The following is a 144179-nucleotide window of genomic DNA, read 5'->3' as shown; positions in this document are numbered from 1 at the left end:
CACGTATATGGTCCACTGAGTTTTGAAAGATTATTTAACATTAGCATTTTATAGAATATAAACTTGATTCAAGAGCCGAGGAAGAGATAGTGTCTTCAGCAAAGGGCACTAGGACACTTAGTATCTGTATATAAAAAATTAACCTCAAACCTTTTTTTCAATACATGAAAATAACTTGAAGGGATCTATGAACCTATATAAGAAAGCCTAAAAGTATAAAACTTTAAGAAGAAATTGTAAGGGAAAATATTTATGAATTCAGGGTAGGCAAGAACTACCTAGGATACAAAAAACATGATGTATAAAAGAAAAAAAATTGATAAATGAGATTCCATCAAAATTTAGAACTTTAAATGACATCATTGAAATGAAAAGTAGTCCTTAAACAGACCATATTTACAATGCATATAACCTATGAGCAGAATATATAAAGAATTCTTAGAGCTCATTAATACATGACCCAATTAAAATGTAGACATAAGATGATAAATAGCCAGTATAGCACAAGGAATGGTGTGCAAGTCTAGAATCAGAAAAATACTAATCAGTACAATAATAAGACTGAATTATACACTCATTAGGGAGATGAAGTTAAAAGTTTTAAAAGCCTTGTCATGACTTTTTCTTTTTATTGGATTCTCCCCCTTTGGGTTTAATTTGCCACACCCAGTGGATTCATTCTGCTGGGTTTCCTGGGGTTGTGATCATCATTGTCTTTTCCTAGGGTATTGTCTAAAATTTTGGGGAGTGCTGGTTTGGTATTCATGAAATTTCTGAGGTACTCTTTATCATGAAAGCATCTTATTTCTCTAGCAATTTTAAAAGATAGCTTTGCAGGGTACATCAATCTGGGTTGGAGGCTGTTTTCCTATAGGGCTTGAAATACATCACTCCAAGTTCTTCTTGCCTTGAGGGTTTGCACTGAGAAGTCTGCTGTGATTCTGATGGGCTTTCCTTTGTATGTGATTTGTTTCTTTTCTCTAACTGCTTGTAGAACTTTGTACTTCTGTTGATTTTCTGGAATCCTAACTGTTATATGCCTATGTGTAGATTATTTTTGATGAAGGCTATTTGGAGTTCTATATACCTCACTTATCTGTATGTCAAGTTCTTTTCCCCTACTTGAGAAGTTTTCTGCCATCACTTCTGTGAACAGTTTATTTATGTCATCTGCACACTCATAAAAGCCCTACAAAAAATTGGAATAGATGGTCTCTACCTCAAATTGATAGAAGCCATCTATGAAAAACCAACAGCCAATGTCATACTAAATGGTCAAAAACTGAAATCCTTCACACTCAAATCAGGAACAAGACAAGGATGTCCACTATCACCACTCTTGTTCAATATAGTTCTGGAAACATTAGCCACGGCAATTAGACAAGAGAAAGAAATAAAAGGAATAAAGATAGGAAATGAAGAAATCAAATTGTCATTATTTGCAGATGACATGATACTGTATATAGAAGGCCCCAAGAACTCCACCAAAAGTCTTCTAGACTTAATAACCAAATTCAGTCAAGTAGCTGGTTACAAGGTCAACACACAAAAATCAATAGCTTTCCTCTACACAAATGACAGACTCGCTGAGAGAGAAATAGGGCAAATAATTCCTTTCACAATAGCATCCAAAAAACTGAAATACTTAGGAATCATCCTAACGAAAGAAATCAATGAGCTCTTCTCTGAAAACTATGGCACTCTGAAAAGAGAGATTGAAGATGATATCAGAAAATGGAGAGACATCCCCTGCTCCTGGGTAGGAAGGATTAATATAGTGAAAATGGCCATACTTCCAAAACTGCTATATAGATTTAATGCAATTCCAATTGAGATCCCAGCAGCATACTTCATGGACCTTGAGAAAACAATCCAAAAATTCATTTGGAACAAGAAGAGACCCAGAATAGCAAAAGCAATTCTACGTAACAGAGACATGACAGGGGGTATCACAATCGCTGACCTGCAAGTATACTACAAAGCTACTGTGATGAAAACAGCATGGTACTGGCAAAGAAACAGACCTGAGGACGAGTGGAACAGATTAGAAGATGCAGAAACAACGCCAGACACACTCAGCCATCTCATCTTCTATAAAGGAGCCAAACACCCTCACTGGAGGAAAGATTGCCTCTTTAAGAAATGGTGATGTAAAAATTGGGTTTCAACTTGCCAGAGATTAAAACTAGACCTATACCTCTCACCATGCACTAAACTAAAATCAAAATGCATTAAAGATCTAAATATTAAAATAGAAACTCTGAACCAGTTGGAACAGAGGTTAGGTAGAACCCTTGAAGACATTGATGTAGGAAATGATTTTATGAACAAAACCTCAGTTGCCCATGAACTAGCACAAACAATCAACAAGTGGGATCTCTTCTTATTGAAAGGCTTCTGCACAGCAAGAGAAACCACCAGCAGTGTGAAGAGACAACCCACAATGGGGGAAAAAATCTTCACCTGCTCTTCCTCAGACAAAGTTCTACTATCTCGAATCTATAAAGAACTTAAAAAGATCAGACTTCCCAAATTTAGAGACCCAATTCGAAAATGGGCATCTGAAATGAACAGACATTTCTCAGACAAAGAAGTAGAAATAGCAAATAAATACATGAAAAAATATTCAACATCACTGGTCATTCGAGAGATGCAAATGAAAACAACATTAAGATTCCACTTTACTCCAGAAAGAATGGCTGCTATCATGAAATCAAGCAATAACAAATGCTGGCATGACTGTGGGGAGAAAGAGGAACCCTGCTCCACTGCTGGTGGGAGTGTAGACTGGTGCAACCACTGTGGAAATCAGTATGGAGATACCTCAAAGAACTAGGACTGGAAGTCCCATTTGACACCACTATTCCACTGCTAGGGATCTTCCCCAAAGATTTAAAAGAATCATACCACAGTGATATATGTGCGCCCATGTTCATAGCAGCACAGTTTGTAATAGCTAAAATTTGGAAGCAGCCCAAATGCCCATCAACTGGAGACTGGATAAAGAAAATGTGGTTTTTTAATAAAATGGAGTACTACTCAGCCATCAAAAATGAGAAATTAGAGACATTTATAGCTAAGTGGATGCACATTGAGGCAATACTCTTAAGTGAAATAAATAGGTCACATATGTATAAATATCAAATAGTTTCTCTGGTGTGAGAAACTGAAAGTGTAAAGAAGGACTAAATGTATAATAGGTAATGTGAAATAGGAAATAAAGGGGCAAAGGGGAAGGAAGTGGGAGGGCTAGGGGAAAGGATAGAAGGGAATAGGATTAATATGAGAAAATGGAAAAATAGAAACAAAATCTTTGTAAATAGAGAGGAATGGAGGGGTTGAAGGGAGGGCTGGGCAAGGGTGAAAAATAAGAACAAAGAGAGATTATGTAAAGGTGCAGATTTCCAAAGGTGAATGTCATTATATTGTATACCTAAAATGTACCAATGATTATAATGAATAATTGATAATGTAAAATAGGAAGAAAAGGTCCAAAGGGGTAGGGGTAGTGGGAGGGCAGGGGAAAGGAAAGAAGGGAAAGGAAAAATGATGAGAAATGGAAAAAATGGAAATAAAGTTCTTGTAAATAGGGAAGGGTGGAGGGCATGAAGGGAGGGCTAGGAATGTGTAAAAAATAAGAATCAAGATGCATCATGTAAAGGTACAATTTCCCAATGAGAAATGTAGTTGTGTTGTATACCTAAAATGTACCGTTAAAAGAATTTAAGAAAAAAAAAGAAGGAAATTGAACCAATAATTAAAATACTACCAATTAAGAAAAGACCAGGACTCAATGTATTCTCTGCCAAATTCTACAAGAACTTATGAGAAAAGTCTCATTTACTGAAATTCAGACAGAAGCAGTACTTCCAAATCAGTCTCTGAAACTAACATCATCTTGATTCCCAAGCCAGAAAAAAATCCAACCAAAAAAAGTGAACTCTAGACCAATTTCTCTAATGAACACATATATAAAAATTCTTAACAAAATACTGGCAAAGAGAATGCAACAAATAATGAAAAGGATAATGCTGCATGATTAAGAAAACTTTATCCCATGGATGCAAGGCAATTCAGCATGTGCAAAGCAATAAATGTAATTCATCATATAAAAATAGTAAAGGATAAAAATTGTATAATCATCTCAATAGATGCAGAGAAAATCTTTAACAAAATCTAAAATCCATGATAAAGAAAAGCCCTGAAGAAAATAGGTATAGAAGTCCTTATATCAACATGATAAAATCTTTTTATGGCAATTCTAAATCGGAAAAGCTGAAAGTCTTCCCTCTAAAATCAAGTACAATACAAGGAGGTCCATTACCACTACTTCTTTTCAACATAGTCCTTGAAACATTAGTCAGAATAATCAGGTAAAAGAATTAATAGGGATATGTGTAGGAAAGGACAATGTCAAAATATCATTTTTTGCCGATGACATGATCTATTACATACAAGACCCAAAAAATCTTCACCAAGAGACTGCTAGAATGATAAGCAAATTCACCAGTGTAGCAGGATACAAAATAAATGTACAATAATCAATAACATGCTTATATACTAGTAATGAACTGACTGACAAACTTGGAAAACAAATATGCTCAATATCATTAAAATTTTAAATGTTTAGTTATTAGCCAAACTAAGGAAGTGAAAGATCTTACAGTGAAAAATTACTTGGACTGAAAAAAGAATTAAAGATGGACATCAGAAAATGGAAAAATATTCCCTGTTCCTGATTAGGCAGAATCAACATAATAAAAATGGGTATACTTCCAAAACTTATAAACAGACTTAATGTGCTCCCATTCAAAATATCAGTATCATTTCTCACAGAGGTACCCAAAGCAATCCTAAAACTTATGTGGAATCATAACAAAGAATAGCAAAAGCAATCCTGCACAACAAAAGCAAAGCAAATGGCATTACAATCTCAGATTTGAAATTATATTATGAAGCTACCATTTACCCTACAAATAATGGCTATCATCAAAAAATCTAATAAATACCAGTGAGAATGTGGAGAAAAAGGAACTGTACTACATTGGTGATGGAAATGTAAACTAGTACAACCACTACAGAAATAAATGTGGAGATTCCTCAAAAAACTAAAAATAGTGTCTCAGTCACTGTTCTCATTGCTGAGACAAAATATGGAACACCCAAAGTTAGAGGAGGAAAGGGTTATTTAGCTTACAGTTTGTAAAAGTTTCAGCTCCTAGTCAGCAGGCTCTGAGGCAGGGTGGCATGGTAGAGGCGCATTGTAGAGGAGAAATAGTTCATGGCAGGTATAAGGCAGCAAGCTACGCACAACAAGCTACATACTAGCCCTCTTTTCATCCTTCATAATCTGATCCAGGCTACCCACCCTTAGGGTGGATAGCACTCACACCCAGTGTGGGGCACCCTTAATCCTATCCAGAACTATGCCAAAACAATCAGTGGACTGATTCAGTAATCACATACCCTTAATCCCAGCATCACACACTCTAGATCCAGCTACATTTTAAAAAGCTCCATTTATGGCTGCATGAGGCTTTAGCAGGGGACATTTAGATACAAGCCATAACAAATAGAAATTCCATTTGACATAGCTATCCTCCTTCTAGGAATCTTCCCAAAAGAGGTAATATAATATTACAGGGATACATGCATACCTATGTTTATAGCAGCACAATGTATAATTGCTAGATCGAGGAAACTCCATACATGTTCATCAACAGATGAATGAATAACAAAAATGTGCTATTTATACACAATGGAGTACTATGGTGCCATAAAGAAAGATAAACTTGAGACATTCCTATGTAAATGGATGCAACTTGAAAAAAAGATATTGTTAAGTGTAATAAGTCAGACACACAAGCTCAAATATTTCATGTTTTCTCTTATATGACAAATATATATATGTGTACAAAAAAGAGCAAAATAAAAGTGAGATAAATAGAAAGTAGAGAGAAGTTAAAATACTTCCCCAAGTTCCAAATTCCAATGTTTTAAAAATATTTCACGATAAATGTTAATTGACTTTATTTATACTACTAGGTTATAGTAATTCATCAAAAAGAAAGATTTGTGTTACCTTTGTTGTCTGGAAAGTAAGACCTATCTAGAACCAGTGCTAGTTGGTTTTTACCACAGTGATGGCCAATGCCATGCAGAACATTGTACTTCACTATTATCTTGCCCAGTGGCTACTATGGAAGGCAGGTAATGCAAGGATAGACTGACTGAGGCTGGCATTTTTTTTCTGGTTAGGGCTTATTTTCAGGGAAAATGATATTATCTTTCTTTCTTGTAAGAATCTTTTTGGTTTATGTCTTATACTCCGAGTAATTACTTTGAAAATAACAATGTATAATATAGTACATATTGTTATTCTCTCACTATTTGGTTATGAAATTTTGTTTCATTTTTTCATAAAATTAAAAAAAACCAATCTGAACTTTAATAGGAAAGCATTTGGGGTTGGATCACCTCAGTCTTGAAATAAAGGATTCATTAAAGCACTGTGTAACATTTTGCATCAATTTCATCCACAGTTTTACAGCATCAATTTCCAATTGGATCTTTGGGAAGATAATAATACGAAGAATGAAATGAGATAATGTATGTCAATCACGTAGCTCAATGCCTGGGATAAGTATTGGTGTTTTGTTGAATTTGAAAAATAACAATATCTTTTATTAAACCAGTTTTAAAACATTAAATAAAAATAAGTCATCTCTCCATTGACTAGGGTTGCAGAAATGAATGCTTGATTAAAGCGTCCCTGAGTCACTTAAGGAAAGCTGAGGGACTCTTTTTCTTTCCCGGGGTCACCATAGACAGTTTGGAATAATTTGGAGGTTTGACTCTGGTCATCTGGAGGCCCTCTAATATACAGGCCTGGAACTGTCTGTGTCTCCAAAATCTCAAGCCTGTTGAATCACAAGGTCCCTCTGGGGCTCCTCTTGGGGAGGTGTTAAGCCCCTGGCTGGAGATGCGTTTCAGTTGCTTGATAGGCAATGTACTTTTCATCCCAAAATGCCCATGCTTCTTGCAGAGCTACCTTTTTTCTAAGGCAGAGAAGGTTTTGTTTTAAAAGAACATCACATCCCTGTATGAGAGGTCAAAATTATGTGTCAGTGCTCTGAACACTTCCAGGTATCAAGGTGCACTGAAAATGTGCCCAGGTCTGGCTTGATCTGTCAGAGATGCCCCAGAGAAAAGGGACCTGCACCTGCCTGGAGGCTCCATCCGCTCATGCTCACATCACCTGGAGGTGAAGCAAATTGTGATGTCCCTCCTGCTCAGGCACTGGGGGCTCATGATACCGGGAACAACAGGAATCTCGGAAGTTGTTTTTGGGAGGGGGAAGGATAAGGACAGATTTCTCTTTGGAAGGGGAGGGGTCATCTGGGGTAAGGGGGGAAGGGTTCCCAACAAGGGTGAGTCTATGCTGCATGACCTACACAGGTCTGGATTGTTTCTCAGAGCAAGTAAAGCCTGTGCACAGCATAATTTGGACCACTTACCCTGCCTTATGCAAAGTAAGTCTGGTTGAAGGGTTGAATTACACTGGATATTCCCCTCTAGTGGCCAGTTCATTTCATTCCCCAAAGGATAACCAGGCCATGTACAGGCAAAGAAGGAGATCGGGAGCTTTTGCTTCAATGTCTGAAGGTTTAAACATTCTCAATTCTTAAGGATGGAGCCCAACTGCCAAATAACCAGAAGCTCTCAGTGTTCCCTATCTGTAAGAGAGGCTGTGAGGAAAGTGTATCACATTTGCATCCTCTGCTGCTCTCTTCTTCACCTCCTGCTTGAATCAGGAGGGGAGAGGCCCTAACTCTGTGGGTCTATCAGTGATAGTTGTGCTGTACGCTGATGCTGATGAATTCTCCCAGAAAGATGTGCTCTGGGCCTGGTCCTCATGGTGGATAGATGGGTTTCCATTAAATACATTTTTAGGTCCTCCCAGAAGTTACAGAATTCCACAATTTCTTGGAATACCAAGAAAAGGAATAGAGAAAGGGTGTGAGCTGAGGTCATTCTGGCACAACTTTCTGTAGAGAAGGACCTGATGTAGTTTATTAGAATAAATGAAGATAAGTTCCTACTAAACTGGAGGGGATAAAAAAGACGATGCCAAGGAGAAGCCTAAATCCAGGTATTTACATGTAGATTGGCAGGTGAATTTGGTGAGCACACTAAATGAGACAGTTTGCCATTTGTTGGTGCCATTTTAAAAATTTTGTAGTCAAGGTTCTGGTGGTGGGAAATTCTGGTGGCATGTTGTGCAATAATGAAACTGAATGCCACTGTTACTAGGTCTCTAAAGTCAGGAGGGCAAACTTCATTAAGCCTTTGTCTCTTATGCTCCAATTTCCCAGGGCTTATTTCAGTTTATTCATGTCCTTTGTCCTAAGTACTTATTGTCCCATGATCTCCTGGGCTCAGGCCCATTCCCAACTGCAGCGTTAGTACCTGCCATATGTGTAATTGATTAAAACCACACTCAAAGCTTGAGTATATCTTCCCTTATCACCCCTGCTTCAAGCAGAAACTTACTTTTTATCTCTTCTAAAGACTGAAGTTTCAAATAGTCATTTGTTTTTTAAAAAAAGCTCTACTGCAAAAATTGCTCAACATCTACTGCTCTTTTATGTATATGTATATGCACATATATATGTATATATCCATTAATCAAAATCACTGTTACAAGGTGTAAATTGGTATTATTTGTGGGCCAAAAGAAAATGTTCAAGAAAGTAATTTCCATAATTTTTTAGATATTAAGAGATTATGTAATTGTGCAATTTTTTTTTTGTACCAGGATCGAACTCAGGTCCTTGCATTTGCGCAGCAGGCAGCAAAACCACTGAGCTAAATCCCTGGCCCCTAATTGTGTAATTTTTAATTACCAATTATGCAATGACTCTTTCTAACCAAAAATATATTGCCAGAGTTAACGTTTTATTCTCTGTGCCTAGGCTTAGCTGACCTCCACAGAACCACTAGTTTACTTCAATACTTAGAAATCATGAGATATTTTTTACAAAGATGAAAAATGAACTGAGGTAAACAGATAATAAAATGTTAGCAACAATGAAAACAAGAATAGCAACAGTAATAGAATCACCATTTGTGATTTCTTGATGGTTCCCTTTTGGGAGTTGCTTGGATGATTAATTTTATGTGTCAACATGACTGAGACACTGGTATTCAAATATTTGGTCACACATTATTCTTGATGAATCCATAAGTATGTTTAAATGAGATTAACATTTGAATAGGTATACTAGGTTGATTGTCCTCCTTTGCGTGGGTGGGCCTCATGTAGTTAGTTGAAGGCTGGAATAGAACAAAAAGTCTCATTCTAAAAAGAGTAAGGGAGACCCCCTTCTTTCTGGCAGCTTGACCTGAGACAGCCATCTTTTTGTGCCTTTGGAGTAGCATTGAACCATTACCTTTTTGAATCTTTAGTTTACCAGCATTAGGACTGAAATTTATATCATCAACTGTCCTGGTATTCAGGCTTTTGGACTTGGATTGGAAATGAAGTATTTGTTTCTCTGTGTCTCCAGCTAGCTTGCTTACTGCAGATCTTAGGACTTTGTAGCCTTCATATTTACATGAGTAAATTCCTTATTATCTACCCATCTATCTATCCATCCATTTATTTGTCTCTCTGTCTTTCTATTATCAATCTCTTATTGGTTGTACACCTCTGCAGAACCCTTAAATAGTTATTTTTGACTATTAAACTTTAGCTAAACTTCAAAGAAGTAGGTCAAAAAAATTTTGGCTTACATGAAAAAGAATAGCAAGACTCAGGATTCCAAAATTAAACATTAAAACCCTTCACCACTCAACACGTTTTTCTTTTCTTTTGGTGCTAAGGATTAATCTCAGGGCCTTGTACATAAGAAGCATGTGTTCTATCAGTGAGTTACACTCCCTAGCTTACCCCCATTTTGTAGCAAATTATTTTGGATGATGAATGAAAACTAATTTGCTAAGTTTTAATAAATTCCACAGGTCAAGGGCAAGAATAAGTTTTAAAACAATCAGAAATTCAGCAGAATCTTTATTTATTTTAGGAAAATGTTGAGTAAATAATATTTACTTGTAGAAACAGGCTATGAAATTGTTATCCTATGTTTATTCTCTACTTCTAAATTAAATTTTGATCATTCACTTTAGAGAAACAAGAATTTTCCTACAATGTGATAAATCATCTCATTCATTACTTACAGAGAGAGGGTAATTACACACACACACACACACACACACACACAGAGAGAGAGAGAGAGAAAGAGAGAGTAAACACCTTTTATATGCCCTACATTATACTACATAGAAAATATACTTGTGAATATGAAAGACAAATTATGATTTCATGGAGCCTATAGTGTGGAGAGAGTGAAAGGCAATAAACAACACTAATCTTTACTATCTATGTTTCCACTGTCTTTAAGGATTCTAAAGACTTTCCATTAATACTTGTCCTCACATTTCATTAAAAATGCATTGAGCCAAGAAATATCCATATTATGAAGAAAACAAAATATTCTCTAGTCACTTTATATCTAATGGTAGTGATAGTCTATGACAAAAATAAACATTTGCCTTTAGCAGCTTTAACTTTTTGTTTTATACTGTTTATCCAAAACCTTCTCTGGCAGGTTTTTATATACCCTTGGATTATGCATGAAGACTTTTGTTTTTTGTGTATGATGCTGTCTTCTCTGAGGTAACTTCCACATACCAGCACTGAAAACTGAGCCAAAAGCACGCAGATTATTCATGGATTATGGTGAATAACCTATAGGAAGGAGAACAGACCTGAAGAAATGTACTCTCTGAATCATGGCATAAATCTTTATGAAACAGTGCTGTTACCTGCATTGCATGGGATAAAAATATGTATGAGAATGGATACTACCTTCCAATGTCCCTATTATTTTGTGAGAGTAATTACAAAGAAGCTATATAAGCATATTGTAAATAATCAAATCAGACATATTCTAGAGGATATTTCTAATCTAATGCTTTAGATGCCAAAGCAAATCGATAGCAACTATATATATATATATATATATATTTATATATATGATAAGTTCTCTATTAGCACAAATGATGTATTTTTTACCAAACATTTAGCACTTTTTATGTACTAGGCTCTATGCTGTAAGTTGAGGATATGGAACTCACTCTTTATCAAGCATATTTAAAGAACTTACATGCAAGGCAAAACTTTGGAAGTATTATAAAACAATAAAAAGAACTATACAACTAATAAAAATATGTTATAGCATTCTGTTATTCAGTATGGTAGCCACTACTTAGGTATGGGTACTAAACAGTTGAAATGTGGTTGCCAGGGTGTGCCTATAGCTTGCCCCTAAAGGTTCATTGTGGTAGAAGCTTAGTCCCAGTGTGGTAGTAATGAGCCAGGAGAATCTTCCAGAAGTGGGGCTTGTGGCAGGTAATTAGTTCACCAGGGTATTTCTTTTGGAAGGGATTAACACAGGTCTCCTATAATTAGGATTTTTTTTGTAAAAGTGAATGAGCCTACCCTCTTTATACAAATGAATGAGCCTGGCCTCTCCCTGGTGTCTAATTTCCTCTCTTGCCAACTGATCTCTGCAGCATGAACTCCTGTAATTGTGATGCCATGAGGCCTCCACAGAGCCAAAAGCAGACCATGATGTACTTTTCTCCCTCTCTCCTTTCTACCTTCCTTCCTTTTTACTTTGTCTCTTTCTTTGCTTCTTAATCTGCAGTAATATGGATTGAACTCAGGGCCTTCACACTGAACTGCATCTTCAGTGCCCCCCACCCCATTCTGATTCAAGTCCTAACTAAGTCACTAAGTTGCCAAGGCTGGGCTCAAATTTGTCAGGCTCCTGCCTTAGCCTCCCAGAATGCTGAGATTACAGGACTGCACCACTAAGCCCATTGTCTGGTTCATGACATGCTCTTAAAACTTCAGAATTTTAAGTTAAATAAATCACTGTTCTTTATGAAATACTCCATCTGAGTTAATTCTGTTTCAACACAGAATAGACTAAGATAGTGGCCTCTCTGAACAGAGGTGTGCTTCTAACTGCAAGAAATAAATACCAAAATTTGTAAAACTATCATATAAAAAGGAATAAAAATATATCACTACTAATTTTCAATACTGATGACATGTTGAAATGATAATATCTTGGATTAAACAGTTAAATGAAATGTATATTAACATAGTCATTTACCACTTTATTTTTATAATTCAATGTCCCTATTAGCAAAACTAAAATCACATATATGGCTTGTATCATGTTTCTTTGTGACAATAGTATTGGTCTAGTAGTGGAAGAGACTGCTATGTAAACATATAGTTATAATAAAATGTGCAGTGTTTTGAAACAAGTGTATATAAAAATACTCCTTGTAATAAAGACAAAAAATACCTTATTCCAGGTAAATTCATCTTTATTTTATTTTAATGTCCACATGCACTGTCATTTATGAAAGATAAAAGAAGAACAAAATCTTTGAAAGCTATTAATGCTTTGCAGGGAGTTCCATGAAAGTAGAAGGAATAGATCCAGTTAAGATCTTTGCTTTGTAATTACTCTAAGTTAAGCAGATCCTACATTTCTGAATGTTTTGAGTGTCCAGTACTTCTCCTTATGATTATGTTTTAATGTTTTCTTGAACAATAAAAATAGCATAGCTAATATTCATTGTGCATTTACTAAAATTATTGCCATACATTGTACAAAAATATTATGTTGTAGTTATTTTCTTTCTGTTTTTATTTAACATATCACTGAAAACATTGTTATACAGCTACAATTTTCAGCTTGGTTCAAAGTCTCCTTCATCCCCATGTTCCCCTTTAATTATGATACTGACTCTCAGCCAAGTATCTTGTGCCCATTTCCTGTCATTTCTGCTCTCATTATTGTATCTGTCTCATTGCCCTACTAAGAATAATTTTACTGATTTTGCACTGATTTTACTTCTCAGTAAAATCATCAATGATTTTCAAGTGGCTGAACTCAAATCAATTCTTCTTCTCTTATTTCACTTAACCTCTATTCTTGATTTAGTATCATAAATCCTCCCCTTTTCTGGAGCTATCTATTTTCGTAGTGTTGTTTCATGACAATTTATTTTCCCAGTCTCTCTCCTACATTTCTGACTGCTTCAACCCTGACTCTTTTGTAGATTTCTTTAACTTATTCCCTTCTGTGAAACCTGAAGTTTCAAATCTCTTTGATTCTCTATGTTCTTCATGAATCTCATTTGTGCCAGTGGCTTCCATTGCCAACAACATGCCAAAGGCTTCCAAATTGCTATTTCCAGCACTAAAAAACAGGTTTGTAGATCCAACTATCAACTTAGTCATTCCACTTTGATATATGAAATGTGCTTTAATCTCCACAATTGGAAACTAAACTCATAATCTTCCATCTTCTCTTTAACCTTGTTCTCCTCTGGCACCTCTTAGCAATCGCTAGTTGGGTAAACTAACGCGCAAAAATTCATTTTCCATATCTCTGTCTGAACACCTAATTTCTATAAAATTCAACTTCCAAAACACACCTTAAATTCATGCATATCTATCTTTACCTATAATCATCAAAACAGATGCTTTGAAATATTGGTTAAGTAACAGAAAAAAATCAATGAATATATTAATAATAAAAGAGGTTTAAAAATAAAGATTGAGTTTGCAAAAGATTAGTTAGTATTTTCATTCATCTGAGTTGTTTCAGTGAGATAAAGTAAAGAGGAATACTGGAAAGAAAGTTTGTATCAGGTCATGGTTAACTTGCAGCACTATGTTTTTGCATTTAAATTTTAGTTTGTAGATATTAGGAGGGCTTGTATTTTTTTCCTCTCTGTTTTTGTACTTTACTTTAGAAACATTATCCTAGAAGCAATATGTAACATGGATAGAATGAACATTTGTTATTATGCTAGACTTTAAACAATATTGAAGCATTACATGGACAGAATGGAGAAAAATTATTACATTAGACTTTTAATGATATTGAAGCATTCAGGTAAGAAGTAGTGATGAAAAGAACTAAAGATTAATGAAATCAAAAATAGATACAAGAGAATCTATGCTATTTCCCCATAGGATTTGTTTATATAGGGGGATATTAGATGGAGAAGGAATTAAAGATAATTCTAAGATTTAGAATTGGGTGATGTATATAATAACAATAATAACAAACAGCATTAATATCATGTGTTTTGATGCTTAATAGTCATCACAACCTGAGTGTTGAACATAAATGAAGTAGTTAACATATGCAGAAACAACTTTTTCTTCACCAAATTATTCTTTGCTTACAACTCCTGTTTTGGTAATTTCCATCACCAGATAACCATGATATTCTTTGACTTTTTTTTCCTACCTGGACCAAAATGTTGAGATCAACCTTGATGTTATAATTAGTAGGTAATGACTATTCAGGAAGTGAGACCTAGCTGAAGGTGGTATGTCATGGAAATGTACCCTTGGGGGTGACATATGGTCGCCAGGCACTACCTTTCTGGCTTTCTCTCTCTCCTTGCTAGTTGCCTTGAGGTGAGTAGCTTTCTTCTACCATGCCTTTTTTCCATGTTGGTAATTTTACCTTGCCATGGGCCTAAAAGCCGTGGCTCCCGGTTACCATGTTTTGAAACTTCTGAAACCAAGAACCAAAATATATTTTTCCTACATTTCTTGTAAGTTGTTTTTCTCAGATATGGTCACAGCAATAGAAAGCTAACACACTGCTTTTCCTGCCTGAACCTCTAGCAGGTTTCTTTTCTTCACTTTTTGGAAACATCTCACAGGGACGATTGCAAGAACCTCTAATTTGGATCTTGTTTCCCTTATTTTTTTTTCCAGTAAACTTACGTGTGGGAAATAATGTAGGGTAGCAGAAAGGGCTGGCCTTCAAAAGTAGAATGAAATATGTTCAAATCTTGGTCCAGTTACCTTTAATAAATTATATACTCTATTTAAGCAAAGTTTCATTAATTATAAATGGCAGTTTGGTAGTTAGGAGAATGGAAAACACAAATATATAGCGTATTTGTCTTAATTGTTGCCGAAAGTTACCAGTTAGTATCATTATCATTATTGTTATTACTCTCATTATGAGTCCGTAGTTATGCTCATTAGCATGAACTAGCTGTGACACTGGCCAAACAAAATATTATATATGGGTTTTACTTTCCTTATTTCTGAGTAAGGAAATTAATGTTTATCTTGAAAGGTTTTGGAAAGGATGAAAGTAGAGAGGGATGTACGGCAAAAACCAAAATGCTTGAGATACCATGAACTCTCAGTTAATGTTACTTTATTATTCTCCACTTTCACTGTTAATTGCTGTAATCTCTGAAAATGCTGTATGTACTATACACCAAGTAAATATTTCAAATAATCTGAAAGCTTCAGATTAGAAAGTGAAAATACTTCTCCCATGCTCATAAATCCCAATTTTAAATCTTAGAGTCTATGAATATATATTCTAGATATATGCATTTGCATCCACTTTAAGCAAAAAAGATAATACTAAACTACTTCACCTTTGACTTTTCACTTGCTATAATTTGATGATCTTTCATATCAGTACAAAAAATTTAGTTTGCTTTAACCAACATAGATGTAATTAAAACTTTAAGGACAATGTTAGAATATCGTAGGGATTTCCTATATCATTTAAATTCCTCCTGTTCATTTATTAAGGAACAAACAGTTTGTTTCCATTTTTAGCTACTTTAAACAAATTTGAAATGACTATCTTTCCAAACTTACATAAGCACATAGACAGCATAGGTTCCTAAAGTGGAATTATCTGAATCAAATAGTGTGAATTTAAAACATGCCTGGGGTTTGAAAAATAGGTTCAAGAAGTTCATATATTTTGATTACTTTTTCAATATGGTGTGTTTGCAGAAATTGTTATATTTGTCAGGCTGATAGGTGAAAAGCATCTTTTTGTTTTAATCTTCACTTCTTCAGTTTTTAAATTGTGTGTTTTCCTTGTTTATTCGTATTTAGGTTTCTGTGAGTTGTATGATAATATTCTTTGTAATGTAAAAAACTTACTTGTTTTACTTACACACTTTGTATTTTGTACAAACTTCATATATTATAGATATTAGTTTTTCTTGTAAATGACATTTAAATAAATGAATAAATGAGTAAGTTTTTTTAAACTTTGTTTATGGTATTTTGGCCGCAAAATCTGTGTTTACTTATAAAGGTTTGCTGGTCAAATAAATCAAATCATTACTGAGATGAACTAATACTAAACAAAAATCTCATGATGTCTCCAAGCTAATGATTATTTTTTCTTTAAACTAAAGGATAATAATATTAAATCTTATGGGAAAATATTCAAGGTTCCTCAAAGGCTGAACCTAACACACTAAGAGTAAATATAAAACTAATTGAAGTTTCCTTGGTGATATTTTCTATAAAAATATTCATCATCAACTGACATCAAGCTGAAAACAATTATTTACCAAGAATCCTATCTTCCTTTGACATCATTCAGTCTTGATAAAGACAATATGTGAAATCTCTTTTATTGTGACTAAACACTAAAATTCCTCTGGTGGTTCTGTACGATTTATGTGTGGCTAAAAGCATAAGTCATGAAGGACAATAAAGTATATACCACTTATAAGAATGACTTATGGGCTGCCATACTGCATGTGAGATTTATAGAGCATAACACTATTTTGTCACCTTGTTCCTAAACACATAAAAGAATTTCAGATAATACATATAGGCTAAAATTAGAGATAAGAACAGATAGGTTAAAATTAGTTGAGGTCCCCATTTTACATGTAATCACCATGGATATAAACATTCAAAACAAAGTCTTTCTCAATTGTGGGGACTTTTTTATTAAAGCATACAATTAGATCATCAAAGAAAAAGGAACATAAACCCACTAGTGCCTTGATTTGTGGGAAAAATCCAAACATTACAAATACATACTTAAAACATATAATCAAGTGTTATTGTATGGCTTGCTTTAGTGATGGGGATGATTATTAAAAATTAAACACCTTTATAAAATAAGATACAATCTTGGAGGGATTAAGAGCATATAGTTTGCATCATTTTGACCCTTAGCCTGTACAAACCTACATACTAGATGAAAATAAATCTTAAAACTGAATTTAATTTTATGAGAAAAAAATGCTCAGATATGACAAGTTTTAGGATATTCCTGTAGGACAAATAGATAATAAAATATAAAATATAAAAGCTGTTCTATGAAAGAATAATTTTTCATAACAAAAATTATTAGAGAATAACAATGGTAAATATACTGTGCATCACAATGTAAAAGAATATATTTTCATTTGCTAATATCTCAGCTCAACTCCTAATAATACTATAGCTTTTTTTTGCACTTATAACATTTTAAGTATTTGAAAAATATCTTATATTCTGTATAATTTTGAACATCTTCTTCCCATTTCACTGTATTATTATTCTAGCATCAATCAAACTTTCACAAAGATGCAGCAAAAAATATACGAAAGTTACAAGCCTGTGGAATCAAGCTTCAATGAGGAGGATGAGGTTTTCTGTCATCAGAAACATTTTGTAATGAAACTAAACATATTTGAGGGAAAGAAAAATAAGAAGTAGGATGGAGGCTATTTCCCATATACTGGCTGATATCTCTCACTGGAAAAAAACACATTAAATATGACATCTGTATTAAAATAATGTAAGAGTTGTCAAATTGCCAAAATCAGAAACTACATACTCAAAATGAAAATGGCAGGTACTTTTCAAAACATACTAAGTTGAAACTTCTTTTGATACAGTCTTGTTAAGATAATTCTAAATTTAAATCTATTTCTATAATTTATTTTTTTCAGTTGGACCCCAAGCTACTTCATTTGAAGAATTGTATGTCACATTATAAAATAAAACTGTAGAGGCAACCATACCTGTAGATACTAGACACTTTATAGTCTGCCTTTCTAAATTAAAAAAAAATACAAACATCTCATCCCAGGGAGAACTGAGTCTCTTATTTGAGGAGCTTTCATAGGGTAAGAGGAAGTGCATATCTATTTTTAAGTAATTCTAAATATAACCTCAGTAGTTCAAATATCAGGAAATATAGAAATTAATAAGTGAAGTAATGATGAATTTTCAGAGAAGACAATCAGGAAGGTGACAAATGTAACAGTTATAAATGCTAAGGTCAAAGAAACAATGTTCTAAAGCACAAAAATCCTGACAGGACAATTTTGCTAAATAGGCTTCACTTTTTGGAACAAAGGGAAAGGGGAAGATCAAGGCAGGAATACAAAAGTTAAATAAAAGGAGGAACTGATTTTTAAAAGATCTCAAATTTAACATACTGTGAGAAAAAAATCATCTGGCTATCTCCTGTGAGACTGACTCCTTACGGGTCAGTGAAATATTGCAAATCACTGGATAAAAGATGTGTTTAATTCTCCTCTATCACCTTGTTCATTCTGGCCATAAAAAAAGGTGTGATACTGGCCTAAATTTTCTAAGATTTGGAGTATCTTTTTAATATTCTTCTTGCTATAAAAAAATTAAAAGATGAAAAGATTAGAATTAATTATCAACAGTTAATATGAAATGTTTTATGGAAATTCAAGCCTTTAATGATTTTGATATTTACTGGTGAGTTACTTATCAATCACCTGTATGAATGCAGCTCAAAATAGAAGTGTATATGCTTTAAATTTTTTTCCTAAATGATAACATCCAATACCGAAATTTAATGTAGCATTTGTATACCATTGATATTTCAAATCTGTCTTTAGCTCTCTCATTGCTCCTGAGCCCTGGATTTACATATATAATTTTCTTTACTTGATAACTCTGCTTGGATATTAACTTTAGGTTGTCCATCATCTACCTAGTCACTCTAGTTAAATAACTCAGAAATCATTCTTGATTCTTCTGCTTTTCTAAATTCCATTCCTTCTAGTTCCTTATCAAATTATGTGGACTGTTCTTCTACAATATATCTCAAATCTATCTACTTATCTTCAATCTATCTACTTATCTATAACCCCATATCACCAACCTAATCTTAGTCATGCTTATATTTTCCCTATATCATCCAAATAGTCTCCTAATCAATTCCCCTGCTCCCACTGCTGTCTACACCTTATTTTCTACTCCACAGCCAAAATAATTTTTTTAAGTAAAAGAGAACCTTTTTACTCATATTATTAAAATTTTTTCAATTCTTGACTATTATCCCAGGAATACACTGCAAAGTCTAAACTATATCTGGCAATATCTTTATGCTCTACCCATGTCCTTCTTACCTCTATTCCTTGAATACATAAATCTTATTTTCAATTCAAGGCCTTTGCTTCATTACATGTAGTTTTGTGCAGGGGTACATCATTTTGTGTTTAAGATCTTGAGTAAATTACCTATAATCAAAAAGTCCTTTCTTGGCCATTGAATTAAATAGTTCTAATTCACTCTCCATCACCTGCCCATTCTCCACAGCATGTATTATTAACTGATATTGGAAAAATATTCTTCATTACTTCATTTGTTTAATGCCTGCCCCCAAATAAAAATGCAATCTGCATGAGAGAAGGGATTTTGTTTGCCTCATTCACTGCTGTATCCAGAACTAGAATAATACTTTGCACAATGTCTATATCTAATGATCGAGTGATATATAATAGCATACACTTCCCTTTAACATACAATTTAGTATTATGTCTTCTCCAATTACTACATATATACTATCCACTTTTTTCCTTATGACATTTGCCACTTTGTAGTAATTTATGATTGACTGAAATCAGCATATATTCTTATTACTTTCTTTCTTTTTCTTTTTATTCAGAACTGGGGACCTAACTCAGGGCATCACACATGTTAGGCAAGTGTTTAATCCCCAGTCAGTTTCAGTTGTTTATTATATATCTCCCTCAAATAAAATGTAAAGACAAAAAAGGAAAAGACTAATACTTTTTTCATCATTGAATATTCAATCCCTTACTGTACTGTGTTGAATGTTTGGCACATCTTATGAGCTCAGTAAGTGGCTAGAGTTTAAGTAAATTTTTAAGGAAAAATTGCAGGAGGAAAATGTAGGTATTTTGGTTTACATTCTGAAATATGTAGTTCTGTGCAATTAAAGCTTTGGTTATGAAGCAGGTATGTGTGTGGCATAATAATAACAGTTCATATGTTTAGAGAATGTAATCAAAGAAGGCCCTCTTATATGTGTTTTGCATATATTAATTCAATGTCATAAAAACTTTATGAAAAAGGTATGACTCTCAACTACATTTTAAATATGTGTAAACTGAGGCAAAAAGAGATAGAATAAAATGTCTATAACTTCTTTTCTACTGTTATTATTATTATTATTACTATTATTATTATTAAGTTCTTTCTTCCAACAGGTAGGCCAGACTTTGAAGCTAGACTATTTTAAGAGTTCACCCTCTTAAGTTATATGCTACCATGCTTTTACCATAGGACTTGAGACAAGTAAGTTTGCATAAAATTTTATTGAGAAATGCATGCATTCTCTCTTATGGTTTGCCTAGGTGTGGTTTACCTGCAGATACTTGAGAGAGGGAGAAAGTTGGTATTCACCATCTGTAGGTCATTTTTTGTCTTAATTACTTTCTTCATTGCTAGGACAAAATACCCAACACCCACAAATTGAGAAAAGAGAGGTTTATTTTGGTTCACAGTTTGTAGAGGTTCCAGTGCATTGTCAACTGACTCCAAGGCAGGGCAGAAAGGCAGAGAAGAAAGACTTCATGGCATGGCAGCAGGAAGCAGAAGGTGATCAAGGAGGAGGGAGGGATATAGACCCTGCCATGCCACGCCCCTGCTGACCCACCTCATCCAACCATGCTTTACTTCCCAGATTACATTTAGCTCTAAGACCCTCAATGGAGTAATCCACTGATGAGTATCACATTCCATGATCCAGTCACCTCTCAAAAGCTCCACATATGGGAACATGAGGCTTTGCAGGGACATCTAGATACAAACAATAACACCTTTAGTCCCACAAGCTCCATGGAAAATGTTCTTATTAAACTAATTCTAGACCTCAGGATACACTATATTTAGACTACTAATAAAAATAAATTAGTATGCCCTCGTATCAGTTTGAGTTCACTATATATGGATTTGCAGGGTAGGCTTACAATGGCTGCCTGCAGAGTCAGGTATGGAAAAATGAAAAAGGGCTGTCTGCATGCTGGAGAGCTACAGGATCCAGACAAAAGTTGAAGACCTAAAGCTCACTGGCTCACTGTATAGTACTATGTGAGTCCATATCAGGAAGCTGAAGGCTCTGTGCTAGAAGCCTGAAGACTCCTCACTAGAAGCCAGGAGACAGACTTCCAAAGGCAATGGTGTAGATTGGAGCTCCCCCAAAGAAGCAGAAACGAGGCTTCCTTCTTGGTTGGTGCCACCCACACCCAGAGTGACTCTTCTGCCTTCAGTAACTCAATCATCCACAAACCCAGAACTGTGCCAAACCAATCAGACAGGTGTGTCTTATTCAAATTCATATTTGACTTATCACAGCCTTTAATGAAAACATTAGAATATGATATTATTTCCCTATTCTGAGAAATTGTCAGTATACTCTATTACCTAACAGCAACAAAATATGTCCCTTTCTCTTAGCACCGCCTACTTCAGCTTCCTTCCTGGATGACTTAAGAGGAAATTCTAGGCAAGCAATCTCTGTAGCATTACCACAAAGTAATTCTTACTATGATGGGCTTTAATTGCCCTTAATTATTTTATATCTGAATTATCATACACTGCAGGACATTTAGAACCATACTAATAAAATACCTTATTATGGTGGTTTATTAAAGGACTATGCTTAGCTTTAACTTCTGGGAATCACTCTGAGGACTAACAGTGCCTGTAAATCATTTTAATATCACAGCAGAGGATGAACGTGCAATGGGACCCTGAATAAGATAGAAACATATAAACTTTTCAAATTATTCTTATTAAGGCCCAGGGCTCTATTCCTACTCATTTTGCTTAGGTTATTACAAAATTTAGATACCAAACTCATTCATTAGCTACATGGTAAACTACCTTTAAATTAATAATAAATCAATATTTTTATATTTTCAACAATAACATATATACACCTATAATATCTCAGGAGATAGTTTAGATAAGAAAATACAAGCTTCATTACACAGATGTTAGGTGGACTTTGATCTGAATTCTATAGATATCAAAAGAAGATTGATATTTTAACAACTAAGATTAGAATCTACCTAGTTTAAACCTATATTTCCACAAAATCTCCATTAAAAATGCAGGTTTTCAGATATGGTGAGGAGACTGAAAGAAGAATCTCAACTACATTACTTTGACAAGAGGGATAGCTTTTAATCATATCGCAGTACTACCAAGAGTTGTCTGCATTGGATACTGTAATGACTAGTATTTGTTTATGAAGATATATACAATACATACAAAAACCTCATTGAAAGAAGAAAAAGAAAGCCATGTACGTAAACAAATCAGTTTTTTTCAGATGTGAAGCACAGCATAAGGACCTGCTTTGGAACTAGGTTCTTGAGTGTATGACAGTTACACACAATCTTTCAGAAACCTGTTCTTCGCCTGTGTCACCTCTGCAAAGGTTGAAATATCTCTTGAAGGAAGTGAAGGTCTATATCAATGGAAATTTGATCAGCTCACCAAGTGAATGTTGCATGTTCTGATATCTCCTTTTAAAGCCTGTAAATCTATGAGTCAGGGAGGCTGAACCTAAAACCTCATTTCAGGAGATAAATTTCTTTAAAAACAGGGCACTGGAAAATAATGTGAACAAAATAATTATTTTTTGCCACCCTGAAAAGCCTTCAAGGTGTTAGACCCTGCTTCCCTTTTGATACTCCTTCAATATGGTGTTTCTAAGCATCCTGAGCCACTCTCTTGTGCCAAATCACCAGTAGACAAAATTTTTGTTATTTTCAACCCATGTGATTCGTCTCCTTAAAATCAGTGCAGTGTCTGCTCAATAAAGAGCTAATACAGTTTACAGATAGTAACAAGGGTACCAAATTTAGGAAAAACTTCGGATAGCTTTCCAATGCTCTATCCTTCCCCCTCTCAAGCTTTATTGATATTTACTATATTTATCTAAAACCCTTTCATGTAGAAGCACAGCTGGATGACTGAGGAGTGCTCGTTAGACCTCTGGGGGAGGCACTGGTGAAGGCAGAGTCCAGAGGGCAAGTTCCACATGCATTAGGAAGTGGCACCGAGAGAACATAGTGACAAGTTGGATGTGACAGGCAGCCAAAGGAAAGGGCCATGGGTCATTCATATAATGACTTGTCTTGCTTTCCCCAATTATGGCCTTGTGCCTGGATATAGTACGGAACCTTCCTTGTATCCCCATGGCACTGGTAATGAGGCTAATGCAGCTTGCTCTGCACCAAAGGCCTCTCCCAGGTCAGCTCCTTTCCAGTCTCGCCCAGTGGCTGCATGTCCCCTCTTCACAGCTGTCCCAACGGAGCACTTTACCTGCCAGCCACCTGCCCCCAATCTCTGTTCTCCCTAGGACACTCACCCTTTTGAACTTGCTGCTCATTTTGCCTTGGGATGCTTCTCCTCTTCTCCCATTCAGCCCACTTCCTCAGGGAAGCCTGCCAGGCCTCCCCAAGCATGCAGCCCCACAGCACGTATACACTGCAGAAAAGCTGAAAATTGGTCAAACTCAGGGCAGGGCCATAGCTGGTGTCAATGTTAGAAATTCTGAGGAAAATATACATGCCACCTTCAAAATTAAAAATAAAAAAAGCCCTTTTATGGATTCTTTTGTCCCTTTGTATTTTTGCCATTGTTAAAATTAAAATACTGTAATCATTCTATTAATGATGTATTGCACATACGAAGAAAATTTTATGTTAAAGCTATCAAATAATGACATGAGAATTCTACTCAGCATTGGCAACCTCATGGAAATAAAGATCAGAAGAGAGAAAGCAATTATATGTGTATGTTCATTATACATCAATCCATCTGTTGCACATAGATCAAATATTTTCCTGTTTAATATACATAAAAAGATAGATTTTTCTAACCCTTACTATTTTAAAGAAGAAATATATGCTGAAGAATAGAAACTATTGCCAAAATCACACAGCTAAATGTCTATCAGCCAAAATTTGAGCAAAACATTCAGAGGGTTTTTTTTTTCTTTTTCTTTTTTCATTTTTCTTTCCAGGTTGTCTTTTGAGTTAGTTTATCTGATACCTCTAAAAATCATAAAGCAATGATGTATCAAAATCAAGCACATGTGCTTCATATACATGATATTTCATGAAATATACATAGTTATACAAAGGAGCTAAGTTTAAATTCATATTAATTCTGGCTCTAATAAGTACACTTCCCAATAAATCAAATGTGAAAGTACCATGACTTTTTATCTATGGTGATCATCTCTTCTACACAGAAAATATTTGAATATAAGTAATTCCAAACACATAAAATGTTTAAGAATACAATATTTCAATAGTTAACTAAATTTTATCAAGACAGATTGGGGAAAAAAGAAAACTCAACTAAAATGAGATGGAAAGAGGAGATATTACAACAGATACAACAAAAATAAGGTGATATAATAAACTAATTTGTACAAGTATGAACACCAGCAAATTAGATAATCTAAAAGAAATGAATAAATACCTAAATTCATAGAGCATATCAAAACTGAATACTGAAGAACTGGAAAATTTGATCAAATCAACAATGAATGAGATTGAACTAATAATGTTAATGTATTCAATCAAAGAATAGACCAGGCTGAGATGTCTTCATTGCTGATTTCTCTGAAATATTTAACAAGCTAATAAAATTTCTTCCCAAACCCCTTTAAAAAAATTGGAATAAATATTTCCAAATTCATTATTCAAGGCCAGCATTTCTCTGATAACAAAGCCAGATTAGAAAACCATAAGAATCACAGGCTAGTATCCCTGATGAACATAGATACAAAAATCCTCAACAAAATACTAGAAAATATGAATTCAATGACACATTAAAAGAATTATTCACCATAAAGGGAAATTATCTTTAGAATACAAGAGAGGTCTAACTTATGCAAATCAATAAGTGTAACACACACTATTAACACAGTAAAGGATAAAAAAACATATAATCATTTCAATACATAGAAAATCTTTGGATAAAAATTAACATCCTTTCATAATAAAAACTCTTAACAAAGTAGAAATAGAGGGAATTATCTGAATACAGAAATAGCCATTTATGATAAACCTATAGCTAACATAACACACAACAATTAAACATTGAAAAAATTTCCCCTAACATCAGGAACAAGACAGTAATGTTCATCCTTAGTACTTCTTTTCAAAACAATTAGACAACAGAAAAGTAACAACATCTTAATTAAGGAAAAAAAGAAGTGAAATTGTCTTTATGTGGTGATGATATAATCTTAATTCATAAAGTTTACTCCTTACTTATCCCATCTTTGAAAAGTAAATTAAGAAAATAAAAGGCAAATATCAGAGAACTTATCTTTTAAAAACAGGAAAAGAGTATATGCCAAGATAATTTTTGTTAAAATTAAAATTTATGCCGTTTCTTATGTTAGTTTAAAAAAATATATCTTTGAGGTAAAATGAGGGCTTGGTTAGAAAGAAGTCAGTAATCTCAGAAATACTTAATACTTTATCCTGTTATAACTAATTATGAAAGAATTGAATGTGTGATAATAAAAATTTAATAGATATTTTCTCCAATTAGAAGATCCATTACTTTGTTAAACAAGACTAGTTCTAAATCCCATTTTTATGTTCTAATTGTAAGTGCTTAGAACACAGTAAACCTTTCTGGGAAAATAATACCTTGATAACATAGATGTTCATCCAACTTGTGTCTTATAAGGTTTTGCTTCTTGATTTGCATAATCTTCCTAAATTGAGAAAGAAACCTTCAGATTTTATGATTAGCAGATAATTTTATTGGGAAATCTTGTTAGAATGCAATGTTCCTAGGGAAGGATATTCATTAACCCATGACTTGCATTACCAAGCTTTTCAAAATTTATATAATTGATTTCTGACATACCAATAGCCAGATTCTAGGACAATGGTGGGGGGAGTAGGGAGTGACACCCTTAGTAGATTTTGATGGGAGATTACATTAGTAGAGGAAACACACACATCAATATCATGTGATAAATGTAAGGAACGGCAATCATGGGATAAGCACTTAATTGACAAAGCCAGAATTGATAGTTTGGATGAATGAGAGGGAAATGTAAGGTAGAAATGTCAAAACCAGCCCATGTACATGCCAACACATGGCATTAGGAACAGATTTCACAGTGTCTAACTGCGCCTCAGAAGGAACAAGAGCTGTCCTGCCAGCTGGAAATGATTCCAAGTTGCTTCTATAACTTCTGGAGATGAAAATACATATGAATGTCAGAATGAAATGTATTCCTCAAAATGAAGATGAAAAACAGCTGTGATCTCTTTCACAACAATCATCAGTCTTCATAGACATATGGGAATAGAGATGAAATGATGGACAATCAAATGTGCTATGAGCTCTTGAAGATTCTAAATATTGGCTGACTTTTGAACCTTGCATGAAAATCGACCCAATAGAAATACTACCCACATTCAATGAATATTAAATTATATTTTGCAACAGTATGTAACTCTATTCTCCTCAAGTTCTTCCTTATTTTCCTTAGATTACTTCTAGTGTCTGCTTTCTTTTTGCGTGAAAAAATAAATAGTTTGAAAGGGAAAGGAATACTATTTTAGAATAAAGCTATTTAATTTTTCTTCAACCAGTTACCAGCAGAAAAGTTCAGATTTGAGGCTAATAGAGGAAATGATCTGTAAATCTATATTAATGATTAACTGGACTGCATTTTGTTTTTCTGGTATAAAAATGATAAATATCTGTGGCTTCAGGAAGAATGCAAGTAATCCATGTGTACTGTCTAATTAATTTGAGTGACTTTCTTTTGCAAGCTTATTTCAAGAATCATTCAGATTGCTTCCTAACATCACCATCAGCAATCTATCACCTATTAATGGCACACATGTTTTTCTGTCACATTGTTAGGCTTTTTAAAATAATCCTTTAAAATGACTTCTACTGGCAGCTAAGCTAATAAGTGTGAACAAGATGCAGGAGAGCTCTACATTACAAAAGAATAGAATCACCCCTCTGCCAGTCAAAGCTCCAAGTGTGTGGGTAAAGCACTCACAGCATAATGGTTTTTTTAAGCTAAAGAGAATTATGAATCTTCAATCGTACATATGAATAATTTTGATTTGTCTTTTTATGTATTATAGAAATGGGTGATTTTTTACTTTCATGTCCTGTGGCATCATAACATATCATACTGCACATTGCACCTTCTAGAAGCTATTGTATTATGTAGGGAGACATAAAAAAAGGGAAGGGGATTACTATGTGCCATAATATAAGTATGTACTATTTAAATGCATGGGATGGTGTCTTTAAAACATGGTGATACATTTTTTTCTCCATATGCCATGTGCATTCAAATCCAGAATCATATATAATGATTTGTAAGCAGTGTGCTTCCTATGACCAACAGGTACATTCTCCTTTGTGTAAAATCAGCCAGATCAGGTTCCTGCCAATGAAATGTTCCAAATACATCTCTGTTACCTCATTCATTCTGCTAAATCAGCACTCTGTGGGCAGAGTTTTCTTTAAAGTTTCTTCAAAATATTACACACTGGAGGGGATGCTTTCACAAAGGCTGATTCAGCAAGTAGAGCAAGAAGGGAAGTGGGAGATTTATAGGGTTTTTTCAATGCTGGAAGGAGCCCTGCTGATGTATAAAAGGATAATTATGCAAGTTAGCCTATATATACTGTGTTTCCAGAGAATGAACCTAAGTCCCTTCATTTTGTTTGAAATTAACTCTCGGTAGCCTAGTCGTATATTATGCTACAGGTAGCACACACTCCATCACACTTAGCATTTCAATGACACATCTCACATCAAAATGTCTTTACATTTAGCATTTCACTTGTTCTTCTCCATACAATGATCAGATTTAAAAGTCAGGAAGAGATTAGCCAAATTTGACAAGTGAGGAAAGTAAGGAAGAGGAAATTTATGTAGCTTGTAGAAGATTGTATAGTTACTTATTAGCAAAGCTGAGACTAGGAAGCACTCAGAGTTACCTGACTTCTATTCTATGAATTTTTCGATTTACACATTTCTACATGTTTTCACATGTCCATTCCTAATAGAATGGACATGGGGATGGGATATATTTATTTTAGCCCATGAATTTTGCAAGGAGCTTTAGGTACTTTTATGAATAAATTAGTCTCTGTCCTCAAGGCAGAGTGAGAAAAAGTTTAAATTCAACAGTTTCATTTTCATACCTACTTTTGACAGTTTTTGATTTTAATATTTGAGTTTAGGCATTAATTTGAGCTTTGATGACAACTTATTTGGAGAGCTACTGAAAAATGTTTCTCTGTCTCTAAATATGTTCCTTTTCTTCTTTAAAGATTTCAAATACTGACAGAAATTTACTTTAATGTAGATAGCTGTGGTTTTTCATTTTAGATGAAAAACATAACTGAGTTAAGGAAAAACTAGAGAGCTGGTAAGACATTTTTGGGTGTGTCTCTGATTGTGCTTCTGGGGGACTCTGGCTTGTGAGTCACAGAGTGAGTAGGGAAGACCCACCCTCACATTAGGTAAGCAGACAGCATTCAATAGCCTAAGGACCTAGATAGAACAAAAAAGCATAGGAATGGTGAATGCTTTTTCTTTCTGCTGGAGCTGTCAAATTTTACTTCTCTTATCCTTGGACATCGGAACTTCAGGCTGTCTGACCTTTGCATTTCAGGACTTACAGTAACAGCTGTCAGCTTCTTGGGTCTTCTCACTGAGGGTTAGATTATGTATAAGTTTCTGTGGTTCTGAGGCTTTGAACTTGGATTGAGGCACACTACCAGCATCCCAGAATCTCCAGCTTGCTAATTTGCCAGTAAGGAACTTCTCAGCTTCCATAACTACATGAGCCAATTTCTCTAAGAAATCCCCTCTCACATCTATCTATACATATAGATATGCATGTATGCATATATGAATCTATCTATCTCTAAGTATTTGGAGAACCTCAACTAACATGAGAACTATATTTCTGGAGTTTCTGAACTCTTGATTTACACTGTCAAATATCAATATCAATTTGATCCTTTTCATGTAATACAGCACAGAATAGTAAGCCAGAGGATAAAGAATTTTTCTTAAGGTACAAAATTAAAAGCATGGGAATCAGATTAATTCTGCCCTGTTACCAAAAGTAAATAAACTTCCATTCCTACTAACTTGCCTTTATTTTCATAAGGAAAACTTTACAATCATGTATATAGATTTTTTCTAAATCAGAGAACATGCTTTCATCTTTAAGAAAATTCAATTATTTAAAACTGAAATTCATTCATTCAACAAATGATTATTATGCACAAACTCTGAATTGAGGGCATAGTTCCTATGAATTCAGGTGCCTGCTCTCATGAACTTATAGCATAACTGGGACAAAATAAATATTGAGAAAATAATTATGGACAAAATTAAAGTTATAACTATGCCATGTACAGCAAAGGAATATTACAAATGTTAAGTTTATAATACATGTATTTGACATAATCATGGGAAACACATAAAGTTTCCTGCTGAAGTGCTTCCTGAGTCAAGTGCTGAAAAGTAAGGAGTTAATAAGCACAGTTTCATGTATAGTATTCAAACCAGAGGGAACTGCAAGCATAAAGATAATATAAGAGGATACATTTGTAGACTAGATTAAGTCTTTAGCCTGGTCTGGAAGAAAATGTAATGGAAAATTTATCAATAAAAATATTAGATTTTATTTGAGTAAAAATTGAAGAAGTTAGTAGATGTTCCCTAACTTCTTATGGACAGTGTTCACTCTACAAGAACCCCTTTTTCTAAATAGATGTGCTTTCAATTATTCATTTTAATCTTTTACACCATTGTCACAATGCCATAGCACAAATTCAAATAGAAATTATCTCCACCTACCCATGAATATTTGCCTATGCCTCTCCAATCTGGTTGCCCACTGGTTACTGCCTTTGTCTGTTGGCAAGTGAAAGGTGTTTCATCTGTAATCAGGACAGAGTTCAAAGGAGGGAGTCAGATTCTTTGCAACTGATGCAATGTCTCACTGTATTCTAGAAAACATGTATAGTTTATTCTAGGCAACAAGAACTAGTCATCTTGCAATAAAACTAGAACTACATTAAAAACAACTTTATAAGTCATCAAAGCAATTTAAAAGATCAGTTTGATATTTGACAGAGAGCCGATATATATCGCTACATTTTGTGATGACATGCTGAAGTAGCAATTTACTTGGCTTTGAGCCTATGCAGCAGTCTCAGAAAATCAGTAAAATCAAATGAAAAAGTGATAAGAAAGTCATGCTGTGGATTTGAAAATAAGTGTGTAACATGGGAAAATAAATCTATAGTTAATGCACAGGGTATAGAAAAAAAGCCAATGTGAGAAAATCTTGTCTGGCCCTTTCAGCCCAGTTAGCCTGTCCAGATGGCCTTTTCTGTTTTCTTTGATTCACACATTATAGCCTTCACAGGTCATTTACACTTCACTTATTAAATCTTACTTATTATTTATCACTATAGTATCTTCTTTCACCAATGAGATCATAATGCCCTTGAGGACAAAACCTATGGCTTCTTTTTACTATCTTTGTTGTCTCACATACTTTCCATAATTCTATCTACACATCCAGTGTACACCACACTGTACTGTGCATGCTAGTTGAGTGAATGTGCATTTTATTGAAGACCAACTTACTAATTTGACCATGGTCAAGCAGTAAATAAATGGTATGGCCTATATTTGTACCTTAACCTCACTCCGTTAGTTCTGGAGTCAGAAAAATTGAGATTTAAATTCTGGCTTCATTATGTATTTAGTAGTAGGAATATGGGAAGAAAAACATAAATGCGTTAAGTATATATTAAGACAAGTACTATGCAAAAATTCTATTCTCATTAGTCTTCTCTGTAGTACTGAGACAAAAATAGTATTATTCCCATATAAAAGAAGAATATACCAAGATATATCAAGGTTAGATAAACAATCCAAGGTCACAGACCAAACAGCAGAAGTGAAACACAAACCTAAGGCTTAATTCCAATCTTATCTGTATAGCTGACATTGCCTAGCTAATTATAATCAACATTAGTGGAACACATGCTAGATCTTGAAATTGCATGGAAAGTTGTACTCTATGCATGTGTATATTTCTCCCTAGTTTGCTTTCATTAGATTATCAAAATCATGCATGCTTTTTTTTAAAAAAGCACTTATTAGAATGCTGTGTAAAAGAAGATAGGAAATAAAATAATATAGTACATGTTCACTGCACTCTAAGGGATGACTCCCTTGCAGAGTTAAGGCAATCAAAGTGGTTAAAATGGTATAGGACCTGTCTTAGTTACTTTTTTGTCACTGAGACACAACACCCAACACTCACATGTTAAAGGAGGAAAGATTTATTTTGGCTCACAGTTTGTAGAGTGTGCTGGCTTCAAGGCAGGGTGGCATGGCAGAGAGACACAGAAAGAGATCAAAGGAGGAGGGAGGGATGTATACCCTTCTGTCCACGCCCCTGGTGACCCATATGCTCTAGTCAGGCTTCACCTCCAAACATCATATTTACCTATAAATATAAACTCATCAGCTATAAATATAAACTCATCACCTATGAGTATCATGTCCCCTACTGTGATCCAAGCACATCCCCCAAACCCCACATATGAGCACAGGAGGCTTTGGGAGACATTTTAGGTCTAAACTACAACAGGATTCAAGACAACAGACAACCTGGTTGTAAGCACAAGTCTTAGAAGAGATTAAATTTAACTGAGAAAATAAGAAAAATTATCAGAACCAATAGCAAGCTTGAGTTTTGTCTTAAATGGAAGTGATATTTAGAGTAGAAAATAGACAGGACAGACTTATAACCATGGAGAAAACAGAGTGAGAAAAGGCAATGTCACATTCTGATGTTGCTGTGGTGTGTGGAATACCCAGAAATTTTCTTATTGTACTGCTTTCTGTATATGTCCTCGTGACTCCAACATGCTTGGCAGAATGTTCTGCAGAGGACCTGTCTTATGCTAGTGCTTTTCACAACCTTGCATTCAAGTATCCCAAAGCCAAAGTGAAATTAAATTAATTTGACCCTTAAAAATTACATTTGTAATAAGGAGAACTAAAGACCATAAAATGAAGATAGCACAACAAAACAGAAATCAAATTAAAGGTTGTCCTAGAGACCTTTAAGCTGAAGAGGACCTTATATGCATTGGGTGTTGTTAAATCATTCAGTTCATTTCACAGTGACTTGCTTTTGATGCAGCCTAGGATGAAATGTACTTCATTGCTCCCATGCATAATTAATATCATTCTTTAGTCTTCATCAAATAAGTCACCTCTGAATGTAAAGCAATTGTATTTTACCTGAATTTCCTCTCTTAATGAATCCTCAAAGCATAGGTGAGGGGCCATAGTGGATGTCTGAAAGACTACTGAAAATTCTGTGTTTTAGTGAATTTTTACCTTACTGTTTATTATTCATTTGCTCATTCATTCATTCTTCTATAAATTCACTCATTCAACACTTATTTATCTGTTTCCCTTGGTAGTGTGGATTAAGCCCAGGGCTTCACACATGCTAAGCAAATGTTCCACCCATGACTACATCCCCAGCACCTCTATTCATCCTTTTATTCAGTTACTTGAGCTTTTATTACTGCCAGACACTCCTATTAGGCACTAAGGATGCGTAGATAAATAATACAGCTTTCATCTTTGTTTTAAGTTCTATTTTTCTAATATAATTTAGTATAATATAATCATATCTTTCTTGGTTTAAAAGGCAGGCAAAAATAGGCATGCTAAGAAACTACTAATGAAAGCTTGCAAAGATGTTAAAATCAACCAATTAGTCTTCTCTACCTTGGAAATATTTTTCCTTTTGCCAATAATACAGCTTTCAACTTTAAATTTTTCATAGTCAAATGGGAAAATTCCATATAAGCAGATAAGTTACAGTGTAATAGATGTAGTGCAAAATTGTATTTTCATATTTAAATGGTAAAAGAATTCCTATTGCATAAAGCTTATTTATTAAAAAAGGAAATGTGTTAAAGAAGACAAATTAAGATTGTACAATTAGCATTAAAATTAACATTACCACCATAAACATCTCCCAGAACTCAGTCCCTCTTTTCAAAGATAAATGCCATTTGAAATTCCATGTTTCTCCCTGGAAAATTTGTGTGTACACATGCATGCACACACACACACATTATGTACATTCATCTGTATCTAGTTATTTTACATGGAATGTCTTGGGGACTCTTCTATATCAGTACTCATTCTACATTTTCTTTAATAACTGATGGGCATTTTACTGTATTCATGTTGCCACATTTACTTAACCAGTCTCTTTATCTTGTACAGTTTGGTGGCTACCAAATGATTTCTATTACAAAGGAAAAAACAGAATATTCTACCAAAAACATTAGTATTTTTCATTATACGCTTACATTCATAGTCATGAAATTTTCATATTACAGGATATGCAAATTTAAAATTTTGAAAAAAGATTTCCTAATTACCCCTCAAATTTTTTCTTTCAGTTTTAAGGTACAGAGGTAAAAGGGATTCATTCTTCCTGGAATACTAATGCAGACTTTTCAAAGGAGGGGAATTTGAGTAGGATATTAACAAGTGAATTTACTAAATGGAGAAGATGCAGGTGGACACAGTAGGCACAAGATTGAGAAGATGAAATTTGTAATGAAAGTTATAGTCAGATAATGAAATATTTTCTTTAGTAGTTGAGAAATTTTTGTTTTAAGTGAAGGGAAGCTTTGAATGTTTTTAACCAGAAAAAAAGACGAGATTGATTGCTTTTTGAAAGGTTACTCAGAAATGTTTAAAATGAGTGGGAAAGGGAACAAAGATTCTTGGTAGGAATGCAGTACAACATTTGAATAAAGAAATATCTTTGTTAATCGAGTTTTATTCAAAAATTACCTTTATAAAAGTCCCTTTTATATTCTGTAATCCAACCAAGCTACACACCAGAATAGGAATGTAAAGTACTTCACCATCTTCATACCTTGGTCTTGGATAGTTTATGACTGTAGATATAAGGCAAGACAAAAAACTTGGCCCACTATATTAAGGCCAAGGTCAGAGGTTTATTTAAGCATGAGCTGAGAATTAATGCTAGGTAATCATTTCTTGGTGTTATAAACTTTCAGAAATATTTTCAATTGTAGTTTGCTTTGGTTCTGTTTCCATACTAGTATAGCTTTCCTAATAGTTGTAGAATGAGAATAAATTCTTAATTGGTTGTTGTTCAAAAAAAAGTTAAGATGAAAACACTTCATTCAATATCAACCTAAGTATAAAATCATTTCTGAGAATATCTTTTCAAATAAATTTCATACCAAATAATCAATGATGAGGAAAATGACAATTACTGTAATTATCAGAATTAGAATATAAAACAGGTGTGCTTAATATTCTTACAGAAATAAAATCTAACCTTTCAAATTTTAGCAAGAAGCTGGAAACTATAAAAAGAGTTCATACAGATATGAAAATAACCATCCAAAAATTATAGAACTAAAAATGTAGCTATCAGAATTAAGAATTTATGTATGACCTTAACAGAAATGTAGACACAAAGACAAAACTAGTGGTCTAGATTCTACAAAATACATTACATGAAAATATATAGATTGAAGAACATTACAGAAAGGTTTCAATAAGTTTCAAAATATTATATGCTAAACATGTAATAGAGATAACAGCTTATACTTGCCACCACATTTAAGGAATACAAGATTACCAAAGTCACTTCAATCCTCTGTCTGTTCCTCCTTGCTATAATCTCCCGCTCCCAACCTGAAATAAATACCATCCTAAATTTTGTGCTATTTTCTTTCATTGGTCTTTGTTATGGCTTGTGTCTAGATGTTCCCCCTTAGTTGTAGGCGGGGCTTTTCAGAGGTGGCTGAATATAGAGTGTCTGATTGATTCATGGTACAATACTAGGATCAAGGGAACTGGGATTAAGGGTGTGAGTGCCACCCACCCTAAGTAATCTGGATAAGGTAAAATGGGCAGAAAAGACACTGTTAAGGTCCCTTGTTGCTTTTGCTACCTTTGGTCCATCAAAAACTATTGCCTCTCTGCCATATGCCACCCTGCCTTGGAGCCAGATGATTATGGATTGAAGCCTCTACAAACTGTAAGCTAAATAAACCTTCCCCTTTAACTTTGGGTGTTAGGAATTTTGTTTCCGCAATGAGAGAAAAGTAACTAAGACAGAAATTTGGTAATGTTATGGCTTGTGTCTAGATGTCCCCCCAAAGCCTCATGGAGTTGTAGGTAAGGCTTTTTTAGAGGTCCCTGAATCTAGAGTGCCTGATTTATTTGTGGTGCAATACTAGGCTCAAGGGCACTGGGATTAAGGGTGTGAGTGCTACCCGCCCTAAGTAGTCTGGGTAAGATAAAAGGAGCAGAAAGATTTCAGTTCCCTTGTTTCTTTTACTGTCATGTAGGCTGGGCACCATAAACTGTTTCTCCTCTGTGATGCCCCTCTACAATGTGTCAGTCTACCTTACTGTGAGCCAAATAAACCTTTCCTCCTTTAAATTTGGGTGTTGGATATTTTGTCTCAGCAGCAAGAAAAGTAACTAATGCACCCTTATTTACAATTTTATTAAATTTGTATGTATCTCTAAACACATACTATCTAATTATAATCACATATCAGACTTTCTATAAATGGAAGCATATTGTTTGTATAATTTTTGCTTATTTTTAAGTGAAGTCTTTGGTCCCAACTGAAATATCCTGAGCCTAGCCTTAAGTAGAGTCATTCCTATTAGCTTTCTGTTCTTCTAAGTTCTAACCAGAATTACCCCTCAGCCTCTGCTTAAAGCATTCTAAGGTTTCTATCCTGCATCTCCAACTTTCCAAATTCCTCCCATAAAGAAGTTTCAAAGGTAGGATTCAAAACCACATGATCAAATATAGCCATAGGAAAGACACCACTTCTGGTAACAATTTTTTATGTTAGGGTTACTATTGCTGAAATACAATATGCAGCAGCCACAATTTAAATTTGTAGAAATTTGATTTAGTTTACACTTCAGAAGATTCAGTTCATGGACAGCAGCCTCCAATATAGGAGCATCATGATGGAAATATGATGGAGCAAAGATACTTTATATGTTGGCCTGGAGGAAGAGCAGGGGAGCAATACCAGCCAGGAAATCCACCAGGGAATGTACTATATGTGGTATGAGAAGTCAAGCCTCCATGCCTCATACAGAAACAACCAGAAGAATGCTCCACCAATCCCCTGGGCAAATCCCAAAGCAGTGAACTCTATCCCCAGTGCTCTTTTATGGTTTATTTTGAGAGAAGGTCTTACTAAGTTGGCCAAGTGGTGCTTGAACTTGCAATCCTCCTGCCTCAGCCCCCTTGAAATTACAGGTGTGCACTATTACACCTGGATATCCAAGGAAATTCTAAAATGCACAAGAGTTGAAAAACGCAGTTAGGTGTAGTCAAAGATAACTGAACCTTCTATCTTTAATGGGATAAAGAGTACAACAGTGTTTTAATATATTTAGATAATTGTGTAACCATCATCTTTATCTATTTCAACTACTTGTCTCTATAATTTTTCCTTTCTGGAATATCATATACTTGGACTCATACTGTATATAATCTGTCCAGATTGTCTTCTTTTGCTTAAAAAAATGTATATTTATGGTTCCTATGTGAATTTTCCTGGTTTGATCACTCATTCATTTTTATTGTTGAAGAATATGTCATTGGATGAAAGTATCACATTGTGTTTATCCATTCTTTTATAAGACATCTTGGTTTTTTTCAAGTTCTGGAAATTATGAATGAAACCAGTATAATGCTAACTTTGGAAGAAACTCCAAAACCTTAGTGCAAAAATGGCTGTACCATTTTCTATTTTCACCAGGAACAAATGATAGTTCCTTTCGATCCACATCCTCACCAGAATGTTGAGTTATTAGTGTTTTGGATTTTCATGATTGTAATGGGGTGCAGTGGCAATTTACTGTTGTTTGATATAAAATTCCATGTTGACACATGATGACATCTTTTCATATGATTATTTGAGATTTGCGTATCTTTTTGTGTTGCGAATGTTTTCTTTTTGTATCTTTTGAGTATTTCAGATGACTTTTAACTACTTCCTATGGTTTTTCTTTGTTTATGTTATTGCTGAGTATTTAATGATGCTTTATACATATTGTGGGTAATAATACTTTATCAGACTTATATTTGCAGTGATTTTTCTGAGAAGTTTAAATTTTACTGAATACAAATTATCAAATTTTTCTTTCACAGATCATGTTTTAGTACTGTATCTAGTCATGGACAAATTCAAAGCCACTTAGATTTTTTTTCCTATGTTCCTTTCTGGAGCTTTATAATTTAATATTTTACATTTAATTCTACAATTTATTTGTAGTTAATTTTAAGAAACTTTTAATGTTAGTCTCTCTTTCCCTTTCTTTCTTTCTTTCTTTCTTTCTTTCTTTCTTTCTTTCTTTCTTTCTTTCTTTCTTTCTTTCTTTCTTGTTTGCTTGCTTGCTTGCTTGCTTTCTTGCTTGCTTTCTTGCTTTTTTGCTGTTTTGTTTTCTTGCTTTCTGATGTTCATCTAGCCTAGCACCATTTGTTGAAAACCTTTCTTCGTGTTAACAATTTTTCAGGTTACTCCTTATTTATTTGGATTTTTTAATAAACAATCATACTCTGGGGCAATAATGACAGTTTGATTTTATCTTTTAATTGTATATGTTAGGTTTCTTTTCTAAATGCACTAGCTAGGTCATACAGTACTTTGCTGAACTGAAACAATGATAGTATGCATCCTACTTTACTCTATTTTATTCATTTTGTGGAGGGGGGTTGAGACAGGGTCCTGCTATGTAGTTCATGATGGCCTTGAACTCAAAATGCAGCCCGGACTTTCCTTGACCTACTTGATTTTTTAATTTAAAAAATGATTTTTAAAAATTATATTATTTTAATTTGTACATATTTATGAGTGAAAAATTGATATATGTATGCAATACGCAATGCTTAAATCAGAGTACTAAGATTTCCATTCCCTTCAATGTTTAAACACTTTTGAGTAACATGTTATAATTACTCATGCCTATGAGGTACAGTGTAACATTAACATTTCATCATTGACCATGATATTTATGGAAGGATTTTAAAATTATTACATTGATATATATATAAATTATAAACCATAAATGTCACCTTTTGAAGTTTACAATCCAATACTTTTTAGTATATTCAATTGTGAAAACATCATCACTATCTAATTCAAGGTTATTTTTGTCATTCCAAAAATAAGCTATTAAAAGTCACTACCAAAAAAAAAAGTCACTACCTTTTTCACACTGCACCACCCCATGACAACCACTAATATACTTGCTGTCTGTATAGATTTGCCTACTTTGGACATTCCATATATATGAAATTATACAATATGAGACAGTTTTTGTTTTTTTGTTTTTGTCCTTTTTGGTACTTTTTGAGCATCAAACTCAATACCTTGTGCTCGTGAGGCAGGCGCAGGGCCACTGAGCTAAATCCCCGGCCCTACAAAGGAGACATTTTTGTTTGGATTCTTTCACTTAAGATAATGTTTTCAAGGATCTTCTATGCTGCACCAAGTTTCAGTAGTACATTAGTTTTTACTGCTAAATAATACCCTATTGTACAGATATATCACTATGTTCTTAATTCATCAGTTGATGGACATATTGATTCTTTTTAGTTTATTATTTGTAGCTATTTTGTATTATACTCCTATAAATATTCTTGTAAAAAATTTTGTCCAACATATGTTTTCAATTCTCCCAGATGTATACCTGGATCATATGGCTTCTCTATATTTAACATTTTTAAAAGCTGCCAAACTTTTTGTCCAAAGCAGCTGTAATGTAGTTTGTGCAGATTTTTTATTAAGTTAGGAAAATTCTATCTCTAGTTTTCTCACATTTAAAATTATGAATGAATGCTTGATTTCATCGAGTTTTTTTATCATCTATTGAATGATTAATATCATTTTTATCCCTAAATTTTTACTTAGTTTAGTAAATTTCATCAATAGAATAACTAATGTTGAATCAAATCATCATTCCTGAATAAATTCCACCATCTATTAAAATATATGCATGTCTTGAGTTCAGTTTGTTAATATCTTAGAATCTGAGTACTAATGTTAATCAGGTTCTCATTTTTTTTTGCTTTCTTCTTTCATCAATTCCTTGTTTTGGTACAAAGTTATACTAGCCTCATAATATCAGTTTGGACTATTCATTTTTCTCTCATTCCTTTAAAGTTCAGAACATACATTGGCTAAAAATTTTATGGAAAACACCATTTAAACATTTTGACTTAAATTTGTATGTAATGCTTTAAAATGTTGATTCAATTTTATAAGATAAATATATGTTACTTCTTCTAGCATCAGTTTTGGTAATTTCTTCTCCTTATGTTTCAAAGTCATTAAAATGGCCTCATTCATATTTTCTTTTTTATGTTTCAATACCAACAACTTTCATATTTATTTCTCTTCTTATTTTTCAATGATATAATATAATTCTCATTCAAATATTGTGGTTTCCAGTATATTTCTAGGCAAAATGCTCCTGGACTGTAGGTATGTATAAGATTGAGGAAGAAGTTTTTAACTAGAAAAATCTATGTGATTGGAATTTCTTCTGATTCCAAAAGTTAATTATAATTGTAAAAAGAAAATGATGTTCAAAAACATGATCTGAAAAATTCCATTTTCCTATTATCTTTTCCCTTGACACAATCAGGATTAACATATTGTTTATACATTTCTATAGAAATGAAAGTAGTGTAAATACACTTAATGAAAAGTTTGCTTTTGAAAAATTTGCTTAATATATATTGGGAAACTTTTCATGTTTTGCACCTTAAAATTTAAGAATTTTAATGAAAGGTTGCATATTAGAAGACCTATCAATTTTGATTTGTACAATGGATATCCTTTTTTGAATAATTCAGTGCACATTTATCATCTTTGACTTTCTTTAATATTTGCCTTGTTATTTAAGCTCTGCAATCTAGCCATTGTTTCTATACTACTCTACTTATTCTTTAATATATTGGTATTTTATTATTTTATATTAAAAAGTCCTATATTTTTAGTAAGAGTAAGATTATTTTTTTATCCCATCATCACTGCAAGATCACAGTGCATGCTCATTTATTATAAGTTTATTTTATCTTGTAAATCTGGGCTTTTGAGTTCTGCAGGGAAAGGCATACAAAGGAAATTCACATGAAGTTTTTAACAAGCCAGGAAACAGTTTTTAATTCCACTTTTTTATTATTTATATATTAATTGGTACATTTTAGGTATTCGATACATTTACATTTATCATTGGGTGTTTGTACCCGAACATGATGTATCTTAGTTCTTATTTTTTTCCCCATTACCTATGCTCCTTTCACCCACATCACCCTTCCCTATTTACATAGATTTCGGTTCCATTTTTTTTTTCATTCTCATAATTTTTCCTTTCCTTTCTTCCCTTTCCCCTTCCTTTAATTCCACTCTTAAAGAAAAGAACCATGTTGTGTTCACATTCTGCACGCTTGCCAGCACAATGGCCAATATCAATAAATGTTAAACAAGAAAAACCCTGAGATATATTAAACATTGCACTGCAGTTCATTTCATCTGCAGATGTCAGTATTTATTTTAACCAAAGCTTTGTCTGGCATGCAACTGATTGTCATAAAGGAATTCATCTGTTCATTTATCCATTCATTTTAGGCCAAATATGTTCACAAGCAGGAGTAGGGCCAAAAGAATGAATATTTTGTTATTTTCTAATGATTCTTATTCATTAACAGATAGGAGTGTTCTTACAGCACTTTAAATGCATATTAATAGTTGATAATCTTCCCCATATACTTTGTCCACTTATGCTACAACTTCATTGATATAAACAGATAAATGAACATAATTCATATATTATATAATCTGATATGCTATGTATTGAATGTTGGTAATATTACTCACAATTTTTGATATCTTTGAAAAGTATTTTTTCTTCTACTAAGACAATGGCCTCAGGCACTGATTATCCTGTTTTGAAAAACTTATTCTCTGCATTACCTCTTTCTCTATGTGACACTAATCTGTATGTGTCTTATTAATGTCTTTGAGATTTCCTTAGCTTTTGAAAAGCTGAAAAATAGTCTCTCACCTACCGATGACAGGCAAATATTTTGTACCAAAAGAAACAGGTTAAGAATGTGCTATCTTCTCAAAAGAAATGTCAGATGCATCTATGGCTGATTTTGAAGATGTGTGTCCAAACTTCTAACAGGATTGTGTCCAGAATATTTTTTCTGAAGTGTGGAGCAAAGATCTTGTAGAAAAAGGATTTACAATTCCACATAACTGAGGACTTTTATAGGTAGCCGTGTAGTTCATTATTTCTAAATGTGAATTTTGAAACTTCTCATGCAAGATCTTTCTTGAAACAGATATAGCTATATGGTGATTAAGTTCTTCTTGTTTAACTGAGGCATAAATTACCATAGTGAGATTGCAAAGTGAATTTGAGTATAATAGGTGTTCCATATACAAGATTGCTGTATTCATAGATTCCATCATCCATAAAGCAAAAAATTAGGGGTATCAAATTTTAGAAATTTCAGAAAAAAAGGAATTTACAGCATGGTGATCATTAAACTGAAACCATTCAAATGATGTGATGTGTGGGCAAACTCTACTATAGTATTACACCATTTCATAGATCCTTCATGTTTTCCAAAGTTCAATGTTGGAACATTGTTCATTTTGTTTCTCCTTTGCTACTTTATTGAGCGTAAGATAACTGCATCTATACTGAATATGTACAGACTTTATTTTTTTTCTTTGCTTTATTTCCAAAGCAATGCAGAATGGCAACTATTTCATTGCATTTATATTGTATTAGGTATAGTAAATAATCTATAAATGATTTAAGTTATAAACAGCATAATGTTAGCTATATCCAAATATTAAGCAATTTAACATAAGGAACTTAAGCATCCATGTTTTTGTTATTTGGGGGGAGTTGGTTTTCTGAAATCAATAACCCAAGGATATTGTATGAGTTAGTGCTTACTAGAGAAACAGATTTAGTACAAGACATACAAATATATAAGAATTTACAAGATACACTTACAATGGCTGCTCACAGAATCAGGTGTGGAAGAGTGCAAAAGGTTTATTTGCACACTGGGTATACAAAGGATTCAAATGAAGGCCTGGAGCTCACTGTAGTGTCCCATGGAAGTTCCTATCAGGAGATCAAACAGTCTGTGATGAAAGACAAAAGGGTCTCCTCTAGAAGGCTGAAAGAGCTGCACAAGAAGGCTAAAAAGTCTGTGCTGAAGTCTGAAGAGTTTGCACTGGAAGCCTGGAGACAATGTCCAAGGTCAAGGCAGAGACTAGAGCTCCTCCAAAGAAACAGAAACAATCCTTCCTTCTTCATTTCCCTTTTATACCATTCTGGTAACAATCCTCCCTAGGGTGAGTTTTCCACACCCAGAAATATTCTGAGCCAATTTAGATGGATGTTTCACTCTCAAGTTGATACAGTTAACCATCACAACCAACCCCTTGTCAAATTGACAACCAGAGACATTTCTTTAAACCATAGTCTCCAGATAAAAAGACAAGTTCATAATTACACCTAACATGTTATAACTATCCTGCATACAAACAATAACACACTAATTCCCTCACTGGAGTAGAAGGCACTTTTGGCGGGGGGGGATGCTTACTCCTAACGCTTCATAACTTGAAAATTATAACAGGTTTAACAACTCTTAAGAACAAATATTAAGTCTATAAACATTATAGTAGAAATATATTAGGAGAGAACTATTACAATTATAATCCTCATTTCTGTAGCTGATCATGTGGTCGTACCTGGTATTTAGAACTTTATTCTTCTACTAGCATACTGTATTCCCTTGGCCTTCAGCAAGCACTTCAGTAGGTCTTGGTCCTTTCCCTGGTGGGATGAAGCATAATTTCATTCCTGAAGGTTCTGGATCATTTGTCACTCTGCCTGTATTAGGTTGTTGTAGTTTCCTTTTGACTTTAGTAACAAGACATGATAATATTAAGAGGTACCCTGACACTTCTCCTGTACTCCAAGTATGTACTTCCTGTCCTATATTGCAGAGTAATAGTACAATTTCTACTTGATAGTCTGGGTCATTCACTACCGCTAATGCTGTGACTTCCTTTGTAGCTTGTTTTTTCAGAGGCATTTGGAGACCAAAATGACCAGAGCAAAGTCTTAGCTTCCAGGTCAATGATGTCATTGTTTTGCTTCCTGGTACAATCCTTCCCCACTATGGAACTAAGACTTCTATGTCAGCAGAGCATAAAGTCTTGGGACTAGGAAGCAAAATTTTTGCTAGTGAATCACTGTGGATAATGGTGAGTGATAACATTTTCACTTTAACCCCTTCATTTCTGGATCCATGAATTATGGTCATGGGAGACACAGTACCATATAGTGGATGCTGATTTAAACCATATAGAGCTTTTGAAGAACTTTGTCCTAGCCTGCAAGCTACTGCCACCTAGCTGGCACTGTAACTGTGTTTTCAAAAGACCATTCCACCTGTACATCAATCCAGCCCCTTCTGGATGGTGAGAAACATGGTAAGATCAGTGAATTTCATGGGCTAATTTCCTCACTTCTTTGGTTATAAAATATGTTCTGTAGTCAGAGAAAATGCAGTATGAATTCCATGATGGTAGACAAGGCATTTTGTGAGTCTATGAATGGTAGTATTGGCAGAAACTTTACATGCAGGAAAGGCAAATCCATATCCAGAATAAGCATCTATGTCAGTAATGACAAAGCAGTGTCCTTTCCCTGAAGAAAATGATCCAATATAATCAACCTGTTACCAGATTGCAGGCTGATCATCCAGGAGAATGGTGTCATGCTGGGGACCCATATTAGGTCATATTAAGCTCTGCTGCTATAATATTGGGCATTCAGTAGTGGCTGTAGCCAGATTAGTCTTTGTGAGTGGGAGTTCTTGTTACTGACCTCATGCGTAACCTGAATCTCTGCTACTATGGACACTCTGTTCATGATCCTATTGGGCAGTGAGAGAGATGGCTGAACCAAGAGGTTGACCACTATCTACAGAACAGTTCATCTAATAAACTTGATTGTTAAAGTCCTCTTCTGCTGAGGTTACTTTTTTGGAGAGCATTTATGTGGCATATAAATATATTTACATCCTTTGCCCATATGAAAAATTCTATCCACATACCTCTTCCTCAAGTATCTTTGTCACCAATTTTCCAGTTATATTCCTTCCAAGTTCCTGATCATCAGGCTAGACCATGGAGTTTATCCCATGAATCAGTATACAGTTCCAAATCTTCCCATTTCTCCTTCCAGGCAAAATGTACTACCATATGCACTGCCCAAAGGTATGCCCACTGTGAAGATTTCCCTTCATTGCTGTCCTTCAATGATATCCTGGAAAGAGACTCTAGTGCTGCAACTTTCCACTTCTAGGTGGTTCTTGCCTAACAAATAGACACATATGCAAACCAGGCCTTCACTTTAGTTTGCCTTTAACAGTTGGTCATATGGTACACCCCATGAGGCCATAGGTGCATGCTGGGAAACAGAAGACAATATAGCAGGACTAGGAGCTGTGGGCATCTGAGAAACTTCTTCATGTAACTTACTTGTACCCTCTGGACCTGCTCTGGCTTGATCATGCATATATCATTTTTATTTAATGATAGACTATTGCTATGCACGTCTAACCTTATGACTCTGTAGATCAGATAATACTTCATGCATAATAGGTAACTCAGGTGACATGGTAACCTGGTGTCTTATGGTCAAGTGTTCAGTTTAGATTAATGCCCAATAGCAGGCCAAGACCTGTTTTTTCAAAGGGAGAGTAGCTGTCTTCAGAAGATGCATAGCCTTGCTCCAAAATCCAAAATGTCTCTGCTGCAATTCTCTTTTGAGGTCCTGCCAGAGACTCCCAACAACATCTCTATCTGCTCCTGACACTTCAAGTACCATTGGATCTCTGGGAACATATGGCCTCAGTAGCAGAAAAGCCTGCACAGCAGCCTGGACCTGTAGCAGAGCCCTTTTTTCTTCTGGCCCCACTCAAAACTAGCAGCTCTTTAAGTCACTAGGTAAATAGGCCAGAGTAAAACACCTAGGTGAATAATGTGTTGCCTCCAAAGTCCAAACCAGCCCACTAGGCATTGTGTCTCTTTTTTGGTTGTAGGGGTAGCCTGATTCAACAATGTATCTTTTACTTTAGTAGAGATATCTCTACATGCTCCATACCACCGTTCCTTTAGAAATTTCACTGAGGTAGAAGGAACTTGTATTATAGTTGGATTTATTTCTCATCTTCTGGCTCTCAACTGCTTCACTACCAAATCCAGAGTGGTTCTTACCTCCTGTTCACTGGGCCTAATCAGCATAGTATCATCAATGTGATGGACCATTGTGATACCTTGTGGCAGAGAAAGACAAGATACCTGTGAACTAAGTTGTGACACAAGGCTGGAGATTTAATATAACCTTGATGTAGGAAAATGAAGGTGTATTTCTGGCCTTGCTGGTTGAAAGAAAATTGTTTCTGATGGGCTTTATGGATAGGTATGGAGAAGAAAGTATTTGTCTAATCCATAGCTGCATAGGAAGTACCAGAAGATGTGTTAATCCTCTGGAGCAAGGTACCACGTCTGGTACAGTAGCTGCAAAGTCACCACTTGATTCATGTTATGGTAATCTACTATCATTCTCCAGTACCCATCAGTCTCCTACAATGGCCAAATGAGAGAATTAAACGGGCATGTGATGGAAACATGCACCCCTGCATCCTTCAATGCTTTGATAGTAGCACTAATCTCTACAATTTCTCCAGGGATGCAATACTGCTTTTGGTTTACTGTTTTACCAGGCAAAGGCAACTCTAATGGCTTCCATTTGGATTTCCAACCAAAATATCCCTAAAACTACACATTAAGGAACCAATGTGAAGATTCTGCCAAGTACTAAATATACCTATTTTAATTATGCATTCTGGAGTAGGGGAAATCACTATAGGATGGATTCAATGACATACTGGACCAATTGTGAGTCAGACCTTTGCTAAAATTCTGTTGATCACCTAATCTCCATTGGCTTCTACTCCTATTGGAGGGTCAGAGTAACATTTCGGATCTCCTGGAATCAGTGTTAGTTCAGAGCCATTGCCCAGTACTCCCCCAAATGTCTGATCATTTCCCTTCCTCCAATAAACAGTCATTCAAGCCTTTAAGTTCCTTTGAGAAAGGATAGGAGAAAGATTGACCATATAAATTAATTTTTGTTATATGAGGGTCCTATCCCAAAGGGACCCAGCATCCATTTCATTCAATGGCTTCTGGATCTCTAAACTGGCTCAAATCCAGGAATTGGTTGAGGGGCCATGATTCCCCATTACTATGATTTAAAGTAGGTTTTGGTTCATTTCTCCTTAAATTTTTTTGATTATATAAATCAAGTAAATTTTTGTAGGCTTCCTTTCTATTTCACCTTTCACAACACCATGGCTGATCACCAATGCCATAGTTCTACATGTGTCAGACCATTCTGATCACTGTTCTGCTTCTGCTGTATATTATTCTAAGTATGGGCAACCTGCCTTTGGTGATTAAGTGCTAGCACTTGACCTCAGCCATTCAGGAAACCAATCAAATCCATTGTCCAACTGCAGTCTCCACTGAAGCTCTGGCACACAAAGAAGAACAAAGACAAGGCTCTTCTTTGTATGTTAGTGTACCACTCAAGAATCAGTTTCTTTTGGTGTTAATGAAGGGTACATTTTCTGGATCATCCCAATGTGGGAGATTAGGTTTGATCTTACACATCCAGTCCAGCATTCCCATTTCCCTAAGCCTCTGAATCCTGCTATCAATAGTAAACCAATATCAGGTATCTCTAACTCATTCACAGGTGGCCATCTTTTGATCCATAATTCTGTCAACCACCCAAATAAACTATTAACCCATTTCTTTACTTCACGAGCTGCAATGTTAATTCCAGAATCTCTGCTTCATGGACTCATATCTACAAACAGCCTGGTCCAGCGGTATGTTTTTGCCACTACTATCAGGCACCCATAAAATCTGCTCTCATACTTGCTCATTAGGCCTCTGCTCATAAGAGCTAGGAAACTCAAGAAGTTCTTTGAGAGAAAAGCGGATCTCTGCATGGTCATACTATGTACCCATTCTTAGGAGCGTACTGTGATTTGAGCCTGCTTATAGACCTAGAGGCAAAAATAGGTGGTTAGGGTAGGTCCTGAGGAATGTTAGTATTATCATGCTTGGTCAGCACAGGATTAATTTCTTCAGGTATATCAAAAGAGGCCAATACCACAGAAGCTTAGGGTTGGGATACCTCTGCCACTGTGGGTGAGAAAAATCTCTTCCTCTGGCAAAATAATCTCATTAGAATCTAGGAGCTCAACACCTTCAGCTTCATCAGGATCCTCCCAAACTTCTCCATCCCAGTTTATGGTATCCCATTCTTTTCTCATCAGTGCTGTCACCTTTACTTCAGATGGCCTTTGAGGCTGAGCATTAAACTTAAACAATACTTCAGCCAATTGAATTGTGAGGGCCTGTGTTTGGGTTTCTGCAATCTTAGCCCTGTGGCTAAAGGATAGGAGATTCTCTTTCAAGACATACTTAGAAATTTTAATTTTTTTGTGTGTCTGGAGCTGGCAATTTGAATCTTTGAGCTCCTTATTTTCCTTTATTAGTTTTTCCTCACAGTTAGATTTTGTATTTCCTGTGGATGTTTTGAGCTCATTGCTTTCCTTCACTAGTTTGTTCAGAGATGCTAAGATCAACCAGCTACCTTCATTATATTTTCCACTCTGTCAAAAATATTATATATATATATATAGAATAGTTAAATTCCTTATATCTCACAAGTCATGAACTAGGATAATCAAATGGAACTACATTGAGTATAACTTCAAATCATTTACATTAAGGACTACCAGCATTCCCCATAGTATTAGGAAGAAAAACTATGATGTCTTTAGGTATCATCATATTAGAGAGCCAAATCCATGAACTCCTAAATCCATTAAAATAATTCATTTTTATAATTCTGTTTCTCTAGAGCCACTCCTGGTACCAAAAATCTATATTAGCTCGTGCTTACTAGAGAAACAGATTTAATACAAGATATACAAATGTATAAGAATTTATAAGATTAACTTACAATGGCTGCCCACAGAGTGAGGTGTAGAAGTGTGCAAATGGTCAGTCTGTGCACTGAGCATTGGAAGGATGCAGTTGAAGGCCTTGCACTCACAAAGTCCTGTGTGAGTTCCTTTCAGGAGGCTGAAGGGTCTGCAATATAAGGCTGAAGGGTCTGTGCTGGGAAGATGAAGGTTCTATGTTGGAGGCTGAAGATTCTGCCCTGGAATCGAGGAGACAATTTTCAAGTTGAAGATGAAGATTAGAGCTCCTCCAAAGAAACAGAAGCAATCCTTCCTTCTTCATTTCCCTTTTATACCATTCTGTGACAATCTTCCCTAGGGTGGGTCTTCCACACCCAGAAATATTTTGACCCAATTTGAATGGGTGTTTCTTACTTAAATTGACACAATCAATTAACTATCACAGATGTCAAGGGACCACTGTATCTGAAGCCCTTTAGGCAAGACTCCCCCAATGAAGCATATTAATTTTAATTTGTACCTCTGAACCATCTTTTAAAAATAACATATGTTGGTCTACATGTCATGATTCTATAGATTCTAGAATAAAACCAGAAAATTCATCAGTGCCTTCTTTGGTAGATATGTCCTAGGGAAATATCAGAAATGCAGTCCTTCTTGCTATTAAGGGGATAAAGAAATCTTTGATTGTATCTTCAAACAAAATACAAAGAATATTTTTAAAGTGTGGCAGATGTGAAATGATTCCAAAGTTTATAAATGTTTCATAAATTTTACATTGAATTTTGAAAGCAATAAAGGGGCAATTCTTTTTTTTAAATTTTTAAATTTTTTCCCATTAAGTTTATTGGTACATTTTAGGTATAAAATACAGTTACATTCATCATTGGAATCTTGTACTATTACATGAGTCTCTTGGTTCTTATTTTTTTCCCCTTCCCTTGCCCTTCCTTCACCCCCTCCAACCTTCCCTATTTGCAAAGACTTTGTTTCCATTTTTTTCCTTTTCTCATATTTTTTCTTTTCCCTTCTTTCCTTTCCTCTACTCTTTACAATTCTCCTGCTCCTTTAGACCTTTACTTCCTATTATACAATATCAATTATACATTTTTAAAATTACAATATCAAGATCTAGGAGAAATTACCACAGATTTTACAGAATTTAAAAGGATATAGAAAGCATATTACAAAAATCTGCTTTGAAATAAATTTGACAACTTCTAAGAAGTACCTTGGAAGACAAATTAATGAAACTAACTCTGGAGGAAATATAAAATTTGAATAGCACCTATTAAAGAAAGTATATTCCTAGCTTGAAAACCTACCTATATAACAACAGCAGGTTCATATACATTTTAACTGATAAATTATATCAAACATTTAAAGCAGAAAAAGAAGGAACACTTCTACCCTCATTTTAGGAAATCAACATCGTCCTAATCCTAATACTGGACAAAGATAATAGAAGAAAAAGTATGAACATAGATAGAAATTTGTTTAACAAAACAATTAGAAGTCAGATCTGGCAGTATGTATAAAGTGGTTTTATTATAGGGATGGCAGTGTTGGTTCAGCATTGCAAGATCCACCCCCAAAAATCATCGTTTAAACAGAGGAAAGGAAAAAGCCATATGATCCTGTCACTGGTTGGAGAAAAAGTTTTGGACTAAATTCTACAGCTGTTCATGGTAAAAGCTATCAGGAGACTAGAAGTAGAACAGAACCTTCTCAACAGATCAAAGACATGCACTCCATATTTCCAGTGAGAATGCCTTATATGAATGGAGAAGATACAATGCTTTCTCCTTAAGGTGGGGAACAAGGGCAGATATGCTTACTCTTTATCTGTCCATTAGACTTTGAAACATAGGTCTAAACCAAAATAGTCTGGCAATAAAATAACATAATTAGGATAGGATTGGCAAGGTAGAAGCAAAATCTTTATATGTAGATGAAATGATCATCTACAGAGAAAATACTAAGAAATCTCTAGGAGCCCCTAGAACTTGTATTTGAATTTAGCAGGATTGGAAAACACAAGGTATATATACAAATTCAGGTCTATGTATACTTGCTATAAATGAAGAATTGGATATTGAAATTTAAAAGTTGTGTAGGAGTACAAAGGACCTAGAAAAGTAAAAAGAAAATGAAAACAAACAGTGTTGGAAGACATTTAGTACCTAATTTTAAAACTTCTTCTAAAGCTACAATAATCAAGGCAGTGTTGGTGTAAGGAAAGACATATAGATCATTGGAATAAAACAAAGAATCTAGAAATAGAACCACACATATATGGTCCACTGAGTTTTGAAAGATTATTTAACATTAACATTTTATAGACTATAAACTCAATTCAAGAGCTTAGGAAAAGATAGTGTTTTCAGCAAATGGCACTAGAACACCTGGTATCCGTACATAAAAAATTAACCTCAACCCTTTGTTTCCATACATGAAAATAACTTGAAAGGATCTATAAACCCAAATATGAAAGACTAAAACTATAAGACTTTAAGGAGAAATTATAAGTGAAAATGTTTATGAATTTAGGGTAGGCAAGAACTTGCTAGGATACAAAAAACATGATGTATAAAAGAAAAGAATTGATAAATGAGATTCCATCAAAATGTAGAATTTTAAATGACATCGTTGAAATGAAAAGTAGTCCTTAAACAGACCATATTTAGAAAGCATATAACCTATGACCAGAATATATAAAGAACTCTTACAGCTCATTAATAGACAACCCAATTAAAAAGTAGACACAAGAAGATGATAAATAGCCAGTACAGCACAAGGAAAGGTGTGCAACACAGAATCAGAAAAATACTAATCAGTACAATGACAAGGTTGAATTATACACTCATTGGGAGATGAAGTTGAAAGTTTTAAAGGCCTTGTCATGACTGTTTCTTTTTTTTGGATTCTCCCCCTTTGCATTTAATTTGTCACTCCCAATGGATTCATTCTGCTGGCTTCCTGGGGTTGTGATCCTCATTGTCTTTTCCTAGGATATTGTCTAAAATTTTTTGGAGTGTTGGTTTGGTATTCATGAAGTGCCTAAGGTTCTCTTTATCATGAAAGTATCTTATTTTTCCATCAATTTGTAAAGATAGTTTTGCAGGTACATCAGTCTGGGTTGGAGGCTCTTTTCCTTTAGGGCTTGAAATATATCACTCCAAGCTCTTCTTGCCTTGAGGGTTTGCATTGAGAAGTCTGCTGTGATTCTAATGGGCTTTCCTTTGTATGTGATTTGTTTCTTTTCTCTCACTGCTTGTAGAATTTTGTTCTTCTGTTGGGTTTCTGGAATCCTAACTGTTATATGCCTATGTGTAGATTTTTTTTTTGATCAAGGCTATTTGGAGTCCTATATGCCTCATTTATCTGTATGTTAAGTTCTTTTCCCCTGCTTGGGAAGTTTTCTGCCATCACTTCTGTGAACAGTTTTTTTAATGTCATCTGCACTCTCTCCTGTTGCTTCATTGACTCCAATCAGCCTTATGTTATTCTTCTTTGCATCATCTAGCAGCTGCTAGATTGCTTTCTTGTGGTCCCTTAACATTTTAAAACAGTTTTTCTTTTCCTGGTCACTAATTGCAATCTTATCTTCTATATCTGAAATTCTGTCCTCACATTGGTTCATTCTGCTGCGTAGACTTTCAGTGGAGTTTTTCATGTCCTGGAAATCTGTTTGCAACTGTTTTATGAATTCCATTTGTTTCCTATGTTGGGATTCCATCATGTTCCTCAGATCCTCTATTTTTTTTTATCTGTGTCCTCTCTAGATTTATTAATCATGTCTTGCACTATGGACACAATCTTTGCTGTTATATGAGAAATTATTTCTGATTTTATTTTTTCCAGATCCCCTTTTGTTACCAGTTCAGAGAGTCCAGGTGGTTGAATATCAGATTGTTGCATCTCATTTCCCTTTGGGGTTGCTGTAGGTCATCTGGAAATCTGTTTTTGAGGCTTGTTTATATGTCTTCTCATTTCCACGGGGGGTGGGGGTGGTGCTGCTGGCGTCCACGCAGCTCACCTCCTCTACCCTAGGAGTGGTGGAATGGCTGCGGGGGACCCTCCTCCTGGGTGCTGGGATTGGCTCCGATGGGGCAATTCTTTTAAAGGAAAGATAAAGGTGAAAATAACTTCCATTTAAGCATGAAAGAGTAAAGACAAGAATCCATTGAGCTTCCTACTATAACTCCATGAAAATAAGATTAACATAATAATATTGAAGTAAGTTGAAGAGGAAAAATTATAGAAGAAAGAACCAAGTCAAATGGGCATTTAGAGAGCTTGCCTAGTATATATAATGCTGCCCGATCCATCGCTAGTGCCAGTAAAACAAGTTAGAAGCTTAATGTCTGCAAAGAGTAGTGAAATATGTAGGAAGATAGTATAGAGTAAGTATTATGTCCAGAACCTATGAAGGGCTAAAGAAACTAAAATTAACTTGTCAGTCTCACTGTCTGGATAAGGAATATTTGAAGAAAAAAATGCAAACATATAGGAGGATTGTTTCATTATCTCTGTAGGAAGCACTTTAGACCTCATGAAACAAGATACAATGGAAAAGACTGAAACAAGTAAATTCTGGACCTGAGAACACAATTATGAAAGAGGATGCCACAGCTGACACTTGGATATTACTAAGGATCTGCATCCTGAATGATAGAATGCCCTCAGCTGCTTCTTCTTTTCCATTTCCAGAGAACTGAGAGCCAAAGTTAAAATCCCAGGAAAGTGTTTGATGGATGAAGTTTCTTCTGAGAAGGTAAGCTGTCATAGGAAAGATAATTCACATGCAAAAATTATCGTTAGCATTTTATTACCTAACCACTAAATATGGAAAAAAAAATACCCCAGCTATGGATAAGTCTGTGGAAAACTTCTAAAATAAAAATAGGATGAAATACAAAAGGCAAATTATGTGAAACAGATATCATACAGGGAAAAAAACAGCATGTCATAATCATTGTCATGATCATTAGACACAGAACAGTAAAAGAAATAAATAGAAAATTTGGAATAAAGAGTTGATGAAACTGATAGAAATTAGATAAAATATTTGAACAGCAATAAACAGGAGAGTTAACTAAGCAGATCAGTTCAGAAAGCCCTACTTTTAATTTTCAGAAAATCATAGAAAACAGGGCACAGGAAATTATCCATAAAATAATAAAAAGGCACTAACAACCTATTATAAATGAAAGATTCTAAATCAAGCCACATTCCAGTAATAATTCAGGGTATTTGAGAAATAAAATATCCCAGAACCTTTCCTGGAAGAAACAAATGAAAAAAGCAAATGACATCCAAATATATGCAACAAGAATAACATCAGTTTTTCCTTCAGAAGCACATAAAAATAGATGGCATTTGAGAAAACTCATCAAAGTTTAATGATAGAACTATTTCTAACCTAAAATTTTATGTCCAATTAAAGCATGAAAAAATGAGAGGTGGAATAAATACCTTGTTAGAAACGGAGATCTACAATCAATCAAACATGATTTCTGAAGAAGCTAAGTGTTCAGTGGAATCAGAAGAAAATAGAGATGAAGGAAGTAAAAATGTGAGGCTAATATAACCTTTAATATGCTGCTTAAGAAAATGCCTCATAGGGCCGGAGATTTAGGTCAGTGGTTTCGCCGCCTGCTGTGCAATCGCAAGGACCAGAGTTTGATCCCCGGTACCAGAAAAAGAAAAAAAAAAGAAAAGAAAATGCTTCATATTCTGTACTAAGAAATGAAGAAAAATCTAAAGCTAAAAATTAAAATATAAAAGATTAGCATGTTACTTAGAAACAGGGAAGTAAATATCAAAAGAAACATCTATAATAATCAAAAGCTATTATCCTGAGTAATGCTACTTGAGGATGAAAACAGCATTGGGAAGTAGACCATTATTTTTTTCCTTTGAGTTTTTAAGCAATGGTCTTGTATTATTTATAAAAATAAAAAAGTAGACAAAAGAGGGGTTTATTTTGAACCTCAACATCAACTCATCCCAGTCTTGATGTTACTCTATGATTGACATGATGAATTCAATCACCTATTAAGCAAAAGTAAACCATCCTGAAAAAATCCAGTAGGTTTTAAAAATATTTTCCTAGTAAAGTCAGATTTAAGCAATTTTATTTTCTCTATTAGTCACTTTCCTTTTGCTGGAGAATAAATATTTCCAAATTGAAGGGAAAGATGTTTACTTTAGCTCACAGTTTCAGAAAGTTCAGTTCATGTTTGGCTGGCTCAAAGGCACAAATATTAAGGGCCGGGGATTTAGCTCAGTGGTTCCGGCACCTGCCTCGCAAGTTCAATTTCCCGAGTTCAATCCCCAGTACCAAAAAAAAAAAAAAAAAAAAAAAAAAGGCACAAATATTAGGTTAGAAGGGAAAGGTAGAGCAAGGCTAAGGACAGCTGGCAAGCAGAGAGAGAAGAAAGGAGGAGACAGTGACAAACATACATCTTTCCAGGTTATGACACTAGTTGCACATCTCCTACAAAAAGACACCATTTCTAACAGCCCAATCATCAGTGGATTAATCCACTGTTTCCTGTAGCACCCCATGATCCAATCACTATCCAAAATACTGACTACCAAACTCATGAAAATTTTTGGAGAAAATATTCATTCTAAAATACAGCCATCAGTGATAAAGACTCCTACCTAATATTGAAATTACAAAGCATACATAAGACTCTTAGCTTCAGCAATGCTTTTTTGTATATCTTCCCAATGTATCTCTCATCAAACTCATTGTTGTTGGTTGATCCAAGTAGATTGATAACACTTCTATTTTCTGAAATGTCCTACCCTTCCCAAGGAAGAAATTACTTTCTCAAAAAAATTAACTATAATTTAGCTTTGATTAAAATATTACGGAGTCTTCAGGTCTATTATATTTTGATAATTTGGATACTCTATTTGTATAATTAACTAGTCAGGATTGTATAATATATAGTGCAAAGTGCAAAAAAAATCTGGCATTTTTGGCAGTTTAGTCTGGCGCTCAATATACTACATGACACTTTAGGAGAGAGTCAATAATTATTATTAATTATTTCTTAACTCCAATTTGAAATTTATTCTTAGAAGTGATTCATTTATTGTGTTGAATTAGCCACTAGTTACTGAAGATTGTTATTCCTTAAATCCTATTTCCATCTTTTAAAGACTTAGGGAAATGTTGTTGATATGCACTTTATCACATTCAAACAGCCTCCTCCTCTAGTCATTGAACTCTCCAGCATGTTAGCAGCACTTAACAGGATTTGAAGAATACTTTGAATACATAGCAGCGGAAATGCAGTGCAGTTTGACATATATCTGTTTTTAATAGGAATCAGACATGATTATAGAGACTATTTGCCTGGGCTACAACTTTATATCTAAGTTTGATCAATATTCCAAAGTGAGTATTAGCATTTGAAACCTTTTAGATGAAAACTCCATTCCGCCACATGCCTCCAGTATTACTCTATAATTGTGAAACATTTGAAAATCATTTTGTCTAAAATTGTTATGACTGTTAAATTTTTTCAGAAGAAAAATGTGGATATAATATAAAAGCTATGAATTTATAAAATCTTGTTTTCATCCATTCATAATGTTAGATTTTTTTCCCTTACATCTTCAGGGAATAGTGCATACTATCTTTATTATTTTTCCACTATCTGACCTCTCCTTGATTTTTTTAATCTGCCTGCTGTCCTCTGTATGTGAAACTTTCATTCAGAAAGATCTCTTATAATTCATTCCGCTGCTATACATTGTTCATAGACTTGCTATCTGGACTCATATATAATAGCAAAGAGCAGTTGCCATTAAAGGGTCTATTCAATGGGAAGTTATTGACATTAGTTGAATCCTAAAAGGTGTATTATCTAAAAAAAGACCAGTAAGATAATACATATCCTAGTGCATAGCATACTATATGCTCAATAAATTTTAGCTTTTATCATTATCCATTATAATTAATTCATCCTATTTTATTATATTGATTTTAACTATATTTAATTTCTTTTTCTTATTTGTCCTACTGTTTGTTTTCATCATCCTTTAAATTTGTTAGGCACTTATTTCAATAAAAGTAGATAACATGGGCCAGGGATTTAGCTCAGTGGTTCTGGCACCTGCCTCGCAAGCGCAAGGTCCAGAGTTCTATCCTCAGTGCACCCCCCAAAAAATAGATAAAGTGATCTTCCCTTAGTAAGTCCTCAATCAATGCTACTCTGTGGGTGATTGTGAAGGAATTCATATCTCTGCACTCATGGTGTATTTACATCCTGATTTTGTCCTTTAATATCAACTTTCTTAGGGTTTTTGTCTTACTCATTTGACTATTGGAAGAGGCAGGTGGGTAATTTATTATATATATATATATATATATATATATATGTGAATTATTTGAGAATAATTCAGAAAATTGTGGCTCTTCCATACTCTCTCCCTTATTTCAGTGGAATTTTAAGTTCACATAGTAATATCACATCTATTATCTCAACTCATTACTGGAAAATAGGTTTGTCTTTTACAAATAAAACCTGAAGTAGAGAAATTCAAATGGATTGTTCAAGGTCATTCAGGTAGTAAGTATTGAAGATGAGATTAAAGCTCCAATTGTAAGCAGAATTTTTACTCTTGGTACAAGTGTGATTTTAAGAAACATGCATTATAAATGAGACAGTTTATTTTTCAAATTTCCTCTTGAAGTGAAAAATTATAGAGATAATAAGTGTGCATGTGGTCAGCAGTAGCAAATATTTAATATAAAAGCCTTCAGTCTATTGAAAGTGTAAATAAGGACTAAATGTATAATAGGTAATGTGAAATAGGAAGAAAAGGGGCAAAGGGGAAGGAAGTGGGAGGGCTAGGGGAAAGGACAGAAGGGAATGGGATTAAAATGGAAAAATAGGAACAAAATCCTTGTAAATAGGGAGGAATGGAGGGGTTGAAGGGAGGGCTGGGCAAGGGTGAAAAATAAGAACCAAGAGAGACTATGTAAAGGTGCAAATTTCCAATGATGAATGTCATTATATTGTATACCTAAAATGTACCAATGATCAGAATGAATAATTGATAATGTAAAATAGAAAGAAAAGGTTCAAAGGGGTAGGGGTAGTGGGAGGGGCAGGGGAAAGGAAAGAAGGGAAAGGAAAAATGATGAGAAATGGAAAAAATGGAAATAAAGTCTTTGTAAATAGGGAAGGGTGGAGGGCATGAAGGGAGGGCTAGGAATGGGGAAAAAATAAGAACCAAGATGCATTATGTAAAGGTACAATTCCCAATGAGAAATGTAATTGTGTTGTATGCCTACAATGTACCAATAAAAGAATTTAATTTAAAAAAAAAGACAGTCCCTGTTTATCAGTTAAATTTGAAGTATATCTGAAGGATAGATACTACACACAGGTCATGTCAGAAATGCTAAATATGGAGTAGAACTTTAAACTCGTACATAAAAGCAAAGGATCCCTACTGTACTGCAAATTTCCTTATGTTAATGACAGCATAAAGACTAGGATATCTACATTGCTACAATGAACTCTTCTTCCTGGTCACTGAATGGCACCTTTTTGTAATCTATCCTTTTATCTTTTTACTGAAATGTCATCTTCTCTTGTCCCTTTCCAATTCCATTTCTTCTTTCAATTTTTAGTCCAACCTAGTCGGCTCAGGAGAGTCAAAATAATTAGATTCCAAGCAGTGAAACTTTGATATTCCATTCTTTATTTAGAATTTAGAAATGGTGATAGAAAAGCCTTAGCTTGATCCAGGAAAAATCTAATTTAGTTAGGACTCATGAGGCTACTTTGAGTGCTGGAAAAGTTAAAAGATATATATATATATATATATATATATATATATATATATATATATCTTCTACATTGTTTTTGAAACACTATGACTATGACATTTGACAATAATGTTGACAGTTTTACTCTTTCTGTACAACAAAGTGACTATTGTCTGAAGTCATTTTCTATGAAGATGTGTGAGAATTGGGCATTAGTTCCTTTGGTTGGTCCAACACATGCAACAGCTGAGGTGTTTTGCCCATTTTGTAATACATAAAAATTTTTGCATGGTTGAAAATTACCAAAATGAAACATTTTATAGTAGATTTTCCTGGAAGCAGGATGTCAATTAAAATATCAATTTGGCAGCCTCTTGGACAATGCATATTAGTATAGCTCAAATCTATCTAAAGAACATTTTTCCTAGCATGTGTTTGTTTAGCACCTGGATGAATTTGAAAATGCTAGAGGTGGGAAAGGGAAGAGTGGAATGAACTGTAATTAGAAAAAAGCATTTTTATTTTTTCAGTGGTTAAGCTGTAGGTTTTATTTTAGTATTTAGTACAGCATATATAGTATACTTTTATGATCATAATGGCACTTTAAAATCCTTCATGTAAAAACCTTCTTTGACTTAATGCAACTATTTTAATTTAAGTGGTTTAAAGATTAGCTGTGACTTATTACAAATTCTGTTAGTAGATGAGACAAGTCTCTGGACTTGCATTTGAAATGAGTTCACTGATTCCCAAGGATCTTGCTCCATGTCTAGAGCTATAAGAAAATATTTGTAGTGGTTTTTGGCAAAATGGAATGAAACACGAAAATCTGGAATTTGCACCTCTAGGATATTAATAAAGAGAAAGAAGTTAAGATGGTATTTGCATCTTAAAATTTCAGAATTAAACACATCCTTCTTTCTGAGGCTTGAAAGCAAAGGAACAACTAAGCAAATCTATGTAAGATTTTCCTTAGGGTTAGATCTTCTTGACTTATTTTCAGTGCTTTTCTGAAATCTACAAAACATTCTTCCAGCATTTACCCAAAAGTAACTGTAGTTCAGCCTTTCACTGATATATTAAAATGTTGAGGAGCTAAGGGGTTTTTTTATTATTAATAAACTGCATGGCAAAATGGAGGCCAGCCATCCACTGGAGAAAATTCTACTGGACTACAGATAAGGATTCATAATCTGGATCATGCTCTGCAATCAAGTGAATATTTGACATTTAGGAATTATATCAATCTCTCTATGTATCTATCAATCTATTTATCTACATCTCACATATTTTTTAAATGAAATGAATAAATTTGATGATCTCTAAAGTCTCTTTAAAGATCCTTTTGAACCTTTAAAAAAATAAATAGCAAAGGGCAAGGTATACTCCAAGCAACAGCCACAAGAAATAATAAATCTTAACAAAAGCAAAACAAAAACATTGAAAAAAACAAAATAAAAATGACTTTTTTGGAAAAATTAGAATTTCAAAATGAATAGACTAGTAATTCATTATTAAAATTACAAAAATTTGCTATTCTCTGAACCAACAGGCACTACAGTTTGCATATCATAGTCATTTGACAGATGATACACACAATTAATTGGAAATTATTCAACAATTCAGTGGAGCAAGATGAATACTGCAAGGTTACATACCAAAATAGAGAAAGATTATAGATTTAAAGAGAAGAAATAGTTGGCTATTTAAGGCTTTTCCTTTATTAGTCATTCATTTGTTGAGCTTGGTACTATGGTTTTCAACAGAAAATACTTTGGAAAGACTACTTTTAAACATACATTTTTTTGTTTGCTAATGGTCTCAATCAAGTACAGAGTCTTATCAAGAAGGATTTGAAAACAGATATCTATAAAATATAGTCTTGCCATTTGTTTTTGTATTACTGTAAATATTGCAATCTGTTTTCCACTGTCAAACAATTGAATAACACAACACCTGCAACCAGAATATATCAATGAACTCTGATGAAAGAAGCTAGGATTGCTTGTTGGTTGTCATGATCTCACTTTTGGGTTACAAGTTTGTTTTAATTCTATGGCTTAGGTCTTATTTGTCTTTGTATCATCCAGTCTTTTATGGAGTATCTGGTGTGGTTCTGTACACTCTAGGCACTAAGCATCGTGTAAGCAATAAATAAATATTTGCAATTTCAAAATTCAAAGCTGGTAAAACTTCAGCTATTTTATACTGAAATAGACTTTACTGGTGATATAACTGTAATGAATACATTCAATATCCAGAAGCATATTTACATACTTGAGTACTTTTGGAAAGTGTCTTGCTTCGTTCAAACAAACTCGGATAAATTCAGTTTATTTACCTGATTTGATTAAAAAATCTTTTTTTTATTTGCAGATTGTTGAAATGTAACTCATGTGTGAGTTAGAAATAACTAAGAGGTGTTTGAATTAGTGAGGTTCTATAAATATCTGGCACCAGATTTTCATATTAAAGAAAGGCAATGGTATGATGATACTGATGCAAATGATAATGATAGTATAAAGATTTCAAAAGTCAAATTCTACTGCCTGTTTAAAATTCTTCCTGAACAAGGTTAGGGACCACAGCAGTAGTGGTAATTGTAGTAAATGCAAATCCTCATTCTTCTTGCCCTGCTCCTAGTGGTGTGAAAGAGGAGAGGGGAGCAGGATTTAAGAAGCCCTGTGTGTGGCATGGAAATGGGTAGGAAATCAACACTCTCCCTGTACTGCTGCTGAAGGTGTAAGGAAGGAGAGAGAACTGAGATCTGAACAGCTTGGACTGTCTCTGCAGCAGAGGAAGGGGCAGTGAATTGGCCAGCAGCACTCCCTTCACCCTCCTCCCAGTGGTGTGAGAGAGGAGAGTGAAACAGGAGAGGTTTACTGTACTGGGGACTAGGAGGAGCTTTGGGCTATCTCTGTCTAAGGACACCACAGCAACTTGGAAGGAGCAATGCAGAGACAAACAGGGTAAAAAGACCTGGGTGGGCTGCCAAGGGACATCCTGAAAGTTGCTGGCTGAGGACTCTGACCCCAGCTCCCACATCTGGAGACCAAGTTCAGCCCCACACCCAGTGCTAATTCTACCGGAGACTTAGTGTGGTTACCTAGCATAGATTTGGGTTTTGACTTAGACACTGCCACAGAACGGTGAACCCTAGAGGAGTTTTATTGCTTTTCTTTGTTCATTTTGTTTTCTTTCTCTTTTTGTTGTTGTTTATATTTTTAATTTTATTGGATTTTTTGTTTCATTCATCACTTTTCTCAATTTCTTCAACTGTCTTCCTTGATTTTTTGATATTTTCATGTGAGTGAACATTGTCTCTAGTCTTTCTGGTTCAATTTGATATTCTTTTGTTTTCTTCTTTCTCTCCTGTCCTCTTCTTCAAATTTCCAAAGCTTGGGTAATCATCTTTTGTCTTTCAGCCTTGATTCTACTATATTTATCTTCATTTATCTCTATTTTTTTTACCTATCCCACTTAAATCTTCCCCACAGGATAAAATCACTCTACTAAGGACATACTCACTGCATACAAGTCCCTGGTTTATGATGGATTTTGTTATATAACTATAGATCTTACTGTTATGGTTAAAGGAACCAAATCAATAGTTACCACAGTTTTTCATTTTCTAGGCTGTGCTTGATGGTTCTCTTATTGCCAATTGTACTACTGCAGCCAGAGTATCATACATGTTGTAATAAGTTTTTCTCCCTTGCACGACAACACTGTAATTTTCTGGGGTCATAATTATTACCATAGTCCAGTACCAAAGGACTGGGTGCTGGGTCAAATAGATAGCAACTTTTCATCTCTAATGAATTAATAAGGTAGGATTTTGGCATAGACACAAAGGTCAAGAGGCAGCTAAACTAGAAGACATCTCTGAGGTATAGACATTTCCTATGGAAACTTTGAAACCACTGATAAAGCTCCTACTATAAGCAACTTACAAGCATCAAAGCAGAAAACAAATTAAAATTAAAAGTAGAAAATGGACAAGATACAGTAGCAAAATGTAATGCCAGACATCCAGACCAGCCAGGAGAAGTCCAGGGGACAATAAGATAGAAGAAATCAGAAACCAAGCACATGAATTTTCTGAAAGAATAGCAGCAGAAGTAAAAAAAAATCAGATAAATGAGGCTATAGAGAAAATCAGATCAGAAGTAATCTCTCACGTAAAAAAAAGAGATGATGATCATAATGAAGGACTTGCTCAGTGAATCTGGAGTAGACACAGATGAGAAAAAATAGAGAACCTTAGGAAAATGATGGAAATCATGAATTCTCAACATAGGAAAGAAATGGAATGCATGAAACAAATTCAAACAGATATCCAGGAGATTTAAAATTCTATCAAAGTATATGCAGCTGAATGAACCAAGGTGAGGACAGAATATCTCATATAGAATACATAAGTGCTGTTACTGATCAACAAAGGAAATAATTCTGAATGATAACAAAGGAACATCAAAAATAAATCCAACATCTGGAAGATGATGCAAAGGTGAGCAACATAAGAGTGATCAGAGTCAATGAAAAAGCAGAAGACTGTATAAATAACAACAAAAAGAGCCTGTTCACAGAAGTAATGACAGAAAACTTCATCAGCGTGGAAAAAGAATTTGACATACAGCTAATTGAGGCATATAGAACTCCAAATAGCCATGACCAAAATAAATCTATACCAAGGCATATAATAATCAAGATTCCAGAAATTCAGCACAAGAACAGAATATTAAAAGTTGTTAGAGAAAGGAAATAAATCACCTATAAATGAAAGCCCATGCAAATCACAACAGACTTCTCAACACAAACCCTTAGGAAAAGGAGAGCTTGGAGTAAAGTATTTTAAGTACTGAAAGAAAACAAACTCCAACCCAGTTTGATGTACCCTGTAAAACTATCTTTCAAAATAAATGGAGGAATAAGAAAAAAATTCGTGACCACCAAGTCAGCTCTCCAACATGTTCTGAAGGATATTTTAGAAAGAGATAATGAAGAATATAATTCCAAGAACACAAATAGAAACAACTCACTAGGCAAGGCAAGCATTTAAACAGAGGGGAAAGACAGGGAACCAACAAAAGTAAAATAATATGACAAGGATAAGCCAATACATATTAGTTATAACCATCAATGTAAATGATCTCAATCCACAAATCAAAGCAAACAGACTGGCAGAATGGATGAAGAAACAAGATTCAACAATATCCTTCATGCAAGAAACACATTTAACTCAAAAAGAAATTCATAGAGTGAAAGTAAAAGGATAGAAAGCAATACTTCATGGTACAGGAACTCAGAAAAAAGTAGAGATAGTTATTCTATTTGCAGACAAAGTGAACTTCAAACCAAGACTGATCAGGAGAGACAAAGAAGGTCATTACATACTTTTTAAGAGAAAACTCCAACAGGAAAAGATGACAAACATAAATATATATGCACCAAATACTGGCCCACAAAAGTACATAAATCAAATATTAATAGATATGAAAAATCAAATAAGCATCAACACAATTTTCTGGGGAACTCCCATACCCCATTGTCACAAACAGACAGATCAAGTGCATATAATCAGACCATAGTGTAATGAAATTGGAAATCAATGGCAAAAGAAACCACTAAAACTACATAAACACATGGAAATTAAGTAACACACTCCTGAGCAACAAATGCGTCACAGATGAAACTAAAGAAGAAATTAGACAGTTTCTACAATTAAATAATAATGCCAGTAAAACATACCAGAACATATGGGATGCGATGAAAATAGCCCTACAAGGAAATTTATAGCAGGAAATTCCCACATCAGAGAAACAGAGCCAACTCAAATAAACAACTTGATTTTGAATCACAAACTTCTAGAAAAAGAAGAACAAACCCAAAGCTCATATGAAGAAAAAATTATAAAGATCAGAGCAGAAATTAATGCAATTAGACTAAGAAGACAATACAAAGAATGAATTGAAGAGCTAGTTCTTTGAAAGATTGAATAAAATTAACAATTCCCTAGCCAATCTTTCAAAAAAAGAAATGAAAAGACTAAAATCCATGCAATTCAGAATTAAAAGAATGAAATCAAAACAGATCCTGCAGAAATCCAGAAGATCATCAATATCAACTTTGAGAATGTGTATTCAAATAAAATGGAAAACAGAAAAAATGGAGAGATTCCTGGAAACATATGAATTACTAAAGCTGAATCAAGAAGATAAAAAAATTCTAAATATCCCAATATCAGTCAATGAAATTGATGATGTAATTAAAAACCTAACAACAAAGAAAAGCCCAGGTGATGATAAATTCACTGCTGAACTCTATGAGAAATTTAGAAAATATCTACTGCCACTAGCTCTCAAACTCTTTAATGAAATTGAAAGGGAAGCAATATTCCCAAAAGGATTCCTGGAAGCAAGTATTACCCTGATACTAAAAGCAGAGAAGTATCTAACCAAAAAAAAAAAAAAAAAAAAAAAAAAAAAAGAAAAGAAAACTGTAGGCCAGTCTCTCTAATGCAAATAGATGCAAAAATCCTCAATAAGATACTGGCAACAGAGTGCAACAAATCATTGGAAGATTATACGCCTGACCAAGTAGCATTCACCCCAGGGATGTAGTGATCATTCAACATATGCAAATCAATAAGTATAATACACCACATCAAGGGAGTCAAGGGCAATAATCACATTATCATCTCAATAGATGCATAAAAAGCACTTGACAAATTCCCAACACCCATTCATGATAAAAAAAAAACTTATAGAAATTTGGAATAGATGGTCATAATCTCAATCTGATAAAAGCCTTGTATGTATGAAAAACCAACAGCCAACATCATACTAAACAGTCAGAGGTCTACCTGTAGACATCAGTTTTAGCTCCCTTCTCACATGATGGCAAATTCCTATTTCAAATGGATTCCCTTGAATATCTCCAAGTTCAGCATGAAAGCTCTCAGAAATCCAAAAGTTTGTAAAGGCCCATGGCCACTAGATTACAGGTTACAGCCAATATCCTGTCACCAAAAACAGCCCCCTATTTAGAGTTTCTGAACATGTATTTTTTCATTTACTAGAAAACTTCAAGAAGATAGTCATTTAAAGAACCAAATAGCATGCTTATATTATACACTTGCTTTATTTAGTATAAGTGCAATTCTTGGTTGAAAAACTTAAGCTTTTTGAGCAATGCCTTCTGCGTTCCTTTTCCTTTGTAATATTTTAACCTCTTAGATCCTAACACAGTCAACTAGCAATAGTTGATACACTAAATTTAATGTTGGACAAACATTGACATAGGGAATGCATATATATGGCATTTAAGGAATTTAAAAATATTCTAGGAATTTAGTAAGACTTTTGATAATATCATAGTTACTCAGAGCTTTAAATACAATGAAGTAGAGTGGATTTTTTCCAATGCTTTAATAGCATTTCAATCACTCTGTTGATACAAAATTTACAAATATCTTTCATGGCTCTGCCCATATATGTCCTTTAATTTCATCTTTTCCCATGTGGAATATTGATAGGATGTAAGGAGGTCAGAAAGAGGAATGAAAGAAGGGATAAACAGTGACCATTTATAACAAAGATTTTGTATCATTGCTAAATTAAATATCGTATGATGATAACTTTACAAAATCCACAAATTTTCCTAGGAATCTTCTAAACAACTTGTGTATGGAAAATCCAATCTCTGAGACTGATATTGAGTGATACACTTTAGAGAGGCTGCATTGAAGGTAGCATGCTCATAGCGAGAGGAATGATTTGAACCTACATTAATAGGGTGAGGATACCTCATATTCAAATACTCATTTAATAATCACATGATTGGTCAACAATCATTTTCTCACATATGGGAAGCTATAATTCCAATGTGCACAAGAAAATACTGAAATACTTTAAAAAGATGTGTGATATGTGATACAGCCAGGCACTAATAGCTTGCTCTTGGAGGTTTGAAAGACAAAGGAAAAGACCAAAATTAACTTCCACCCAGGGAGTGAGTGGTGTTTCCTGTTAATTTGAAATCAGGGACAACATAAATAATGGTTTTGTATGACCCTAAACACGCACTCACTTTATCAAAACCCAACCAGTTGTAGTTCATTATTCCAGAATGTGAAGAAATATACCATAGACTATAGAAGGTCTATGATAATATGTGCTTTCTATTGTCAGATTTGAAACTCCCCCCATTTCAATCATAAACATCCTATATCAGTAGGTTCTTACTAAAGAAACAGATTTAATGCAAGATATACAAATATATAAGAATTTACATGATTGGCTTACAATGGCCACCCTCAGAATCAAATGTGGAAGAGTGCAAAATGTTTGTCTGCATGCTGGAGATCTGAAGGATTCAGTCAAAGGCCTATAACTCAATGTAGTGTCCCATGTGTGTCCCTATCAGGAGAGTGAATGGTCTGCACTGAAAGGCTGAATGGTCCATGATTCTGAGACAGAAGGCTGAAAATGACATCCAAGATGAAGGCAAAGACTGCAGCTCCTCCAAAGAAACATAAAGCATCCTTCCTTCTTTGTTTATCCTTTATACAATTCAGGTGACAAGCCACACTAAGGTGGATGTTCGTCCTTATTAAATCCCCTCAGTTCCATGCAGAACTATGCCAATCCAACTTGGATGGCTGTTTCTTACTCAAGTTAATACAATCAGTTAACTATCACAATCCACCCTTTGTCCAATTGAAAGCAGACACATTTCTTTAAGCCAGTGTCCAGATTAAAAAGACAACTTTATAATTACAACTAACATGTTATAACTATCCTACATACAAACAGGGGCACATTAATTCACTCCCTGGAATAGAAGGCAAGATTTCTTTAGGTGATGCTTGCTCCTAACACTTCATAACTTGAACATTGTAACAGGTTTAATGATACTTAAGAACAAATACTAAGTCAATAAACATATTATATTAGAAACATATTAAGAGAGAACTGTTACAACCACAATCCTTATTTATGTAGCTGATCATGGGGTCATAGCTAGAATTTAGAACTCCCTTCAACTATCCATTCTGTATTCCCTTGCCCCTCAGCAAGCACCTCAGCAGGACTTGGTTCTTTCTTGCTTTCTTCCACTGAGGAGTAATAGTGCAATTTTCTTTTGACAGTCTGGGTCAATCACCCCTGCTAACACTGTGACTCCCTTTTAAGCTTGTTTTCTCAGAAGGATGAAGAGATGAAATTACCACGGGGAAGTCATAGCTTCCAGTTCAATGGCATCATTCTTGAACCTCCTAATACAAGCCTTTCCCCCTCTGGAGCTAAGACTTCTAAGTCAGCAGGGCATAATATCATGGGAACAGGAGCAAAAATTTTGCTAGCAAATCACTGGAGGTAATAGTGGTACTATTGCCATTTCCACCCCTTGATTACTGGACCCATGAATCCTGGCTATGGGAGACACAGTGTCACTTAGTAGACACTAATTCAAAGTATATACTATATGTCGTACAGCCTTGCCCCAGCCCTGCACACTATTGTTACCTAGCTGATGCTGTAACTGTGTCTTCAAAAGACCATTCCCCTTTCTATCTAGGCACTTCTGGATGGTGAGGAGCATGGTAAGACCAGTGAATTCCATGAGCATGAGCCCATTTCCTCATTTCTTCAGCTGTAAAATGTGATACTTCATCAGAAGCAACACTGTGCAGAATTCCATGATGTTGGATAAGGCATACTGTGAGTCCTTTGATGGTGGTATTGAAAGAAGCATTACGTGTAGGCAAGGCAAATCCATATCCAGAATAAGTGTCTATAAGGACAAAGTGCTGTACTTTCCATGATGGAAATAGTACAAAATAATCAAACTGCCAACAGGGTTGACAACAAGGTGAAAATCTTAGGGAATAGTGGCAAATCAGGGACTCAGGGTTGGTCTCTGATACTGACATATTGGGCATTCAGCAGTGGCTGTACCCAGATCAGCCTTGGTGAGAGGGTGTCTGTGATACTGAGCCCATGTGTAACCTCCATCCCTGCCATCATGGACACTTTGTCCCTGGGCCCATTGAGCAATGACAGGGGTGGCTGAAGAAAAAGTTTGACACCTGTCTACAGGACAGGTCATCTTATTGACTTGATTGTTAAAGCCCTCTTCTGCTGAGGTCACTTTTTGGAGAGCATTTATATGGGATATAAATATATTTATATCCTTTGCCTATATGGAAAGGTATATCCACATACCTCTTCCTCAATTATCTTTATCACCAATTTTCCAGTTATGTTCTTTCCAGGTTCCTGACGATCTGGCCAGACCACTGGCTACAGCCCATGAATCAGCATACAGTACACATCTGGCCATTTCTCTTTCCAGGCGAAATGTACTACTACCATGCACAGTGCCCAAAATTTTGTCCACTGTGAAGATTTCCTTTCATCACTGTCTTTCAATAATATCCTGTCAAGTAGCTATAGTCCTGCAATTGTTCACTTGTGGATGGTTTTTGCATAATGAACAGATACATCTGTAAACCAGACTCCCACCTTTTTTTCCTCCGACAGCTGATCATACGCTACACTCCATGAGGCCATAGTGCATGCTGGAAAACAGAAGGCAATATAGCAGGAGTAGGAGGCATGGGCATCTGAGCAACTTCTTCATGTAACTTGTTTGTACCCTCTGGACCTGCTCTGGCTTGATCATGCATATACCATTTTCATTTAATGGTAGATTGTGGCTGTGCACATCTAACCTTATGACTTGGTGGATCAGATAATAGCCAGCTCATGATAAGCTACTCAGGTTGCATGGTAACCTGCTGTCCTATGGTCAAGCATTCAGTTTCTACTAAGGAATCTAGCCAAGAGTTGTTATACAAAGGGTAAGTAGTTGCCTGCAGGTAATGGTATATCTTTGCTACAAAATCCAAAAGGTCTCTGCTGCAATTCACCTTTGAGATCCTGCCAGAGACTCCAAACAACATCTCTACCTGCCCCTGATGCTTTAAGTACAGCACTGCATCTGTTTAATTATATGGCCTCAGTAGTAGATCAGCCTGCACAGCAGTCTGCTGGACCTGTAACAGAGCCTTTTCTTCTTCTGGCCCCACTCAAAACTAGCAGCTCTCTAAGTCACTTGCTAAATAGGCCAGAGTAAAATACCTAGGTGAATAATGTGTTGCCTCCAAAATCCAAATCAGCCCACTAGGCATTGTGTCTCTTTTTTGGTTGTAGGGGTAGCCTGATTCAACAACTTTTATTTTAGAAGGAATATCCCTACATGTCCCATACCGTTGGACTTTGAGAAATTTCACTGAGGTAGAAGGAACTTGAATTTTAGTTGGATTAATTTCCTGTCTTCTGGCTCTCAACTGCTTTACTAACAAATCCAGAGTGGATGTTTCCTCCATTCACTGGGCCCAAGCAGTATGATATCATCAATATAATGGATCAGTGTGCTACCTTGTGGCAGAGAAAGACAATCAAATTACCTGTGAACTAAGTTGTGACACAGAGGTAAGACATTGAAGATGTATTGCTGGCCTTACCAGCTGAAAGCAGATTGTTTCTGATGGGTTTTATGGATGATATGGAGAAGAAGGCATTTGTCAAATCAATAGCTGCATAGGAAGTACCAGGAGTTGTGTTAATTCTCTCAAGCAAGGTACCACAGCTAGTATAACAGCTGCAATTGGAGTCCCCACTTGATTCTGTTTATGATAATTTACTGTCATTCTATAAGACCCATCCATCTTTTCCAAAGACCAAATGTGAGAATTAAATGGAGATGTGGTGGGAACCACCACCCTTGCATTCTTTGAGTTCTTGATAGTGTCAGTAATCACTGTGATCCCTCCAAGGATTCAATATTGGTTTTGGTTTACTATTTTACCAGGCAAAGACAACTTTAGTGGCTTCCATTTGGCCTTTCCAAACATAATAGACTTCATACTACATGTTAAGGAATCAATATGAGGATTCTGCCAAATACTAAATACATTTATCTCAATCATGCACTCCGAAATGGGGCAAATGACTACAGGGTTGACTCAGGAACCTACTGGACCAACTATGAATCATATTTTTTCCAAAACTCTGTTGACCACCTGACCTCAATTGGCCCCTACACATACTGGAGGGCTGCAATGTCATTTAGGTCCCTGAGATTCAGAATTAGTTCAGAACCAGTATGCAGTAGACCCTGACATGTCTGATAATTTCCCTTCCCCAGTTATACAGTCACTTCGGCAAAAGTTCTTAGGTCTCTTTGGGGAAGGATGGGAGACAAATTGACCATATAATTTTTCTGCTTTACTAGGGTCCTTCCTCAGTGAGACCCAACCTCCCTTTTTATACAATAGCTTCTGTGACTATAAACTGGCTCAATTTCAGGAAATGATTGAGGCACTATGATTCCCTGTTACAATGATTTGAAGTGGGTTTCTGTTCATTTGCCCTTAAATTTTTTTCAATTATATAAATCTAGTAAAATTTTCACTTTTAGGATCACCATGGCTAATCAGCCATTGCCATAAGGCGATAGGTGTCAGACCATTGTCTTCATTGTTCTGCTTCTGCTATCCATTAATGGTAAATTCACGGACCTTGCCTTTGGCGATTAAGTGCTGGCACTTGACCCTAGCCATTTGGGAATCCAATGAAACCCATTGCCCCTAAGTTTCCTGATTGTGCAACTGCTGTCCCCATTGTGAATTCTGACATACAGAAAAGAGCAATGACAAGACCCTTCTCTGTATGTCAGTGCTCCCCTCATGAATCCATTTCTCACAGTCTTAGTGAATATTGCATTTTCTGGTTCATCCCAGTGTGGGAGATTAGGCTTGACACCACAAATCTACTAAAGCATTTCCATTTCCCTAAGCCTCTGAATTCTCTCATCAATAGTAACTCATTGATTGTTAGGCATCTCTAACTTATTCATAGTGGGCCATCTTTTGACCTATATTTCTTCCAAACGCCCAAATACATTATTAACACCATTCATTATTTCATGTGCTGCAACATTAACTTCAGAATCCCTGCTTAAAGGGCCCATATCAACAAACTCAGCCTTATACAAGTGTATGCTTTTGCAACCATTATCACTACCTGTAAAATTCATTCCAACACTTGCTCATCATGCCTCTACTTATAAGAGTTAGAAAACTCAAGAAGTTCTTTGGGAGAATAGCAGACCTCCACATGGGTCACACTATCTACCTCTCTCTTGGAATCCTTCTGGAATTTGAGCCTTGTTATAGGCCTACAGACAAATGTGGATGCTGCAGGTAGTTCCTGAGGAGTGTCAGCATCACTATGCTTGGTCACAACAGGATTATTTTCCTCAGATATACTAGAAGAGGTTAACACTACAGGGTGTGACAATAAGATTCCTCTACCACTGTGGATTTTCCTCTGGCAAAATAATCTCATTTGCATCTAGGAGCTCAATATCATCAGCTTCATCAGCATCCTCCCAAACATCTCCATCCCAGTATATGGTATCCCATCCATTTCTCATCAATGCTGTCACCTTTACTTCAGATAGCCCTTTATACTGAACATTAAACTTACCCTGTATTTTAGCCACTCAAATTATGAGGGCCTGTCTGCAATCTTGGCCCTGTGGCTACAGGAGAAGAGATTCTTTTCCAAAACACACTTAGAAATTTTAAATTTGTGTGTGTGTGTGTGTGTGTGTGTGTGTGTGTGTGTGTGTGTGTCTGGAGCTGGCAATTTGAATATTTGAGATTCTTATTTTTCTTTATTACTTTGTCCTCACAGCTAGACAAATTTAGATTACTTATGGATGCTCATTGTTTTTCTTCACTAGTTTGTCCAGAGATGCTAAGACCAACCAGCCACCATCATTATATTTTCCACTCTGCCAGAAATAGTCAAAATTTCATGTATAGAGTCACTAAGTGCCTCATATGTCACAAGTCATGAACTAGGATAATCAGGTGTTTCTATATTGAGTATAATTTTAAACAGTTCATACCAAGATCTGTCAGTATTCTCCACCATATTAGAGGGAGAGCTCATGTCATTTTTAGGTCTCATCAAATTAGAAAGCCAACTTCAAAAACCTCTAGAGCCATTAAAGAAATTAATTTTACCATTCTATTTCTCTAGAGCCACTCCTACTACCAAAATCTGTATCAGTCAGTGTTTAGTAGAGAAAGAGATTTAATGCAAGATACAGAAATATATAAGAATTTACAAGATTGGTTTACAATGGCTGTCCACAGAGTCATGTGTGGAAGAGATCAAAAGGTCTGTCTGTGCCCTGTGTATCTGAAGGATCCAGTTGAAGGCCTGGAGCTCAACATATTGTCCTCTGTATCAGGAGGCCAAAGAGTCTGTGATTGAAAATTGAAGGTTTATGCTGGAAGACTGTAGGGTCTGAGTCTTTGAAGGGATGTGTTAGAAGGGAGAAGGGTCTGTGATGGAGGCTGAAGAGTCTACACTGGAAGGCTGAAGATGTCCAAGGTGAAGGTAAAGACCACAGCTCCTCCAGAGAAACAGCAGAAGTGATCCTTCTTTGTTTCCCCTTTATACTACTCAGGTGACAAGCCACCCTAGAGTGGATCTCTCTTCAATAAAACCCTTCAGTCAAACTCTGAGCTCTGCTTATCTAATCTAGTTGGGCATTTCTTTCTCAAGTTGACACAATCAGTTAACTTTCACACATGGTGACTGCAGAATCATATCCTATGACTATGGATTAGGCTTAATGATTACAGAATGTCATTACATATTATAATTAACAACAACATGACAGGGCTTTCAGTCTGCTTTTTTTTGGGGGGTCATGTCATGCAAGATTTGGAAGACATCTTTTTCCTTAGTCCCTCATTTCAGATGGGACTATTTGCTGCCCCTTTATTCTAGTACTGAATATGAACTAAAGAGAATAAAGAGAACTAAAAAAAAACAAGCTTGCACAGAGTCAAACAAAATATCAGGAAAAGTACTAAAAATAAACTTCAAGCCTACTACTAAGAAAGCACCTGATTTCATTGCTTGCTATTCTCTGGTGAGGTACTCTGACTCATCACATAGCAGACTCACTGCAGTTTTCAGTTCATTCTCTATAACTGCTCTCTAGATTGGAGCTAATAAGAAGCAATAACATATAGTGACTCTTTTGTAATACAGAACTTTGAACAGAATAAATCTCAACTGAGACTCAAATATACAGAAGAAAGAGTCAAGCTCTGCAATGCATTATTTCACCCTTCTTCCTTTAGTTTACTTGGCAAAATCAAATTCTACATTACTCCTGGAAAGTCACATCTTACTTTTGCAGGTGATCAACTTTGTTGTTAAATATTTATAACAAGACAGTAAAGTTAAATGCCAAAACAAAGTAGCTCATTTAAACTTTGTTGACCATACTTCTGAAAAAATATGTATTGCTTCAAAGTGTATTTTTAAAATAGTCACATTTAGGTTTCCATACAATGACACCTTTATGTTTACATAGTATTTACTGAAAAAAATAGCCACCTTGTCATAGTCCAGCAACACAAGCTTGTCACAGATATGATTCTAGCTATGCTGCCAAATCATGAAATATACAAATACTTCTTTTCTATTTAGGAGAATGCTCATGGAGTGTTAATAAGTACATTCTGTAATAACAGCTAGGTACATTCAGGGAGCTTGGTGATTAAAGATAGGATACTTCATTAAACTATTTCTGTTTCAAGTAGTCTGTATTGTACTATCAAATTGATTTTTTAATTATTAAATTAATTTAATGATTGTAGAGGGAAATATTTCTCTAACTTGTTTGACAGAAGTTTTAACTGAATATTTTTTAGTGGGGAGTATAAGAAACTGAACAGAGTGGGTATTTCAATACATGAAAACAAGCTGTGTAAATCATATGAATGTTAAGATAATATAGCATAAAACACTTATTGAGATTGCAGTAGTTCAAAATGTGTGTTACAATTAGTTCCCCCTCTAGTAGTATTGTGTACATTCTTAATACAAGAATTAGAGGCACTAGTAGGTTAAGGGATTCTCAGTTTTACATTCACATTTCCATTTTAATCTAGATGTTAATCAGTAAAATAAATCATTCCAACTCAGAGTTAGAAACCAGATACATTCTAAGACCATAGTGTTGTGTTAGTTTATCAAAATGTTTTACCTGCTTTGCTTAATCCAGTTTTAAATACTGGAATTTAAATAGCTCACAGTACAACACTTATAACTCTGGCTTGATATAACTTGTTCCATTCTTAATTACACTTTATGACAGATCAGATCTAAAAAGCAATCTATTGTTCCCTTGTCAGACTTACAGAAGACTGATATGTCCACATGCATGCTTCCTGTTCACAATAAATATATGGTTATGTCTACAGGAAACCAATAACACTCGATGTTTGAAATTATTCCATAAATACAGAAAAATAAATTAATACTGAACAGTCTGATTATTTGGGGAAAAATTTGTTGTTTGAAATTAATTCTGTAAGGGATTTTATAGATGTACAATGCACAAAAGCATGAAATTATCACACGCACTTCGCATTGAGTCAATAATGTAACATTCACCCTTTTGACAAATTAGATTTTGCTTCAGTGATGGAAGCAGAAACCGGTACTATATTCGGTCACTTCAGATAATAACTGTGTTTCTATTTACTTTTTATTACAAATCAATAATGCAATTAACATAACAAGATCCCAGGAGCTATTTAGGTAATTATTGCTCCTATAAAAAAAGAACCACTGCATAAAATGTAAAATAGGTTGAAACAAAATCATAAAATAAATCCCAGAAAACCACTTCCATGGAAAAATAAAAAACAAAATAGTGTAACTTTTATTAAATTTTCTTCTTTTTTTAGAATTTTGTAAGGACTATAGGTAGAATATCACCAATTAGATCAAGGAATTCACTCGATTGACTGAAAGAATTGATGTTATCTATTTTGGGTCCCCAAAAGAAAATATGTTATCTTTCATTCATGCTTATATTATTTTAAGCAATTATTTTGTTTGCTTCATTTATTAAAATTCTGGATAACTTTATCACATTATTGAGAATCTAAGTCCGATATGCATAGTTTATCCCATTCAATATCATAGCCAAAAACCCTAATAAACAACATAATCTGGCACACATTCAGTGATATTCATGAATTGTTTGTAGGATAACTAGTCATAAGTGGAACAATTAGCATACATAGTGCTAATTAATTACTATTAATATTTCCATAGACAAGTCATATTTCCTCACTACTTTTTGTGGTACTGAGAATTGAACACAAGGCCTTTGCATTAAGCTACATTCCCAGCCCCACTAAGCTACATTTCCAACACTTTTTTATTTTTTTGAAACATGATCTTATAAGTTACCCAGGCTGAGCTAGAATTTGAGATTATCTTGCCTTAGCCTCCCAGAGTACTAGGGCTACAGGAATGTGCCACCACCATATGAAGTTTTCCCTTGCTCTTTGACATATAGACATTTATATTCTTCTTGTTTCACTTTAGGTGTTGCATTTTTTAACCAATTGTACCTACATTTTAATTTCACAGGCTCTGACTATTAAACACAAGAAATTGCAATACCAGGGATTTCTGTTAAGATAGATCAAATGGAAAGATAATGATAGTTAATGCAAGCATTAGGTTTCAGTGAGGTTCACTTAGGAAGATAGGCACATCAGTAGACAATGAAATCGAATGACATACAATATTCAGAATTGGGACTCCAATATCCCACTTAGACATTCAGTAATAAATGTATTAAAAATTCCATGATTAATGCATGCTGTCAAATTGAGGGCTGTGGGGCAGCAAGAATTGTCTCAAGTTTGGGGATTATGTACATTCTTACATCAGAAATGGACTCTGTTTACAAAGATCAAAGGCATTCAGGTCCTGGTAATAGTAGGATATTACTTAAAAATCATACTTGAATTTTTTTGGACCTGATGCCTTAAAACCAACAAGCAGCCAGACTGAGCCTTATAAATACGTATAAACCAGGGTATTTCAGTACCTTGCTGGACATTTCCAATGGCTTTCTACCACACTTAGAATGTTATCTAAACTTACATGCTTTAAAATTCTTACCACTTATTCTTACTGCTCATTTCTGATATTGTCTAGATCATGTCAAACCCACCCTGTGAGCTTTTGCTCTCTGTCCCCTTTGCCTGCAACAATGGCTAATTTCCTTAAGTCATTAAAGTGTCTTTTCAAATGTCACCTTCTCAGAGATGTCTTCCCTGAGAACACTATCCTAACTAGCATATCCATTTTTCTCTATCACTCTCTCAGTTTAGTTTTCTTTGTACATGACATCATCAAATATTTGTTAATTTTATACCTCCTATACCTAATAGAATATCAGCCTCCTGAAACAGAACATTTTGCTACTGTTTCCTCTAGTATCTCTAGCACCAGAACTAAAATTATTGCTATGAAACTAATAAAAATTGAACTTCAGAGACTCTCACTTGCATAGGTCTCTTTCAAGGCACTGCATGTAATTTTGTATTTATAATTTTCTAGTCTTCTTTGTTAAGTGCTGCTATTGGCATTGTGTATGATTAGAATCTCAATAAACCATGATAAGTAGTGACATTTACTACCTGGCACTTCATGAGCCCTCAATATATATCTTTTGAATGAAAGAATAAAAATGAATGAAAATCTTAAGTACCTTAGGATGTAAATCTTTTTTAGATGTATTCTTAATAACAAGCTTTAATAAGGGTTCTACCTGAACTGAAAAGTATAAAGATGTTGGATATCCATTGAAACTATAACAAAGGAGCTGTTCTGAAGGATGTGGAAGAGCTACTACAAAAATTTGATGCAGGCTCTAAAGGCAAACTGTTTATTTCATATTTTTTCCTAAGGGTAGAAGAACAAAGTAAGTCAGAGGTGTACATTATAATTTACTGCCTTAACAAATTATGTTCCAATAATAATTGCATTCCTTGTGACACAGCCCACTTTCACTAATATTTCTTAAGATATAAGCTACCCTCTCTGGTATATACAGGACACGTTCATATTTTAAAGAAATCACTAAAATAAGACTGCCCTCTCATTAATGCACTGTGTTTTTTGTTGTTGTTGTTTCCCAACATTGTTTTTGCAGTCCCTAAAGATTTTAGGAAAGTTTATGGACTCAAGCAGGATTGTGTTGTAATGTGACATTTGATGACTGAAAAAAGACATGTGCTGTATACGTAATTCAATAATATAGTTAAAACACACATACATACACATATAGGGCACAAAAACACATACATGATGCAGGAGAGAGAGACTGATTTAGTAAGTGAAACTTAGAATTTATTTTCACTTGTTAATAGTAGCTCTTTTATGCTCTCATCCAGTTCTTCCTGTGCTATTAATAAGGAATTCATAGAAATGAGCAATTAATGAAAGAGCTTAGTGAAATAATGGATTACACTTTAAATAATGGTCAAAACTAGTTACAATGAAAATTACCTATGAATTGATCACTCTCAATTTATAGAAGACCATCTGCTTTGGTTTTTAATCTACTCAAATTGTTTTTAGGTTTTTGTTTTTGTTTTTTGGACCAGTAGCACTGCCTGAGGCAAATTTTATCAACCCGACCAAAAGCAATAGAAAACCTTGCTTTAGATGTTTTCATTGCTAAAGCTACAATACTTCTTTAAAAGCTCCAAGGTATCATAATTAAAAATGTATAAATTGTTTAACTTGTCAAGGAAGGGCAGTTATTGTAAAGCATTATTTCCCCTCAAACAGCTAGAATCTCAATGTGCATGTGTGAGTGCATTTATAGAAAAAAAAAATGCAATTAAAGGACAAATTAAACTTCTGGGAAGGAAACTTTATCTAGGTATCTCCAAAATTCTCCAGAACTGGTCCAGTGTCTGAGAAAGTATATCTATTAAGTTTCTATTCATATTCACATGCAAACCTGTACCAGCATTCAACCTGCAGGTTTTAGATGGTGACCTGACCTGAGAGGAAGAGTGAAAAGACTCCAAAAAAGCTAATTTGATTTCAATGACAAAAGGGCTATTGAAATTATTGTTACAGATACTTCCTTTTAGTAATTTCTTTCACATTCATCTTCCTGTTGCCCTTTCTTCTTTTCAATAAATGCAGAATTCAATTAGTAGCATAATAATAAAAAGTAATTGGGCACTATAGACTCACAAACAAACCATTTAGGACAAAGTCAAGCTTTTAGTATCATGTCAAATTAGAAAATTTTCTTTCTTACAAAAATTTTTGAAAGAAAAATTATCCATGTGTTCCACCAATTCCATCACAATTTGAAAAAGAAGACACATAGATGGTAAATGAATATTCTTTTATCTTGTATGAGAAGGAATAAGATCACTTCTCAAAAGATTTAAACACAAGAATCAGTTCTACTGTCTTGTGCTTGTGTAAACAAGTTGCTTTTCATAGGGAACTTTTATTTAAATTAAATAGCAGACCCAGCTCACAGCAAATAATTGTGTTGCTAATTTTACTACATAACTTTGAACTGAAACTAAGGAAAAACTGGTCATTGGTAATCAATTGCCTTGGAGGAACTGAGAGGTCTTTGACAGAGTTACATAAGGGATGAATCACAAAATGAGATAATTGGAAGCTGTTTGACCCAGAGGATGCTAAGTTTATAATTACAATTTAAAAGTTCTTTTTATCCGAATATTATTCTTTCTAAATATACATGCTTCTTGACTGCATCAATATATTTTTCTAATCTGATAATGGTCTCTTCATCTTCAGTCTGGCCAGAGATTGCAAAATTAACTGAAGTATCTAAATAATGCCAACTACTATTATAATAAACTTTTTAAGAGTTATTTTATTATTATTTAAAGATAACTCCTTAGCAAGAGAAATAAATCCTTTCTTTAATATATGACTTCAAGGTCATTCTTGAAAAAAAGTTTAAATGCCTTATTCCAAAATTTTAGACTTGCAAAATTTCAGAATTATATTCTATAAACTACTCAAGTTCCAAGTGAGTTCTCTATATTAGGATGTTAGAAAATTCACGGGCAGAAATATAATTATTTTGAGGTGCTTTATGTCAAACAGTGAACTTCCTTCTGATAAGAAAATCAAAAAATTTGTTAAAATTCTATGCCATGGGGCTGGGAATTTAGCTCAGTGGTTCTGCTGCCCGCCCCGCAAGCACAAGGACCAGAGGACCAGAGTTCAATCCCCTGGTACAAAAAAAAAAAAAAAAAAAAGATTCTATGCCATGTCACAGTCAGGACGTAATCCCTTCTCAGATAATATGGTTACTAGTACATTGTATTATGATATTTCTTTACAGAACACTTATAGAACACTTTTCCTTCCAAAAATGTCATAAGTTAGGCCATTTTTATCATGTCTATTCTTGCTATGCAAATGAGAAGATGTAGGCTTAATCAGTAGGTGGCCCAAAGAGAACTTGCATTCATGTCTTCTGACACTATAACTATATTTTTGTTGTTTAGCAATATTTTGGTAATCAGTATGATTGCCTCTCTTTCTTCTCTCTCTCTTTTTTTTTTTTCTGGTACCAGGGATCAAACTCAGCATTTTGCATTTGCCAGGCAGGTGAGGGCCCTCTTCTCCATTTCTGAATTCAGATGTCAAGACTAATTTGACTAAAACCCAGGTCTCTAGATATTACTTGTATTTGTCCTTCAATATCTAAATTCAAATGCCTCAACTGTTTGTCCTTCTCTACCCTTACCTGGATTTTTTCTAATTGAACATGATGAAGTCCAGTGTGTGTCCAGTACTGTCTAGGGGAGGTTCTTTATTCACAAACAAGAGATACTACTTTTTTGGATATCTATCAAGTGGTATAGGGGACGTCAGTCTACCTTAAGAGGCTAATAGGAAGCATTAAGACCATTCGAGGCATGCTTAGAGTTCTTTATATTTATAAGAAAAATACAGAACACTCTCCCAGTGGAAGTAAACAATTATAATGCTCATATAGACCCACTTAAACTCCCTTATCTCATCCTTCTTACATATACTATTCTTTCACTAAAATATTTCTTTTCTTATTTGCTACTTCAAAAATTCTAAGTATATTATTAATCCTCCTATATTTCAGTTTGTTCATCTGTAGAAGAGATGGTGATGAGGACAACACTTACTTTGTTTTTTTCAACATTTTAAAATTTTTCTTAGCAAATGTTTGTGGCACATGAGGTTCACAATCATCTTGGGGTGTAGGTACATGTACATGCTACAGATTGTTTCATTTTTAAATCCTCTTCCCCTTCCCTCTCCCTCCCTCCTCTAATTCCCCCATCCTGATTTTCATTGTTGTTGATATTATTAATCTTAGCTTATGTTATGGGATATAATGTTTACATTCATTGAGATTATTAGGTTCCTATATGTGGTATATATTTATTCTACTTAGTTTCCCTTCCTCTCCTCATCACCCCTCACTCTTATTTCCTTGGACCCCTTCCCTATAGCAAGAGATACATCCCTTTGTGCTCTTTTATCCATCCATTATTATTCTCTTTGTTTGTACTTTGCCTCACTCAAATGAGAGACATCATATAGCATTTAAGCTCATGCATCTGGTTTATTTTACGCAACACAATATTTTCCAGGTGTATTCATTTTTCTACAAATGTCTCAAATTTGTTATTCTTTATAGTCAAGCAGTAATCCATTATATATAGATACCACATTTCCTTTATCCAGTTGTCTATTGATGAGTATACAGTCTGCATCCAGGATTCACTTATTATGACTGTACTGCTATAAATATTGGTATGCATCCATCGCTGTAGTATATTTTAAGCTCTTTGGGGAAGTCAACTAGAAGAGGGATAGCTGCGTCATATGGAATTTCTTTCAGAACTGAGAAATCGCCACACTTTTTTCTATATTTTTCTATAATGGCTGTGCTAGTTTGCATACCCACCATGGCCACACCAACATTTCTTATTGTTTGATTACTTAATGATTGCTATTCTCCTGGAGTAAGATGGAATCTTACCATTGTTTTAATTTATATTTCTCAAATGGCCAGAGATGTTGAACATTGTTTTTATACATTTGTTGACCATTTATATTTATTCCTCTGTGAAATGTCTGTTCATTTCTCTTGACCATTTCTTGATTGGGTCTTTAATTTTAGGTAGCTTATTTTATTATTTTTTTTAGTTCATTGCATATTCTAGATATTAGTCCTGTGTCTGAGGAGTAGCAGACAAAAATTTTTCCCACTCTGTAGGTTGTATTTTAACTCTACTAAGTGATTCTTTCGCTGCAAAGAAGCTTTTTAGTCTGATATAATCCCATTTGTTAATTCTTTCTGGTGTTACTTGTACAATTGAGGTCCTGTTTAGAAAATACTTTCCTACACCTATGTTTTCAAGAGTTGTACCTATTTTAGGTAGAGTATTATAGGTATAGTGTTTCTGTTTTAATGTTTAGATCTTTGATCCATTTTTATTTTAATTTAGTATATAGTCATAGATAAGAGTCCAATTTCAATATTCTTCAAATAAATAACCAGTTTTTCCAGCACCACTTGTTCAATAGGCTATCTTTCCTCCGACAGGTTTTTGGGCCCTTTGTCAAAGATCAAATAGCTGAATGTGTCTAGTGATATTTCTGTATCCTCTATTCTGTTCCATTGATTCACATATCTGTTTTTGTTCCAGTAACATGCCATTTTGTTTTGTTTTGTTTTGTTTTGTTTTGGTACCGGGGATCGAACTCGGGTCCTTGCACTTGTGCAGCAGGTGGTGAAACCACTGAGCTAAATCCCTGGCCCTACATGCCATTGTTATTGATATTGCTTTGTGGTATAGCTTGAATTCAGGTTTTACTATGCCTCCTGCTTGCTCTTGTTGCGCAAAACTGGTTTTGCTATTCTGAGCCTTTTCTGGTTCCATATGAATTTTAGAATTGTTTTCTCCAGGTCTGTAAAGTATACTGTGGGTATTTTGATTTTGACTGCATTGAATCTGTATATCAGTTTTGAGAGTATGACCATTTTGACAATATTGGTTCTGTCTATCCAGGAGCAAGGGACATCTTTCAATTTTCTGATGTATTCTTTAATCCCTCTCTTTTTTTTTTTTTTTTTTAGTATTGTAGTTTACTTTGTAGAGGTCTTTTGCTTCCTTGGGTAGGTTAATACTTAGGTATTTCATTCTTCTTGATTCTTCTGAGAATGGTATTGTTTTCATAATTTCCTTATCATTGAGTTTATTTTTGGTGTATACAAGTGCTAATGATTTTTTTGTGTTGGTCTTGAATTCTGCTACATTACTTAAGCTAGTTATTAATTTTCAGAAGTATTTAGTGGGGTTCTTTGGCTTATCTATGTAGAGTATCATGTCATCTACAAATAATGATAATTTGCATTCTTCCTTTCCTATTTGTGTATCTTTTATTTCTTTCTCTCGAGCAATGATTCTGGCTAATAGTTCAAGTACTATGTTGAATAGAAGTGGTGATTGTGGACCTCCTTGTCGTGCTTCTGACTGTAGGGAGGATGATTTTAGTTTTCCTTATTTAGCATGATGCTAGCTATTGGTTTGTAATAAATAGCTTTTATCATAATCATGTATGTTCCTTTTAAACCATTTTTTAACATTTTTGTCATTAAGGGGTGTTAGATTTTATCAAAACCATTTTCTGCATCTATTAATATGATCATATGGATTTTGACCTTGCTCCTGTTTCTGTGATGTATTACATTTATTGACTTACATATGTTGAAGTATCCTTGAACCTCTGGGATAAAACCTATTTGATTATGTTTTATGATCTTTTTGATGATGAGCTGCATCCTATTTGCCAATATCATGTTGAGGATTTTAGTATCTATGTTCATTAAGGAGATTGGCCTATAGTTCTTTTTTTTAGTTGGGTCTGGTTTGGGGATCAGAGTGATACTGGATTCCATAAATGTATTTGGGAGCACAGCATTCCTTTCAGTTTCTTTGAAGAGCATGAAGAACATTGGTGATATATCATCATTTATGGTTTTGTAGAATTCATCAGTCAATCCATCAGGTCCTAGGCTCTTTTTATTTGGTAGATTGTTTATTATCATGTCAATTTCATTGATTGTTATTAAGTTGTTAAGCACAGTTCTGTCTCCTTGGGTCAGTTTTCCTAATTTGTATGCATCTAGGAATTTTTCCATTTCTTCAAAATTTGTTAATTTTGTGGGAATAATTTTTTTCAAAATAGTTACTATCTTCTGAATCTTGACAGTGTCTGCTGTAATTTCACCTACTTCATTTCTAATTGCATTGATGTGAGTCTTTTCTATCTTTTTCTTGGTAAGTCTGGTTAAGGGCTTATTTATTTTATTTATTTTTTCAGAGAAGCAGATCTTCAATTTGTTGATTATTTTGTACTTTTAAAATCTCAATTTCATTGTTTTCCACTGTCCTCTTTTTAATTTTTCTCCTTAATTTTGATTTTGGGCTGGTTTGTTGTTGTTTCCTAAGTATCTTCAAATTTCTCATATTATTTATTGGGGCTTTCTCTATTTTCCTAATATGAGCATTGATTGCAATGAATTTTTCTCTTAGAACTTGTTAAAAGTAGTGAATTTTAAATGATAAATTTTGCCCTTCAGATTTCATACTGGATAAGGGATTTGGCACATAGCATATTTGTAATTCCAACAAATTTATGTGTTATTTGATATTTCAGATAACATATTTAATGAGTTTCTGGATGTTTCACATACGCTGTGCCATTTTTTTCATTTCTGTTTGTGTTTTATGACCATTTGAAAACTCCAGAAACCTCTCTCCTTCTGCCTTCACTCCCATTCTTTCCTCTCACTCTGGCAGCCTTTTTTTGAAGGTGCACATCTGCTGCCATAAACACACAAATTAGCACATCAATGTTTGTGATGAAAAAAAGTGCAATAAAAGAATGTTTTGAAAGCAAGCCAGTTTGTCAGTAAATTATAAGCTTCATTACCATAAAACTCTAACAAAAAGAACCCATATCTCATTAACTGAAAGCACAATATGACTGCAGCAATATTCATCTCCCCAAAGAGTGCTTATCCATGGGAAAAAAAGATAAAAGTTTTGCTTAGAGCTGTCACTAATGACAGCATTAATTTTATTTATTAAAGAATGTCTAAACATTTTGTAAAATGTACGTTTTAGCCCTCCCCCCATCTTGTTTCCTGATTAAGTAAAGTTGCAGGTTGGAGAGTACAAGAGTTATATGATGCCTAGCTTTGTTCCACTTTAACATTATTCTAATGATTCTATAAGTTATTTTACTTAGGATGGAAAAAAATTTTCCAACCAAAGGTTCTAGGTTCTATGGCTAGTGAAATTTTTCTACATCATTTTAAGACCTAAATGTCATACAACATTTAAATCTCTTATGAGTTTATTTCCACATAGATAACAGGAAAAGAACCCATTTCATCATTTTTAAACAATAGAGAGTTTTTTTATACTTAGAATATTTAGCAAGATTTTCAAAGACTTGCATAGACCAAATCAATTTGTGTTTAATTTATTTTATCATAATTTGGTAAAAAACTTTAATAGTTATAATATTGTATGTGTTTTTGTGGATTTTTCAATAGTTTTTAAATTTTAATAATACAAGACTATTTGTAGTAAAATCTTTGTATTTCCTTATAGATAATTCAAACTGGTAAAGTGTAATGCTTCACAAAAAAGAACTAATTATAAATTAATTAAGTTATTTGATTGACACAAAAGAACAAAGATTAAGAGAGAGTAAAGAAACTTTTGGTAGAAGGTAATAAAAATGGTCAACTATTTAATTGTCAATCAAATTTGTGGAAATAATAGGCCAGATATTTAAATGGCATAATTTTTTTGGAATCCATTTCAAATACTCCAGAAAAAGACAAGGAAGATCATAGATAACACAAGATTGAAACAAATGTCCATAATTTTGGGGGTTGGGTGTTAAATAAATGGAAATTCACGATACTATTCTATTTACCTTTGTGAAATCATGAAAGTTTTCATAATTTAATGCTTCATAAGGGCCAAAGGTATTTTATGTGACATTCAGTAAGAAAATCTAACATCCTTTTTATCTGTCTTACATGCTGCAAAGAAAACAGAAAAGGTTGTAGGAGAGACAGTGCTGTGTGTAGAAAGTCATATAGTCTTTCAATGGAGTGTGGAATTGAATCCTGAATGTATTTGCTATTGATTCTATGGACACAAAGAAATCTATTAGCTTTTTTATTTATTGTACAATAGGGAAGTTTGCTCATATATCACAGGGTTGTTATTAGAATTACATAGAAAATTTGTGGACATGAAACTGGCATAGAAGTGTTCCATTTCCTTACCTGAAAGATCATCAGATTTAACCAAGAATTAAAAAAAATTTTAAAACTTCAAGGATTGAAAAAACACCCAGTTAATTTGAATTTCAGGTTAAATGTATAATTTTTAGAACAGAGTATGTTCCCTAGAATATTTGCCAAAAAAAGAAACTGAATTTATTTGAAAATCAAACATTACTTGCTGTCCTATTTGTATCTGGTGACCTTAACTAAAAAGGAAACGTTGATAAGTAAGTCTTGCAAACCCTTGCCACAAAAAACATAACTCAGTTACACACAAGAGTGCTAGCTACTATGTTATGGTTATCTTTCAACTGAGGATTACATTTCTAAAATTTTATTATTTTATTAGTATGTGTTTGCAGTAAATAATGATTATCTTCCTTGTGGGGGCTAGTACATTTACGTAACACATCTTAATTCTTTTTGCATCCCCTTCCCTCCCCTCTTCCCACCTCCATATCTTTATCTCCTTCTCCTTTGCAGAAACATTTATCTCTATTTTCTGAGCAGGATGAGACTAATGAAGGAAATTTTGACAGGATCAGCAGCCCAGGATTATGGAGAATTATAAATCTACAAGGGTTAAACATTGCTTGATATTATCTTTGAATAAAAGGAATAAAGGAAGAAGATTGAAGAAACTTGGCCTCTCACATAAGTTGTAGCAAAGTTCTCTGACTTTGAGAGAAAGAAGAATCCTATATTTAAGTTAAATTTATGTTCTCTTGTCCTTCTGTTTCTGTCTCTTTCTTTTTCCATTCTTCTGGTGATCAGCAATTTATTGTGTCTGATTTCTTATTTAATTTTCTGTAATCATTCTACAGAGGAATATATCTACTTGTGTTTTAAACATTTGGTTGTTGCTGGAGTTTCAACTATGATTTTTTAAACAAAAGACTTAAAACCATACAATTAATTTGGCTGAACTCCTTAGTAAAGGATGACCAAAAATGACTAGGCTTGAAAGTTTTGCCTACCAAGTAAATAAGCATTAATATTAAGTAAAACTGATGCAACTATTTCTCCATACTGTGCAGCGTAGCAGTTTCTCTTGGGTGGGGGCATAGTCAAACAATTCAACTGTATATACAGCAAATCAAATCTATGCATGGATTAACTTTAAATAAAAGTTTTTGAAAGGCAAATACTCCTGCAGCTAACTTAAAACAAAAAATTCACTGGAATTTATATATACATTCATGAACAGATGTAGATATAAAATACAACTCTAAGCTGATATATAAAATTTTAATGTCCATTCCCTCATAGAATCTCCATTGTCAATCACTGCCATATGGGCTTTAGCTTTCCTAGATCCAGGTATAATTTTGCTATTGTTCTCTAATTGTTTCATATAATATTAAATATTTTTTTCCTAAATGATTTATGTTTCACATATAAGCCTTTCTCCCTCCTTCTTTTTTTGTTCCCCAGGTCTCCCCTCCCCCTCCTTCTTTTATACTACTACAGAGTGACTTATTAAGATGTTTTACCCCAAAAAAGAATGCACAATGACCAATAAATGACTGACAAATATCAAATCATGCTATAATCTACCTTGTAAGTAGTTAGATAATATCCAACTCAAGCTGGTCAATTATTTAAACCAGATCAAGGCTAGAAAGAGGCAAATTAGTTATGGTGGGAAAGACTCCCTCACTTTCAGTACAGGTTTGACATTGAGTCTTGATAGTGGCCCTTTCCTTTACCATCCAAGGCACCTAACTTGCTTCATCCTAGTCTAAGCATTGTTTTTGAAAGTACCTGGGTATCTATAATAAAACCCATGTGTGTTTAAAAAGACACATTTTTATAAACAAGGATTTTTTAAAAAACTTCAAACATAACGCATCAGGAATTGTTCTAGTATAAGCCATAGGTTTTTCTCTAAGTGATATCCTGTTCATTGGTTAACATCTGCTCGCCCTCACCATCTGCTTTCAGTTTTTCAAGGTAGAACTATTTCTGATTGCCACCTGCTAGTGCTGCTCATGCTCTAAGACTTGTCATTCTTTTCCAATTTTTGCTGCTCCTCTGGGACCAACAGTAAGATGGAAGGAATTCTTTTGTATTTTTGAGACATTACATTTGAATATGTTTTTAGCATTTTCCCTCTTTGTCAGATTTTCTTTTCATAAGCATTATGTTTCATATCCCAAACTAAAATATTTAATGATATGTATTCATAAATGTTAAAATGAAAAAAAATCCAATAATAATTGATAGAATGTCAGAAATTCCTCAATATACAACACAAAATCACTGACCTACATGTGCTCAGATAGTTTTGTAATAGGTTGAAACATGCTTTCTTCTTAATTTTCTCTTTATTCTTGGAGAAGTACCCATGAAAATAAAACAAAACTGATTGCTTCAGACTAAGACTGAAGCTGTGATCTTACTATGGATGCTATGACTATAAACTGCAAGCTATCATGGTGTCTTTATGCCATTTTATATCACTAAATTATATTAGTCACATTATTTGTCTATGATAATTTTGTAAATACTTTGAGATAACCCAAACAAGTGTGTATACATGTATAGGAAGAGCAAACATGAAAAATAACATTTTTCTCTCATTGTGTTGGAGGCACATACTATCATTACTTCCCTCTGCTTATGCTAGCCTTCATCTCCAGGCTGAGGTAGGATATTCCAGTTTACTCCACTATAGAGATACTTTTCATTCTCCCTTTCCACACTGTAATTTTCAGAAGGGAAGCAAAGGAGCAGAGGCCCTGAGCACGAACCAGCTGAGCCTTTTGGGCTGCCATACCACTACCCCCAGTGCAGAGGAGCAGAGCCCCACCCAGCACTGAGGAGTTGAACCGCGGGCACCATCAGCACCCCCCTCCCCCCGTTGCAATGAGAAGACATGTAAACAAGTCTCAAAACCAGACTTCCAGATCACCTATAGCAACCCCAAAGGGAAACAAGATGGAACAATATGATACTCAACCACCTGGACTCCCTGAACTGGCAATAAAAGAGGATCTGGCAAAAATGAAATCAGAAATAATTTCTCACATAACAGCAGAGATTGTGCCCCTAGTGCAAGACATGATTAATAAATCTGGAGAGGACACAGATTAAAAAAACAGAGCAGCTGAGGAACATGATGGAATCCCAACATAGGAAACAAATGGAATCCATAAAACAGATGCAAACAGATTTCCAGGAGATTAAAAACTCCACTGAATGTCTACACAGCAGAATGAGCCAACCTGAGGACAGAATTTCAGATATAGAAGATAGGATTGCAATTAGTTACCAGGAAAAGAAAAATTTCTTTAAAATAGTAAGGGATCAGAAGGAAGTTACTATGCTCAACCTACCCTTAAGGAGTGGAGAGTTTATGTTCTTCATCTCTCAGCATAGCGTCACTAATAAATTATGTGCAATTCTTATGCAAAGAGTTTGTCTTTAGTACCCTTTTGTTTCTTCAATATTTATGTTATTAAGAACTCATGGATATTTAATTTATGCTTTGGGTTAAAATCCAATACTATTTATTTTCTTTTTTGTTCAAATGGTTTTCAGCCTCTGCTGTGAGGAACTCTTTCGACTGAATTCTGTACTACTTTGGGCATAACCTAATTTCCCTTTTTTTTCTGGAACTTGTTTCCTTTTGAAACTTGTTTCGTTTTGGAAATTGTTAATCTCATCCTGTATACTTCCTGTCCCAATCATGCCCTAGCTACATCTCCAAGGAAATCTGGTTCATTTACTGGAGAACAATATTAGAAAACATGATCTCTTGTTACTTGACCTACTTAACTGACAAAGCAAGGGGATAAACATGCATACAATAACATATGCATACACAGACTGAAAATATTTCTATACGTACCATCTGTGTTTACATTAAGCTAAACATGAATAAATACTTATGGTACATGATTTATTAACATATATTTCATTTTAGCCACCTCTTATGGGTTAACTACATTTCCATTCCAAAGAAAGAAAGATGGCTCCCATTATATGCTATGTAATTATAAATTACTTAATTTCAATATACATATACAACACCATCAGTATGTTAACCCGTGACACTGTGGGGAAGAATTTTATTCACTTGAGCACAGTGTTGCTGTACAGTTCTTCTTGCCTTTAGTCTTACAAACTGCACTCATTTAAAGTGTTAATAGATTTGCAGTGTGTTCCCCAAATTGTTTAAATAATGTTGTTTCATATGTTGACATATGATTACATGGATTTATTGCATTCCACATTTCATCTTGGGATTCCTCTGTCCTCATAAATGATGTTATTTTTAGTTCACATCCATTAAGAACACCTTGTACTCTAATACTCCATAGATTTTGACAAAAGAATACTCTTGCTTATCAAAAATTACTTTTATATTCATCAGTTTCAGTGTCCTAAACAATTTCCAGTGCTTTGCTTTTTCAATCTTCTTTTTCTTGAAAACTTCTGGTAAACAGTGGTGTGTATTCTGTGTGTATGGTTTTGTCTTTTGCACATTGTCCTATAATTGGAATAATACAACATATAGATTTCTCAAGCTGATTTATCTAACTTACAACCATGCACTTACATTTTATTCATGACTTTTCATAGCATAATATCTCATTTCTTTTTATCACTGAGTAAAATTTTAATATAATTTGTTCATTCACCCTGTTGAAGGACATCTTGGCTGCTTCTAGTTTTTATTAATTATAAATATAGCTGGCATAAACATTAATGTCCTTGTTTTCACATGAACATTAGTTTTCAAATCATTTGGGTAAATAGGGATGTAAATGTGGAATCATATAGCAAGACTATGTTCAGAGCTTTTTAAGACACTTCAAACTGTACTCTAGAGTGACTATGCCATTTGTGTTGCCACCAACAATGTTTAACATACCTGAAAGTTTTGCTATTGTTTTTTTATTTGGGGGTTCTTTGGCCATTTTAATCAGTGTGTAGTGGTGTTACATTATTATTATAATATGAAAATATATAATAAAAAATTTTATTAAACGCCTTTTCCTATTTGTCATCTATGCAACTTACTGAGAATGTCTTTTGTTGTTTCTTCTTTTTTGAGCTGTAAGTGTAAAGGCATTAAACATACCATTCAAGCATGTTGACTATTTAAGTTAAAGATTCTTGAAAGATCACTCTGACCTTTTCGTTGTTTTCTAAATTTATGGGAAGAAACTTCCAGTGAAGGGCACCCAACCAATACAAAAAGGAATAATACCATTTTCCTTAAGGATAAGAAGTCAAGACTGAAATAATTAAATACAAATTTGATAAAATGACTCATCTTTTAAGCCTCCTCACATAATTTTGTTCTTCACAACTTACTGTTCTTATTCAATTCAGTAATATAAATAACTGACTGCAGCTACCTCCTTGGCTATTCATATCCTCGTGAGGGATCCTGTATCATGTAAAACTTCTACTAAATATTTTTGCCCCAATTTTATGATTCAATTTATTTTTAATTGATATATAAAAACAAAGAAATTGCACATATTTACAGGGTAGCACGTGATGATTCGATATATGTCCACCCTTTATAATGTTTAAAAAAGATTAAACACTTCTATCTCCCCAGTTCTCATTTTTTTATGGTGAAAACATTGAAAATTGTTTCTTCTACCGTTTTGAAATATACAGCATATTATGATTATCCATTTTTACCATGTGCTGCAATAGTATCTCAAAACTTCTTGCTCCTATATAATCTCATCTAACTCATTGATAAACTTTCCCTGTCCTTCCTGTCCCCCATTCTCCCCAGTCTCTGGTAACAACCATTCTACTCACAACTTCTATGAAATCAATATTTTTAGATTTCACATATGAGAGAGAAAAAATACCTTTCTCTGTGTGTCTCTGTCTCTGTCTCTAGTAAAGACACATTGTCGTTTATCCCACTCAAAATACAGTATTCTGGGTTGCTTTGAACCCACTTAGATCACTGTTTTTGACACTTTCTGAAGAGGTCTGCAAGTCCCTTTTTCCTGAATTTCTTTAGTTATGCTGTTGTAGCTGCCTTGATACCCTGAATAGATTCAAAATGTTTACCTTTCATTGTCATGTTGACTTTGGGGAAGAGCTAGAAGTAGCGAGGCACCACATTTGGTGAATAAGGTGGATGAGAACATGTCCCTGCCTTTCTAGGAGCCTGTCTTCAATCAGCAGCACCATTCATCTTACATTTGGTCAAACTTAGTGAAGACACTCACCAGAGAGAACTTCCAAAACTGTTTTAGATAGAAGCAAGGATTGGATACATACGTTCAAAGCAAGTGGTGGTCTTTTAAGATGAATTAATAGCAATTTGTCTTTTACTGTAATTTTTTAAAAAATTGAAACATTCTCATGCACATTGATCACCCCTTGTAACACTGATATTGGTACCGGCATCAAGACTTGGTATAAAGAAAGAAAATGAGTGAAAATACGTGCTTATATTCTCTAAGAAAAATAAGAACTAACCTGTTTTTCATGTCCATGAGATCTGGGAAAATCTTCAGTTAACAAAAATCTAGTTTGTGTTTGTTGGTTTAATTAAAGCAGTTATTTCTTCACTGTGACTCATATTAAATATACAGAAGAACTATTTGAATTTATTAATCAAAAAGCTTAAATAAGCTTATGAGTTTGAAAGCATAAATTCAACTAAAGAACAACCTGTGGAATAAAAATAAATTGCTTAAAAATTTTTTCCCACATTGTAGGTTGTCTCTTAGCTCTGTTGGTGGTTTCTCTTGCAGTGCAGAAGCTTTTTAATAAGATGAGATCCCAGTTGTTGATTCTTTGTGCTAACTCCTGTGCTACTGAGGATTTGTTCATAAAGTCTTTTCCTATGCCAATGTCTTCAAGAGTTCTATCTAACTTACCTTCCAGCAAATTTAGTGTTTCTCTCTTAATAGATCTTTAATCCACTTCAATCTTAGTTTAGTGCATGGTGATAGGTATGAGTCTAGTTTTAATCTTTGGCAGGTTTAAATACAGTTTTTCCAACACCATTTATTAAATAGGCTATCTTTCCTCCAATGAGGGTGGTTGGCTCCTTTGTCAAAGATGAGGTGGCACAGTATGTCTGGAGTTGTTTCTGCATCTTCTAATCTATTCCACTGATCCTCGGGTCTGTTTCTTTGCCAGTACCAATAGCTAAAATGGATGAATATTGAAGCCATACTCTTAAGTGAAATAAATAGGACACACATGTGTAAATACCTAATAGTTTCTCTAGTGTGAGAAACTGAAAGTGTAAATAAGGATTAAAATGATTAAAATGAATAATTGATAATTTGAAATAGGAAGAAATGGTCCAAAGGGGTAGGGGACGTGCAGGGGTGGGGAAAGGAAACAAGGGAAACAAAAATTATGAAAAAAGAAAAAATGGAAATAAACTATATATAAATAGGGAAGGGTGGAGGGGGTGAAGGGCGCACAGGTAATGGGGGAAAAATAAGAACCAAGATACATCATGTACACGTACAAGCACCCAATGATAAATGTAAACGTATTGTATACCTAATATATACCAATAAAAGAATTAAAAATAATAATAAATTGCTTATGTGCATGTGAAACATGACAATGAAAAAGATATGACCTATTTTAACAGATTCTGAACAGGATTCTTTCCAGCTCATCTTGTCATACTTAAGCTTATTTCTGTTGGTATAGGTAAAGTTTCTTTCACAGGGGAATTTTATTTTAAAAAATAAGACAAAGGTCAGAGGTATCTTTTCATATCTGCTGTTTATAAAGTGTCCTTAACATACATAGCTCTCTCAATTGTACATTTTAATATGTTTTCACAAATATAATAATTAAGTCTTATAGAATAAGGGTACATCCCTGTTTTCCTATTTACTGGGAGAAATTTAGGAAATTTGGTATCTTTTCTTTCAAAATATTTAGTAGAATATTTCCCTGAAACTATCTGAAATTCAGACATTCCCTTTTAGAAATGTATTAATCATTAAGTCAACTTTTCAATAGACATATGCCTGTTTGGATTACCTATCTAATTTGATATTTTAATACTTGGGTAATTTAATACTTGTATTTCAAGGAATAGATTAATTCAATGAAATTGTAAAATTTTTGAGCCTAGAGTTGTTTAAAGCACATTTTGTTATAATTTGAATTTCTCTGATTGGTGATGATACTCTTGCTTTCCACACTGCTGCTTTGTAACTCTTCCCTCCCTTTGGTTAGATAGGGCTAGAACTTTATCTTTTATATCATTTTCTTGTTTTCAAATTTATGGATTTATACTCTATTTCTTATTGTATCTTCTGGTTGTGTTAGTGTCAAATATTTCTTATTTCTTCTGTTTTCCAAGAAGAAAACTGAGCTTATTGGTCTTTATTCTGTTGTAGTATATGCAATGCATCCTATAAATTTATTTATAAATAGTTCTTTCACTGCATTTTTTAATTTCTCTGGACACTTGTTCTTTGATCCAGCTGTCATTTGATCAATTACTTTGAAAATTTTGATTAACATGTTACTTAATTTCTAAATATTTTGTGATAGCCTTTTTATCTGTAGTGTTGCTTACTTTAATTTTATTGTGCTTCGTATTATTTACATCCCCTTAGATTTGTCAAAGTGAGCTTTATGACCTAGAATGTGATCTATCTTGGATGAATGTTCAACATGAACTGGAAAATAATGTGTATTTTGCTGCTGTTCAGTATTCTATAAATATCAGTAAGATCAAGGTGAATAATGATAAATCAAGTCCTAAACCTAAGAGTGACTTATTAACAGTTCTGTTGGCAAGAGATTATTCAACAAGTATTGTAATTAATTTAAGCTTGTTCACTAAATATGTCATATGAGAAGATTATGGGGTAGACAGAAGACTGTAATATTAATTATTTGTTTTGTTTTGTTTTTCTTCACTTATAATATAGTGGTATATTTTGCATTCTTGCTATTTTGGACCAAAAGTGAAAGTCTTTATTTGTAAGATGTATTATAAAAAATAAATGAATATATTATAAGGTCTAGAAGGAACATAGTTCGTTAAGCAGTGTACTTAAATCTATTTAATAATGAGATCTGTTAGATTAACTTGGAGTGTGTAGTGGAGTGGAAAGGGGATAAAATAAAGAGTAAGGATGTATTATGTTCATGTGCCTACTACTCACAAGGAGTGTAAATATTATGTATTATACACATACATCAATAAATTAAAAATAAATTTTAAATATTAGGGTTCTGTTTCTGAAATCATAATACAGTATTACAACAATTATTTTGTTAAATTCCTTTGTTTTACAGATGAAAAATTAAAGTTTTGAGAAATCAATTGCTCTGTCCAAATTTGCACAAGTGAATCAGTGGCACAGCTATAAGTAGAGCATATCTTTTCTCCTCCAAATCCATATTTTCTAATCAATTTTTGTCATAACTCAAATTCATATGCTGTATTACTCTGTATTATTCATACTGTATGCTACCCCATACACCAAATGATGACTAAATGTTGAAAACTGGATTGTGAATGATTAAGAGAAAGCAAGAACAGTGTACTCTGGTTGAGAGAAAACAGTTTAGAAGGATTTAATGGAGTTAATTAGAATAAAGTAATAATGTTATGAATAGCATAATCAATTTAAATGGAATAATTTTATTCTTTGCCATTCTCATCATTATATTTGAATGATCATTGTTTCTCCATCAATAAAGTGATTTGTCTCCAATTAGAAATATTTAGAAAGGAAAAATGCTATTTTATTAAAAAACAACATCTTTAATTCCAATTCTTTAAGTTTGCTCTTTTTCAAATATGCTTTATTAGTAGATACTTTAATTTGAAATTTTTATATTAATGTTCTTTTCATACAGCATCCATTTCTTCTGGAGCGAGAGCGTATAGATTCAGCACATGTCCCTTTTTCATTTTCCCAGTTATTTGAAGGTCTTCTCACAACATTCATAGCTGTTGATAGTGTAGTGACTCCAAATCTTCAACACTGAAGACTACTTCTTAATTACTTCTTTCTAAAACTTGTGTGGGACACCACATGATAATTGACTCTTAGTAGTTGCTGATAGATTAAAATATAAAAATTTCAAGATGTAATCATATATTCATTAACAATTTCAAAAACTGTATTGTTTAAGCACATAATTTGCAGGTAAAATAGCTGTATATATGTTTGTCAAAAATGGAGTTTATTCAGTGTGTACACAACCACTGGAATATATTAAGTTTCCCAGCCTCTACAGGAATGTCTTTCTCTCAACACTGACAATAAATTCGAGTTTGAATCCCTCAGGTTGAGAACTATCACTGGGGAGGATGTTGTATTTGCAACAATCTGATTTCCCCTCAGTTATCACACTATTTAAATGAGAGAAAACTTACACTCATCCTACTTCTTACTCATAATTATTTATATATTCACAAATTATCAGCTTTCTGAGGACAAAGTCTTCGACAGATATTTTCAACAGGCCCTAGAACCAGGAAGGATGATTTACTCACAGAATGTCTGAAGTAAATATTTGGTGAATACATTTTTGGTGAAGTTGCCATGTTAAGCATGTTTCCAACCAAGGAAACATGTAGGAATTACCAAAAATATACTCTCCCTCTGACAACATCTGTATTTCTGTGCCAACATCTGTTACCTATGTAATAGAATATTCAAATCTGGCTTTGCTAGCTAATCACATACTGTATGTATTTTTCATAAGTTTGGATAGAGATCAAATTCATTGTGATATAATTGGAAAGCACAGCTTTCTATTACAACAGGAAGAAATCTATAAACAAACATAAAATAATAGAGAAAATGATACGGCTTTATTACTTTCTTAAATTTAAAATTAATATTATTCAATAGGCCTTATTGGGAATCTGGTAGCTTTTTGCTCAAATCATGTACTATGTATATCAAACAATTATTATTTGTCAGGCCCAGGGCTATTTCACACGCATTATTTTATTTGATACAACAACCCAGAATCTTGGCAATACAATTATTGTTATTTTTCAAATGAAGAAACTGAAGTTCAGGAAAATTAAATAACTTATCCAAGGCCATACATGAAATTCCTGAGTCATTGCTCTTAAGTGGAAAATGAAAATTTCAGTAGCTTTTGCCTAGATAAGTTAGAACAATTCCACATTTACCTTAGCTTATTAGAGTAATAGTAACATTTACCATTTCCCATGATTCTAATTATTTAGGTGTATGTGTGTTTTTGTTCACTAATTATCTCTTTCAGTGGAGGAAGAATTGATAAGTAAAATTAAAACAGCCTTGTAAACACTGCATTTTATCTAGAATTCACACTTAATGTAGGTGAACACAGTACTAAGTGGAGTTCCATCAAAAACAAAATATCAGTAGGTAAAAAATTGGAAAAAGTGTTTGTGAATTAGTTTCACTTTTGAATGGGTTATTGGTTTTGACATACAAGCAGTTTTCATTTTTCCCTTTTTGATTCAGTGGGTTTTCCAGAGTTGTTTTAAGTTCCAGAATAAAATATTGTTCCAATTTTAGTATATGGGCTGCCGACGCAAGCATTCTAGAATAAAATAAACCAGGTACACAATGAATAAACATTTATGGAGCTTGGCCTGTAAACTCAATGCAAACATTTAATTTGATATTTTCTCTTAGCAGAGCCTGAATTTCTCTTCAGATCTTCCTACCATCTTTTCTGGTCTAGGTCCTACCTGATTTCATACTTACCAAACAGTAGAAGATGGGTGCATATTTACAACAGAATTGGAAGTAAGGAGATGTTTTTACATTGAAATTCACTTTTTATTTAAATAGGGTTTTTTTCCCCTTTCTGTAGCAGTTTTATGTAAAAAGGTGTGAGGTACTTGAGAGATCAATAATATGGCTTTTTAAAACAATTTTCAACATATTGTGGAGGAAGAGTGGGGGATAATGTCAAGGCTTTGGTAAAAAGTAAGTTTTCAAAAAACATATCAATGAATGCTTTTCCTAGACTTGTAAGCACAAAAGGTCTTCATCAGCACACTTTCTAACTCTCAACTATTTTCTTATTGAGTTAGTAGGGTTATACTTCATCCTGTATCATATTCCATAAAGAAAAACCTTTGAATGCTAATAGTTTTGTTCAGTCATTATCTTAGAACAACTATTAGTATGATTAGCTTTCTAGGCTCTGGAAGTTTGTATGTCTTTCTTAAAATTTAGATAAATCTTATACATAAAAGATTTTTGGACCCCTACTGGGAAACCAACCAATGATGAAGTATACCTCATATGTAGATATTTAATAGATATATGAGATATGTTTATGCTTATGCTTCTATTAATGCACATATTAAGCTCATGGAGTGACATAATGGAACATTTGCTTTACAAACTTTCCCTTTGGTTTTAAATACTTTATACCATCAATTTTCCTTTTTTTGGAATTTCCTAACTATTATGCTATATTCCAGTATGTTGTCAGGTAATTGCCATAAAATAAATTAATATTTAAACTATACTGCATTCTCAAGAGTCTTGAAGTTAACTGTGTATTGAGAATTTTTAATTCATCTAGACCTTAGGAAAATGATGTAGCTGATGTATCTCAGTTTGGGTTCAGAAGCTAGTTATATCTAAGATACAGCTTTTGTTACCAAATAAGAGAATGTTTGATACAATGAATACTGAGTACTTTATATTGACAATTCCAACCTCTTTCCTGTAAATGATCCAAAGCACAAGGCTAAACAAATATAATTAGATTTTGCTGTGTAAAGTTATTATTTGTTTAAATGTTGTAATCTTCTTACCAAATATACTCTGAAATTTAATTTGGTGTCAAGCAGTAAATAACGAAAAGCACACTGAGCTTTCATAAAATCTACCTTGGTATGTACCCCTTTGATAATTTATATATTAGCATAATTAAAAATTCTTTGCCCTGTTGTTTCTTCAAGTCTAGTGAAAATTTCTTGGAATTATAGGGTAGAGAGGGCAAGAAATCATACTTGTTGTTATAATCTTATGGAAACCAAACAATTATGCAACATTATACACAGTGAACACAAAGAAACAGTATTTGTTCAGCTGAATAGCCAGAGGTCCTTCAGAAAATCTTCTTTTATGTCCCTTAACAGAGCTCAATGAAAACAAATATAGCAATCAATGTGATTTCCCCGACTATAGAAATAAATTCAGATAATATTAGCAACAACAGGAGCTTCTGCTTTTGTTTCCTATTGATATAATACAAAGAGTCACCATAAGGAAAGTTTAAAGCAAATGGTACATAGCTGTTATCACTGAATAGAGAAAAGATATTGGTACTTTTTCTAGAGCATTTAGAAAAGCTTTAATACTTCAATATAGAGATCAGTGTCAGCAGTCCAGCAAGTGGACATTCCATATTTAATAAAATCTGAAGTTCCCTAGAAAGTACTTGAATTTTGCACACGGCTGTTATTCTGAAATAACCCAACCTGTTAATAATACATAAAATGGAACCAGAAAAAAAGGACAACCAAAAAACACCCAAGAGTGAATAAAAATGAGGTGGCTACACAAAGTTAAATACAAAAAGAAAATCTTATTTTTAAGTCAGCCATCGGAACCAATCCTCTATACAGTTCTACCAAAGGCTAAAGGTGAAAATAAAGGTCTCTGACAATATTCTGAGCTAATACTGCTAAAAATACCATTCCTCCTTAATATGTAAGGCCCAGAGGTAAGTTTCTTAGCCTGTTTTAGGCCTAAGTCATCCGGATATTACTTTAAATCCCTAAGCTAAATTGTATTGTTTTAAAACAATGTGATTCTTTTTAAATGATATATGTTGTTTGTAAAGAATAAACAAAGAAAGATATAAGAATGAAAGTGAAAATCCCCTCAAACCCTATCTGTAATAACTTTCTGGAAGATATAATTTAAGAACAGCTTTTCCTATTCAAATCATGTTTATCCTTAAAAGTAGAGCTCAGTTCTGCCCCTTCTGAGACACCTGTGATTAGACTGCTTCCCTCCCACACATCTGATTTCAGTTTAGTTCTAAAGAAATTAATATCAACATTCAATGGTTATTTATTTGTGATGATTTAGTTTTATTTTCCCCAAGTGAACAAAAGTTCTTCAAAATTTTAAATCATATTTACAGTACCTTGCATATTAATCATAATTCAGGAAACATTCAATAAATGTTCGTTGGCTTCTATTGGCCTACACAGTTTTGTCTTCAGTACTTATAAAAGGAGATTAAAAATAAGAATCTGAATATTTTTAAAAAGTTCAAGATTTACTTCACATCTACAAGTAGTCTTATCAATTTGTATTAACTCTTGAATATTTCAAACTGTCTTTAGTCAAACAAGTAAAAGTTCTACAAACTTTTGATCTAGAACCATTTTATATTCAAAAAAATATTGAGGATTCTGAAGAGTTTTTGTATAAATGGACTATACCTACCATAACTTACATATTAAAATTAAAACAAAGGAACATACAACCATGTATTCCAATGGGTCATCAGACAAATGACATTACATAACATGAAACTACTGGTAAATTCCAATAAACCCTCAGGAGAAACTGAGAGGGGAAAGGCAAATATATTTTCTTACAATAATTAAATGTTTTCATCTTATGAACACTTTGAAATGATCCAAGGGAAAGACAATTTTCACCAGAAAATTATTTGGAAACTATTGCTCCAGATGAGCTCAATACATCTGTTCAAAACTAATCATGTTATTTGGAGATATAGGAAAGAAAAATTAACCGGTGGCATGAGTATCATCAGTTATTTTATGTTCAGTGTTCTTCTTTGTATTCAGTGGTTTAAATCTTGAAAATGACAGTGGTCTCTAAAAGATTGGATCCATCACCAGAAGGATAGGCTACAAGATTGCATATCTAATCGGTATAGATATTTAGAATTATAATTTTTCTGCTTGATGATATTTCCAAAGTTATTTATATTCAGAAGAAATCATACTGTGAATTTTGAATTTCACTGTTTTCCTGGGCTATGAATAGGCAATAAGATCCCTTTTCTTCATTTTCTTATCACAAATCAAATCAAAATAGTTGAGTTAATTTATTTTTGTTTTTTTATTATATGTGTTTGTGAAACAAAGTAACATATATATAGTGTGATACACAGTGACACAAAGCATTCATTGTGGGAAGTATGGACATATACATATGGCATCTTAATCTTCTTTGCATCCCCTCACTCCCACTTACTACATCTCTAGATACCCTTCCTATTTGCAAATGCCTATCTCCCTGATGCCTGTTTATCTTTTATTTGCTTTTTATAGTATATATACTTTGGGTCTCTGATATAAGAGAAACCAGGAAATATTTAGTTTCTGTGTTTGATATATTTTACTGTCACGATGGTCTCAACGTACATTCATTTTCCCACAAATAAAATTTTTCCTTATTCATGGCTGATACACACACACACACACACACACACACACACACACACACACCACATAATTTTCTTCATTCATTCACCTGTTGACTGACATATAGACCACTTCCAAGAGCTATGATAATTTGTGCTGCTGTAAACTTGCATATACATGTACCAGTGTAATATGATGTCTATATTCTTTCAGGAAGATACCTAGGAATGTAATAGCTGGGTCAAATAAAATTTCTAATTTTAATTTTTAGAAGAATCTCAACACTGATTTCCCAAATTGTTGTACTATATATACTCCAAACAACAATCTTGAAGGGTTCATTTTTATTTGCACCCTTACAAGCAATTGTGGGGTTTTTTTAGTTCTCTGTGATAGCTATCCTTTCTGGAGTAAGACAAAATTTCGGTATTGTTTTATTTGCATTTCTCTAATAGTTAAGGAGATTGAAAAATTTTTAATGGTCTTATAGACAATTTGATTTTTTCTTCTCAAAAGTATCTATTCATTTCAATTACCCATTTTTTGATTGAGTCTTTTATTTTTGAGGATCAAATGCTTTTTAGTTGTTTATATATTCTAAATATTAGGCCTCCGTGTGAGGAGTAGCTGGTAATTTTTTTCTCATTCTTTAGGTTGTCTCTTCATTTTGCTGATTGTTTCCATTGCTGTGCAGAAGGTTTTAAATTTTTTATAAACCTATCTGTTGATTTTTGTGTTATTTCTTATGCATTTGAGACTCTGTTCAGAAAGTCCTTGTCTATGCTTATGACTTCATGAGTTTTACCTGTTTTATGTTCCAGTGGATTGTTTCTGTACTAATATGTATATTCTTGATCCTGTTTGATTTTGTACTAGTGCATGATGAAAGATGGAAAGATGAGGGGCTAAATTCATCCTTCTGCGTTCATAGATCCAGTTTTCCCATTATCATTTGATGAAGAGGCTACCTTTTCTCCTGTGTATGTTTTTGGACCCTTTGTCAAACATAAGATGTGTCAGTGCACCTGTCTTATCTCTGCATCTTCTATCCTACTTTTCTAATCATCGTATCAATATTTGTGCCAGTATGATGTTGTTTTCATCCCTGTAGCTTTGTAATATAGCTTGAAACCCTGGATTGTGCTGCTTATTGCTTTGCCCTCATTGCCTAGAATTGTTTTTGGTCTTACAGGTCTCTTCTTGTTCCATATACATTTTAGGATATTTTTCTAGACAATGAAGAATGCTGTTGTTATTTTCATTATGATTGTATTAAATGTGTATATCAGTGCCTCAGTTAGATTCTTGTCACAAAATGGCCCTGTGTTTATGCGAGGGTTCATCATTTTGGTGCAAATATTATCATTAAACTGTTGAGACCTTGAGACCTGCGTAAGATTCATCCATTATGATCTAGTAATTTTCTTTTTCTTTTTTTTTTTTTTGGTACCAGGGATCGAACTCAGGACCTTGTGCTTGCGAGGTAGGCCGCAGAACCACTGAGCTAAATCCCCGGCCCCGATCTAGTAATTTTTCTAACAGGCACTTTCTCATTGCTTGGCACTCCACATTATAATTCTCTCTAGTGGTGAATTCTTTCCCCAAATAAAAACACACATCAATTTGTTAGCCTAAAAACTAGAAGTGGAAGAAATAGTTTTTAAAAAGTAGATAAATGAATTCAGTACCTTATGATTATTCAAGGGCTTTAAACACGTGCACTTATTTCAACAACAAGACCATACAGAATAATTTAGACAAGAATTAAGAATGGCCTTTCTGGATAATCTTCATTATTATTTCAATTTTGGGTTTCATTAGCAAATTTTCCTGCATGCTGAATTACAGTCAGTCTATAAAGTGTTATACTTCTTCCAGTAACCCATTAATTTGACCACTTGAGAGGGGTCGAAGGGAGACTGGGGTGGGAAAAACTTTTTTTTTTTTTCTTTAAAGATCAAATCGTTGAGAGAATCAATCAATCCAACATACATTATCAGGAAAGCAAGAAACCTTCTATTTTCCCTCAGGCTTTTCTCTTTAATCATCACAGAGGCTTTCTAGGATTCCTGCTGTGAAACACAAGATTCTGAAACCAAATTAAATATGTAGTCAAATACAAAAATACAAACTCTTTGTTCTAGCACAGCTACTGCATTAAATACAACAATATGTGAGATTTGTGTAGTACCAATTTGTGTAGTACAAATTGAAAAAGAACTCTTCACACCATGGGGATTTTAGTGTAGTTAATCTTCCCCACCTTAATGATTTAAGAAATGAGAAGCAGCATTATCTGTAGATGAAAGAAGTGGCCACCTGCACAGTCCTATTTAAAATGTTTCAAAAAGTCTTTTTGTCTCATAAATATCACCCAAATTTATACTAGCCAAATGTCTGTGAAGTGATTTACAGTCTGCAAAACAATTTCAAAAGATTATCATATTTAATTCTGTCAACAACCCTGAAAGTGGTAAAGATATTTTCATCCTTGTTTTCCATATAAGGAAAGTGACACTAATATGTACAAGCAATGAAAGGATATTTTAAGCACCTGGTATGTATTGGTCAGTTTTTATAAATGAAAATGTCATTCTCTCTATAATCCAGATTTATAGATAAGAAGAAGTGACTGATAAAAGTTAAGAAACCAACCCAAAGTTGGTAATTATTAAAGCTGAGGTTTGAATTCTGATCTGTATTTTTCTAATACCATAGCAAGAACTTCTCACATAAATTTTAATAAATTGATAAAGTATTTCAAACATGAATTTCCAGTTTTTTAATTATAAATGAGAAGAAACTAAATTTTTTTGATTTTCAAACCAAGTTCTCAAGTATTTGAGCATACTTTTACCTCCTTGGCTCAACAATTATTAATTATATCTATCTATATATTTATCTCTTTATATATACTACTATAAATGGTAACATTTTTTCAACAACTTTCTCCATTTTTACTATTCTTCATTTTAACATTTTCAACAACTTTTTTATTTACTATTAATCACAGTTTTATTTTAATTTATAAGATATATCATATATACATATCAAACATTACTTTTATTTTATTTTTAATTAACATATTTACCTAATTCAGAAGGATATTCTCCCGAGTTCTTAGTACCTCACTTGCATAAGTCAAACACTTGAATTTCACTACAAACACACACGCAACACTTTTTTCCCTGTTTATCTAATAATTGAGGCTGGGTAACCTAACCTCTTGCCTCCGTCACAGCTCAAGAGTTCATGACTAATTTAATGTTACTATTGGTAATACTGGGCTCTTATTAACAGTAGTTCCTCAGGAATAACCAGTTGATGCTATTTCACACATCACCAACTCAGCTGCTCCATGACAGCATTTAACTCCATACCTCTTACTAGACCACCAACCTATATCTAAGGCTTTAATCACTTTCTGCTTCCCTGCATGGGAAGGCCTTCTGAGATCTGAGCATTAGACATTGGATGATTTCTTCCTTACAAAACTTCCTCATACCATGATATCAATGATTCTATACATTAAATAATGTAAATTAGGATTTGTTACATACACGTTTTGTTCTGAGCCACTTATGTAATTGACCTGGAACTATAACAAGGATGCTATGTGTGTAAATGTAAGAAAATATGGTTTCAGTCTGTCTGTGAATATTGCCTGCCACTCACTAGCTATACCACCGTGGAAAACAAATTATTACTTAATTTCTCCAACTCTTTTTTTTCTATAAAATAGGTATAGTAATAACTCCCTTAAAGGCTTGCTGTGATCATTAAATAAAATGTTATGTATCAAATGTCTGACGCATGGTACATGGTCAAAATCTTGTTGTTTTTTTCTTATTTTTTGTCTCATATGACTAATCCCACTGCTACTTAATTTAAAATTCAAACTCTCAGGAGAAAAAGAAAACTTTAAGCAATATATCTTGAAAGAACTTCTGACAGTTTCTGATTTGAATAATGAAATCACCTATTTTGGATTTATTGTCATGTTATTTTGACTTAAATGAATAAACAATATGAACATATATTTATGTATATGAAGCAACACACTCAAGAAAAGCAATAATAGTCTATTGAACTTCATGTCAAGCAGTAAGGGGTATAAGTTGTCTTTGCCATTACTGGTGGTTGAGAAATGGCCACATTCTCAAACATTCATGTTTATCACTTATCACACCCTGCAGGACAAGTCCCAACAGAGAGGACAGGACTATTGCCTATGGTTGTACAACAGAATAATACTGCCTGGCCCATTCTGGGTTAATGTAATGCTTTCATAAATCACATGTTTTAATACACTGAATTAGGTGGTCACGGACTTCTAAAAATACCTGTTCTATTTTCTAGAAGTACTTTTTAGATATCTTAAATTTAGACAATTTTCTACATGCACGGCTACATTTTGAAGGTGAGTTAATGAATAGGACATTTTTTAACAAGCATGTCCCCAGAGATCAAGATGACAATCTCTTTGTCACCCCCTTATTAGTTTAAATGGAAATAGAGAAATTTATCCCTACCTTCTATCTCCTGAATTCTTTTACTAACTAAACGAGAAAAGACATATTTCAAATGTCAGTTTTTCTTCAGTTACACATCTGCAAAATTTCTTTGGAAAAACATCCACATGACATTGACAGAACCACCACATTTCTAATACTCTCAATTGCTATGCAAAAGTAAATATATCCTTGAATGGTCATCACTTAGCGTATCAGTATAGTTCTCAATATCTTTGGAGAGAATATTCAGTAATATATGAAGATATGACACAAAATAAGAGGCCACTGGTAATAAATGGCCCTTATAGCTTAGCTGTTTAAACAACTAAGCTACTTTTTGGCAAGTCTTCAACCTCCATTACACATTTTCTTTTTCCCAAAGCAGTTATTCAGATGAACAAAACAAAAAGGTATAAATTTTATGAGTAGCTCAATGAGAAGCTGAATTAGCTTGACAGCTTTTTTTGTGTAAAAGTAAGTTCTAAGGTGATTCTAGTTTCATCTTTAGCTTTAAAACTTTAGTGCTTTCAAATATTCCCTGATGAGTAAAATATTACTCATTATCTGATTGATTTCTGTCTCTAGAAGGTCCAAATGTCTTTTTATATTTCTTTTTCTGACAAATATGAGCAGTAGTTAGGATTAAAACTCTGAACTACAAAATTTCATTTTCTCTTTATTCCTACCCTTATTATTTTCTTTTGGCCCAGAATGACATCTCTTGCTCTGTCCATATATATCTTCCTTCAGATCATAATTGAAGATCTAACTTCACATGAAATATGTTCAATTATTTTAACTCACTATAGTTCCTTGTCAATTTTCATTGTTTTCATAGCTTATTCCCTGACAGTAATGGCCTATGACTATTCTTTTCTACGCTACTCTTCAATTATTTTATAGATAATATCATTTTGTTTCTCTAGAAATTTTGAATATTACTTGAGGTCAAGTATTAACTTTTTTGCTAGAATCCACATTTAACATACTAGTGAATATATGGAATAGGCATTCAGTAAATATGTACTGTCTGTAAAATAACAAAGAAATTAGAAAAAAGAATCTGAGGTGCTATCTGGAAATTCATAATGTGCACCATGGCTTTCAAGAAATTTTAGGAGACATGGGTTTTGTCGCTGTTCTTAAGCATTTGGTCCCTATATTACATTTCACCCTTATGTAACAATATTAAGGTGACATCTTACTAAACACGTATTTCTAAGTAAAAATAGATTATTATTTCAATCATGTAATAAGCATCAAATTATTTCCTGAGCTTTTATTGTCATTACTCAGGCAAAACAATGCAGCCTCTCATACGAAAACTATTTATGTGAATATGACTTACCAAATACTAGTAAGCATTAACTGCAGTTGCATGTTTTCCTCTAATATACCAAGTGCTCAAATGGTTTTAAAACTCCATCACAATTATGTTTCTAAGAATAAGTCTTGTACTTAAGGACAGGAGCATAATAAACTGAAGCAAGAATAAAAACTGAAGCTGGAGAATCAAGATATTTCTTAATAGTAAAAGAGTGAATGGCTCTGGGAAACATGTTGGAAAGAGGCCATCTTCATCTTTCAATGAGATACAAACATTCAATAGCCTATATAGAGATAGACAAGGCACCCTGGTAGGAAGATGCTGACTTAGAGACCCCAAAGCCTATTACCATCATGAGTAGTGTTGCTTCACAGCTGTGGCCATTCCTTTGCCCCAGTACACTGAATTTATACATTATTCTCCTTCCTCCTCTTTTTCTCTCCACCCCTTCATGCCATTTACCTATAAATTGAAATGCATGATGTTTGAATATGGTATCTTTAAGAAAGAAAAAAGAAATATACTCACTATTGAGTTGTAAAACCATATACAGTTAAGAATAAAAAAGACAATATTCAAGGTCTAGTTTTTACAGCACAGACCTTAGGTAAATGTAAGGAAATGAACCAAGTTTATGGCTATATTCTGCAAAAATTTTAGCAATCTTAGATGAGGGGATGACCATTGTAATTTTAAAGCAATCAATCTGTAGATCGATGACAGGGAATAATAATTGTGAATGTACACTTGCTTAAAATGGGAAAGGTGGATATAATTTAGGCTGGAAGAACTGAAAGCCTCTTGTGAAAAGAAAAGCTGCAGGGCAAAATGTGAGCCAATATTCATAAATTTATTATACTTACAACTCTTATTCCCCCTTTCTACTTAGATAATAATTTCTATCACTCTATTTCAGGAAACAAGGAAACACACATACATGCACACACGCGCATACACACACACACACACACACACACACACAGCTGATAAATTGAAATTAGGGTAAAAGGAAAGAACTGCAAATTGAATGGAAAAGATAATCCTTACAGTGAATTTTTATATTGCTATTTTTATTTTATTTTCACAGTTTGAAAAACAATTTAACCTCCCAAACCTCTGTTCTCCACTAAGTTAATAGTATGCATCCCCAAATTGGAAGTTTCAATTACAAGATAAAGCATAGTACAGTGCTCAAGGATTATGTTCTAAATTCAAGGAAGAGACTGGATAACTAACTTTTATGACTAAAACTTCAGAAGTAACAACATATCATGCTTTCATGATTGCTCTAAACCCTTTTTGAAATGATATCTCTTTCCAACTGATGAGCATCAGAAATAATGTAGTAAATGCCTTTACTATCCATCTACTACTGTGGAAAAAATAGTCCCACATTTAGCTTCAAAGGGGTATCTCAAGTTTATTCCTTTCGCCTTTCCTGCTCCTTTTGTCCCTCCCTTGCCTAGCAACTGGTTACCTCAGTAACAGAATTCTAAGACTTCTAAGCATTTGGTTCCTGGTTTCATTCAAGTTGCCAAGTTTCTCTAAGGCAGAAGTGGAAATCAATTCTCCTGACTGAGTTGTCTTGTGGAGACATTCAGCTCAATTTCTATACCACCTTATGAAGACGATCCTGATCATATTTCTCCATAGCTTGTATTGAAAATGTGTAAGTAAATAATTGAGTAAAATTGTTTAATTTTCAAGGCAATATGAATTCCTTTACTGTGTAACTAAGACATGGACAAGTAGGTTGCAGTGGGTGAGGGACAGGGCACAGGTAAAAACTAGAAGGACATAAATTTAGATGTTAAGAGTACTGAACTTGAGAGTGAAGATTTTAAAAAGTATTTAAACATAATTTTGAAACAAAAGTACGAATTCCTATTCTAAACAGTGGGATTTTAAGCATAAGAACATTTTTATTCTAGGATAGGATCGGGGTTAAATGACAAGGAAATTTAATGGAAATTGTCATATTTGTTGCTTCACAGAGAGGAACAACAGTGTTTATTAGCATACTTAAAGTTTCTTTGACTTCTGTGGAGAAAACAAAGTGTTTCTTCTCAGAAGAAATTCCAGGACAATCTAATAGAATGTGAACAGTAGGCTTAATAGGTCACAAATAAACACGTGGTCATGAAAGAGCAGGATTTTCTATCATATGTCTACTATGACATATGACATATGACCGACTATATGTCGGTCATTTACACATTTTTTCTACCTCGGAGAGATAGGAAAATGGAGCAGGGCCACAAGGTTGCTATAGTGGGAAAATATATAGTACGGGGCTAATAGGGGATTTCATGTGAAAGGGTTATGGGACAAAATAAGTATTTTTCCTATGTGTAGGAGGAGAGAGAGTATTCTCTTTTTACCTATGTCAGTGAGTTTAGTCAATTACATATTTCGGGTATTTTTTGGTCACTACATGTACATTTTTAGTAACTTTTATTTCTTTTTTTTACAAGTCTTGCAGAACATGGCCCTTCATACATAATGGCAGCTATGAACAAAAACAGGACCAGGAATCTGCAGCATGATGTTCCCCTCCAGTTTCTGAACTCCATTCCAAAAAAATGATAAGGATGATGCAATGTTTTGGGGCTACCTTCATCACATACTGAGACCTCCCTTCAATCTGTTGACAGCTGTGCAAGGAGACCAACTGAATCGACCATCTGAGAAAACAGGATCCCACATTCTGGGTAGTTTACGAGCTCTCAGATATCTCTGTGGGCTGCCAACTGCTGTCATCAAAGATTTCCTAGCGAGAGCAGAAGTAAATAACTTTGAAGTTCTGGCAGACCATAGGCAGAAGGGTCAGGATTCTATTAGTGTATCCCAGGCAGTATCTTGCAGTCCTCTGTCACTGATGGTAGGGGCACACGAGTCAGCAAATGGGCTTCTGAGAGGGGTGGCAATAATACAAGGTCATATATGGCTTTGCCAAGAGGCCTAATACTCTTTCCACCTAAAGGCCTACAAATAAGAGCTCCTGCATGCCTTCCCACCCTTAGATCAGGAACAGCAATAGTGATGCCTCCAGGAAATACTAGAATAGGCTACAACAGAAGGCTGGCTGATCTTTTTTTTCCCACAAAGAGGCCCAGAGCATCCTGTGGATAATTGGCCAAGGCCTGTCCCTTTGTCTTCCTGTGCTCTGGGATTACTTGGCTCCAATGTTCATTGCTTCATATCTCCTCAACCTCTGAGTTTCAATGGAGTTCTCAAGATGCGTATTTCTTTTGCTCCTCCCCTAGTGTTTGGTCTTCCTCTGTCACCTTATTTTGCCCATCCACACTCTGGGAGAATGCCACTTCCTGAATCTGAAATAGAGCACTCAACTGAAGGCATAAAGGGAAGGAGATAGCAGGGTTTGTGGAAGAGCTGAAAGTTACATTCATGTTCTCATAAATGAGACTCTCTACCCTCTCGCACTCTGTTTTGCACTAAAGTGTTTTACAAAATGGAGATGCAATAAAGATTCCAAAGTCAGAAATGTGTCAGTGTTTTTTAAATACTTTAGTTGAAAATTTATCACCATTTAAGAATGACTGAGCTTGTTGTGTGATGACTGTAGAAACAGTTGGCTCTTGTTTGGCCAAGTCTAAGGTGAATAATTCCTACAAATCTAAGTCTAGAAGGGTGGATTTGAATTCAATAAGTAAATTCAGATAACTTTCCTAAAGGCAGCCAGGTCAAAGTTTATATAATAGAGAGAAGTGTACAAAGGATAAAAGGGGCCAAAGGAGGCTAAGATGAGAGTAGCAGAGCCAACATTTCACAGCCAGTGCGAGGAAGAAGCAGGATGAACAGTCAGGAAATAAAAAGGGAGAAGAAAATGAGAGTCTTAGATCACTGCTTCAACTTAGAAGAGTGTTTGCACCCTACTTTTCACTGTTGCTAAATCGATAGTGCAGCAATGGCAAACCTTTTAGAGCTTTCAATGATACAAACATCCTGCTGCTGCATGTGTGCCATAGGTTCACCACCAGGAGTCCAGAAAGAGGGTGGAACAGGATAGATGCTTTCAACCGTTCTTTGATCAAAGGGCTACGGTATTTTCAGAACTTTTATGTGCAAGTGAAACTATTACTAATATGGAATTTTCTTAGATATTACTGACTTTTTTCTTCATAATTGGCTGTAAAATTCCATTATAAAAACAAATCAGAGAGATTATGAAACTGCCCAGGTGAGGATTTCACAAATTCTAGTGACAAAGCTATGGCCAGAACATCAATGATGGAAGGATAGAAATTTTCACTGCTGTATGACCTAATTCATTATATAGGAAAGTGTTTTAAAACACAGTGCCAGTGTACATAACAACCACTAAATTAGAAACATCTTCAGAAGACAGTTCTTCAAATAAACATTTTTTACATCCAGTTGTAATGGTGTTGGTGATATAACAGTAAGCTAGAAGCTGACAAAAACTACAGATCCAAAAGACACCTACCTTTTAAGCAAAATCATGAATATATTTTTAGCCCCAGTAACGGACTCTTTGCTACTGCCACAAGGACACACGAATTCCTAAAGTATTTTGTTCTCCATTCATTTCATAATAGGTCATTCTAAATATACAGGTAGTGGTGTGAGGCTTAGCATGACCATCTGGATAGTGCTCGATAAAATTCCCCTCACTCTGTGTATGTCCAGAAGCTGGCAGGATTCCATCAATTCACTGTGGGGAGTTGAGCAGGAGAATTCAGCAAATAATTTGACAGCTGCTAGCTACGAGGTAGTTTAGTCCCAGCATACCAAACACTTACTGAATTTTCAGCCTTAATGAACAGAGGAGTTGTGCCTGCTTATAGTCATAAAAATACCTTTTGAGCCAGATGTTAAAAGATATTTTGACAAGAAATCAAATTGTGTCAATGGCAGTGCTGCATCTGCAGAAATTGGCAAAAGGTGTGGTAAGTGACAGTAAGACAGGATTTTCTTCCTTTCACAAAGAAAGTAACTGAAACAAATGCTTAAAAGACTTTTCTTGCAATTACAGAAATCCATTACAAATTCACTATAACAAGAATGTGCCACCAATACAGTCTGCTCCTTTTCAACCTTCTGAACTTTTTCCTAACACCCTGTGTGGGTTTATAATTTTCTATGCCATTTCAAAACACTGAAAACCTATAGTAAGCAACAAAGTAAAACTATTAGCAAATTTAGGCTTTGACATTTTATTTTTACCTTTTGATATAGGACAAATATGTTTTGTTCAGTTTACTTAGAGCTTTGTGTCTGTATAAAAGGTTTCAATGAACGTGTGTATCAAATAAGATTGGGGATCCTGATGAAAATATTTTTGTTTAATAATGACTTCTATATGGAAATAGTGTATTACTTTTCTGTCATACATGCCAGTGTCCTCAATGACAGCCAGCCATCTGTTTTAAACCAATGTTTGGCTTTAGAATTTCTATTTTCAAATTATTCTGGTGGAATTTGAACCAATATTAGTCCTATATCATAATGTTCATTTCAGAAAATGCTCATAAAGTAATATATTCAACCATCTTGAACATAGATGTTTTCTCTTTATTTTCTTAAATGGCTCATGAACACAGAAGAAAAGAAAGATAAACATCAATAAAGTAGTCTTTTCTTCTGATCATAATTGGAGTAGTTTAAGTATTTCCTCTTCTCTGTTATAACCCCTGTCACAAGAAGATTCATGTCTTACTGTTTATTATTTACAGTTCTCATTACATTCTTTGTCACAAGACTGTAGCATCAGAATTTTAATGTCCTATATATTCTCAGAAGATAATAAACAGTATAAATTTGACCTTTTTTATGTCCCTAAGTATGATTCATTAGCCATTTCTATTTTCCACTGTGTACAACTGCTGTAGTCTGGGTGGAAAAAGGATAAATTCAGCCAATCAGATTGCAGAAAACTGAAAATTTTAAAATTTATGGTCTATAAACAAAACTGACATTAAAATCTTACTTGATTCTTCTGAGGATTATTGTAACAAAAATACCAAACAGGACCAAAACATTATTTTCCTGATAGTGTTATGGTTGAGATCATAGTACTACTTTCACCTACCAATGGAACAAGAGTTTCATTGTACGGCTGTTACTAAATAACTAGGTAGCACATATATAATGAATGGAAATAATCATACTACAACTAGCATTTTGTATTATAAAAAAGGCCTCCAATTATCTGTTACTGAATGATATTTATTATTATTTCTCTAATTATAGGTCTGGGGAAAATGATTCTATTTCAAGATAAATTGGCTAAAGCCAGAGACAAAAGAAATTTTAAACAGGTAGAAAATATTATGTCGTGTCATAGGCTAAATTTCTATCTATCAAAATACTTTGCATGTCTTCTTTATAATGAGCCAGATTTGTGAAAGTCCACAGAAAGAAAAATTGATGAAACTGAAGTAAGTGAAAGAGTCTAGCCATTTCTCTGTAGTGATACTTTGCCATATAATAATAGAAGTATATGTCATATATCAAAACAGTTATAGATTTGAGAAACTGAATAACTTGGAATTCATCATGCAATACTTTTCTTTTTATTGATTGATTTAACTGATATATAAAAATAAGAACTGTGCTTATTAATTGTCATCTGATGTCTCAGATGTATATACATTGCATAATGTTCAAATAAGGATAAGCATATATATCTCCTCAAACCTTTACTATTTCTTTAGACTAAAAACTTTCAAAATCTGTTCTTTTAGCTTTTTGAAATATACACTACATAGTTGTCATGATAGTGAACATACTGTGCAATAGCACACCGGAATTCTTTCTCCTATTTGTTACTTAGTACCCATTGATTAGCGTCTCCTCAACCCCCCTTCCTGATATTCTTCCTAGTCCTCACCTTCTGGTAATCACAATCATACTCTTAACTTCTATGAGAATGGTATTTTTCAGTTCCATATATGAGTGAGAGATCAATGTTTGTCTTTCTAAAATAATTCTTTCTGTGCCTGGTTTATTGCTCTTATAATGGCTCTCATGTTTGTCACAAATGACAAGATTTAATTCAGTTTATGACTGAATGCTATCTCATTGTGTATAAGTACCACATTTTCTTTACATATTTATCAATTGATAAACATTTAGGTTGTTTCCATTTTTTGGCTATTGTGAATGGTGGCACAATAGACATGGGAGTGTAACTATTTCTGTAACACACTGATTTCAGTGCCTTTGGATACAAACTCAGTAGTGTAATTGCTGGTATATGATAGTTTTTAAAAAATTTCTTGAGAACCCTGCATCCTGTTTTCCATAAGACAGAACTAATTCAGATTCCCATCAAAATTGTCCAAGTGTTCCCTTTTCTCTACATCCTCACCATCATTTGTTAGAAATACTAAGAAAAGCTTTCTTAATATATCTATTTCTCAATGAAACACTCTATAGAATTTATTTTTATGTGACTTCATTATTAATTTTGTAGAATGGACTTCATTGAAGAAAAATAACTATATTTTAATCAACTCTGAAAATGTCTTTCCTTAAGCAAAATAGTATAAAGCATGTAAATCCATCAATCCTCCATATAAGAAGGTACATTTAATGGTGTCTGATCATATATTTTACTGTGACATATATGTTTGTGGCTGATTTCATCTAACATTCTAATGTTAAGAGCTGTGACCCAGATGCAAAATAACACTGGGACTGTGGGGTTGATGGATGGTGTTTGTGCATGTGAGAAGCAGAAAAACAGATAAAGACAGAAGATGAAAAATAGAGAGGGGAAGGGTCATTGTCAGTTGAGAAGAGATGAAATATTTTTGAAGAGGAATCAACTACAAATTAGAATTACTGTGGGAGAACTAATAAATTTGGATGTAGGATAATATAATCCACAGAAGATATAGTTCAGCGCTTTGAAAACAAAGCAAATCATGCTGTAGATTAAATGTTTCATGACAGAAATGGCTATGTGTAGGAGCCACATATTCAAGGGGGTAGAAATGAGGTGATTCAGGAAACACTATTCAGGCTTCCTAAAAATGAATCAATCTCCATTGCTTCATTCTTTCCTATAAATATCATCTGTCCTTAGATAACAATCAGTCTCCTATTTCTCATGTGAAACTGGACGTGCTTTCTGGTTTAAGTTTCATTAATCCACTATATTGGCCTTTATAAACAAACAGATCTTCAATAAGCATAATTTCATTAGTGAGAGGAGTTAGAATCAAGTAAGAACCATGATAAAGACTGAGGTAAGAACATCGTCTCTCCAAATTCTCAAATATAACAGGCAATGATTTTTTTTTTTTTTTTTTTGGTACTGGGGATTGAACTCTGGACATTGCACTTAGAAGGCAGGCGGCGGAACCACTGAGCTAAATCCCCGGCCCAAATTATTTTAATTTAAAATGTAATATCAACATAGTGAGGTACACTGATCATTTTCTAATTTTGCCATTCATCTGTTCCCCTAGATCATAACTTTCTGAAGTAGAGTTGCTGGCTTTATTTAAGCACACATCACCTAGAAACCAAGTACTCTACTATTTTTCCAGGGTAAACATTAATACCACCTTTAGCTCTAAAATTCCTACACAATTTTTTTTTCTTTTTGGATTTTTGAGACAGTATTTATGTAGTTTTGGCTGGCCTTGAACTCACTATGGTAGCCAACAATAGCCTGGAACTAGAAGTTATCCTTCTGCCTCAGCTTCCAGAATTCTGGGATTACATTCATGGGCTCCCACATCCAGCACCATACATTTTGTTAATCCTCATTTGTCCTCAACAGGTAAATAATAACATACTGTATAATAAGTAGATAAATATAATGTTTTGGTGGATTATCTGTAAGCAGAACATTTTTAGTGTTTTAAAATTTATGTTAATAATCACATTTGGAGGAAAATATTCAAATGTACTGTTTCATAATGTAAAAAGACCTCTGAGATAGTCTAAAGATCATCAGTAAAACCACAGATAATTCCATATCTATGAATAACACGAATTTAAAATAAATACTCTTCAGAGTTTAATAGGAACTGTTACCAATTTTGTGCTAGCCATTTTCATATGCTAATTTCAATTTATAGGCATTAAAATTTTCCAAGTTTATAATTAGTTAACTCTGTTGACCACATTAGTAGAATGAACCCATGAATATATCCCTTCAAAATAGTGTAAAATTTATTTCTCCTTTAGCCATTGTATATGAAGTGAAGTTATATAAAGAAAGTGCCAATTCCATCATCTAAATGTCACAAAATGGTGTAATAGCCAATCTTGGTGTAAACTTGAATAAGAAACTCAGTCTAGATTTGTTTAAGACATTTATGAGTGTGTCTGGATGAATGACTTAATGAAGAAAGAAGACCCACCCTGGGTGTAGGTGGCAGCAACCAATAGGCTTGTAGTTTAGAAGAAATAAAAAGGGAAAGATTCTCACTTCTGCTTCTTCAGAGGAGCTCCAGTCTTTGCCATCATCTTGAAAAATCTGTCTGAGGACTTCCAGTGCAGACTATTCAGCTTTCCAGTGCAGAGCTTTTGATTTCCTGAGGGACTGGCAGGGGCTCCGTAGTGAGCTGCAGGCCTTCAACTTCAATAAAATATTTTTATATAATTCATATAAAATATTTTATATAATCCATATATATAATCTGTTACTCTAGTGAACCCTAACTGACACAGTTGGCATTGTTGTTCTTTCAGTGTATTCAGTAGTGGAGACTATGAATTGCAATCAGCCCTTGATTGAAAAACTAGTAAAAGCACATTCAGTTTTGGCTTTTAGGATCATCTAGCCAAAATAAACAAACAGAGTATAAAACAGGAATCCAGGGGTTTAAAAATTAAGCTGACAAAGGTGAATACTGAACACATACCTCAAGAATAGCTCTACAATAGGTTCTGTGGAATGTAAAGCCAAGTAAACATCTGTGCAACTGACTGAATACTGAAAGAAAATTATTATTATTATTATTATTATTATTATTGCTACTGGGGATCGAACTCAGGACCTTGCACTTGCCAGGCAGGCGCGGCGCCACTGAGCTACATCCCTGGCCCCAAGAAATTACTTTTGTCAGTGATTGAAAATATACCCTTTACAATATAACAATATAGTATTTTTATGTGCTTATCATTATTTAGAATTTCCATTACCTCTGTTTTGCTAATAGGTCCTCAATTTACAGAGGGAGAAACTAAGACTTGAAAGATATTTTAATTTGACAAATATTGAATTATGACCATGTGATGAGGTTGGAATCTTCCTGTTAAACCGTATTCCACATTTTGTTTTTGGTGATTGGTCTTGAACCACAGGCCTCAAGTTATGTTAAGCATGTACTGCACCAGTGAGCTATACCTTCGAGCCATACACTATATTTCAAAATGGATTTCAAAGGTATGAAAGAAGTAAAGGTAAATAATAAAATAAAAGTCTTCATATGTATTAGAAAGCAATATAAGTAAAATAAGTGAATAGTTAAATTTAGGTTTTTGTTTCATGACAATAAATTTCAAAGAAATATAATAAAATAATTGTCCATCAAAATTTTCATAAATGGAATTGAGAAACAAATGACAAACCAAAAAATCTGCACTATTTCTAGCAAAAGATTTAACTGTTCTGATTTTATAATGTTATCTTTTTATAAATTAGAAAAACTGCATATTCCCATAGAAAAATGGGTACATTACATGAAAAGGAATTTGCAAAAATGGCCAGAAAACATGTAAAATAATTAATTTCAAAATGCGAAGTAAAATAAACACAATTTATCATCTATCAAAATAGCAGGCTGTTTCCATAATCATACTCATTGCCAGAGAAGATTTAGGCAAACAAGTGCTGTCATATGCTATCTGTGGGAGTATAAATAGCAGAACATTTATTGAGAGCAAGTTGTAATTCTAAACAAATGCCTTAAAATTGTAGTGGTATTTGATCCAAGAATTACACTTGTTGAAGTTTAGGCTTAGGATATAATCATGGATATGTATAAAGGTTTATCTAAAGTATGTTAATTTTAGCTTACAATACGTTTATTATAACAGCAAAAATTAGAACTAAAGTAAATTTTCAAAACAGGTAATTGTCTAACTAGAACTGTGGTACATACGTATAATGCCACCCTCAGAACAGACAGCTATGATTTTAAAAGTGAAAATTATTTTATATTCATCTTAAATGGAAAAAAGTTTCAAAAGAATATGACCCTATGACTCATTAATTTTATAATAACCATTTTTACTTTTTAAATAAAATTAAGATCTGTGATACATAGGAAATTTTAAAAAAATTTCTAAGGTAGCTTTCAAATTTGTGTTTCCATAATTTGAACTAGAAATAATTATATGACAACAGAAAACAGAGTTTTTGTATTTTTCATAGAAATCTGTTATAGATATTTCATGCCCATAATTATAAACAAATTAACCACTAGTGGGGGAAAATGCAAAGAATTCAAGTTAGGAGAAGTTATAAAGGTTTATACTAAAGAGTTTAGGAAAGATAAACTCAGGAGCAACTTCCTGTTTCTTAGTCTTTAGCAAAATGAGGCTCTATGACAGTGGTGTTAACCAAGACAGGGTATTTAGATATACCCCTCCCCCTTTTCATTTTCTATAAGGCGTCAAGTATCAGTGGATTAGGACTGGCCAGAATAAGCTAAGAATCAGAAGGCTGCACCAAAAAGATGTCTGGACTGTACCACATACGTAGGCAAACAAGTGGACAAATTCAGACAATTCAGTTGCTGAGTCATGGTGAAGTTCAATTACAAGACCTTTTCACATAGCCTAGCTTTTTAAATTCAAAATTCTCAATTTTCCATTCAACTGTAATGATTCTATTTTAATGCCTACATCCTGAATCAGTGTGTATTAATGTAGTCAGAAAAGTGTCAGAAGGATGTAGATGAATCATGTTTCTGGTCTAAAGAGGAATAGAGGTGGTAAAATTATCATAATTCATGGCTCTGTGTCTGTGGCTTCCTTGTACTGTGTCCTGTTGAAAATTTTTAAAAAGGGAATTAAGACAAACCAAGAGGTCTTATTATTTTAAAACTACAAATGGAAAGGGTAACTAATGAAGAAAGGGGTGAAGGAAGGGAGGCCAGGGAAAATAAAAAAATTAATGTGTTACATGCATGTACCATGTCCCCATGATGAATGTAATCATTAAATACAACAAACATATCCTAACAAACATACAAAATGAAGACAAAAATATAACACTATGTATAACCCTTCCTGAACTGTATAGCCCAGAGAATAATTGTTTTCTATAACTTAATATGACTTCACTAAGAAATGACTCAACACGAGGCCCACAGTCTATAGAGCTTGTACAGTTTGGACCACGCACAGGTGTCTCTAGCCAAAGATATACAAATGAGGATTGAAATGCTGTTTGTACTCTGCTTGCTAAGCAGTATTTCTGAGGAAGGACAACATTTTCTAATTTGCCTGACTAGAGTGAGTGCTTTTTCTAATTGGTCCGTGGAAGCAGTAAATACTAGTCATGGCTCGGGTTAATAACCAATGGATCCAAACACCTTCATATCCAACAAGACTGGAAAGTGGTTTAAAAGCATGATCCTAGTTTTAAAAACCTACATTTTCAATGTTGACTGAGTTAAAAAATAATTACCATTCAACTTGCCCTGCAAATGATCAAACACTTACAGGCTCTCAACTCTAAATTACCTGCTAGAAAGGTACCATTAGACATAGGAAATGGATTCATATGGAAAAGAAAATGAAAAATAAAATTGGCAAGTGGGAGATGCTTTAATGGCCTTTCTACAAAGGAGCAATCCTATGAAGCATCTCTCCTGCATCTGTACAAAGGAGATTTTAAATGAGAAAATATATAGAAATGTAGTGAGAACCCTGGAACCCAAGCACTAATGTAGTATTTCAAATATGTTTTAGAAAATTATTACTGAATTATGCTATTAAAATATTAAATGTAATAACAGTAAAAGCCACAATAAACATCCAATATAATAAGCCCACTGATAGAGACTAAATATGGTTTAGTATGAAATCTACCATTTGAAACACATGCTGAAAATCAGGTGTAAATATATTAATGAGGCTCTCTCCATAAGCAAAATAATTTTGCTCCCTGGATACATTTAATATGTTGTGGGCTTTTTCCTGTATTTCTTTTCACTTTATTTATAAGGATGAGATAGCATCAGTGTACTTCAATGCAAATTCATCATATAACTCAGTTGTATTCACATTTCTAGTGAAGAAGCTTATTTAACAATTTCTTAGAAGATGTCTCTTGGGTTTAGCTGTATGCAGGAAATGGTATATAATTAGCACTTTTATGTGGCATTCACAAACAATCTTGTTAGTTCATTACTTTTTAATATTTGGATCAGTCTTCTAAAGCAGATTAAGAGCAACTGTAATTTTCATATGCAAGATCTGTTAACTATAAAGCTCAGAAAATACTTTAATCAAAACCATGTTACAATACTGTGTTTTCAATTTATTTTTCTCCACATTTCTTTCAGTCTACCCAGATTCTCACATCAGATATTTCAGCATATTTTATTTTAATGAATAATGCAGGCTTTTTAGTTTGGCCTATTGTTTTCAGTAATAAAATGGACCAAAATTAATAAGTATTGTCATTTATTCATCTGCCAAATAAATATTCATGTTTTCATATATTTTCCAAGATAGTGGAACACTATTATAGATAAAACCTTTAAAGTTAAATTTTACCCATTAAGAATTCTTGGGTTTGAAAGAGAAATGATAAAAAATGATGATGTGACTATAAAAAAATAAGTGTAAAAAAGACAGATTTCAATTTACAAAAGATCTTAATTTTTCCTGGAACAACTACACAGATGCTATTTGAATTGTATTTTCTATAAAGTTTGCAAAATATCTCAGGGATTTTCAGGCTGTTTTAGGTGAACTCGATAAATCTGTTTTGCCTATGGATTCATTTGAAGACCAAAGTAGAGACCTTTGTGGATAAAGGCTTGTGGACAAAGAGTACTGCAAATTAAAATAGAAGAGGTAAGCAGGTCCAAACTATACAGAGCCTTGTGGCCATTCAGAGTTTGGATTTAATTCTTAGTGCAATTGTCTGGGCTCATTTTATTATTTAGAGCCAGGCATAGATTATATCTCTATGTATATATGGTGATGTCACATGATAATATCAACTTCCTTCCAGTTCTCCATATATAGCCTATAAAATGCTCACTGTACAATGCTGCCCTTTACTTAGATGTTACTCTACTACTAAACAAAAATTATTCAATTAATTTTATTTGATGTGTATATATTGCTAACATTAAATATGCTATTAATTTTGTACCTCTACAAATACTAAGAGAAAATTCTAATTTGATACCTCTGAAATAAGATAGTGAAAGTATAAAATCTATATACTGAAACCCAGGGAAACACTTGGGATTTAGAATCAACCACCCATTTGATGTATACAATGTAGCCACCTTTTCCTCCTTCACAATATTATTTGGTTAGAAATATAGTCTTGATTTTCACTAAGATCATTGTAACTCAGTATCATTTAATTTCAAAATAACAGTTAATTTACCTGCTTTATTTTATTTTTCAAAGTTAGACACAGAGGTGGCCTCTGAAAAATTTATCTCAGTAGATTTCACTTCGTTCATTTAAGTCCATTTATATGATACTCTCTGTGACTTGAAAAATGTTTACTCTTTAAATAATAACACCCATTTTATCCTTGTGTCAAATTAAGGCATCAAGTTTTAGATTTTTTTTTTGAAAACCACTGGTAACAGGAGATACAGGATTGATTCAGTGTAGATTCCTAAGGCACTCCACTGCTAGAGACCCCTGCAGTTAGGTTCTAGTCTCCTGCTCAGTATGTAACCCAAGGCTGAAGAAAAATATACACTACAGACAGAACTAAGAGAGAAAGTGGGGATTGGGATGGCCAAAGCTGATGAAACCAACAAAAGTGCTGGCCAGTCCAAGCCACTGATTTTTATTGGTAATAAATTGGGGTAGAGGGGAGCTTCATGAAAGGGCAGTACTATGTGCGAGGATGTGCAGTCCAGTGGTTTCCATGGAAATTAATGTAAGCAAGCCTCAAAAAGGTCAAGACAAAGCATTCTTAAATTAGTAAAAGAATAGACAAAATACATGATTATAATTAGAACATTGCCCTTCTAGTTAGAAGGTTTTAATTATGGGAGTGGAATTTGAGTACAGGTTACTGACCTTGGAATGTAGGCTTCAGCTGGGTTTACCTCTATAAACAAGCCAATTGTGGGATTAACTCTTTTCAGCCTGCACTGCTTACAGCCTGCTTTGGGCATAATCAGTATTGCCATATCCTGCACTCCACTACAGACTTTACTCACTTAATCAACATCAAGAGTATCTGGCCATTTAATCACCTATGATTGATACAATTGCATATGAAGAAGTATATATTGACATATTTCATTCAAAGATTTTAGTGTTCACACTATTAATATCGATTTTCCCCTTTAAACAGATCACATTTCAATTCATTTTGAAAATAATGATTCATGTCATCTAGAGAGGGAATAAAAGCCTTCCTTTTTCTATAATCTCCTTAAGCTATGTACATAACCACATATTATAGAGGAAAGTGCACACATAAAAAATGCAATATTAATTGAGATAGTCTTATTTGAGAAGAAAATATGCATAAATATAAAATGGTAGGCACTTAGAAATACACATGCCAAAATGTCTTCTTCTGCATTTGAGGAATATTGTGTTCACATAGATCAAGAATTCAGGCTTCCTAACTCATATTCTAGGACTCCTTTGCCTCAGAATGACTTCAGAGAAGAGAACCAATGATACCAACCTAGACACTCTCAAATACTGACTGGTAAAGCAGATACTATAGATTATAGAAAATTGTAAGAAGAAACATCTGCCTTGAAGAAGTTTAATATCCACTGGTATTATATAACACAATGGAAGGATAATGTTGCATGTAGAATTAGGACTAACAGCTAGCTCACTTGAGGAGATTAAGCAAGTTTTGAAATAACAGCCTAAATCATCACAAAGAACCTTGTCCTGAAGTTTAGCTGACTTCATGATGTGTAAGCAAACTGGGTTCACAAGGCTCTGCATTTCAGAATTTAGGGCAAAACATTCTAAAAGCATGCACAGTAAGAGACAGTAAGAGAATATTAGCATAAAAATCAAGTGTTTCCTTTGACATGAGATTCTTTATTAATTCTTATTTTCTTTTATACGTCTTACTAGCCAGTTAAAAGTACAGTGACCAAAATGTGTCTTTTCCTCTCACAATATTTCCTGAAATATTCATATTTATTTCCCACTTTCAGTAAATGAAAGTGACAGAAAATATGACTAACCTGCTCAAGAGACATGGTGAAAAGTTGAAATAACTCCTTTCCACCTTAATTTTAAAAATCTGTCATTTAAAAATTGGTACAAATATATCCTTGTATATATTTTTTCTCTGTGGAAACAAAGCTTCAGAAGATAAATATTGCTTGGAGGAATGACTCCATCTACTTATTGTCCTTTCCCAAATTAAAGAATTTTCTTTCCTGTGCTTTTTTTTTCAATTCTTATTGTAAATTTTTCTAGTCTTTCTCTAAGCCATACCTTCAATGTTTATGTTTATCTAGGAGAGCTACTTTTATAAAGTCACAATAATTCTGTTGTAATTTCCTAGAAATGCTACCAGCCTCCACATTGTCCGATTGGCTGCCTCAGAGCACATGATCATTTCCAACAGATATTTTTAATTTCTGATAATCTATCAGTAGCTGACCATTTCAGAATTTCTGGAAATTATATATATTTGAGAGTTTGGAAAATTCATCCATCAGAGTCCTGAAATGATTAGAAATAGTTTCTCTGTCTTTAATAATAAATTATCAACAACTTTTTGTAAATAGGGAGGGGAGTAGAGGTGGAAGGGAGGGGAGGGGAATGGGGAAAAAAGAAGAGCCAAGATATACCATGTACAAGTACAAATTCCTAATGATGAATGTCATCATAATGTACACCCAAAATGTACCAATAAACTTAATTTAAAAATCCAAAAAAGGAAATTAGTGATATTTCAGAAAAATGATTAGCATTAGTAAATGTGCTGAGAAGACATTATTATATCATTAACATAATGAAATATATCATTACACTGTTTTAAAAAATTGCTTTCCACTGTATTTCCAGAAAAGACCAGATTCAGTTAAGGAGAGAAGCCTAAATGGAGTCACAAATATCAGCTCTGGATAAATTCAAGGATCCTCCAGTATAGTGATTCAAATTATGTTGGATCTCATACAATATATATTATAAAATGTATTTTTTGTGGATTTCAAATCAAGTTGGAGTAATTCTGATATAAGTCAAAATGGAAAATTGACAATGGAAAAGAGTTGACAAGTCTAAAGTTGTCACAGACAAATCAGTGAGAGAGCTGGTATTAAAACCCACGGGATTAGCCAGGTGTGGTGGCACACACCTGTAATTCCAGCACTTGGGAGTTTGAGGCAGGAGGATCACCATGAGTTCAAGGCCAGCCTAAACTGCATAGTGAGACCCTGTCTCAAAACAAAACAAAACAAAACAAAACAATTCAAAACAAAACCCCCAAAGGATTATTCCTTCAGAGCTCTTTCCCATATGTCTTTTGACAGCTTATGGTTCATCTCTCTCTGTGAAATAGTCAATAAAAAATCCATGGATGTGGCCCAGTCAATTAAAGCAAAATATCATTGGAATATTTATTCTTATTTACTTCATTGTTTTCTAGGATGTAAATTCATGTATTTCATGTTTATTTAGTTACCATGGAATAGAAACAATTTTAATGAATTTTGAGCAATTTATGAGGCTCTTCTGGAATGTACTCCTTTCCAATTTTTGTACTTCTTTTCTCTAGAACCTGAAAGACTGAATCGCTTAGGCTTTCTGTATAATAATTTCCATATGAAAGACATATTCATTTCTATGAATTTCTGTATTCATTACTATGCTCTTGAGGCTTAATCTCAATGCCAGTTTTTAATGAAAGTCACATGTACTGGTTATTTATCTTGTGCTATTAAAATATATTTTTTAATTACTTAAATTCTCTTTTTGGTACATTTTAGGTATACAACACATTTACATTTCTCATTGGGAACTTGTACCTTTACATGTTGCATCTTGGATCTTATTTTTTCCTCATTTCTAGCCATCCCTTCACCCGCTCCACCCTTCCCTATTTACAAAGACTCTGTTTCCTTTTTTTCCATTTCTCATCATTTTTCCTTTCCCTTCTGTCCTTTCCCCTGCCCCTCCCACTACCCCTACCCCTTTGGACCTTTTCTTCCTATTTTGCATTATCAGTTATTCATTCTAATCATTGGTACATTTTAGGTGTACAATATAATGATATTCATCGTTGGAAATTTGCACCTTGACATAATCTCTGTTGGTTCTTATTTTTCACCCTTGCCCTGCCCTCCCTTCAACCCCTCCATCCCTCCCTATTTACAAAGACTGTTTACATTTTTCCACTTTCTCATATTAATTCTATTCCTTTCTTTCTTTTCCCCTACCCCTTCCACTTCCCCTTTCCCTTTGCTCCTTTGCCCCTTTTCTTCCTATTTCACATTATCTATTATACCTTTTAGTCCTTATTTATACTTTCAGTTTCTCACACTAGAGAAACTTTTCAGTATTTATACATGTGTGTCCTATTTATTTCACTTAAGAGTATCACCTCGATGTACATCCGTTTAGCTATAAATATCTCTAATTTCTCATGTTTTATGGCTGAGTAGTATTCCAGTAAAAAAAAAAAAAACAACACATTTTCTTTATCCAGTCTCCATTTGATGGGCATTTGGTCTGTTTCCAAGTTTTATCTATTACAAATTGTGCTGCTATGAACATGGTTGCACATGTACCACTGTGGTATGATTCTTTTAATTCTTTGGGGAATAGCGGGGTCAAGTGGGACTTCCAGTCCTAGTACTTGGAGGTAACTCCATATTGATTTCCACAGTGGTTGCACCACTCTACACTCCCACCAACAGTGGAGCAGGGTTCCTCTTTCCCCAGAGCCCTGCCAGCATTTGTTATTGGTTGATTTCTTCATAGCAGCCATTCTTTCTGGAGTGAGGTGGAATCTCAGCGTTGTTTTCATTTGCAGCTCTCGAATGACCAGTGATGTTGAACATTTTTCATGTATTTATTTGCTATTTCTACTTCTTTGTCTGAGAAATGTCTGTTCAATTCAGATGCCCATTTTTGGATTGGGTCTTTAAATTTGGGAGGTCTGATCTTTTTAAGCTCTTTATAGATTTGAAAGAGTAGACCTTTGTCTGAGGAAAAGCAGGTGAAGATTTTTTCCCACATTGTGGGTTGTCTCTTCACACTGCTGGTGGTTTCTCTTGCTATGCAGAAGCTTTTTAGTAAGAAGAGATCCCATTTCTTGATTGTCTGTGCTAGTCCACGGGTAACTGAGGTTTTGTTCATAAAATCTTTTCCTACACAAATGTCTTCAAGAGTTCTACCTAACCTCTCTTCCAGCTGGTTCAGTGTTTTTGTTTTAATATTTAGATCTTTAATCCATTTTGATTTTAGTTTAGTGCATGGTGAAAGGTATAGGTCTAGTTTTAGTCTTTGGCCAGTTGAAACCCAATTTTTCCAGCACCATTTATTAAAGAGGCCATCTTTCCTCCAGTGAGGGTGTTTGGCTCCTTTATAAAAGATGAGGTGGCTGAGTGTGTCTGGAGTTGTTTCTGCATCTTCTATTCTGTTCCACTGGTCCTGAGGTCTGTTTCTTTGCCAGTACCATGCTGTTTTTATCACAGTAGCTTTGTAGTATAGTTGCAAGTTGGGGATTTTGATACCCCTTGTTATCACATTAAAATACATATACTAAAATGTAAAGAAAATAATTTACTATAATTCCTATGCTTCACTATGAAAAGAATCTCCAAAATATAGATTTTCTTTCTCTTTGTTGCTCTTTTTCTCTTTCTATGTATTGCAGCTTACCTCCTTTCCCTTGTTTTTGAACTACACACATGCACACACACACACATATTTTGTATATGCAGTTCTATCTGAAGTATTTAATATACAACTTGAACATCTCTTATTTTTTCTCCCAAAGTATATGAAGCTTTGGAGTGTCAGAGGTTTATTTTGTCCTAGTCTCCATAGATGTAAAGTGGTACAGAAGAATTAATCTGTGGTGACACCTTTTCTCCAAGTATTTACAATGTCTTATAAAAACAGAAATAAAGGGGACTTCAATTAGGAACAAAATAGAAAATTGCCTAAAGTGGTGTTGTAAGTACTTGCTGTGGTTCAGCACAAATTTACACAAGCTTCCTAACCTACACAGTTATCTACTTCACAAGTGTCCATAGAATATAAACCCCAGCTAGCATTCAACTAATAATGGGAAAGACAAAGATAATTAATAAGATATTGTATGAGTACTTAATAAGAAGTAGAAATTCACTCTCTACCATTTGTTTTGGAATTTGCTTTTATCACTCAAATGTTTTGTCTCAACAGTTAATCATGTTCACACATGTAGCTCTAGTTATTCATTTTCATGATTTTAAATAGCATTACATTTCAAAGCATGACTATACATCAATTTATTCATTTGTAGTTTGGGCTACAATAAACAACACTCCAATTACATTCTTATGCATGAGTATTTGAGCTGCAAATTACTTCTAAATGCATCTTTAAATGTTAAAGTATTGTTTTAATTGTTTAAATTTGTAGTGTACAAAGTCAAGTGGACATTGCTGAGACTCAGAGTTATAAGTTTGTATTATATATAGATATTTTCAAAAGCACAGTTTTGCTCTGATCAAATGTCATTAGAAAATACTGTTCATCTTTAAAAGATAGTACAAAAGCAATATTTCATAATCATAGAGCAACTTCTGTTTAATAATGAAAAAGCATTTACTAGATATCTCATTCATTTATAAAAACTCAGGTGATTATTCACTCAAAGGGAATATTTGAAATACAAATTTTTAAAATCTCCTATAGTTAGTCCACATTCTTTGTACTGTGTAAAATGAAGACGTTTCCCTCATACTTTTCTGCTGGCTTTGTCTTTGTATAAACACTTTTTGAATAAAGCATGTATTACCAAGATGTCAGTCTCTGTGACAGCTGCAATGGAGATCTAATTTCCAATAGTCATTTTTCTCTCTGGGGTGTAATTTACACCATAATATTCTCTGCATGCTCCATCTCCTTTTCTGGTTGAAAAAATCATTCCTCTGATCCTCCAGTCATTGGAAGTCTCTTTCTCTTTTGTCTCAAATATTCCACCCCTGCCTCATTAGCCCCATCTGTTGGAATATAGTGGCCTCATTGAATTAAAAAATCTTCAGTTGAGAGATACTGTGTGAGACTCCATCTCCCAGGAATCATCCACTTATTTTTCTCCAGGAAGCTTCCCAGAAAATTCTCATTTTTTTCTTGTGCTTCTGTTCTCACAAATTAACATGCCATAGGTAGAAAGAATTTACTTCTTTAAAAAAGCTTTCTATGAAAACAGTCACATGTCAATTACAGAAAGTGATTATCATCACACTACACCCTTCATCATATGTATAACCTGCCATACTTTGAAAGTTCAGTGGCCTTTCAGCCAGTACTACAACAGTGAATTATGGTTGAATATTAATTGGATTTATTGATAATGTTCAACATATATTCTTTTCTAATATGTACATTTAAGACCACAAATAATTTTTCTGTATACTCTTAATTGTAACCCACAAGTTGACACTTAATGTTTTAAATATTTTCAGTTCATTTGTTCTATATTTCTATTACAATGATTTGAAACACAGATTATTTACCTTTATACCTTTTAAGTTTTCAACATGTGGAGAATAGTCAAGATATATTTACACCGTGTTAAGGAAACATAATATGCATTATGATAATCCTTAAAATAAGTCGAGACTTGAGATGTGTCTTGAGTACTGTGCCCTATGTAAATCAACTTATTAAAATATTTTTCAGTTGTATTTTTCAAATCTTATCAGTTTTATCTATTTAATTTCTCAGTTCCTTTTTCAATAAATTATTGAAGCTATGGTTAAAATTGCACCCGAAGATGACAGAGTTCTCAATTTCTCCTCAGTCTTCTGTTCATTTATCTGTTGTTTATTTTGAAGCTGAGTTATCAAATTCATAGAAATATCTAATTATTTTATGTCTTGTTGACAAGTCTTTTATTTTATTGGTACATTTTAGGTATACAATATAATGACATGCATCATTGGAAATTTGCACCTTTACATAATTTCTCTTGGTTCTTATTTTTCCCCCTTCTCCTGCCCTCCCTTCAACCCCTCATCCCTCCCTATTAACAAAGACTTTTTTTTCATTTTGTCATATTAATTCCATTCCCTTCTTTCCTTTCTCCTATGCCTCCCACTTCCCCTTCTGCTTTGCCCTTTTTCTTCCTATTTCACATTACCTATTATACCTTTTAGTCCTTATTTACTCTTTCAGTTTCTCATACTAGAGAAACTATTCAGAATATACATGTGTGTCCTATTTATTTCACTTAAGATTATCGCCTCAATGTGCATCTATGGGAAAATGTAGGATTTAGTTACTAATTGTAAGAAGCTTGTGAAATGAGAAAATTAAGCAATTCTCTGTGAATGTCCTCAACTCTAGGATTTAGTTACTAATTGTAAGAAACTTGTTAATTGAAAGAACTAAGTAAATGTCTCAGAGAACTTCCTTGGGCCTGTTTGCTGAAAGGATTGCAGAAAGCCATAAAAGATGTTGTAAAAGTTCATAGGAAGTAAACATGTTTTCCTAAGCTCTCTTAGTAACCATTGTCCAGGGTCAGAGAACCGCGGCCCCGTGACTCTACAGGTGGAGGGAAAGATTGTGGGCTTGATTTCTGCTGAAATCACCCTGCTTTCTTGGAACATCTGATAGAGGAGGGCTGCAATGTACTCTTAGATGTATGGCTCTGGTGAACAGAGACTCGAGACGTGTAAACTTGCCTGTGGCTTTATGAGTTACTTGTTAACTTTTAAGACTAAGATAAATGTGATGATGCTGTAATAATAAACAAAGGCCAGAGACATGCAGGAATGTCACAGATGTTCTTCTGGGAAAACAAAGAATAATGATGTTAGAAATGCCTGTCGAAAATGTATAAAACCTGACTGCTAGACCCAATCTGGGTCGAAACAGAGAACAGTGACCTAAAGAATAAAGTGCTATTTCATTCCCCAGCTGTCTCCTTTTCTTTCTTTAAAGGTCAGTGCTCTCCGGGGTCTCCTGCTCTCCCTCTAGAGAGACCAATGACATGCAAACATTTAGCAATAAATGTCTCTAATTTCTCATTTTTGATGGCTGAGTAGTACTCCATTTTTTAAAAAACCACATTTTCTTTATCCAGTTTCCAGTTGATGGGCACTTGGGGTGCTTCCAAGTTTTAGCTATTAAAAACAGTGCTGCTATGAACACGGGTGCACATATATCACTGTGGTATGATTCTTTCAATTCTTTGGGGAAGATACCCAGCAGGGGAATAGCTGGGTCAAATGGGATTTCCAGTCCTAGTTTTTTGAGGTATCTCCATACTGATTTTCACAGTGGATGCACCACTCTACACTCCCACCAGCAGTGGAGCAGGGTTCCTCTTTCCCCACAGCCCCATCAGCATTTGTTATTGGTTAATTTCATGATAGCAGCCATTCTTTCTGGAGTGAGGTGGAATCTCAGCATTGTTTTCATTTGCATCTCTTGAATGACCAGTGATGTTGAACATTTTTTAATATGTTTATTTGCCATTTCTAATTTTGTGTGGGAAATGTCTGTTCACTTCAGATACCCGTTTTTGGATTGGGTCTTTAAATTTGGGAGGTCTGATTTTTTTAAGTTCTTTATAGATTCGAGATAGTAGTCTGAGGAAGAGCAGGTGAAGATTTTTTCCCACATTGTGGGTTGTCTCTTCATACTGCTGGTGGTTTCTCTTGCTGTGTAGAATCTTTTTAGTAAGAAGAGATCATATTTGTTGATTGTGCTAGTTCATGGGCAACTGAGGTTTTGTTCATAAAGTCTTTTCCTACACCAATATCTTCAAGAGTTCTACCTAACCTCTGTTCCAGCTGTTTCAGCTTTTCTGTTTTAATATTCAGATCTTTAATCAATTTCAATTTTAGTTGAGTGCATGGTGAGAGATATAGGTCTACTTTTAGTCTTTGGCAAGTTGAAACCCAATTTTTCCAGCACCATTTATTAAAGAGGCTATCTTTCCTCCAGCGAGGGAGTTTGGGCCCTTTGTCAAAAATGAGGTGGCTGAGTGTGTCTGGAGTTGTTTCTGCATCTTCTAATCTGTTACACTGGTCCTCAAGTCTGTTTCTTTGTCAATACCATACTGTTTTTACCACAGCTGTTTTGTAGTATAGTTTCAAGTTAGGGGTCGTAATACCCCCTGCCATGTCTCTGTTACCTAGAATTACTTTTGCTATTCTGGGTCTGTTCTTGTCCCAAATTAATTTTTGTATTGTTTTCTCAACATCCATGAAGTATGGTGCTGGGATTTCAATTGGGATTGCACTGAATCTATATAGCAGTTTTGGAAGTATGGCCATTTTAACTATGTTGATGCTTCCTACCCAGGAGCAAGGGATATCTTTCCATTTTTTGATATCCTCTTCAATCTCTTTTCCCAAAGTGCTATAGTTTTCAGAGAAGAGGTCTTTGATTTCTTCTGTTAAGTTGATTCCTAGTTATTTCAGTTTTTTGGATGCTATTGTGAAAGTAATTATTTGCCCTATTTCTCTCTCAGTGAGTCTGTTGTTCGTGTAGAGGAAAGCTATTGATTTTTGTGTGCTGACTTTGTATCCAGCTACATTACTGAATTTGGTTATTAAGTCTAGAAGACTTTTTGTGGAGTTCTTGGGGTCTTTGATATAGAGTATCATGTCATCTGCAAATAATGACAATTTGACTTCTGCATTTCCTATCTTTATTCCTTTTATTTCTTTCTCTTGTCTAATTGCCATGGCTAATGTTTCCAGAACTATATTGAACAAGAATGGTGATAGTGGACATCCTTGTCTTCTTCCTGATTTTAGTGTGAAGGATTTCAGTTTTTGACCATTTAGTATGATATTGGCTGTTGGTTTTTCTTAGATGGCATTTATCAGTTTGAGGTAGAGACCAACTATTCTAATTTATTTAGGGTTTTTATCATAAATGCATGTTGGATTTTGTCAAATGCTTTTTCTGCATCTATGGGGATAATCATATGGTTTTTGTCCTTGGCTCTATTGATATAGTGCATTACATTGATTGATTTGAGTGTGTTGAACCATCCCTGCATCCCTGGGATGAATCTCACTTGATCAGGGTGTATGATGTTCTTGATGATCTTCTGCATTCTATTTGCCAGTATCTTATTAAGGATTTTTGCATCTATGTTCATTAGTGAGATTGGCCCATAGTTCTCTTTTTCGGTTATGTCTTTCTTTGCTTTGGGTGTCAAAGTGATGTTTGCTTCCAGGAATGATTTCAAGAGTATTGGTTCCCTTTCAATTTCATTGAAGAATTTAAACAGTAGTGGCAGTAGTTCCTCTCTAAATGTCTTGTAGAATTCATCAGCGAAGCCATCAGGACCGGGGCTTTTCTTGGTTGGTAAGGTTTTAATTACATTTTCAATTTCATTGATTGATACTGGGTTTTTTAGAATTTTTAGGTCTTCTTCAGTCAACTTTGGTAATTCATACATGTCTAGGAATCTGTCCATTTCTTCTGTTTTCCATCTTATTGGCATATAGGTTCTTGAACTAGATATTGATGGTCCTCTGGATTTCTGCTGGGTTTGTTGTAATTTCACCTTTCTCATTCCTAATTACATGGATTTGGGGCTTTTCTTTCCTTTTTCTGATAAGGTTGGCTAAGGGTTTGTCAATTTTGTTGATTCTTTTGAAGAACCAACTCTTGGCTTCACTTTTTTTTGGTATTGTTTTCTTAGTTTTCATTGCATTGATTTCTACTCTGATCTTTATAATTTCTTCCCTTGTATGAGCTTTGGGTTTCTCTAGCTCTTCTTTTTCTAGAAGCTTGATGTTCAGCATCAGGTTGTTTACTTGGGCTTGCTCTGTTTTCCTAATATGCATATTCACTGCTATGAATTTCCCTTGTAAGACTGCTTTCATTGTGTCCCATAGATTCCGGTATGTTGCATTGGCATTGTCATTTAATTGAAAGAACTGTCTGATTTCTTTAATTTCCTCTGTGACCCATTGGTTATTCAGAAGTGTGTTGTTCAATTTGCATGTGTTTATGAAGATTTTGCAGTTTCTTTTGCTATTGATCTCCAATTTCATCGCACTATGGTCTGATAATATACAGGGTATAACTTCAATTCCTTTGCACTTATCTATATATGCTCTATTAGCGAGTATCTATTTTGGAGAATGACCCATGTGCAGCTGAAAAGAATGTGTATTCTGATTTTTGGGGGTGAAACACTCTGTAAACATCTGTTAAGTTCATTTGTTCAAGAGTTTGATTGAGTTCTAGTATTTCGTTGCTTGTGTTTTGTCTAGTTGATCTATCTATTTGTGACAATGGGGTATTGAGGTCCCCCACTACTATTGTATTAGTGCTTATATGGTTTTTCATGTCTGTTAGCATTTGTTTTATATAGCTGGGTGCACTAGTGTTTGGTGCATAGATATGTATGATTATCATCTCTTCCTGTTGGATTGTTCCCTTTAGAAGGATATAATGTTCTTCTTTGTCTCTCTCAATCAGTGTGGGTTTGAAATCCAGTTGGTTTGCAAAGAGGATAGCTACTCCTGCTTTTTTTCAGTTTCCTGTTGCATGGAGTATTGTTTTCCACCCTTTGACTTTCAGTCTATGAGTGTCATGACAATCATAACTCAATACCTATCAGTTATCACCATCAATGTTAATGGTCTCAATTCACCAATCAAAAGAAATAGACTGGCAATATGGGTCAAGAAGCAAGATCCAACAATATGCTGCATACAAGAAACACACCTAATTCAAAAAAATGGAAGTATTTTATTTCTGCCTGAAATTTATGTTCTTAATTTTTGTCTGCCTTCCACAGTTTGTATTCCCAATAATGATAATTTTCTTTTGGCTATCTGTCTATTTTGTGGTGGATAGGTTTTTTTTAAATTTGAATTTATTTGCTTGGATTTCAGTAATGTGCTTTTATGTATTTTTCTCTATACCTATTGCTATTCTGTATGCCTCTTGAATATGCTGATTGATATTGACATAGAAAAAATATAACTCCCAAACAGCTAGATTTCAGATGTACTGAGTTCCTGTCCCCTGAAATTGGAGAATAAATTCCAATGGACAAAGGAGTTTAAGAGTAGGAAAAGTTTATTGTGGAATAGGAATATCTCCTGAGGGAAAGGAGGGGTCCTGAGTTGGCTCCCACTGTGGCCCTTTGTCAGAGTAATTTATACCGGAAAGTCATAATGTGGGTACAATGTGGATCAAACTACAATCAACCTATAGTATAGCTGCTTAGCTAATATCAATCCAATAGGGAAGCAGGCACAAATCAAAGTCATACTAACCTTGGCTTATTCATGAGGACTAAAACAGGAACAGTTTTGGGAAGGATTGGTTCAGATGTACTGGTCACCAGGGTGTTTGATCCATATCTGGACTTCATAGACTGGGTGGTACCATTTGCAGTACAATCTCAATTTTTCATTCATCCCTTAGGGAAGTATACAAGTCTGGCCATTGTGATTTTATCTAGAGGCCTTACCTTCTTCAAATGCACCTCCAGCCACAATTCTGATGTCTTTATTTTTCTGCTGACTTCCTAGAGAGCCCAGTTCCTTTTTGATTGTATATTAATTTCTATCTAACTTAGTTGCCTGTAATAATATCATTAATCAATTCTGAGAAAACATCAAGTATTGCCTTACTTAAATATTATCTTTACTCTATCTCCTTTTTGTTGGGTCTAATTATACGTGTTTGACTTTGTCTCTCTGATTTTCTCATCTGTATTTCTAATTGTGTTCTCTTTATGCTTCATTAGGTATAGTTTGTTTTTAGTAATTTTCCAATGCACCTTTCCTCTGTTTACTCATGTCTACTCTGGTATTAAATTTCCACACTTGGAGGGCATGCTAGGGATAGAAAGAATTTTAATATGGTGCTCAGGTTTACAGTCCCTTGTACTTATCAGTGTAGGCTAAAACTATGGCTAGCTCCTTACCAGGAAATGTAGTTGAGGTAAAGGTATTTTTCATGTTCAATTAACTTCTCAATTAATTTTGATAATCAGTTTTCATTGAGTTCGCCCAGAGAAAGACTAGCCAGAATGGTCTTTATCCAATCAGTGCAGGCCTTTAATGGAAGACTCAGATCTGACCTTAAATTAGATTCAAAACTCAGGAGAATTTCTCCACTATCATTTTTTAAAAGCAAATTTCCATGACTTCTACAAATGTAACTTATATTCAGCCAACAACACAAGAGAATTTACAAGTGGATCTTTCCTTAGTCAAGTTTCAAAATGAGAGCACAGCTCACCTATCAAGTTGATTTCAGCCTTCTAAATACCTGAGAAGAACCACCCATATGCCATACCTAGAAACTTGGCTCCAGAATCTATGGGATAATAACTGGCTTTTCAAAGCTACTATGTGTGTGGTGGTTTCTTTTGTGGCAATACGAAACTAATAAAATTGTATGTGACCTTGCTGTAGTCTTTGTATGTTTTTAGAGGCCTTTGACATCACTTACAATGTAGTTCGACTTACCTGAAACTTCCCAGTCTGAAAATGTCTCTATGGAAAAGCAATACCTGGTTTTCTCATAATTATTTATCTGGAATCTCTTGTTCGTTTTGATACTTTTCTTAATGTTTTCTCAATGTATTTTTAACTCTTAGATATTTTCATAAAGCATGCATATTTTAGCTTTAGTAAGGAATTTGGTATAATTTATGTAGACTGCTATTCCTGAAATAGGAAGAGTGATTACTGAATATGTTCAGAAATTATTCAACAGGGATCCTGATTAACAGTAGAAGTGATAAGCTAGTGATGACATTAGTTATGTTTGATGGGTAACTAGGAAAAAGATACATATATATGTATATACACATATACATACTAAGTAACAAGAAACAGTAAAAGGCACATGAAATGAATGTGTCTAATAGAATATATATAATAAGCTGGTAGATACAAATTCAAACAGATCAGTGATTACATTAACCATAAAAAGACAATAGATTTGGCTCAAAGACTAAGATTGTCAGACTTATCTAAAAAGTTTTATATCTCCAGCATTTCTTTCTCAATTTTTTGATATGGCAGGACATATTTTTTTCTTCATAATTTGTGTAATTTCCTTTACATCTTGCTTATTTCCTTTGTCACTGCTTTAGAGCTACCCTGAAGTGAGCAGCTTTCTTTCTCCATGTTATGTCTGCCTTGGAGGCAACTGACCCTGAATTGAAACCTCTGAAACTGTAAAATAATCTTTTTTGTCATTTAAATTGTATATGTCAAGTAGTTGGTCCTAGTAATAAAAAGCTGAGTTATATAGGGTATTTATGTAATGAGCAGATATATTTTAAAATTAGACATTATTCTAGACTCATATATTTCACCACACACTAACCTAAAATTTAAATGGCTCAAAGATTTAAATATTAAAAGAGAAACACTAAATCTTCTGGAAGAGAGAATAGGTAGAATGCTTGAGAACATAGGAGTAGGCAAAGACTTCATGAACAAAACACAGACAGCATGAGACATACTACAAAGAATCAACAACTGGGACCTCATCTTATTAAAAAGCTTCTGCACAGCAAGAGAAACCATCAACAGAGTGAAGAGTCAAACCACAGCATGGAAAACAATTTTTACCAGTTATTCAGATAAAGTACTGTTATCTAGAATATATAAAGAACTAAAAAAAATCAGACTCCCCAAGTTTTAAGACCCAACCCAAAAATGGGTATCTGAAATGAAAAGCACTTCTTAGATGAACAATTAGAAACAACAAATAAATATATGAAAAAATGTTCAACATCACTGCTCATTCAAGAGGTGCAAATGAAAACAATGCTGAGATTGCACCTCACTCCAGAAAGAATGGCTGCTGTGAAGAAATCAACCAATAACAAATGCTGGCGGGGCTGTGGGGAAAAATGAACACTTCTCCACTGTTGGTGGCAATGTAGATTGGTGCAACCACTGTGGAAATCAGTGTGGAAATTCCTCAAAGAACTAAAACCAGAGGCTATATTTGACCCAGCTATTCCCCTTCTTGGTATTTTCTCCAAAGAATTAAAAGCTTCATACCACAGTGATATATGAACATCCATGTTTATAGTGGCCGAATTTGTATTGGCTAAATCTTAGAAACAGCCCAAATGCCTATAAAACAACGAATGGATAAAGAAGACGTGGGAGTTTTATATGATGGAGTACTACTCTGCAATAAAGAAGGATGAGTTTCAGACGTTTAGAGCTAAATGGATGGACCTTGAGACCATACTCCTAAGTAAAATAAATCAGACACACATGTTTAAATACCACTTTGTTTCTCTGGTATGAGAAACCTAAAGTGGAAATAAGGACTAAAATATATAATAGATACTGGGAAAAGGGAAGAAGATGTTCAAATGGGAAGAGGAACAAGAAAGGAGAGGGGGAGAAAGAAAGAAAGGACAAGAAAAATGTGAAAATAGAAGGGAAAAATGGGGACAAAGCTTTTGTACATAGGGAGGACAGGGAAATTCAGGGAGGGAATGGGATAAAATAAAATAAAATTTATTTTTTTAAAAATATACATTATTTTCAGATTTGCTATCAGGATGCTATATCCTATTTTATGTTTCCAAAAGCCAAATAAATTATGTGACTTCCACATGGAATCATATTTTAGAAAATAATGTTTAATACTGAGGAAAATGTTGAGTGGATGAATTCTATATAATTAAGAGAAAAATGCATGAGTAGTATTTTATAAGTGTAAATATATTTGATACATTCTATGGGTAGGTATTTGTAGGCATAATTAGAAATACTTTCCAATTAATTAGCAGACATAATCATTACATTCCCATTTGTTATCCATTATAGATAGAAAAAATAAAGCATAGAACATCAAATAAACAATTCAAAATTAACATTAAGAGAGGTTTTTTTTTCTGTTTTTGCTGCCATCTGAAAGCACAAGGAGAGATATTGTTTTATCCTAAATAAATTATCTCTTACAGTTGGTTCTGAAGCAAACAGTTGGATACTCATGCACTGCATCTGTTTTGTCCCTCACTGGGCCCCTAATAATGATCACAGAATTTGGGAAGTAGTAAAGTTATAACTATCCATTTATTGATAGAAAAATAGTTTGTTACTTCAATTCTATCCTTAACATCAGATTCTATGTCAAATATAGAAAAGTGCTTGCTATTTCTGACATGTGCTGAAAGTAATAAAGAAAATATACTGGCAATGGAATCTAGGGGAAATTAAATATAGAAAAGGCACTTATGCAATATGATTTTGCTTAATGTCTTAATTTTTATGAAGTATTTTGATTGAAATTAACTGGAACTATCTCTAGACAAAGATTTGTTAAATCTAAGTTTAAAAAATAGATAAATCTTGTTTATGTCACTGATTGATATAACTTGATCAAAGGATTACTACATAAAGAAAAATTAAGCAATCATAGTGATTATGAATATGATTTTCTTGCTAGAAAACAAGTAGTTTAATAACTGTGGATAATTCTAATATTTGGATTCAAGGCTGAAAAGCTTTATATGTAGCTTAATCTTTCAGAAAGATTATAGACCAAATGACAACATTCAATACTGACCATACCAATATGCATTAGCATAACATTTGCATTCAAAAATAAATTATGAAACCAAGAGAACATATTAGCACTGTTTCTAAAACTGAAGGGGCTGAAAAGGGAAAAGGGGGAATCTTGACTTGCTTGAGAGAAACTTAGGGGATTAGTAAAGCACAGTTCTGTTTCAGGTGGGTCATGGGGGCATGACTTTGGGCACTATAACTGGTCCTCAGGCACTTTTTAAAAAATTTTTTTTATCAGTACGTGTTTTCAGTGCATAATGTTTATATTTCTTGTGTGGAGTTGGTACAAATATATAACACATCTTAATTCTTTTTTGCATCCCCTTTCCCTTCCATCTCTCTTTTCTCCCTCCATCTCTTCACGCCCTTCCCATGTGAGAAAGATCTATCTCCTTGTTCCTATTATCCATCTTTTGTTTTGCTCTTTATTTAAAAGTTGGATTTTCTCATATAAGAGAAGCCATGCCTATTTCATCTTGTGTGTGGACCTTTACTTTCTGAAATTCTTCTCCTGTTCTCTGTATCACAGATGCCATGAGTTGAGCAGTATTGCTCCACCACTCCCTCTGCCACAATGTTCCTACTATTAATCAGCAGATAATGAACTGAATCTTCTGAAACCATGGGGTACAATAAACCTCTCCTTTAATCATGGGTGTCAGTATATTTCCCAGCAATGCAAAAGCTCACAAACTGTAAATATCTATCTCTCTATTTCCTATTTTTTATCTTTTATTTTGCTCTTTATATATTGTTTTTAATATAAAAGAAACCATTCCATAATTAAGCTTTGTGTGATTTACTTCAAACAAGCACCAATAAAATATAAGATCAAAAATAATATTAAATAAATGGAAAATAAACCTCAACAATTCACCTGCTGTTACTGAAACTGAACCTACCTGATCTCTTGCAACAATAATTTATTTGACTTGGAACTGTAGAGTATCACTTAATGAGATGAGAGCAGAGAATGGATTAAATTTAATTGCTGTGTATGCCACAACTCTTCAGTGAAATAATGAAATAAAATTCAACATCATGTAAAAGCCACTTCAATCCTTTTAAATTACATAATATATTAAAAAGTACTTAAGGAAAGTGAAGCCCAATTTCTTGTTATCCTCAGAATGTCAAACTGGATACTGCTATGTTAGTCAAATTTGTGTATAATAGGAGTTGTCTTAGAAATATCATTATAAAATGATATATTATATTTTTCCTGTCATCTCTAATTAGTTTTGTGGTTGTTCAAAGCCAATTTAATCTCCTTGATCCTCCATAGGCAACAGGTAAACAGACTGATTTCAAAGTAGATTAGAATTTGAATCCTTTTGTCTCTTTACTTAGTACAATATTTCCCAAAATTACACTTGGAATCCCTCCCCACAATGGAATTCTGTTAATAGCAAGATTAAAACTGAAAAATTTAACTAAATTTAAGTCACAGTGTATTGAATAGAGAAGAGAGGATGCAAACATTACAAATCTTACTTCACAAATTCATTCATTTATTCATGCATAAATCAAATATGTACAGAATAATATAGTCCTATGGGCTAGGTGTTGAGAATGTAATGTTAAATAAGGCAAAGAAAGTTGCTACCTTGTAGAGGTCATATATTTTGAACAACTAAATATATAAATAAATAAATCATATAATTTAAGGTAGTGACAAGTATAATGATGTAAGTAAAGGAGGGTAAAATAAAAACGACTGGATGTCATTTTGTTAGGGTATGATGTTGACTAATTTATATTGCATGATAAAAAGATTCTTTTTTGATAAAAAGACTCTTTAAATTGATAATACTTAAACCATGATATTACTAATGAAATGAATGTAAAGAAAAAAAATTATTAGCATAGAAAACATAATGTATCAGTACTAAGGTGGCATTGATTTTGTACTTAGGCATTTGAAAACAATAAAGATTATGGCTAAATTTTATGGCCCATTGAAACAATAGTCTCAAATATGTTGAAGAAGTAGGCATGGCCTAAGACCATAGTGCCTATAGACCATTTTAAACAATTTCATTTTATTCTCTATGCAATGGGAAACCAATATGGTTTGTGATTACTCAAGGGAGCAAAGTGACCTGACTAAACTTACCGAGTACAGTGTGGAGATGGATGAAACTAAATCAGTAATGGGGACATTGTGAAAATATCATGGAAATATGGCAGCATCTTTCCACTATTTTCAGAGGAAGGCTCTAATATGGTTCCAACCTTATATGATGGAATGTATAATGTATATCTTATTAAGAGCAATTGTTACTTTTTGATAGTCATGCTTAAGCCATAAGAAAAATCTACGATCTTAAAACAGAAATGATAAAGTCTACTACATGTGTGAAGAATCACAATTTACATCATTTTTATTAATTACTGTATTTTCAGTAGGATATGTAATCTAAGATGGGTATAATTTTATTATCAAAGCCAAATTAGAGAAATTCTTGGGAAAAACTTATGTCTCAACCTTTTTGATAATCTACCAGAGTGGATTTCAACCAGAACAGATTCACTGTCTGGTACATATTTGGCAAATATGTAGAAGTCATTTTTGTTTAGCACAATTGAGGAGGGGTTGCCACAGGAATCTCTTGGGTCCAGTAATTTTGCTAAACATTCTATAATATATAAATCAATTTTCTCCATGAAAAATGAAGTATTCATCCCACAATATCTATAGTACTGAGATTGAGAAAAATGGTCTATCAGTGCCTTATTGCTTGGATTTAATTCTAATTCCCCTCTTAGGAAACATTTTTCCCTTGCAACCCTGTAAAGTGGTGGCTTCCCCAACCCAACTACTCATATTATTGGACCCATAGAAGGAGCTAAATGTCATATTTACCCTTTATTGCTATTTTCCCCACACTCCCCTCCCTTCCTCATCTCTAAAATATTCCACTTATGAATCACATTTTGTTAGCTATAGATGACTGGATCACTTTTAATTGCTCCACTTTTCATGAAAGTTCTTGAAAATTTAGTTTCAGGCTCACTGAAATACTATAACAAAATTCCTGTAGTTTGCTACAGGCAATAGATAAACAGATAAATAGATAGATAGATAGTCATTTTAGTACCATCACCTCTAAAATTTTAAATTACTCTCCTTTAATGATCTTGAAATTTACCCTACCTCACCCACTTATTCTCATCGTCAAATCCTAGATTTTGTCATTACCAGGAATGGATAACACTCCATAATTTTGGTTGAATTTGACCTGCTTTCTTAATACTCTTTCCCAAAATCTCAGCTTATTTTTCTCCTGTACTCTATTTATACATTCTTTAATACCCACTAGATTTCAAATCAATAACTCTCTGGTGCCTCTTAATTCTTCACAGTTCCAGTTTTATTTTACCATGCTTAAATTCTATGATCAATCATTATAATCACATCCTTGTACTGACTCTCTATTCTGTTTGCCTTTCATCATACACATTTGGCAACATATAAACCTGAATAATTACAATTTTCCACCTACTCTGTGGCGCTACTCATCTGAATACAGCTAGAGAAAAATTCACAAATGATTCTGCTTTAAATTCATGATTGTTAACTTTAAGTGAGCCTTGAATGACCCTTGGCAACTATTCTTCATTCCCTAGCGTATTCACTGTCCTCTGAACTCCAAACTTACATAAAATGTGTACTGGCAGCTTCACTTGTATGTCTACTGAGCACACCAAATTTAGCATCATCAAAACTAACCTCTTGATCTCCCCTCATCCTGTAGTAACTTCTTTTCCTGCAACCTTCCCTATTCAGTTATGGCAATTGAATGTTTACAGTTGTTCAAATGGGTTTGGAAACCAAGTTTCTCTTGAAGGGAGCCATCAATGAGATACAGTAGACAGAAAAGTGGCATGCAGTTGGCTGAAGAGATACAAATGTGCCTGTGGGGTTCACTTACATGAACATTAAAATATACAGCAAGGAAAGCATTCCTAAGTTTAACCATGAAATTTACCATTAAACTCTTTAATTAGAAGTCTCTTCATAGCTGATAAATTAAATTTTACTATTGTAAATAAACTTTATGAGGTAACTAAAACTAATATTATCTGTTGATTTAATTTAAAAATAAACTGTTGATTATTTATGATTTAACATAGGTCACCTGTCGGGAGAAATGCTACATAATTTTAGGGAAAAATCATTTGGTTAGCTTAGTTCTGCCTACAACCCAGCTATGAAATTCTGAGACATAATTCCATTTTGGCCTCTGGTCACAACTGAGACCTCAATAATCCAGTGATGCTGTGATTCTTCAGGACAAGAAACATCCTCTGAGCTGAAAACATCCTGGGAGGAACAAACATCTACTCAGTTCCTCCTTGTTCTTGGATTGTTACATCTTATTTACGCAGGATGTACTCAACTCTCTGCAAGTCATTTGTTACATTTGTTTCTCCGGATGTACTGAATAAAAGGTGTGGTGAGCCCAGAGGACCACTGATCAGACCCAAAGCTCAGCTTCTTCTCAGTCTCATTTTTCTACCTTTCCTGTAATTCACCATGTGCTGCCATGGGTCACAGGAGACTAGGACTTAACTGCAGAGGTTCTAGTAATGTCCCCTTTCCCTGTTCCCTACAGTCACTTTTTGTATAAAATACTTTGGATAACCAGTATTAACAGATGTCACATTTTAATAGGATGTGAGGCAAAGGTAGTAAAAGGAAAAACAATAGGAATGAATAGTAAGTATTTCATGCAGGAAATTCATCAATTATTCTCATGAAACCTCCAAATATTCCTTCTCTTTGGTTTAATAATTTACATTGTTATGAAATAATCAAAGTATTATTTATTTAATCTGTTCTTGTTCTAGCTTCAGGAATCTCTTGTCAAATTGTAAGAAACATGAGAGTGAGAACAGTGTCTTGTTCATGTCTTTATCTCCAGAATCCATATAAAGTCTGGAAGAAATACCCAGCAAATGTTCATAGCTGAATTTTATATTTTTTACATGAAATTCATTTACTGCCTGTTTATAAAGCTTCATTCTATTCTTCTAATTATGTCTGCTTCTTCATTTAATCTGTATAAATTAATTTATGCATAATCTGTTTTAGGGTTAACTAGTCTCAATGAAATGTACCTTCATTGAAGGATCTCATGTTATGTTCCCTCCCCTAAGATTTCTCAAAGACTATTTCTTGTTTCAAAGAGCACATTGTCCTTGTGGGACTTCTTATTTCATACTTGCTATGTAGGTAAAAGTAAACATTAAGAAACTAGAACTTTATGGGTGAGTAGCACTCCATTTTATTAAAAAACCACATTTTCTTTATCCAGTTTCCAGTTGATGGGCATTTGAGCTGCTTCCAAGCTTTAGCTATTACAAACTGTGCCGCTATGAACATGG

The 144179-nt window shown here is 34.0% G+C and overlaps 1 protein-coding gene across 1 annotated transcript; it reads left to right on the top strand.

The window, feature by feature from the left end:
* The first annotated feature begins 109353 nt into the window (after positions 1-109353).
* On the top strand, positions 109354-110201 carry Prr32 (proline rich 32). The gene is given in 3 exon segments (XM_021240608.1): positions 109354-109452; positions 109454-109766; positions 109769-110201. Coding segments are annotated over 3 exon segments (627 nt in total). The 5' UTR covers positions 109354-109380; the 3' UTR covers positions 110011-110201.
* The last annotated feature ends 33978 nt before the right edge of the window (positions 110202-144179 follow it).

Source organism: Heterocephalus glaber, unplaced genomic scaffold (genome assembly GCF_053883595.1).
Source record: "Heterocephalus glaber isolate CG9 unplaced genomic scaffold, H.glaber_assembly_v1.0 deba00001729, whole genome shotgun sequence".
NCBI lineage: Eukaryota > Metazoa > Chordata > Mammalia > Rodentia > Bathyergidae > Heterocephalus > Heterocephalus glaber.
This window is presented reverse-complemented; position numbering and strand designations above follow the sequence as displayed.